Genomic DNA, 132,368 nt, shown 5'->3' on the forward strand with positions numbered 1-132,368 from the left:
GGCGGCGATAATCCCTTCCCCTCCGAGGGGGGCTGGCTGCCCACGCCCCTCCCCGGCCCGCAGCCTGCTGCTCCGTGTTGCTATGGCGAAGGATGTGTGTTGCCAGGGAGAGCGGGCACCGCGGGGATACCCTCCTCCCGCCGTCGCCGTGGCAACCGTTTCCCTGCCTTCCCTCCTCTCCGTCGCCACGGAGACAGCCGCCCGCTCCCCATCTCCCCGTGTTGCCGTGGCGATGAGGAGGGGAAGAGCCTCCGAGGAGGCTGCGGTTGCCGTGGCAACGCGCCCCTCTCTGTTGCTATGGCAGCAGCCCCGCTCCTCATCCTCCTGCCCTGTTGCTATGGCAACAGCATCCTTCCCACCCCGACCTACAGCCCCCACCCCCCCCCAACAAAGAAAAGGTAGCCGCGGGCAGAACCCACTTGTGGACACGATTCAGGTGTGGGTGGTTCTGAAGGGAGGTGGTGCCTGGGGGGGCCCAAATGGGGCCGGAGCCGTGGGGATGGGCGGCGGCCAGGGATGGGGCCAGGGATGGAGCCCCAGTCCGGAGCCCAGGGCAAGGCGGGGGACCAGGGCTGAGGATAGGAACCCCCGCGGACAGAGGGAAACAGGGCTCAGGGCCCGGCCCCGTTCTCCCCGCGGGTGGCCCTGGCCCAGGCCCCGGCTCCGGCCCCGTCCCGCCCCCGTCCCGCCCGCCCGTCCCCATGGCAGCCGCGGGGCCGGGCCGGGCCATGGCTGCGGCCGCGCTCTCCTTCGGCCGGGCCTCGTCGGCTCCCCTGCGGCCGCTGGTCGTGATCCTCGGAGCCACCGGCACCGGCAAATCTGCGCTGGCGCTGCAGCTGGGGCAGCGGCTCGGCGGCGAGATCGTCAGCGCCGACTCCATGCAGGTACGGCCGGGCCCGGCCCCGGGGCGCCGCGGGAGGGCTTGGAACGGGCCCGGGAGTAGGCCCCGGGACCGGCGGGCGCTGGCGCCGGGCTCGGGGCCGGGGAGGGCCGGAGCCAGGCCGCTAGGAAACCGCATTCGGGCCTGGGGACCGGAGACACAAGAGCCGGGCCCGGAGGAGGCCGCGGCCGGGCTGGGGACCGGGGAGCACAAGAGCCGGGCCCGGAGGAGGCCACAGCCGGGCTGGGGACCGGGGAGCACAAGAGCCGGGCCCGGAGGAGGCCACAGCCGGGCTGGGGACCGGGGAGCACAAGAGCCGGGCCCGGAGGAGGCCACAGCCGGGCCGGGGACCGGGGAGCACAAGAGCCGGGCCCGGAGGAGGCTGCGGCCGGGCTGGGGACCGGGGAGCACAAGAGCCGGGCCCGGAGGAGGCCACAGCCGGGCCGGGGACCGGGGAGCACAAGAGCCGGGCCCGGAGGAGGCCACAGCCGGGCCGGGGACCGGGGAGCACAAGAGCCGGGCCCGGGGAACACAAGAGCCGGGCCCGGAGGAGGCCACAGCCGGGCTGGGGACCGGGGAACACAAGAGCCGGGACCGGGGAGCACAAGAGCCGGGCCCGGGGAACACAAGAGCCGGGCCCGGAGGAGGCCACAGCCGGGCCGGGGACCGGGGAACACAAGAGCCGGGCCCGGAGGAGGCCACAGCCGGGCCGGGGACCGGGGAAGGCCGCGGCCGGGCCGGGGAAGGCGGTGTCCGGGCGTGGGCAGCGAGGAGAGCCGGGGCCGGGCTGGGGATCCCTGACGGGGCTCTGGGCCTGCCTGAGGGCGCCGGGAGCTGGCCTGGTCCCCTGGGCACACAGCTCCACTGTGCGGGCTGCAGGCTGTGCGCCCCAGGGGACCCCAGACCCCGCGGCTGAGTGGCTGTGGGGAGCGGCCCCGGGACAGATCCTGCCTGCTGGGTGTGCTCCTGCTGCCCTGGTGCCGGTGTCCCTGCGTGGAGCCAGCGGTGCTCTGCTCCTGGGGAGCTGTTAGCTCTGAACAAAGCTGTGGAGATGAACTTGTTCAACCTTCCCATCCCAATCAGTTCCCCTTTGGGAAGGAAACCAAAGAATATTTCAGTTTTCACCTACAAAAAGCTGTGTGGAGGTGCAAGGACCAGCTAACAGAGAGAGCTCAGCAGCGAGAGTTAATCAGCAGCAAGTGACACCCAGGGGCACTCCTGCAGGTGTGGATCTTCTGCCATGTCCCTGGGTTGTGGAGAGCTGCGTGGGATGTGGAGTGAGTCCTGCCTAAAAAAGAGTCAGGCTGGGTGTGAGGAGGAAGCTGTTGGCAGAGAGAGTGATTGGCACTGGAATGGGCTGCCCAGGGAGGTGGTGGAGTGGCCGTGGCTGGAGGTGTTGAAGCCAAGCCTGGCTGGGGCACTTAGTGCCATGGTCTGGTTGGTTGGGCAGGGCTGGGTGCTAGGTTGGGCTGGAGGAGCTTGGAGCTCTCTGCCAACCTGCCTGATTCTGTGATTGTGTGTTTAGGGGACTGGAATGCTGCCTTATGATGAGAGGCTGAGGGCCCTGGGGCTGCTGAGTCTGGAGAAGAGAAGGCTGAGAGGGGATCTAATAAATGTTGATAACTGAGGGCTGGCAGTCGGGGGGGGGACAGGCTCTGCTCACTGCTCCCTGGGACAGGACAAGAAGCAATGGATGGAAGCTGCAGCATAGGAGGGTCCAGCTCAGCACAAGGGGGAACTTCTTGACTTTAGGGGTCCCAGAGCCCTGGCACAGGCTGCCCAGAGAGGTTGTGGAGTCTCCTTCTGTGGAGCCTTTCCAGGCCTGTCTGGATGTGTTCCTGTGTGCCCTGAGCTGAATTGTGTGGTGCTGCTCTGGCAGGGGGCTTGGACTGGATGAGCTCTTTGTGTCCCTTCCAACCCCTGACATCCTCTGATCCTGTGACTCCACAACCTCTCTGTGTAGCCTGCTCCATTACACTCACAGCAAAGAAGTTTCTCCTCAAGTCGAGGCTGAAGTTTCCATGTTCCAGTTGGTGGCAGCTGAAGGCCAGCACTCCCCTCCTCCCTCACCAGCAAAGTGACAGCAACGAGAGATGGGAGAGAATATCCCAAGTGATGTTTGCTGCTTGCTGTGGCAGTGTCTGTGATCTCATCTCCTTGCAGGCAGCAGTGTGGAGTACACTGCTTGCACAGTCAGGGTCAGTGAACACCAAGGAGCCTTCTCTGGTTTCTTCGGTCCTAACTGTGTTCACCTACAAGAGCTTTATCACAGGATGTAGATTTCAGCCCCCCCCTCCCAGGAACTTTGTTATTGTTTAGCAAAATATTTTCCTTCCCAGTCAACACTTTGTCTGTTCTTTAATGCCTGAACTCTCTGTCAAGTTTAATGTTTGACCTATTTATTAGCACCTTTAAAAGAAGCTCTTTTCTGCCAACACCACCTCTTGCCCTTTGTGCAGCCACCTCCTGGTTTCCTCTAGGAGGCTGCTGCTGCTGGTTGGTTGTATCCGAGACAGCTTAAATGTAAACACTTCCTCTCCTGAATCTGGAGCAAGCAATCAGAAAGCTTTATATTCGTGGCATGTTTTCCTCAAGCTCCTGGGGAAAAGAGTATTTGAGTTCTGAGCAGAATTGACAAAAAGCCTGCAGGGGTAAAACGTTCACAGGCAGGATGCAGAAGCTTTGCCCAGTGCTGTCTGGCTGTGGGTTGATGTCCTCCAACTGTTGGGAGCCACCAGGCAGTGCTGGTGTTGTGAGCTTTTAATGTGTTCTCTCTAAAAGGGGTCTGCAGAGTCCATCTTGCTCTCCTTCAGCCCAAGGTGGGACTCCTGGGGGCTGCTTTTCTCTGCAGACCCTCTCTGGGCTGTGGTGGCTTTTGAGGGGCTGCTGTTTAGTTTCCAAGGTAAGTTACTCTGCTCCAGTGCTTGCATTAGAAATGTCTTTTAGCAGGGTTCTACTGCTCCTGACCTTCCTGATCTAGACCAGCCCTGGAGCTTTTGCTTAGTGCCTGTTTGGGCACTGTGAATGCTCTTTGGTTGTCTGACCTCGTGGTGACCACCAGCCCAGCAGACAGCAGCCTTTACTACTGGGCTGCTGAACCACAGAATGGTTTGGAGTTGGAAGGGGCTGTAAAGGTCATCTAGTTCAGACCCCCTGCCGTGGACAGGGATGCTTCCTGCTAGACCAGGTTGCTCAAGGCCCCATCCAGGCTGGCTTTGAACACTTCCAGGCTTGGAGCCTCCACAGCTTCTCTGGGCAACCATGCACATGGTGACTGTAGTGTGTGTACAGCAAGTGAACCACAGAATGGGTTAGGTTGGGAGGGACCTCAGAGCTCATCCAGTTCCAACTCTCTGCCATAGGCAGGGACACCTCCCACTACAAGAGGTTGCTTAAGGCCTCATACAACCTGGACTTGAACACCTCCCTGGGAAACCTGTGCCAGTGTCTCACCACCCTCACTGTAAAGAACCCTTTCTTAACATCTAGTTTCAATCTCCCCTCTTCTAGTTTTAAACCCATTTCTCCTCATCCTGTCATTCCCAGACCGTGTCAATATTCCCTCCCCAGTCTTTCCTGTAGCCCCCTTCAGATCCTGTAAGGCCACTCCAAGGTCTCCTCCAAGCCTTCTCTTCTCCAGGCTGCACAGCCCCAACTCTCTCAGCCTGTCCTCAGAGCAGAGCTGCTGCAGCCCTCTCAGCATCTTGGTGGCCTCCTCTGGACTGGCTCCAACACTTCCATGTCCTGCTTGTGCTGGGGGCTCCAGAACTGCCCCCAGGGCTGCAGGTGGGGTCTGAGGAGAGCAGAGCCAAGGGGCAGAATCCCCTCCCTTGCCCTGTGCCCACACTGCTCTTGCTGCAGCCCAGCACAGGGTTGCTGTCTGGGCGGCACTCACACTGCAGGCTCCTGTCGAGCTTTGCATCAGCCCAGACCCTGTTCCTCAGGGCTGCTCTCAGCCATTCCCCACCCAGCCTGGAGCTGTGCTCGGGATTGTGCCAACCCAGGTGCAGGACCTGTGAGTCCCGCACAGAATCACTAAGGCTAGGAAAGACCTCTCGGATCAGGAGAAGAGACCTGTGAGGTCACTGAAGGGGGCAGCCCTGCGAAGAGCAGGTTTCTGCTGCATCCTGAGCTCCGCAGGCGTGGCCGCAGCCGGCTGCTCCTTCCCGTCTCCCGCTGGTGGATGTTTTGAAGCGTGGATTTTGTGCTCTGGTTGTTTCAGGTCCCACTATGGGAATGCAGGCGCTGGGAGGACTCTGGCTGCAGGCACCCAATGGCATCTGGGCTTGAGTGGCTCTTGTCCTCCTTTCCTTTTAATCTCATTCTAGCGTGACTGCGGAGCGAGAGCCCAGCAGCGCTGCTGCTTTATCCCGGCAGGCTGCGTGCTGGCGGCGAAGCCTCTCGGCGTGGCGAGGCAGCCTGGGCCGCCTGAAGGCTGGGCCTGGAGCAGCTCCTGTCTGCGCCTCCCCCACCACGCTCCACTAACCCCCGTGCCCTGCTTAGGCAGGCTGCAGCCAGCCAACTGCGGCTGCTCTGGGGCTGGCTTTGTTCCCGGGCAATATTGTCTCCCGCTGCCCTGTGCCTGTGCCGCGCAGCGCTGGCGCCGGGCTCGGTGCGGCAGAGTCGCTGCGCTGTTAAACCTCCCATTGCTCATTCTCGACTGACAGCTGCCAGCGACCCTGCCGCCCTCGGCTCCCTCTCTCCATTCATCCCCGTGTCCTGGGTGGGCTCTGCGGAGCTCTGACAAACGCTGGCAGTGTTTTGGGCAGCTGCCGGAGCTGCAGCCAGGCTCGGGAAGGGGCCGGGGAGCCCCAGCCCCACCTGTTCCTGCACACAGGCACCCCTCTATCTCCTGGAGCTGTTCGTCATGGCCCGGAGTCGCTGTGGTCAAATTACAGATTTAGCTGCTGCCTGCCTGCAGCTCAGGAGCTCTGCTTAATCTGATGGCCTCTTAATCTTTCTTTTGTCCTTTCTGTTGACGTTTGTCATCCCAGCGAGGTTCCTTTAGGAGTAAGTCATTCCACGGAGTGAATGGCAGAGCAGTGAGCCCTGGTGCCAGCTTGCTGAAGGGCCCCCAGCCCTGATCCCACTGTCCCTTCTGGATGTCACCCTCCCAGTTGGCAGTGCAGTCTTTCTCCGGAGCCTGTCGTTGCACACTGGGTGTGTTTGCTGGTTAGTGTGTCAGGTCAGGACAGTTTGGGAGCCTTGGCTGACATCCTTCTTGTGGCAGGAGAATGAATTGTGCCACCCCAGCCTGGTTTAGGTCCTCCATAGAATTATAGAGCTCCATGATCATCCAGTCCAAGCTATCACCCAACCCTATCCAGTCATCTAGACCATGGCACTAAATGCCTCATCCAGCATGAAGATTTCACAGGGGCCAAGGGATCTCTTCAGCTGAAAGATCCCTTGGCCCCTGTGAAATCTTCATGCTTCTCCCAGCTGTAGGTGGCTTGCTCGTGTTTGGGGTCCCTGTGCTGTATGTGTCACCTTTGCAGCTCTGCTCCCTGCACTCAGGACAAAGATAGAGTGACAAAAGGGTAGAGTTGGGGTTTGTGCATGAGACTGGTGGCAAAGTAAGGAGTCACGGAATGGTTTAGGTTGGAAGGGACCATAAAGGTGGTCCAGTTCCAACCCCCTGCCATAGGCAGGGACAGCTCCCACTACAACAGGTTGCTCAAGGTGGTCTTGAACACCTTCAGGGAGGTTGTGGAGCACAGAAGCACATCTTTGATCACATTGGGTGCTTCTGTGCTCCACAACCTCCCTGGGCAACCTGTGCCAGTGTCTTACCACCCTCAATCTGTGCCAGTGTCTCACCACCCATCAAGAACTCTCCCTAACATCCAGTTTCAGTCTCCCCTCTGCCACTTCAAACCCATTCCTCCTCATCCCAACCTCGACCTGAGGATCCTCACCATTTCCTTAGGATCCACACAGCCCTGCTTGTGTCTCCTGCCTCAGTTTCCCCATCCTTTGGGAGAGCAGACAGCTCAGCACCGGCATCTCTGAGACTGCCCTGCCCGGAGGCTGGGTGGGGGTTGCAGCAGCAGAGGTAGGAGGACGCCGTCAAGGCTAAGCATCTTTAGTCCCCCGGCTCGGATTCGATGTCTCGGAGGCCCTGCTGCTCCAGGCTGCTGCTAATCTGTTTTGGGGCCTTAGAAAGCAACAAAAGCTTATCTGAGCTGCCTGCTGAAAATAGACAGGAGCGGCGGGAGGACGGCTGGGAGCGAGGCGCTGCCGACAGCCAGCTGGTGGAAACCTTCGCCGGGCTTTGCTGGGTGTGTGTAAAAGGCTGCCTTTGTTTCCTCCCGGCCCACACACTGACACCGCATTCCTCTTCTTGTTGCCAGATTATTTGGGGAGGCTCTCGCTGGTTTAATCTCCGGGAGAACCTTGGAGGATTGGAGCTTGAGCTGTAAATCCCAAGCTCTGCCCGCGCAGGGCACCAGGAGCTCTTTCTCCCTCTCTCTCTCAGCCCTTCTTGTGTTGACTGCGATTTCAAGCAGACGAGTGGGAGCTGGAGGAGCTGAAGGTCTGGAGTGGCCCTTGCAGGGGAGGGGAGAGAAGGCACCGAGCCAAAAGTCGATGAATTCAAAGGCTTTCGGTGCCGACTGGAGGCCTGTGCTGAATGGTGCTGGGTAATGGAGGGGAATCAATAGGCTGCTGCCAGCCACGGGGCATGTTGGCAGAGAGCTGCCTCTTGGGCCTCTCCTCCTGTCTGCTCAGCATCCCCTGGGGCCAGCTGGGTTTCTGCAGGGCAGAAAGGAAGAGCATTTGGTTGTCCTCCTGCTCCCCCCCTCGTTTCCTACCCCCGGGGCAAGCCTTTCTCTGCCGAGAGACTGGAACAGGAGCTGGCCCTGGCCTTCACCATCCAGCAGCAAGTGCAAGAGTTAAGCAAGACAGGGAGTGTCTGCCAGGCTGCAGCCGGTTCAGCTGCCCCAGCAGCTCGCATGACTGCTCCAGGCAGGGATCAGGGATCGGGCTTCCCTGCTCCACTAACCTCCCGGCGTCCCTTCTGCCTGTGGGTCACCTCAGTGTCACCTTGTCCTTCTGTCTGGGACCAGGGGAGGCAGTGGGTGGAGGCTGTGCTGCAGCCCGAGGCTTGGCAGCTTCTCAGAGGGGATTAGAGGGAAATTTGTTTCGGGAAGTCTGGCTGGGGAGGCTTCTGGGTGATGGAGGAGGAAATGAGCACAGACATTTTTCCAGCCCTTTCTTCCTTCAGTTTATCCTGGGCTGCAGCAAGAGCAGTGTGGGCACAGGGCAAGGGAGGGGATTCTGCCCCTTGGCTCTGCTCTCCTCAGACCCCACCTGCAGCCCTGGGGGCAGTTCTGGAGCCCCCAGCACAAGCAGGACATGGAAGTGTTGGAGCCTGTCCAGAGGAGGCCACCAAGATGCTGAGAGGGCTGCAGCAGCTCTGCTCTGAGCACAGGCTGAGAGAGTTGGGGCTGTGCAGCCTGGAGAAGAGAAGGCTTGGAGGAGACCTTGGAGTGACCTTACAGGATCTGAAGGGGGCTACAGGAAAGACTGGGGAGGGACTACTGACAAGGTCTGGGAATGAGAGGATGAGGAGGAATGAGTATGAAGTGGCAGAGGGGAGATTGAAACTGGATGTTAGAAATTTCTTTGCAGTGAGGGTGGTGAGAGACTGGCACAGGTTTCCCAGGGAGGTTGTGGAGCACAGAAGCACCCAATGTGACCTTTGATTGGGCTGTGGCTGCAGCTTTCTGCAGCCTGGAGGGTGGATTTGGCATGTGGCTCAGGTGCTTGCTGCTGGCATCAGAGGGTGCCTTGGCTTTTTACCAGGAGTGCTCCCAAGGGGTTGGTTTGGGAGCTTCCTGCTCTGCTTTTAGCTGTCTGGCTGATTGAAGGTGCACCTCAAAGCAGCAAGATGCTGCTGGTTGCACTGATCACTGTCTCCTGGCACCTTGACACAGGACAGTGCCACTTTTCTCCTGTGGTCACTGATCTGCACTGATGTCTTTTGCTCTCCTCTGTGCCTGTCTGGCTCACTGAGAGCAGGTGTTGATGCGAGGCCTTTAAGGTGTGTGTGGGATGAGACGCTTGGTGTGTGCTTGGAAGCCTCCATGAAGTTGCATGTTGCATCCAGAGAGATGCTGGTGTGTTATAGGAAGCAGTGATCCTTGTTCCCAGATGAGTGGAGAGAGACACACCTGAGCTTTTAGCTGCAAGGGCAGCAGGTGAAGAGATGGCAGCTTGGAGGCAGCTGCCCTCGTTGTAGCAGAGCTCTGGGCTTGGCTGGGTGCACTGACCGGGCTCTGACACCGCGCTCTGACTGCTCACTGAACCTTTCCATCCCTAACCACAGGGTTCCATCAGAGCAGGAAGGCAGTGGTGAGCAGTTGGACTCATGGTTCATGTCTCATGGGCAGGAACAAACACCAGAGAGAGGCAGTTTGGCCCTGGCAGCAGCAGGTGTTGGCAAGGTTCCTGCTGCCTTGCCTGAGCAGGGTTTGTGGCCATGCTGAGACCAGGAGGGGCTCAGAAGGGTGATAGTGGCAGAGAGTGGCTGTGCTTGGGGGAAGGGGCAGCAATCAGTGAGGATTTTGTGGGACACAGAGGTGAGCAGTGGTCTCTTCTCTTCCCCAGGTGTACAAGGGCTTGGACATCATCACCAACAAGGTTTCTGCCCAGGAGCAGCATCTGTGCAGGCACCACATGATCAGCTTCGTGGATCCTCTCGTTGCCAACTACACCGTGGTGGATTTCAGAGACAAAGCTGTGGCTCTGATATCCTTTCACTGCTGCCTGCCTGGCCAAGCAGATAGGGACTTTCCCTCTCCAGAGCCAGGCCTGCAGGAGGGATCAGTGTTTGCATCAGCCTTGGGCTCTTCATGCTACAACTAACTCCAGTGTTCAGAGGATGCTGCTGGCAAGTGGGACTTGGAGCTTCTCTTACCCAGCTGATGCTAAGAGCTGCTGCTCCTCAGGGCTGGCTGGGGAAGCAGCAGTGCTGAGCCAGGTATTGCCCTCCCTGGCTGTCCCTGAGGTTTGGAGGTGCCTGGCATGGGTAGCAGAGGATAGTAGTGAGAGATGAGTGGCATCTGTAACTCTGTCCTGCAGCCCAAGTGGCTCTCCGGGGCTGGGAGAGTGGAGCCTGTGCCCCACCTATCTGCTCCCCTCAGCTCTCCCTCCCAGCCATGCAGCTCTGCTTACGCTCCCTGACTGTGGCACATTGAAGATATCTTTGCCCGAGACAAGATCCCCATTGTTGTGGGAGGAACCAACTACTACATTGAGTCCTTGCTCTGGAAGGTCCTTATCAACACCAAGGTACTTCTGGGGGGCAGTGTATTCCTCTGAGAAAGGGCCAGCCCCACCTTCAGGGCAGGATTCCTGCAACTGAGTGTGGCACTCCCTGAGCTAGTGGGGCAAGGACAAGCACAAGTGCCCTGCTCACCCTCTGGGGCTGGGGGGCCCTGTCTTGTGCTGGCCTTGCACATGGGCTGTAGCAAGAGCAGCAGGGCAAGGGAGGGGATTCTGCCCCTTTACTCTCCTGAGACCCCACGTGGAGTCTTGTGTGCAGTTCTGCAGCCCCCAGTACAAGCAGGACATGGAAGTGTTGGAGCCAGTCCAGAGGAGGCCACGAAGATGCTGAGAGGGCTGCAGCAGCTCTGCTCTGAGGACAGGCTGAAAGAGTTGGGGCTGTGCAGCCTGGAGAAGAGAAGGCTTGGGGGAGACCTTGGAGTGGCCTTCCAGTATCTGAAGGGGGCTACAGGAAAGGCTGGGGAGGGACTATTGACATGGTCTGGGAATGACAGGATGAGGAGGAATGGGTTTGAAGTGGCAGAGGGGAGATTGAAAGTAGATGTGAGGAAGAAGTTGTTTGCAGTGAGGGTGGTGAGACCCTGGCACAGGTTTCCCAGGGAGGTTGTGGAGCACAGAAGCACCCAATGTGATCAAAGATCACATTGGGTGCTTCTGTGCTCCACAACCTCCCTGGAGGTGTTCAGGACCAGGTTGGATGAGGCCCTGAGCGACCTGTTCTAGTGGGAGCTGTCCCTGCCTATGACGGGAGTTGGAACTGGCTGAGCATTGAGCTCCCTTCTAACCTAAACCATTCTATGAGTGGCTTGACTCAGAGCTGTCGTGTGCCCCACAGGAGAAGACCACCACAGCCCCTGGACCAGCCACGGACAGGAAAGTGGAGCTGGAGCAGCTGGATGGTGTGGAGCTCCATCGCCGCCTGAGCCAGGTGGACCCAGAGATGGCAGCCAAGCTGCACCCTCACGACAAGCGCAAACTGGCCAGGTGAGCTCGGGCTGCTGGGGGGCAGCAGGGGCCAGCTGCTCTTCCCGAGGCAATTGTGTGCCTGGGAACACAGCTAGATAGGCTCTCCCACCCCAGGTTGGGTTATCTGAGACCTTTGGCCACTCAGCTCACAGTTTGAAGTGCCTTTGGGGTGCAGGACGCTGCACTGCTGCTGTACTCTGGGGCTGCTCCTGCTGCCGTGCCCCAGCAGCAGGGTTTATCTGGAGCTATTTAAAGAGCAAGCTGCTGTGCTGGCTGAGTAACATAGCTGAGCTCTGTGGGAACAGCACGGCAGCAAGACCAGGCTTGCTGCTTCGGCAGGCCCATCCCAGCCGAGCCCTGGCCCCGGGGGGAGCAGAACACAACGCCCACCCCATTCGCACGGTGCAGGGGGATGGAGGGTTGGGCACCCAGCACAGCTTCCTCCACCTCCCTGCCTGGGCTGGACTGAACTGGTGGCAGATTCTTCGCAGCAGCGGCACCGCTGGCCCCTTCCCCGCAGCGCTGCCTTGCTGCAGAGGGCAGGGCTGGAGCCAGAACCTCATCCCCTGCAGGGCTTGTCCCGGTGCCAGGCTGGAGTGGGTGGCTCTGCTCTGGGCTCCTTGGGTGCCATCGCCGGGCTCTGCACTGCGTCGCACCCGCGGGACTTGGGTGTGCTTGGGATGCTGGGCACGGGAGGGGAGCAGAAACCTGCCCTCCCCCCACAGGGGAGGGTTGGATCACAGCGAGTGTCTGCGGTTCCTTTTGCTGGAGCCCCCAGGGCTGCTGGGGAGAGGGCAAAGCTCTCCCTCACCCAGCCTCTCAGCTCTGGCTGTCTCTGCTGACAGGAGCCTCCAAGTGTTTGAAGAGACTGGGATCCCTCATAGTGAAATCTTGCAGCAGCAGCAGGCAGAGGAGGGTGGGGGGCCCTTAGGTGGGCCCCTGAAGTACCCACACTGCTGCATCCTGTGGCTCCATGCAGACCAGGCAGGTGAGGGTGGCTGAGCGGGTGGCAGGGTTAGGGCTGGCTCCCTGCTCCCGCCCCAACCTCCTCCCTGCTGAGACATCAGCGGGGGCGACAGAGCCTCATCCCCCTCACCTGCTGGGCCCTGCCTTCACAGCTGGCTCAGGAGGCTGGCAGTGCCCGGCAGACCCTGGCACGTCGTCTGGCTGCCCGAGGGCACAGCTCTGAGCGTGTCCTGCTCTCCTGCCAGCTCTGGACCAGCGGCTGGAGCAGCGAGTGGACGAGATGGTGGCCGCGGGGCTGCTGGAGGAGCTGAGGGACTTCCACCGGCGCTACAACCAGGAGAGGCTGGCAGAGAACCGGTGGGTGAGGGGCAGCTCCTGGCCTGCTCTCAGCCCCGCCTGCTACACCCTTAAAGACCTAAGACCTCCAGTGCAGCAGCTGAAGTGTATCACTGCTCCCAGGCCTCTCCTGGCAGTGCCTGCTGCTGTGGCAGGACCAGCAGGTGGGATGGATGCCTGCCTTTCCTGCATCCCACTTCAGATCCTGGAAGGCCACTCCAAGGTCTCCTCCAAGCCTTCTCTTCTCCAGGCTGCAGAGCCCCAGCTCTTGTAGCCTGTCCTTATAGATCAGAGTTGTTCACAGAGCAAAGGGCCCCTGTGGCTCTCAGTGTTGAATGGACCTGGCCTGGGCTGTACCTGCCAAGTGCTGCCACTTTCCTTCAGTAACAGTTCCTTGGTGCTGCCTCAGCGTTCACACAGCAAAGCTGATGTGAGGCTGGCATCAGGTGCACCACTCTGTGTCCTTTGTGTGCCCAGCTTGGCTTGTCCTCTGAGGCCATGGGCTTGTGTAACCTGAGGGGGTCCCTGCAGGGTGGGACCAAGAGACTTCAGCTGTTCTGGGGAGAGTGGAGATGGAGGAGGAAGTGGCCTTGACCTTCTTGTCTTGTTCTCCAGGCAGGATTACCAGCATGGCATCTTCCAGTCCATTGGCTTCAAGGAGTTCCATGAGTACCTTGTCAGTGAGGGGAACTGCTCACCTGAGACCAGTGCCCTGCTGCTGCAAAAAGGTGGGGGCAGCTCCCTCTGTGCCCCCTGCACCTCCTGGGGACGCTGGAACCAAGTTCAAACCCTGGGGTGGGTCTTGGTGGGGCTGAGTTGCATCATTCTCTCTGCATCTTTCACTTCTTCCAGCCTAGGGAGGCAGAGACTCCTTTTGTGGTGTTTGGAGAGGTTCTCTGAGCACACCCAGAGCAGTTCCTCCTTTCCTCTAGGCCTCCTTGCAAGGTGGAGCACAGCATGGCTTGGGATCTGGGGCTGGGGTCCTGGCTGGGGTGTGAAAGCTGTGGAGAACAGGGCTGAGAAGAAGGGATGAAGCAGAGCTCAGTATCTGGTTCAGCAGCAGGATGGTGGGGAGGGATCTGGTGGATCACAGCTTGATGAGATGTGTCTCTGGGTGCTGTGCTAGGGGAGAGAGCTGCTCTGCTGCTCAGCATGGTGGACGTCCCAGGCAGAGTCAACCAATGTTGAGGAGGCTTCAGTGTGAAGGGGAGGTGGAAGCTGAGGGACCCACAGAAGTGCTAAAAGGCTTGAAAACAAGCCTGGTGCAGAAGGGCCTGGTTGTGTCTGCTCAGGAGATGATGAGGGAGGCATCTGAGGAGTCTGGTGCCAAACCTTGCAAGGCTGTGCAGCGGTGAACAGTCCTCTGCGCCCACCCTGGGCAGCACGAGGAGTCCTGGGCTGTGTCTGTGCAGAGAAACGTGCAGCTGGGGGCCAGGAGGACAGTGCAGCCCCTGAGCAGCTTTGTCCTGCCTGACAAAACAGAACTAAAGCTGCTCTTGTTCGTTCCCTCTGCTTCCAAGGGATCCAGGCCCTCAAGCAGGTGACCAAGAGGTATGCCCGGAGGCAGAACAAGTGGGTCCGGAACCGCTTCCTGAGGCGTAAGTTCTCTCTTCCCCCCTCATGCTCCCTCCTCTCACATCTCAGCCCTGCTCCACAACCTCAGGCCCTGCTCAGGCCTCACCTCAGCCCTGCTCCACAACCTCAGGCCTCACCTCAGCCCTGTTCCACAACCTCAGGCCCTGCTCAGCCCCTCCTTATTTTCTCCAGGCTGAACACCCCCAGCTCCCTCAGCTGCTCCTCCCCAGCCCTCTTCTCCAGACCCTTCCCCAGCTTCATTGTCCTTCTCTGCACCCACTCCAGCCCCTCGATGTCCTTCTTGGGGTAGAGGCCCCACAATTGGACCCAGGATTTGGGCTGCAGCATCCCTACAGCCTGTGCTGCCAAGGGGGCTGGAGGAGGGGGTGCCCAGCACGGTTCCTCTCCTCATGCACCCACTCATGCTCCCTGCACAGGGCACAGAGCCCACTTGACAGCTGCCCTCTAGATTAGGAGCAGGAGCCTGCTGGCTGCTCATAGCCTGGGCCATGCTCACCACGGTGGCAGGGAGCCAGCAGGACTTCCCCATCCCAGCCCCAGCCTTGGAGCAGGGCCAGCAGCAGCAGCTGGGAGCCGGGCACTTGTTGAAAGGTGCCTGGTAGGGGCAAACCAACAATAGTGAAAAAAACACCCAAAAAACAAAACCAAAGGGGAAAAAAAGAGGCAGGGAGAAACTGGAATCAAAAGCTGGGCTTTGACTGAGGTGCAAGAGCTCTCTTGGAGCCATGTGCTTGGTGGCTGCTTCTCACCTTTCTGGTGGCAGGTGTGCTGCAGAGCAGCCCTGTGGGGAGCTTGTTTGTGGTTACAGCAATAAAAAGCAGCACCTGCCTGGCACTGGCACACAGGGCAGCCTTGGTGGCTTTGTCCCAGCAGGGCCCTCTGTGCCCCGTGTCTGCAGGCAGGTGAGTTGGAGGCACAGAGGGTACTCTGATTGCAGCTGTGATGCCCTCATGCCAGGCTGGGGGAGGCTGAAGGGACGAATCATAGAGAGGGTTGGGTTAGAAGGGATCTTTAAAGGTCACCCAGTCCAACCTCCCCTGCAGCCAGCAGGGACATCTGTAGCTAGAGCAGGTGGCTTAGAGCCCCTAAAAACTTGACCTGGGATGGTTCCAGGGATGGGGCAGCTCCCCTGGATCTGGGAAACGTGGGCCAGGCTCTCACCACCCTCAGTGTGAGAAATTCCTCCCCTCTCCAGTCTGAGTCTCTTTCATGTCAAACCCTCCCCCCTTGTCCTGTCCAGTCAGGCCCTGCTCAAAAGTCTGTCCCCAGCTTTCTGCTCACCTTTGAAGCACTGAAAGGCCACCAGAAGGGCTCCCTGGAGCCTTCTCTTCTCCAGGCTGAACAACCCAAACTCTCTCACAGCAGGCTGCCAGCCATGAAGATGCTTGCTGGAGGTCTTAGGTGTTCTTGTTCTTTCCTTAGGTGGTGCCCCCCACAAGCTGGCATCTTTGGTGATTTGGGCTCTAGAAAGGCTGCTGCTGTTTGCTTCTGGTTGACAGCCACACAGGACAGAGCAGGTCCCCCTGCTGGCAGTGTGGCTCCAGGGGTGCTGGGGACAGACTGGTGGTGACCTGCTTTTGTATGTCTCTGTAGGACCCGGGCCCAACGTGCCCCCAGTGTATGGCCTGGAGGTGTCTGATCACTCGAGGTGGGAGGAGGAGGTGCTGAAACCTGCTCTGGAGATTGTGGAGAGCTTCATCCAGGTACTGGGCAGCTGGAGCTGATACAGGAGCCCTGGCTGAGCAGCCAGCCTCTTGGTGGTCTGCAGGCCTTGGCACTTAGTGTCTTAGAACCACAGAATCAAGCAGGTTGGAAGAGAGCTCCAAGCTCCTCCAGCCCAACCTAGCACCCAGCCCTGCCCAACCAACCACACCATGGCACTAAGTGCCCCAGCCAGGCTTGGCTTCAACACCTCCATCCACAGCCACTCCACCACCTCCCTGGGCAGCCCATTCCAATGCCAATCACTCTCTCTGCCAGGAACTTCCTAACAACATCCAGCCTAGACCTGCCCTGGCACAGCTTGAGGCTGTGTCCCCTTCTTCTGTTGCTGCCTGCCTGGCAGCAGAGCCCAACCCCACCTGGCTACAGCCTCCCTGCAGGGGGCTCTGCCCTGAGCCTTCTCTGCTGCAGGCTGCACACCCCTGGCTCCCTCAGCCTCTACTCACAGGGCTGTGCTCCAGGCCCCTCCCCAGCCTTGCTGCCCTTCTCTCAACACCTTCCAGCACCTCAACATCTCTCTGGAATGGAGGAGCCCAGAACTGGACACAGCACTGCAGGTGTGGCCTGACCAGTGCCAAGTACAGGGGCAGAAGAACCTCCCTGGTCCTGCTGCCCACACTGCTCCTGAGCCAGCCCAGGCTGCCATTGGTTCTGCTGGCCAGATATTGAGCACTGGATGTTGAAGATACAGAGCAGGGCTGTCTGGTTGTGTGCCCAGCCTTGGCTTTCCTCCCTGTGCTGGGGGCTGTGGCTGTTGTCTAAGCTGGAAACCTCTCCTGCTGCTGGCACTCCATTGCCTGGCGTGGTGGAACTGCAGCAGTCAGCCCTGCTGACCTTAGTGCCTGGCTTTGGCAGGTTCTTGTCCCAGACTTGACCAAAGTGAACACAGCCAAGCAGATTTTCAGGGTGGAAACCAACTGGAAGCATGATTGGCTCCACAGGGACGTGAGCCCCCAGCAGAGCCTGTGAAGATGGAGTGGGATGTGAAGGAGAACAAACGGAGCCAGCGCCGCTGCGAGCTCTGCGGCAGACTCATCATCGGGGACAGGGAGTGGGCAGGTAGGGGCTGGGCTTGGGCAGAGGAGAGGGCCTGGGATGGGGCCCAGCTGTTCAGCACAGTGCTGCAGAGGGATGGAGCAGGGTGTTTGTGCTCCCTAGCACATGATCTTGGGCTTTTGAAGCCTGATGACAGCTCTGGCTATGAGAGCAGCCATTTGCAAGCCCAGAGGGGCTGCAGGAGCCACAGCAGCCATCTGCCAGGCTTCCTCCCTTCCCCAGTATAAACCCTGCCATGCTCTGCTCTCCTGCTGGACCTGGGCATCTGTACATCACATCGAGCCTCAGAGCTTGGCTAGTGGGGGCTGCTGGTCCTCTTCAGCACCTGAGGCAGAAAGCAGAGGTCAGATCTGTTTCTTCCAGGTTTTTGTGGTGTGAAGTGAGAGTTCCTCCCATGGTTTGGGGAGCTCCAGTACCTCCCCTTTGTCTGGGGAGGTTTATTTAGCAGGAGAAGAAGAAAAAGTATTCCTAGCTGTAGTGTTAATAGAAAGGGATTTTCTGTTTTCAATAGACTTACTTTAAAAGAGCTCAGCTGGAAGCAGATTAACTCAGTGAAGTTATCTGCACTGTGAAGCTCCTGCTGAGAATCAGAAACAAACAACAACAAAAAGTAGTGGAGGAACTTCTAACGGCAGCAGCAGTGGAGCTGGTAAATCTCCCCTGTGCTGCTCAAGTGCAGTGTGCACAGGCACAGTGCAAAGATAAAGTCCCCAGGTTTTGGGATTTGGAGGAGTTGCTGCTTCCTGGTGAGCTGGGAAAGTGCTGGGAGCAAAGATAGAAGCTGGCTCAGAACAGGAAGCTGCTTGCAGTGAGATCAGTTGGGAAGGGTAATTGTTGTTTTAGCCAGCCTCAGCTTGGGAGATGCTTTGAGGGAGCTCAGCCTCCTCCTAGAGGACTCTGAAAGCTCTCAGGTCTGTGCCATCCTGCCAGGTCCAGCAAGTTTTGTGTCTGAGGGAGAGCTCCTCAAGACCCTCCCCCACCTAAAACACTACAGCTGCATCTCCATGTCCTGGGGTCTGGCATCCCACCTTCTGAGAGATGATGGCAGTGCCTCTCTCAACCTGTGCTCTGCATCCAGCTGAATTTGTTTCCAGTCCCCAGATGGTGGGAGAAAAATGGTCCAAGGCCTGGGTGTCAGCTTGGAACTGCAAAATGTAGAAGCTGGAAGGGAAGTGAAAGCAGCAGTGGGAGCTGAGTCGATCTGCAGCCTGGTCTGTTTTGAAGTCAACTCAGAGAAAGGTCTGGGAACTGCTTCCCTGTGCCCCACCAGCTTTGGACACCTCCAGTTTCATTTAACTTTACATCTGAATGGGTTTCTGAGTGCACAGCCCCTCAGAAAGCAGCAGCAGCTGCCTCTGCTTCCAGCCACTGTGAGCTCTGGTGTTGCTTGTGGCAGATTGTGAGAGGTGAGGCTATATTTCAGGCCGGGGTGACCCCACCACGTTGTGATGAAGCAGCAGCTTTGCCTTGTCATCTCATCCTCTGGCAGAGAAGGATGGCTGGAAAACACCTGAGGGCCTTGATTCAGGGAGCACATACCCTGGGTTAATTGAAGCCCTGCTTGAAGAGTTTGCTGCTTTAATTGCTGCTCTGATCTCTTGGAAATAGCAAAACCACTCTGCTAAGGAGGCTGTGTTGGTCTGGTTAGACACAGCACCTTCTGCTTGGGTAATGCCACTGCCACAGGAGGGTTTGCTGCCCTTAGCTGTGTGATTTCAAACTGAAATGCAGCTCCTGCTGCCCTGCTGTGCCCAGTACAAGTTGCACCCTTGGCATCGGACCTCTGTTCCCATCCTGCCTCCTGCTGCAGCGCTCTGGTAGCTGGAGGCATTGCCTTGGAGTTATGCAAAAGCTTAGTTCTGCTGCAGCCTCTGTCCCCAGGTGCTCTGGGCATGCAGAGGATATCCCCGGTGCTGTGGTGCAAGCATCTGGGCTTACAAATGATGCTGGCAGAGCTCCAGGGGTGGTGGAGAGTTGCACAACCTCACCACCCACAGCCCGAGGGGTGCTGCTGCTGCTGCTGCTTTGGTGGCACTTCTGCCTTCTCCTGTCCTCCCAGCATCCTGTCTCAGCTGGCAGCAGACTTGCTGGGAGAGTTGAGTCCTGATGCTCTGGAGCCTCCTGCCTGCACAAAGGCAGGGTTTGTCCCTGGGCTGCCCTTCCTGGGAGGGTTGCTCACCTCTGAGCCTGAGAAATGGCCAGGGCAGGGCTTGGGATTCCCTTTCCTGTGGGAAGAGAGAGTGCAGTGCACTGCACAGGGAGATTGGGTGGGACATGGTGGAGTCCCCACCCCTGGGGCTCTTCAGAGGCCATTTGGGTGAGGTGCTTGGGGACATGGTCTGAGAGCTGTGCACAGGGAGGTGCTGGGTTGTGGTTGGACTCCATCACCTCAAGGTCTTTTCCAAGCAGGTGATTTATGATTCTCTGAGTCTCTTCTCCACAAGTAAATGCTGTGCTTGCCTCCCCCTGCAGCTCACACACGATCCAAGTCCCACCTGCACCAGCTGAAGAAGAGGAGGAAGCTGGAGGCCACCAGCCTTGCTGCAGAGACTAAGGGGGAGACCTCAGGGGAAGACAGCAGCTTGCTTGTGCCCTAGGCTTGCAAACCAGCTGGCCAAGGGGAGCAGCCAGGCTGCCACCTGCACAGCCAGGAAGCCACTTAGCCCTGGGTGGCCTTGCACTGAACCAGCTGAGTCACTCTCTTATTCTTTGGGGATGAGGCAGGTGTGCTAAGTGACGACCAAAGGCTGTGAGCTGCACCAGATCCTCTTCATGTGGCCTCATCGTGCCCTGTTCCTATGGTGCTCCAGCCCTGCCTGGGAAGGGCTGGGCCCCAGGGCAAGGCTGCTGGAAGCATCCTCCCATGCCAGGCCTTCATTCCTGCCAGAGATGCAGCATTGTCCTTGGAATGGTTGAGCCAATCCTGCTGGCATGAGAACCTTCTCAGGAGACAGAACTCACCCTGTGCTCTTCCAGCTTGGCCAGCAGTGCAGCTCCAGAGCTGAGGGAGCTCTTCCTGCCCTCGTTATGGAGAGGTTATAATTTCCCCCCTTTTATATGGAAATAAAAGTAGAAGTTGACTGTGGCTTCCCCTCCCTTTTAACAAACACCATTTGCTTGTTCCCTCTTTCTACCTGGCTCAGGTTCTCTGCTCTGGACACAGGACAAGGATGCCCAAGGCTGGTTCCTTCTTCCAGTCACCTTTTCTGCAGGCTCTGAGGCAGCTGAGCAGCTGCTGTCAGCTTGGTGGAGTCAGGCTGCTCCCTGTGCACAGAGCAGGTGCAGAAGGAGCTGGCACCTGTTAAACAGGAACTTGGGATGATCTCATCAGGTCTGCAGCAGATGAAGCTGAATTCCCGGGGGTTTACAGTGTGCTTTGGCAGCAGGAACTGGCCCCACATTTGAATCCCAGCTGCTGAGCAGCACAAACTTCCCTGTGCCATGTCTGCCAGGCACTTGTCTCCTCAGCGTTGTTCCTGGAGGACTCCAGTACTGTCTGTGCCACACTGCCCTGCCTGCTGTGCTGTGTGCCCCTGGGAGGGTCTTGTCCAGGGCATTTGGGATTCTCCTGACAAGTGCAGTCAAGATCAATCCTCCTGGGAGAGTTCTGGGCTGGCAGAGCACAATTTCTTCCCTTCAGCTGCTTGTGCCATGTGGCAGGAGCCATGTCTGGGGGCTCAGGCTGGGATGGGAAGGGCTGCAGGGGTGGATGTGCTGTGGCAGGCTCTGGAGGTGCCTGCCCTGGTGGGGACTGGCAAAACCTCCAGGTTGGGTTCCTCAGCAGCCACTTATTTCTGTAGTGCTCCACGGGGCAGCTGCTTGGGCTGTGTGCTAGGGCTGTGTGCTGGCTTGGGAGCCCAGACTGAGGGCAGTATGCAAGGAAGAGCTGGGAACTTGGGTTGGTTTTTCTTTGCCAGCACTGGGGCTGGACTTTGAAATGCTGGGCACCAGGTTTGTGTTACTGGCTCTGTCTGCAGTGCCAGCTGGAGCTGTTCTCCAGCCCAGGCTTGTTTGCCATCCGCTGTGACTCAGGTGTGTGTGCCCAGCACTGGAGCACACAGAGGCATGGCATGGAGCTGTGTTCTCACCTGGGTGCAGGTGAGTCCAGGAGTAAAGCTGTTAGGTTGTGGTTGGGCTGGGGATGAGCTGGGGGTGTGCAGTCTGCTGAAGACTCCAGGGGGACCTCAGAGCTGCCTTCCAGTACCTGAAGGTATCCTACAGGAAGGCTGCAGAGAGACTTTTCATGAGGGTGCCTGGAGACAGGCCAAGGGGGAATGGTTTGGAGCTGAGGAAGAAGTTCTTCTGTACCAGGGTGGGGAGAATATGGAACAGGTTGCCCAGGGCCACCCTGTGGCTGCCTCCTGCCTGAGGGTGTTCAAGGCCAGGTTGGATGAGGCTTTGAGCAGCTGAGTCTAGCTGAGAGGTGTCCCTGGGCATGGTGAGAAGGTTGGAGCAGAAGAGCTCTGAGGTCCCTTCCAACCTGAGCCATTCCAGGATTCAATTATTTCCTGATCAGGTGATGCTGTCATTTGCTGCTGAAGTGTTGAGTGTGGTCTTGTGATAGCCAGTGTGGAGGTGTTGAGTCATGATGGCCTGGCTCAGGAGCAGTGTGGGCAGCAGGACCAGGGAGGTTCTTCTACCCCTGTGCTCAGCACTGCTCAGGCCACCCCTGCAGTGCTGTGTCCAGTTCTGGGCTCCTCCATTCCAGAGAGATGTTGAGGTGCTGGAAGGTGTTGAGAGAAGGGCAGCAAGGCTGGGGAGGGGCCTGGAGCACAGCCCTGTGAGGAGAGGCTGAGGGAGCTGGGGGGGTGCAGCCTGCAGCAGAGGAGGCTCAGGGCAGAGCTCATTGCTGCCTGCAGGGAGGCTGTAGCCAGGTGGGGTTGGGCTCTGCTGCCAGGCAGCCAGGGACAGAAGAAGGGGACACAGCCTCAAGCTGTGCCAGGGCAGGTTGAGGCTGGCACAGAGAGAGTGATTGGCACTGGAATGGGCTGCCCAGGGAGGTGGTGGAGTGGCTGTGGCTGGAGGTGTTGAAGCCAAGCCTGGCTGGGGCACTTAGTGCCATGGTGTGGTTGGTTGGGCAGGGCTGGGTGCTAGGTTGGGCTGGAGGAGCTTGGAGCTCTCTTCCAACCTGCTTGACTCTATGGTTCTGTGTGCCCTGGCCAGGCTGGGGTCATGGGGGCAGCTGTGTGAGTGAGGGGTGGGATTCTCTGCCCTGCCTCTGGGTGCAGTCACCCTGCTGGCTGCAGAGGATTTCATCTCCTTCATCGGTTTAAGAGGAACTTTGTTATCCCCACAGATAAAAGTTGTTCCTCTGCTGCCTGAGCTGCCACTCTGCCTGTTCTGCTCACCAGCCTGAGCTGGCAGAGGCTCCTTCTCTCTGCCTTCTTTTGGGGGTGGCAGGACCCGGGGGGGGTCTCTCACTCTTGCCTGTGTTCACGCTGTGGCTGGACACGGGAAGGTGGAGGCTCGGCAAGGAGCAGCTGAGTTTGCTTCCTCAGAGGGGTGAGGACTGTCAGTGAGGGAGCAGCCAGCGCCGACAGCTCCCCCAGGGTTTGCTGGTGTCTGTCCGCAGGGCTCAAGGCAGGCACTGGGATCCAGCTCCTGGCACCGGCTGCTGCTGCTGCTCTTGCTCTGGGCCCTGCCGAAGGGGCAACCGCCGGGAAATGGCTCTCGGAGGCCAGGCAGAGCTCGCCGAGAAAGTTGTTGTGGTCTCAGGTTTCAGGCTGCTGTCGGAGCAGGGAGGGCAGGGGCTGGGGCTGGGGCTGGGGCTGGGGCTGGCTCCATCTGCCCCGCGCTAATCCCCAGACAAGCGCAGCTCTCCCATCTGTGCCGCCGCAGCCCCGAGCCCATCACACAGCCACTTAATCTAACTGGCTTTGGCCACAGATAAGGTCATTAATTACACCGGGATTAGAACCTGCTGCAGCCCTGCCCTGCCTTGGCTGCCAGCAATTGAAGTCCTGCCCTGGCCAGGCTGAGGGTGGCTGCTGGAGAGCTTGAGCCCGGGGCAGACCCTCGCTGGTGGGCATCATCCCCATGCCACTGCCTGCCCTAAGGGGGGGTGTCCTCACCTGGGCAGTGGTGTTGGGCACCTGGAGTGGGCTCCTCTCCCCAGGCACTGGGCATGGCTGGGTGCCAGGGGACAGCCTTGGGAGGAGTGCAGGGGTCACAGCAGCCAATGTGGCCCCAAAGACTGTGTCTCACTGTGAGGGGTGCATGGGCTGCATCCCACCCTCTGTGCCCTCATTGCTGCTGGCCTCCAGCCTTCACCAGCCTCCTCCATGGCACCTCACCAAGCTCAGCTCTCGCTCACTGCCTGCAGGGGAAGCTGAGGCTGCCTGACCCCCACTGCTCTCACTGGTGGCCACCATCCCTGCAGCTCAAAGCAGCCAAAAGTCCCTTGGATGATATCACCAAACCCCAGCACGGTGAGGGCTGGAAGGGACCTCTGGAGATCATCCAGACCAACCTCCTGCTTAAAGTAAGGACACCTCCAGCATGTTCCTGAGGTCCAATGTCCAGGTGGGTTTGAGAATCTCCAGAGCAGGAGACTCCAGAACCTCTCTGGGCAGCCTGCTCCAGGGCCCCAGCACCCTCACACCAAAAAGTTTCTCCTCGTGTTGAGGTGGAAGCTCCTGGATCTCAGACCCTCCACTGTGATGTTTGAGGACTTGTGCTTGCCTCTGTCGGTTCCCTTTCCTGCCACGTTCTGCTCCACTGCTCACCCTGCAGGACGTTTCTCATCCCCACGCTGCTGCCCTTGGCCGGCTCGGGCTGTGCCACCTGCTCTGCCCTGCGGGGAGCTGCCTGGGGACAGCTGGGGCTGAAGCCACAGATGTGGCATGAGTTTGGCCTCAGAGGCAGCGCCATGGGGGCCCTCACGGGTGGCTGGGCTGCAGCTCTGCGCCGGGAGCTGGCCAGCACCGGGGCCCTGTGGCACAGCTGCCACCTCTCCCGGCACCGGTGACCAGCTGCTGCCTGCGCCCGGCTTCGGTGCTGGCTTTGAAGGAGCTGACTGGCCCTTGCCCCCTGGCAGAGCTCCTGGGTGATGCTTCCCAGCTCTTCCCACCCCAGTTCCCACACTGCAGGGACAATCCTGTCCTGGTGCCTCATATGGGCTGGGGACCGCCTGGGGGATGGCATCACCCGGGGATGGCAGCTCCTGCAGGCACAGGGCAGCTGCTGCCACCACACTCAGGCCTCGTCCCCAGCTCCCCAGTGCCGTGGAACACTGCAGGGACAGAGCCAAGCCCTGGGGGTTGCTTTTGGTGGGGTGGAGCCTTTGGGACCTGCTTGGGGTCAGCAGGGCTGGAGGTAGCCACTGGGAAACTGAGCTGGTGCCTGGAGCTGGTGCCTGGAGCTGCTGCCAGGGCAGGGAAGGGGTTTGGGGCTTCTTGGCACCGGTTTGGGTGGGCTGTGGGGAGGCTGTGGCACAGGAGCCCAGGAGGAGCTGTTGGCCAAGGCTGCTCAGCAGCTCCTGAGCTTGGCAGCAAAGCCTGGGTGTGCCCGGACGGAGCCTGGCACTGGGCCCAGGAAATGCCAGTGCCCAAAGGGCTGAGGGTGCCAGCTCTTCCCCCTGCTTTGTCCTCTCCTGGAGCTACTCGTGATCCCCTGGGGCTGCCCGTGGCTGGGGGTGCTGGTGGGCACCCACGCGGGTCTGGGGTCGTGGGGGCCGAGCCGGACTGCCAGCTGCAGTGGCTGGGATGAGTGGCCCCATGTGGGCACCACGAGCGAGTCAGTGAGGAAGTCTGGGGCTGTGGGGACACTTCTCCACCCCCTGTGGCTGTCACCCACTGCACTGAGGCGAGGAAAAGCCACCAGAAAGCCACCATGCATGAGGGCTCTGGGGTCCCAGTGTCACACGTGGGGTGCCCACCACCAGCACAGGTGGCACAAAGTGGCTGCCCAGTGGGAAATGCCACAGGAAGGGGACCTCTGCCTGGCTGGAGTGGGCATCAAACCTCAGGCTTGGCCCTGTGCCCCAGGAGTGTGGCTGTGGCAGGGAATGTCCTGAGGTGTCCCCATGGTGGGGGTGGTGCAGCTCCAGCCAAGGGCTGGCACAGGGCCCTGTGCTCCAGGGTGCCCGTTCAGGGGGCTGCAGGCGGGGAGCAGAGGCTGAGCTGGCGCAGGGGGGGAGCCCGAGGCCGCTTTGTGGCGGTGTCACAGGGCCCTCTGCCGGCAGAGGCACGGGCAGGTGGCACCCAGCCATGGCCTCCGGCAGCCTCCCAGTCCTGCCAGTCTGCAGCCCCTGGGGCATTGGGGTAGGAGGATGCCTTAGGTGGGCCGACTTGGGGGCAGCCCCACCATGGTGGTGGGGGTCACCCTGGGGGCCAGCCCTTGGTTGTTGTCCCTTTGGGTCGCTGGCAGTGCCAGAGTGGGGCTGGGACGTGGATTGGTACCCAGCAGGAAGCAGGAACAGGCTCCCAGTGCGTCCGGGAGAGGGTTCATAGTCCTTGGCGGGGGGTGGGGGGCGCGTTCCGTGCTGGGGGTGTCACAGATGGGACCCTGGGGGGGGTCAGTGAGGGCTGAGCACAGCGGTCCAGGTGCCTGAAGCCAGGGCAGGGCTGGGGGGGACACAGCAGAGACCCCAACCATTAAATGTCATTTTATTGCACACCCAAAGAGAGGCTGTAGAAAAGAGGAGGTGAGTGGAGCCTTGCTGAGCCCCTGCCCACACCTGCAGGCATCTCTGCTCTTCCTCCTCCTCTTCCTCTGCAGCCAGATGCTCGGGGACAAGGATGAGGACAGGGCTGACACCTGCCCCTTTCCTCCCTCCCCAAGGTGCCCTCCCATGCCATGGGCACTGACTGCCACCAGCCCTACAGGCACGTCCCTGCCCGGGTCCATCCTGCCTGGCCCCAGCACCCCCCTCCCCCAGCGTGGATGTCCCCAAGGTGCCACTCACACCTCGTGTCCGGTGAGTGAGCGTTGATTAGGAGGGGGTGGGAGGAGGGGTGGGGGTGGGGCAGGAGTGCCCTGGGGGTGGCCCGGGGCCGTTTTCGTGATTATTTTCGTATTTCTGTGTATTTCTTCTGGTCCCTTTCCCCCTGGCCCCGGGGAGCAGTGCGGTGCTGGGCGGAGCTGGGGACGGTGCCACCCCCCCGCTCACTGCAGCAGGGCCCGGATCTGTTTGGAGGTGGTGTCGTCGTTGAGGTGCCGAGTGGTGTACCTGCACGGAGAGGGCACAGTCACCCCCCCCGGCACCGCCACCTGCTCCGCTGCCAGCCCGCAGAGCCAGCCGCAGCCCTGCGCCGCCGCCCCCAGCTCACCTCAGAGCGTTCAGCAGCCCCTCGGTGCTGGTCGAGGGTTGATCCTTCAGCACTTTGATGCAGCCTTTCATCTGGTGGAGGGAGCGAGAGCGGCCGTGAGAGCCTGGAGGCGCCCCCAGGGGCTGCCCCCTTCCCTTCTGCCGAGGTGGGGCACAGGAGGTGCCACCCCAGCCCGAGGAGAAGCTGCTTTACTGCCAGGCTGCTGCAGCCCTGGGGGGTTGAAGTCTCCTCCTCTGGAGACCTTCCAGGCGCATCCGGACAGTGCAGCGCTGTGTGACCTGCTGCAGGTGACCCTCTGCTGGGGGGGGTGGGCTGGATGATCTCCCTTCCAACTCCTGTGATTCCTCCCCACCCTCCTCCTCCTCCTCACTGCTCCAGGTGGGGCTGAGCTCTGCACCAGGTCAGACAGAAGCGCCCCCACAGGGGACATGCAGGCGGAGGGACCCCCTGGGTGTCACAGCTACACTGGGATGAGCGGGACGGCTGTGGCCCCCCAGGTGCACCCCACGGCCACTCACATCGATCTTGGAGGTCTTGGCAAAGGCTCCCACGGGGTGGACGTGGTCGTAGAGGATGATGACGCCAACCATCACCCGCATGCAGAACAGGAGGGTCTCGGTGTTGGTGAAGCGGCTCCGGTACTCCCTGTGCGGGGGCAGGGGCTGGCTGAGCCCACCAGGCTGCCAGCCTGGCACCCAGACGCCCCCCCCGCCCCCCCCGCCGGGTACTCACGGGGTCTCCAGCATCACCCTGCAGACGCAGGCCATGGTGCTCAGGCAGTCGGTTGTGTCCTCGATCGGGAGGGTCTTGTTCTGAAACCCAGCAGGTCCTGGCTGCCATTTCTCTTCCTGGCCCTGCTGCGGTGCCAGGGCTGGAGGGAGGCTTCCCTCTGCCCGAGGGTGCCCCCTGGCCTCGCTCACCTCTGAAACAAACTTGGTGGTGGCATTGCTGAGTGTTTTGAGCATGGGGGTGGCCTCGGCATAGAAGAGGGACATCCTGTTGGCCATCTCATTGTTCACCTCGCTCTCCGCATCCAGCTGCGAGGGAGGACGGGGAGGGCCGTTGGGGGGGCTGACTCCTCCCCTCTGAGCCTCCCCAGCCTGGTGACCCTCCCCGGGCGGGGTGGGGGCAGCATCGTCCTCTCACCTGCAGGTTGTTAATGCGGTTTCGGCTGATGGTCCTCCTGTAGTAGCTGAAGTCGTTCTGGATGGCAGGGTTGGTCATCTGGGAGGGGCAGTTTGACTTTAGGGACCAAGGTGGGGGCCAGGACCAGTTTGGTGTGCCCGGGATGAGCCTTGGGGTCACAAGGGACTGCACTGCCTCTTAGCTTTTGCATGGCTTCAATGTGGGCACCCTCCCAGCCCAAGGGGTCACAGGGAGGTACCTTGAGCTCATCGAAGCTGAGGGTGAAGTGGAGAATCTCAGCGAACTGCTTGGCCAAGGCTTGCTCCCGCTCGAGGTGCTGGGTTGGGGCGTATGGGGGGCTGGTGAGGGCCTCCAGCAAGCTCCGCAGGGCATTCTCTGGGGACAAAGCACCACTGGTCCCCGCCCTGCTCCCCTGCACCTCCCCAGCCCCACCTGGGGAAACTGAGGCACGGGGCGGTGCGGGCATCCACGGCTGAGCACACCCGCGGGCTGGGCTGCCGCGGACCTGCCCCATGGAGGGATGTGGCATGCAGGGAGGGGGGGATGGGGTCTGAAGAGCTCACCCAGCCGCAGGGAGAACTCATAGAAACGCTTCAGCTTGGCGACCAGCGGGCACACAGCGCCCCAGGCCCTCTCCTGCAGCCGCAGATCCCCAGGGTTCTGGATGGCCTACCGTGGGGAGAACACGGGTGACTGCTCCACGTCGTGGTGGGTGTGTGGGCAGCGGGCACCGGAGCTGTACCCACCTCTCGGATCTCCTGCCCGGCGCCCGTGTACGACTGCAGCTCGGCCAGCACCGCCTGCGCCTCCTCCAGCACAGCGTTCACCTGGTTCCACACTGCCGTCTCGGCCTCCGTCGGCTGCGCATCTGCAGGGCAGCGCCCCGGGGAGAGAAACCCGCAGGGCTCTGAGCGGGGCCCCGGGCGGCGAGAGCCGGAGTGGGGTGCCAGCACCCCAGCCCGCAGCTCCCCCCGCCAGCCCGCAGCCCTTCCTGGCGGGTTTCTCCCCCTGCTCCATCTCCTTGCCCCAGTTCGAGCCGAGTCACGGAGAGGGGACAAGTAAGGGGTGAGTCCTGGCTGCCCTGCGACCGTGGTCCTTGCTCATGGGGGGTCCCCGAGCAGCCCCCAGCCCCGGGGCTGGCCCCGACGGGCTGCAAAGCGCCGCGGGGAAGAGGTGCAGAGAGATAGCCCCAACGGGCGTGGGTCTGCCCAACAGCCACGGACCCCCCTCCCCGGGGTGACCCCCGGACGGCAAAAAGGTGGGGGGAGGACATCTGGGATGGGCGCGATGCGATGGGCGACGAGGGACGAGAACTCAAAATGGTGTGGATGTGGAACTCAGAATAAGGACGAAACAGAACAGGAAAATAAAAATCCCATCTCACTTTCAAAGTCAAGGAAAAAATTAGGGCCTTGGTCAAGTTCGTTATAAGTCAACACTTTAAGAAGGTTCCCCATGTGAAACCTGCAAGAGAAGAAACAAGAGGAAAAAAGCATGACGGTGAGGGGGTGCTCGGGGAAGAGGTGCGGGGCTGCGGGCAGCGCCCGGCGGCGGTTTGGAGCCCCCGGTCCCCGCCCTGCTGCTCCCCGGGAGGGCTTGGGGGTGCCGCTGAGGTGACCCCCAACGGCTGCTCCCGGCCCCGGGCTGCAGCCTCTTCCCCCCGCAATGGTGATGAGCGCTGGCGGATGGGTGATGGAGAGGAAGGAGCGAAGGGAGGAGGGAGCCGCCGGGCTCCGGCGAGGAGGGCGAAGCGGTGAGCGAGTCCCTCGGGTCTCGGCTACAGGCGTCCCCCCACCTCTAGCTGCGGGTCCAAGCCCAAAAAGGGGAGTCCTGGGGAGCCCCCACAGCGCCCCCGTTCCAGTGCCGAGGTGCTGCTGGAAGCGGACGAAGGCGAAGCTGCCTCAAAGGACGCAGGAGGAGCCAGGAAGGAGTCTCGCTGTGGGAGAGGGGTGGCTGTGACCCCGGCCCTGGCTATTTTGGGGTGTGCGGGTGCTGGAGCTGCTGTGGTGAGCTGAGCTCGGCCTCTCCCCGTCGGGGCCCGGGGTGAGCGGTTGCTGCTGCACTATTTTTACCCCTCTGGCTCTTGCTCTGAGCTGTGCCTCGAGAGGAAGGGGGAGGAAAGGGGCCCCGCGGGGCTGCTCTGCGCCTGCTGTCCTGCCATGGCGGCCACCATCTCCCGTATGCTCCTGTGCCCTCCCCAGAGCTGTGCTGTGCTGGCACAGTCGGCCCAGGCCAGTGGGCAGCTGGGGTCGTGCACCTTGGGTCCCCGACCCCCGTTCCTCGGGCACAGGCTGCAGTCACCACTGCCTCTCCTGGCACGGCTCCTTCTGTCCTCCTTTCCCTGGCCTCCACGGGGGTGGCAGGGGACGTGCCACACGGCCACTCAGCCCAGCAGCAGCGGGCACACGCCTGGGGTCCTCCTGGCCCGGGTTCTGCTGCCGGGACGTGTCCTGCACCCCCACCGCTCGGCCAGGGACTCCTCCTTGGTGCTTTCAGGGATGGGGCAACTCTCAGGGTCCCGCTCCGCTGCCCCACTCAGCCCTCCGTGGGCTGTGCCTGGGCACACGGGGCAGCTCGGGGGCACTGTGCCTGTCCCCATCTTCTGGAGAGCAGCCTCGGCAGCGGCCCTGGCCCCCTCCCGCGCCCGCCCTGCTCACAGGACTTACTTTCAAAATCCAGGAAAAAATGGGGACAGTTTTCTAAATCTTTGCCCAGTACCTTTATCAGGTTGCCCATGGCCAGCAGACCTGAGCGAGAGAAACACAGCAGAGTGGAGCGGCACCAGCGCCCGAGCCCCCGCCCCGCCGCCGCGGCGCCTGCCTGCACCCACCCCCCTGGGCTCTGCCGGCCCCCGGCCCCTGCCCCGACCCGCCCCTGGCCAGGGCGCAGGCTTGGGAGCGTTTGCCAGAACGTGGCAGCTCTCCCCACGCTGCTGCCACTGCCCTTAGTGGGGGTGAGCAGGGAAGTGGGGTGTGGGCTCACAGGGGTCACTCTTCCTGTGTGTGACACCTCCCCCGAGGCGCCCCAGTTCCCCCACCCCAGCCCCAGGGAGGGGGCTGCCCCAGGTGACCCCCGCTAGGTCATGCCAAGCCGCCAGGGTGACAGGGCTGGGGTTTCTGGTGGTGCCCTCACCAGAGCATCTCACCCACCCCGCGGCCGCGGTGCTGGGTCCTTACCTCAGACCTGGTGCGGTGGCAGCTATGGCAGGAGCAGGGCTGTGCCACCTGCCTGAATCACTTCATGGGCCGGCAGGGACCTGAGGGCAGGAGGACACGAGGGTCAGGCCACCCACGGGGGCACCTCCTTACCCAGGGGGCCAGGAGGTGGGTGAGCAGGCAGGCAAGCAGGGTGGGACACTGCTTCTCCCAGCCCTGGCTCACAGCCAGCAGCCTTCATCTGATTTGCCTCCATCATTTTTCCACTGCCAGCAGCTGGCGTTGCCAGGAGCTCACCGGGCACTGGCTGAGCTTCACCTTCCCTGTGCCCTCCTTGGGGGCACCTGCCAGCAGCTGCCCCCATCTTTCCTTGGTGAGGCCAAGGTGTCCCCCCCCTCTCAGGGATGACCTTCCCTGTGCCCCTGGCTGGGTTTGCTCTGCTCTGTGTGAAGATCCCTGCCTGCTGCTGCTGAAGCACAACCCAAAGCCTGCATCCTTTGGGATGCTCCCTGAGTTCCCACATTTCCTGCAGGGCTGGAAGGGAGGCAGCCTTGGCCCCGTGGTGTTAGTGGGCTCCAGGAAGCAGCTGTGGGGTTTAGCAGGTTGTTAATTAAGCACTTGGGTTTAATTAATGTGGCTGGGGAAGGGGAGAGGGAGAGCTGAAAGAGGCAGTGGTGGTGGGGAGGGATGAGGTGGCTTTGTGCCAGGGATGGGATTGCTGCCCCCCAGCCCAGTGCCCCCTGTTTGGCTCCAGTGCAGACCATAGGCATCAACAGTGAGGGCTCTGCCTTCCTCCTCTTCCTCCTGGTCCTGGTAAGTGATGGATTTACACTGAGGCTGCCTAAAATGCATCAACCTCATGCCCCAGTGATGCTTTGGGGGAGCCAGGGCACCCAGGTTGGGTACTGCACACCCTGCCCCCATTTCCCCACAAGAAGTGGGTGCTCATGCCCCATAGTGGGGCACAAAGACACCAGGTGAGCCCAGTGCTGGGTGCTGGGGGTGTTTTGGATGGGTGCTGGGCCCTGCAGGACAGTGCTGGGGGGCCCTGGGGTTGGGAGATTTGCACCTGCTGAGCTCCAGCATCTGCACACAGGCTGTGATCAGCACAAGGGTGCCCTCGTCCCTGTGCCACCAGTGTCCTTGACGGGCAGCCTGGGGCTGGGATTTGTCACCACCGAGCTCTGCCTGTGCCCAGGGAGGGAGCGTGGATGGGGTCCCACGGTCCCCAGTGTGGGGACAGCCTGGTATGAGGCCTGATCTGTGCTGGCTGGGAGGGGGGGACCGCTGCAGCCCCCCTGCTTTGTGGGGGCTCAGCCCCCAGTTTGCATCATTTCCTTGGTCCCAGGTGCCCATGGCCCATGGTGGCTCTTGGCCCCGGGACCCTCACGCATGTCCCCCGGGGGTGCTGCCATGGGGGGTGAGTGGTTCCCTCCAGCACAGGCTGCTGTGGGGCTGAACTGGGGCACCCACACACCACAAATCACCTGGGAAAGGCTCCCCCCGTGCAGAGCTGCTCTGTGGGGAGGATGCAGGGCAGGAGGCAGCTGATTCCCTGTCCCCAGCCATACCTGAGCTGGCCTCGAGTTTTGTCCCTCCCTGTGGTGGCCTCCCTGTGCCCCAGCCCGGCCCTGGCACCCCTTCCTCTCTCTGTACCCTCTCCCTACTCTCCACGAGCATCCTGCCCTGTGGAGACCCCACAGCGAGTGTCACCTCTGTGGGGACATCCCAGCTAATGGGGTGAAAACCCCCCCCCTCCTGCACAGGCAGGGCCAAATCCTGCACCCCAAAGCATCTCCCCCCAGCAGCCCGCGGTACCCAGGCTGGCCACGCCAAAGGGGCAGCGTTGCCATCACTGTGTCACCCCGGGGGGCCTTTCGGGGGCTGTGCCCCTTTGCTCTTGGCACAGCACCGCTGTGGGCACCGCAGCCTGGTGCAGCACCCCACCCCCGGCCTGGAGCTGGGTGCCCCTTCCGTTTGACTCGGCTCCACGACTCGTGGACACCCCTTGCCCCCTTGGGCTCCCGATGGGTGCTGGAGCCGGTGCCCACCGCCACCACCGAGCCCCCGCCGTGCAGCCGCCCCCCGCCCGTGGCCGCACTGGCAGCGCCGCAGTGGCAGGGTCAGACACGAGGTGCCTGAAGGATTTTGCCAGGGCGGGGAGGGAGATTTCTCACCCTGGGAATAGGATGCTGGGGCCAAATCCTGCCCCAGGATGAACCAGAGCACCTCCATCCCTGCCCAGGGTGGAGTTGGAGCTTCCTGGGGCTGTCACTCCCCACCTCGGCTTGAGAACCTCCCGGGCTTGGAGGGTGGTGCGAGTCCCTCCGTGGGGCTGAGCCCCACATGGCGCTGAGCCCCCATAACCTAAGGGATCGGAGGGGTGCTGGGGGCCTCCCCCCCGCCTGGCTGCGGCGGTGGATGAGCGGCAGGATTTACCGCAGGGCTGCCGGGGCGCCGAGCCGCAGCACCCCCCCCAGCACAGCAGCGAGCACCCAGCCGTGTGCCCGCACCCACCCGGGGCCACCTTGGGGCTGCAGCGCCCGGGAGAGGGGAGGGGGGGTAGGGTACTGGGGCTAGGCTGCACCCACCCCCTCACCCCCCCACTCCTGGGGGCACCCAGCAAGCGTTGGGGGCGCAAAGGGAAAGAGTAGCCCCGCTAAGCAGTTCGGATCCCCGGGGGGAGACAATCAGCGGCTGCCGGAGCCCCCTCACCCCGCTCCCTCCCCTGCTCTCAGGCCTGGTGACATCCCTGTCCCCTGCCCCCCGTGGCCGCTGGTGCTCACCGTGGCCGTGGGGTGCTGGAGGCGTGGGCAGGCGGCGGCGGCTGCGGGGGCGTCTGCGGCTGCTGGCGGAACGCGGGAGTCGGGGCAGAGCCGTGTGCGTGAGCCGCCCTGCGCCAGCTGCCAATGCACCACAAAGACCACCATAGCCCCCAGCCCCCCCCGCCGCCCCCCACGCCACTGGTGACGGTGACGTCTCAAGTGTGAGGGAGATGAGGACGCTTAACCCCATGCGTGCCAGGCAGCGAACCTGCCTGGGTGAGGGCTTTGGGTCCTGCCGGGGTGCTGCTGGGTGTGGGGGGGACGTGATGAGCGTGAGTGGGTACCTCTGTGTGCCCCCCCCCCCCCCCCCGCCTTTGCAGCCAGCCCCGGCTTAGCACCTACAGTCTGCTCCGAGCAGGGAGAGCGATGCCCTACATTTCCCTTTGCTCCTGGATGGCAGCGCTATCCACCCACCCCCCGCCGCCCTCCGGCCCTCTCTGCGGGGGTGGGGACAGCCTTTGAGCCCACCCAGTGCCACCGCCATGGGGCCAAGCCAGATGCATGCCCCCGGAGCCCAGGTGTGGCCAGGCAGCACCATGTGTCCTCTGCCGCCTCATCCCAGCCCACAGCCAGGAGGGGGCTGGCTGGCACATGCCAGCACAGAGCTGTTCCCAGAGGGGTGGGGAGGGGGAGGTAGGACCCGGATGGGGAGCCTCAAATCTGGAGTATTTCTGCTTTTCCATCCCCTTTCCCAGGCTGGTGCCAGGCATGGCTGTGGGGGCACCAGGAGGGTCTCCCAGCAGCGTGGCCACCTCTGGATGCAGCTTGCCCAGTGGCAGCTCTTTGCTCTTTCACAGGGGCATTCCTATGCAGGAAAACATCGTGTGGGTGCCCATCCTACAGCACCTTGATGCCAGGGCTTGGAGGGCAGGGGAGGGACCTGGTGAGTGGCTGGGTAAAAGGCTGGTGAGGAAAGATGGTTTGAAGGGATGGAGAAATGGACAAGAGAGTGAAAACAATCCCTGTTTTGCTCCAGAACTCTGCCAACCACAGCTCAGTTAGTGGGGCTGGCACTGCCTTTCCCATGGTCACATGTGTGCCAGGGGAGAAGCCACCTGGAGTCCATCCTGGCATCCCAGCATGTGCCCACAGCCCACAGCCCCCTGCCCCAGCTGTGGCACTGTGAATAAAAGGAGGGTTGCAGTGGTTGTGGTCTGAAGGGATGTGACATAGGGAAGAGACCTCCAAGCTCCTCCAACCTAGCACCCAGCCCTGCCCAATCAACCAGACCATGGCACTAAGTGCCCCAGCCAGGCTTGGCTTCAACACCTCCCTGGGCAGCCCATTCCAAAGCCAATCACTCTCTCTGCCAACAACTTCCTCCTAACATCCAGCCTGAACCCCCCCTGGCACAGCTTGAGGCTGTGTGTCTATCCCAGGACTTCCCCTCCCTGCCCAGCCGATGACTCCCGGGGTGATGGACCCGCCCAGAGCCATGCCGTGGGGGTGCTCAAGGCAGAGGAAGGTTGGGCGTGGGGGTCACAGAGGGGCTGGCTGAGCTCCTGCCATCTGGCCACGCAGTGGGACGTGGGCTGTGGGCAGACTGGGATGAGCGGTGGTGACTCCTGCTCCCCACAGCTGCCAGCAGTTTTGGGGAGGGGGAGGCTGATCCAGCTCCAGCAGCCCCCTGGCAGTGGGGGGGTGTGGCTGTGGGGTCCTTGCCGTGGGGCACAACCCCCCAAAGCTGTGCTACTGCGGGCCGTAGCCACTGGGGGAAGCTGCAGTCCTTTGGAACCGGCGGCGTGGCTGGGAAGGAGGGGTTATAGCACTCGGCGAGGTCCTGGCAGCTCTCAACCCCAGGGACCCCGGCACAGGGAGCTGCAGCGACGCTGCTGCAGCAGTGGGGAGCAAAGGGCTGCCATGGAGCCAGGGGTGCCAGCAGAGCTGGTGTGCCCCCACAGCCCGGGCCAGCCTGGTGTCCCCTCTGCAACGTCAGAGCCCACAGCTCTGGGTGCTGGGCTCATGTCTTGGCTTGGGGTGCCCCCACTTGGGTGCTGGGCTCAGCTGGGTGCTCGTGGCCAGCTACACACAGGGCTCCCCAGCGTCAGGATTTGGGGTGCCACAGCCCCCCGAACATTGGACACCCCAGTACCCCACAGCTGCCCTTGTCCTAGCCTAGCCCCCCCCCTCTCTCTTGCAGCGGCCCCACGTCCCCTTTGGCACGCAGTGTCCCGGGAGCTGAGCTGTGCCAGCCTCAGCCCTGGCAGCCAGACCATTCCAATTAAGCCCTCATTAATTTTTCATCCCCCCCTCCCCCTGTGCACACCCTGAGCGCAGGCAGTTTGCAGTGGTGCTAATTGATGTCTTCTTTGCTTAAGCATGCAAGCGGCGGCAGTGAGCTGCCCGGCTGGCACGGGGGGGGGGGCTCACGGAGAGCCTTCGGCCAGGCGAAGCTGAGTGCCCAGCACCTGGCTGGTGGAGGCTACTGGAGTGACCTAAAAGCCGCGGGGATGAATTGTCCCCTCCTGGGTGAGGATCCTGCCCTGGGCAGGGGTCACGTCCAGCCCTGGGGGGAGTCTCAGACCCTCTGCCCGTGGGACAGGTGGGTGCTGGCTGCCTGCAGCCCGAGCACAGCTGCAGACATTGATGTGCCTTCCTCCTCCTCTCCTCCAGCTGGGGCAGCTTCTGCAGCTCCACGCAGCCAGCTCCATAGCGGGGGTTGGGTGCTCCCAAAGGCAGGGCAGAGCTGGGCAGGGCAATGATCTGAGCCACGGCAGCCCCCAGCCCCACTGGGGACTGGGATGGGGACTTAGCCGTGCCTGGATGGAGACTTCATCCGTGCTCAGTAGCCCCCAGCTGCAGACGGACACCGGTGGCACCGGAGTGGCAGAGGGATGGCCAAGGTCACTGCGAAGAGCTGCCAGTGATCACCATGGAAACACTCCACGTTTGGTTCTGGAGATCAGGGCTGTTTCCTGCATCCTTCCTCCTTCACCTTCAGCTGCAGCTCTGCCAAGGGAGGAGCACTGGGGTGTGTCCTGGTGTCCCCTCTGCAGGCAGCACGGCCCTGCCACCGCTGAAGCACGCCAAAGAATGGGGATTTTGGGGTGCTTTGGTATCAGCCACCACCAGGGATAGAAGCCAGAGGTGTTTGAGTGGGGTATAGTGAGGAGGAGGAAGTAGGGAAGCAGCAGCAGAGAGGGCCAGCAGGAGGAGGGATCAGGGAGCACAGTGAGGGTCTGCTCAGGACTGGGGACCAGGCAGTGCCAGCAGCGTCCCTGAATCCTGGTCCCAGCATCCCACTGCCAGCATCCCCCCTGCAGCCCACTGCCAGCATCCTGGCCCCAGCATCCCTTCTACCTCCTCCCTCCAGCATCCCACTACCATTTCCTTTCCCAGCATCCCAGTACCCCCCCCAGTATCCCACCTCGACCCCCGCCGCAGCCCCTCCCGGCTGATTGACAGCGCTCCCAGCCAACGGGCGAGCGTCGCCGTCGGCACTGGGGGGGAGTTTGCAGGCGGCCCCCGGCTACAAGAGGGGCGGGAGCGGCGCGGGCAGAGCCGGAGGGCTGGACCGCGGCCCCTCCGGTACCGGCACCGGCTCCGTGCCCCGCCCGGCCCCACCGAGCCGCTTCCTGCCCGCGCCGTGCCACAGGTAAGGGCCATCGGGGCTGGGAGCCGCTCCCCGGTGCGGAGCTGCCGTCGGGGCAGGTACGGGCAGCCGTGCTCATCCCGGCAGCCAGTTCCAGCGGGTGCCGGTGCTCCGGAGCTGCCCCACCCCTTCCCCGGTGGGTAGAGCAGCCCTCGCACGCCCGAGTGCTGCTGCCCCCAGCCCAGCCTCCCCTTCCAGACCCCGGGGCAGGGCCCTGCGGCCCCTCCCTGCCGATCCCCAGGTGCCGATCCGTCGGGTGATGTTGGAGGCTGGTACCAGCCCCGGGTGGGGGACACCCGTAACGATCCCCCCCTGCCCTGCGCCGGCACCAGCAGCCAGTAACCGAGGACAATACCGCTGCTTTGAGACGAGAGCTTCACGCCAAGCATGTGATGGCCTTTGTGGTCCCTGCTGTCCCCTCCCCTGCCGTGGTCCCGTCCAGATTGGGGGATGGATGTGGTCCAAAGGATGCTGAGTCCTGGCTTCTCCCAGGGCTTTGCTTGCAGGGCAAGGTGTGGCGTTCCCTGATGTCCCATGCTGTTCCCTGGTGGAAAAGCTGCTCCCAGGCTGCACCCACCTGTCAGCATGGCTGGTGGGAGATGTGGGAGGACATGGGCATGGAGCGTGGCGGGCATCAATTGGTCCTTGCAGGTTAGAGCCAGACCAGGAGGACTCACATAGCTCCACAGCTGAGCGTGTTCTCCGTGGGCATCCAGACATGTCCTCAGCTCTGGCAGCTGGGGGGTGGTGGGCTAAGTGCTGCCACAGCAGGCGGTGACAGATGCTGGTGGGATGAAGGGGCAGGAAGCAGCTTCTGCCTGTGGGATGGGCTGGGAGTGGGAGAAGCCTCACAGTGCTACCAGGGGAGGCTTGTGCCCACCCCAGGGTACTCCCATGTCCCTCAAGCCCACATGGCCAGGAAACCAGGTGCTTGGGAGGGACACAGAGCTTGGTTGAGCTCCAGGTGAACTTCTACTCAACTCTCTCCACGGAGAACAGAGCTCCAGGAGCTCTCAGCAAACCATCTGCTGCTCAGGCTGAGCGGTGCCAGCAGCCAAGGCTGCGTGGGAGCGGGCACGGAGTGTATCAGAGCTGCTCCTCATCCTGCCCACGCAGCTGTGGGCTTGCCAGAGCTCTCCAGGGCACTGTGCTGTGGGCAAGGGGGAGCCTGCCCATGGACCTCGTTCTCACCAAGGGCTGACTAGGAGGCAAGTTGGGAATCACTGTGCCTGGCTGGACGTTGATGGTGCCAGTGAGGTGTCTCCCTGCTTTGATGGCAGATTGGTGCTGTCTCTTCTTTGTGCCATCCTTGCAGAGGGCAGCTGGGCATTGTGGCCTGGTAAAGGCCACGTGAGGAGGAGTTGTGAGTCTTCAGTTGATTTTTGGGTGCTTCTTCGTCTGCTGCCTGAAGGGAGCCAGGCTTGGAGATGGGATGGACTGGAGGTGATGCTGGGGAGGGACTATTGACAAGATCTTGTCATGCCAGGAGGAGGAGGAATGGGTTTAAACTGGCAGAGGGGAGATTGGAAGTGGATGTTAGGAGGAAGTTCTTTGCAATGAGGGTGGTGAGAGACTGGCATAGGTTAAGGGTGAGGAGACACTGGCACAGGTTTCCCAGGAAGGTTGTGGAGCTTCTGTGCTCCACAACCTCCCTGGAGGTGTTCAGGACCACCTCAATCAACCTGTTCCAGTGGGAGGTGTCCCTGCCCATACCAGGGAGTTGAAATTGGATGATCTTTGAGGTCCCTTCCAACCTAAACCATTCTATGATTCATTCTCTGCTGCTGGCTGTACTGCCAGGCTGCCCCAGGACCAGCTCCTGCACTACTCCAGCAGCAAAAGTCACAGCTGAGCATGGGCACTGAGCCTGTGCCCAGTGCCAGGGTCACTGTCCTGGCATTTGACAGTGCAAGGACACCTGCCAGCTGGGTGGAGCAGCTCCAGCACTGGGAAGAGGCATGCAGAGCTGGTCAGCAAGGACAGGGGGGCTCCAGCCCTCGCCGTGCCCGGTGTGCAGGAGCCTTTTGTTTTCCCTGCCAGGGGCAGCCATGGGCAAGCACAGCAGCAAGCTGGCCCCGGAGATGCTGGATGACCTGGTGAGGAGCACAGAGTTCAGCGAGCAGGAGCTCAAGCAGTGGTACAAAGGCTTCCTCAAGGACTGTCCCTCTGGCATCCTTAACCTGGAGGAGTTCCAGGAGCTCTACATCAAGGTGGGCTCTGTGGGAGGGCTCAGGTGCTGCCCGTGGGGCTGGGGCAGCCTGCTCCTGCTGGGACAGAGGGGGAGACTCCACGCTGAGCTCCTCCTCCTTGTTTCTCTCTCTCTCTTTCTCTCCTCCCCTCGCTGCAGTTCTTCCCCTACGGAGACGCCTCCAAGTTCGCCCAGCACGCCTTCCGCACCTTCGACAAGAACGGCGACGGCACCATCGACTTCAGGGAGTTCATCTGTGCCCTGTCTGTCACCTCCAGGGGCACCTTTGACCAGAAACTCAACTGGGCCTTTGAGATGTACGACCTGGATGGGGACGGGAAGATCACACGCCTGGAGATGCTGGAGATCATTGAGGTACTGGCTGAAATCAGCAGGGCCAGGCTGGTTCCCTCCCCCCACCCTCCCTTTTGTTTTTGGAGGCTTTTCACATCTCTTGGGTTCTCTTTTATCTTTTTTTTTTGGCATCAAAGGATGATTTTTCTTCCCTAGAGCCTTGCTTGAAGGGCACCTGATGTGACCCTGATTGTGCACAGCTCCTGCCAGCACCTCCCTGGGCCCCAGCAGTGCAGCAATCCTGTCCCCTTGCCATGCCCTGGGGTCTTTAGCATCACAGAATGGTTTAGGTTGGAAGGGACCTCAAAGCTCACCCAGTTCCAAGCCCCAATCCTTCAGCAGGCTTCTGCCCATCCAGCATTCCCACTCTGCTCCTTTGCTTCCCCTCTTGCTGCAGGCCATTTACAAGATGGTGGGGACTGTGATCATGATGAGGATGAACCAGGACGGGCTGACCCCCCAGCAGCGTGTGGACAAGATCTTCACCAAGATGGACAAGGACAAGGATGATCAAATCTCCCTGGAGGAGTTCAAGGAGGCAGCCAGGAGTGACCCCTCCATCGTCCTGCTGCTGCAGGGTGACATGCAGAAATAGAGCCCTGGGGGCTCACTGCTGGACTGGCTGCAGCCAACCTCTGCCCCCCGTGGTGGTTTCCATCCCCAACTTCTGCTAAGCCTCCCCTGTGCCCTCTCTGTCCTTCCTGCCACCCTTCTGCCTCCACTCCCAGCTGCCCTGGGCAGCTCCTGTGCCCTGAGCACACACAGGCCAGGGGCTGCAGCTCTCCCTTGGTGGGTAGTAGAGCTTGCTCTGGGTATTGCTGGCTTGAGGTTACCTTCAGCTCAACCCTCTCCCATCCTGGATCTGGACTCCTTGTAGCCAGTGGTGAGCATCCTGCTGACCAGGGCCAACTGTTCCCACATTCCCTGCTTTCCCTCACTGCTCTGCCTGGCTCATTCCCTGATCCTAACTGAAACCAAATCCAGTCCTTTCCCCTTTCTGCTGATCCCCTGTCAGTGCTTGTGATGCCTCCAGGGAGGCTGGGAGGTCCCAAGTCATGACCCTGTTCTCTCTTCTGGTATTTCCCTGCGAGGCTGCCAGAGGGCTGGCTCCAGGGTGCTGGGGAGCTGGAGCAGGATGCTGCACCCTCCCTTAGCACTCCCTGTTTTAGCTTCCTCTGCCCAGCTTTAGCTTTTCCAGCCCTCCTCTTGTTGCTGGGAACAGTCAGGGCTGGTCAGAGCAGAGCATGAATGTCCATACTGGCTCCTGTATGTGCTCAGTGGCTGACCTCAAAAGCCACCTTCCACTCCATCACCTGTGTGAACTGGCAGGGCAAGTGGTGACCTCCACCTCCTGGCTGCCCTGGCAGCATCTTGTATGTTCTGTGGCATTTCTGACCTCCCTGGGTGCTCAGTTGATGCTTGGGGTCCTGAGTGGAAAGCAGAAGAGGTCTGACTCTCTGGGCTGCCCTGGGACAAGGTTGGGTGTGGGGGTGTTGAAGGCACATCCTGCTGCTTGGTGCAGAGGGGACTGCTGGGTCCTGCATTGAGGCTGTGGAGAGGTCTTCTTGGATTCTGCACCTGCTGAGCCTCCTGGCAAGGTTCTTGAGGCTGCAAGAAACACATCTGTCTCCATCCTCTCCCCCATCCCAGCCTGCTGCCTCCATCCCTCCTGCCCCAGGCCAGGGCTGTGGTCACAGATGTCTGCTCTGCAGGCTGTGGTGTCGCTGCCTGTGATGTCTGCCAGGAGGTGGTGGAGTTGGTGTCTCCTTTTCTAATGGAGAAAATAAACTGTCCCCCGTGTGTGATGTCCCTCCCCAGATGGCTCCTTGGGGAGCAGCTGCCTGCAGCTGGTTGGCAGGGTGAGATGGCAGCACTGCACTCCTGGGCATCGTTTGTGGCTGTCACCTGAGCCTGCGGCACTCCGAGGGATGGAGAAGCCTTTGGGGACAGCACAGTGGAGCTCTCTCAGCCTGAGGAGTCTTGAGGATGGGTGAAAGTGTAACCCTAAGGGGGCTGTCACCTCTGCGGGTAGGGAGGATCAGACAGCCCTGTCTGGTGCTGGAAATAGGGTTCAGGTGGCAGCCAGGAGCTGGCTTCTGGCCGTGCCCTTCCTTCAACCATGGACACCGCCAGGAGACCTCTGGCTTTGTGCTGGGCTCCATCCCACCGCTGTCACCCGCTGGGACCCGGCGCTGCTTTGGCGCTCCTGAGCTGCGGCAGAGCTGCTCCTGTCCTTCCTCCCAGCCCTGCCGCTCCCACCCCCACCGTCCCCACGCCTGGTTTCCTCTGTCCCTTCTCCTCCGGCGGCAGCCTGCACTGACAGTGCCTGTTGCTAAGGAGCTACCACCAGCTTCAAACACCTCTCTGTAGTTAATCAGGCAGCAGTGTGGGCTCCTGGGCAGCAGTGTGGGCTCCTGGGCAGCAGTGTGGGCTCCTGGGCGTGGGCTCCTGGGCAGCAATGTGGGCTCCTGGGCAGCAGTGTGGGCTCCTGGGCAGCGGTGTGGGCTCCTGGGCAGCAGTGTGGGCTCCTGGGCAGCAATGTGGGCTCCTGGGCAGCGGTGTGGGCTCCTGGGCAGCAGTGTGGGCTCCTGGGCAGCAATGTGGGCTCCTGGGCAGCGGTGTGGGCTCCTGGGCAGCAGTGTGGGCTCCTGGGCGTGGGCTCCTGGGCAGCAATGTGGGCTCCTGGGCAGCAGTGTGGGCTCCTGGGCAGCGGTGTGGGCTCCTGGGCAGCGGTGTGGGCTCCTGGGCAGCGGTGTGGGCTCCTGGGCAGCGGTGTGGGCTCCTGGGCAGCAGTGTGGGCTCTGGCTTGTGGTTCTGACCATGCTCACCCCGTCCTGCTTGGCCCCAACATGTAGGGAGGTGTGTGGCTTGGCTCCCAGCTTGCAGATCTCCAGCATCTCATCTGCCCTGCAGCAGGCAGCACCTGAGCACAGAGGTGGGCTCATGCCAAGGCCGTGGCAGTGTGTGCATTTTCAGGAGGGTCACTGATGGAGAGCTTTTCACCTTGGCTCTGGCTGCCATGCTGGCCTGGGCTGCCCAGGAGGCTGTCCCCAAGGCTCTGGTCCAGAGGGAGGGTTGGTCTTTAGCTGCCGGTGGAGAGGTTTGCACAAAACCCTTCTGCTGGCCTTGGTGCTGCTCTGCAGCTTCCTCCCAGGTGCTGCCCTGTGCTTGGTGAGACAAAATGAGCTCCTCCATCATTTGGCCCTTCCTGGCTGACCAGTTTGTGGCTCTGGGCTTCAGCTCCTTCTCCCCGGGGGCACCTGGGGCTCTGCTGCTCAGGGTGCAGTTTTCAGCCTGAGATGTGAAGCACAGAATGGAATCACAGAATGGTTCTGGTCCAACAAAAGACCTTTTAGATCAGCTCACTGAGTCCAAGCCTGGTGCTAAATCCTGCCCCTCAGCACCAGCTCCCTGTGCCTGGGCCGATCCCACCAAGCACAGATGGGAGGAAGGGTTTGGTGCAGAGCTTCAGCTGGTGCCCATGCTCACTCCACTCACTGGCTCAAGGTGCAGGTGACCCTGGCAGGGAGCTGGGTGCCAGCATCGTCGTGACCCACCAGGCAGCCTCTTCCCCTCCAGCTCCTCCTGCTAACCACCCCTGTGCCCTTCCAGCTCGCCCAGTGCCCTGGCATCGGTGCCACCCTGTGTCTTGCAAGGACAGACAAACCCCACCGACCTCCGGTGCTTTTGGGCCGAGAGTGACCGGGTGACACCCACGGGTGTCCTGTCCCCTCCTGCTCCCGTGTCCCCTCTGCTGAGGGCACCTTCCTGCCTCCAGCCCCTTCCCTTCTCTCCCAGGGGCTTGGAGGCGTCCCCCCGGGGCTGGCTTTGCCCCGGAGCGGCTGCGGAGCTCTCTCGCCGCCATCTCCTCCCCCCACACTGGGGGTTTAAGGGGGGGTCGGGGCGGGGGGGATGCTGTAACGGAGGAGAGACGGCGGCGGGGCGGGCTCGGTCCCGAAGAGGTTAAACCGTATCCCGGTGGGCTGAAACCCCGGAGCTTCATGGGATGCCTTATAAAGCACGCTCCGCCGGCCCGGCAGCGGCTCCGGGAGCTCCCGGTACGTGCGGACCCGCTGCTGCCGCCGCCGTGCCCGGAGCTCCTCGGTGTCGCCGGTGCCCCGAAGCCGCCGCAGTCGCCGCAGTCGCCGCAGCCGCCGCAGCGTCCGGAGCCGTCGGTTTCGCTGTGCCCCGGAGCAGCCGCAGTGCCCAGAGCCGCCGGTGCCCCGGAGCCGCCGGGCAATGGAGCCGCCGGGCACGGCCGGTGCCCCGGGAGCGGCGGGGCAGCCGTGGGACGAGGCCAAGGCTTTCTACGACAACCTCGCCCCCAAGAAGAAACCCAAATCGGTGAGACCCCTCGATGCACCGCACCGGGCAGCGCTGCCCAGCCCGGAGGGGACCCAGGAACCCATCCCCTCTGGGTGCCACATCTCCTTGGGTGCCTCCCCGCGCCTGCCGCATCTCCTCTGGGTCCTCAAGGGTCTCCCCAGGTGCTCTGGGGCCCTCCTGGCTACTTCATCTCCTCCGGGCTCCCCCGTGGAGCTCTCTGGGTGCTCCATCTCCTCTGGGTGCTCTGAAGCCCCCCCTCGGGTGGCTCTGTTTTTTCTGTGGCATCCCCTGTAGCCACCCAGGTCCCTGGGGAAGCTCTGGGGCTCGCCAGGTGCCTCCCCTCCTCCATGGCATCCTCGGGTTGCCTCTGATTGCCTGAGGTCTTTCTGGACCTCCCCCAGCCTCTCGGGGTTCCTGCAGGTCCTTGGGGTGCTCTTAGGCTCCTCCTGGCTGGAACTGTCCTTGCAGAGAAGCTTCCTGCTGCTTGTGCCCTGTGCCACGGTGGGTGGCCCTGCCAGGGACCAGAGGGGTGGCTGTGGCAGAGCAGGGGGACAGCTGGGGGGGCTGAATCCCAAGCAGTGAGGTGTCACAGCCTGTAGCCACCCGTGCCCGGCTCGTCTGCTGCGGGAGATTAGAGGCAGAGGCTGTTATCTAACGGGGCCGAGCCCGGGCTTCGAGCGCTGCCCTATCTCGGAGCAGCTGCGGCAGCGCAGGGCTGGCAGCATGGCAGGGCTGGGGCCGCGTCCTGGGGTGGGCTGCTCCTGCTCCCACAGCCTCTTGAGCCCCTCCAGCCACAGCCACGCTCAGGGCTGCAGGTCTCCTCCTCCCGGACGCGTGGGGCTCCAGCAGAGGCGCAGGTGAGGTGCAGCCACAGCTGGCACCTTCGGTGGCAGAGCTCCCACTCCAGTCAGAGGTGATGGCCAAGTGCTTGCTCTGTGGGCCCCAACTCGCAGCAGCTCCTGTGTTTTTTTAGCTGGAGGTGCTGAAGCTTCAGTTTTGTGCCTGCTGCCAACTATTTGCCCTTCCCAGGGGAAGGGTCAGCCTGGCCTGGTGGTGAGATGTGCCTGGTTGGCTTTCATGCCATGCTTTCGGCCTCCTGTCAGCCCAGGTTCCTCCTCTTCCTTTGCCTGCAGCCTGCTCAGTGCCCATCTCTGCTGTCCAGATGGGGAAACTGAGGCACAAGGGCAGGGCTGTGGTTTGCTTGTGGAGCAAACCAGTGGGCAGAGCTGAAATCCAGGTGCTTGGATCCACCTGGAGCTGGGGGATGTCCAGAAGGAGAGGAAATGGCCTGAGACTGTGCCAGGGGAGGGCGAGGTTGGACATTAGGAGCAATTCCTTCGCTGCAAGAGCAGTCAGGGACTGGAACAGGCTGCCCAGGGAGGTGGTGGAGTCACCATCCCTGGGGGTGTTCAGGAAGTGAGTGGCCATGGCACTTGGGCACAGGGTGGGGTTAGGTCCATGGCTGAATTCAATGACCTCAGGAGGCTTTTCCAGCTGCAAGAGTTCTGTGATGCCCACGCTGCCTGCCCAGCCCTGTGCCCCTCTGCTGGTGCAGGCTGGGCTGCCCTCACAGACAGGCTGGGTGCCCTGGCCTGCCAGGCAGCTGTCCCCCCCCGTGTTGGATGCCTGCCCAGCACTTTTCTGCAGTATAAATAATGTGGCTGGAGAACTCAAACCCATCTCAGCCATCACCCTGAACTTTAACCTGATCCCTAGCAGGGGGCTTGTGGCTGCCCAGGGCTCCCAGTGCACAGGCAAATGGAGCTTGCTGCCATCTGTCTGTGCCCCTGTGAGTGCCAGCTCTGTCCACCCTCCTAAGCATATTCCTTCATCTCTGCCAGCAGGAGCAGGTACTGGTGGGGAATCAGATGTGAGCTGTGGGAGCTGCTCCCTCCTGGAGCTGGGCTGTAGGGTGGCAGGAGGCAGGCTTAGGTCTGGGGGTGCCCATTCTTGGCTGGGCAATGGGTTGCCAGGGTGTTCCTGTGACCCATGGGGCTTCCTGTTTTGCAGGCTTCCCTGCTCCTGCCAGCCCTGGGACTTGTCACCCTTCAGCAATGCCAGAAATGTCCCCCAGTCTCTCCAGTGTCGCCTCCGTGCCGGGAGGAGGGCCTGGGTTGGTGGGAGTTGCCCTTCTGCTGCCTCCAATCCCTTAGGACCCAGCTTGTCCCCTGCTCTGCCAGTCCCCTGCACCCCTGGGGCCCATCCAGCTCACCAGGGGTGCCCCACTGCTGGAATGCTTTAGGTGGGCTCAGAGCCCTGCTTGCCCCTGGAGCCAGCTCCTTCTGCTTCCCTTCCTGTGACCCAAACTCACACCAAAGTTCACCTTTAGCCCCCAGGATTTGGCTTCTGCAGTGCCCAGGGAAGTGCACTGAGCTCCCTCAGCTTTGTAGGCTTCAGCTGGGCCCAGCAGGTTCAGCCCCAGGCAATGCAGAAGGATCAAGGGGTGCAGAATGGAGTCCAGGGATGGCTTCTGGGGGTGGCAGTGAAGCTGCTGGGGTTGGGTGCTGCTGTGGGCACTGGGTGATGGCCTCTGGGGGTGGCAGTGAAGCTGCTGGGGTTGGGTGCTGCTGTGGGCACTGGGTGATGGCCTCTGGGGGTGGCAGTGAAGCTGCTGGGGTTGGGTGCTGCTGTGGGCACTGGTAGCCCTCCCGGGTGGGGGGGCACAGCCCCACTGCACATCCTGGGAGCCTGAGGGACTGCCAAATGTCTGCCTCTAATCCCCGGGGGCTGCTCAGGATTTGCAGCGATTAGGAGGGTGGTTTAAAGTGCTGCCAGCTGCTGGGGCTGCAGAGCAGAATGTGCCCTTCCCAGTCCCTGATGGAACAGATTTCACCTCAAAGCTTTAGGGGCTGAGTCTGGGGTGGGTTTTGCATTTGACAGAGCCAGACCCTGCTGGAGAGGTCACTTCTGCTCCTGAGATGAGGTTTGGACCTCCTGGACCAGTTGATCATCACATAATTGGTTTGGTTGGGACAGACCTCCTGCAGCCCAGCTGGAGACCTGACACCACCATGGGCCCTGAAGCCTGTCCTGAAATGCCACAATGGTCCTCTTCAGAGGGCTGCCCCTCCTTGTCCATCCTGTCCTGCTGAGCCTGGAGATGGACCCAGGGTCAGGGTGGGACCTTCCCTCATGCTGCCCTGCTCACTCTTCTGTTAAACTCATCACCAAGCTCTTGCTTGATATTCAGGATGGGATTGGAGCTGACCACGACCCCCCCAGGCAGCAGATCTGGTTGGATGCAGCTGAGCAGAGCCCCACAGCTGCTTCCTAGGCCTGTGCTGGATGAGCTTTATCTGCCCTTGGGTGCTGCTCTGGGGGTAAAGCAGAGTTTGTCATCCAGAGTGCCCAAACCCATCATAGAAGCAATGAGGTTGGAAGAGAGCTCCAAGCTCCTCCTGCCCAACCAACCAGACCATGGCACTAAGTGCCCCAGCCAGGCTTGGCTGCAACACCTCCAGCCACAGCCACTCCACCACCTCCCTGGGCAGCCCATTCCAATGCCAATCACTCTCTCTGCCAACAACTTCCTCCTCACATCCAGCCTGACCCTGCCCTGGCACAGCTTGAGGCTGTGTCCCGCATCACAGGGGCAGCTGGAGCAGGAGGCTGGGCTGGGGGTGCTGTGCAGGCTCCATGCAGCCTGTGGGATCAAATGCATCCTGATGAGGACATTCCCCTCCCCTGGACCCCTTTCCTGTCTGAAATGAAGGATGTCTCCCCCCAGACTGGGATGGTTGAAGGCAAAGTGAGCTTTATTGGGTTGTCCACAGTCCTACCAGTATCTGAAGGGGGTCAGCTGGGGAGGGACTTTTTAGGCTGTCAGGGAGTGACAGGACTGGGGGGAATGGAACAAAGCTGGAAATGGGGAGAGTCAGCCTGGATGTTAGGGAGAAGTTGTTCAGCATGAGAGTGGTGAGAGCCTGGCAGGGGTTGCCCAGGGAGGTGGTGGAAGCCTCATCCCTGGAGGTGTTTAAGGCCAGGCTGGATGAGGCTCTGGGCAGCCTGATCTAGTGTGAGGTGTCCCTGCCAGTGGCAGGGGGTTAGAACAGGATGCTCCTTGTGGTCCCTTCCAGCCCTGACTGATTCTATGATCCCACTGGACCGTCTGAGGTGCTGAGCTTCCTGCAGCCCTCTGACTTACCTTCCAGCCCATTTTGAGTGCGGTGCTGCTCACCTGCAGCGCTAGAGGGACTGGAGGAGCATCCAAACACCCCTGAGGAGGGAGAGCTTCCAGACCAAACCTCCACTTCAAAGCACTGCCGAGCTGCAGCTCCTTCCTGGTGGAGCAGAGGAGCTGCTTGGGTTTCTGAGCTGTCAGCATTTCCCAGAGAGCAGCACAGCTCTTCCAGCCCAGCCGGGAGCTGCACAAGCAACCCAGGAGAGGCTTTTCCTGCACAAAGCTCTCCAGAGGTGCAAATCTTCCTTGGCAGGAGCAAACAGGATCGGGCAGGTCCCATTCCCAAGGCTGTGTTTCCCAGCCTGCAGGCAGCTGGGGCAGGCAGCAGTGCCCCAAGCCCAGGGTTATTTTTATTGCTGGCTTTATTACCTCTTAAATTAACCTCCTGGAGGCTGCTGCCTTTAAATGGCAGGGAAGGGACCTTGAGCAGCCTGTTGCCCTTGGGTAAGGTGCCTCTGCCTGGGTGCAAGGTGTATGCTGGGTGGGGATAGAGATGCAGAGTCAGACTGGGTGCCCAGTTTGGCTCAACTTCTGACCCCCCCCTGCCTCTACTTGCATCTCTCCCCCTCTTGGCCATGTCTCTGTGCTCTGAGTGCTGCTGACCTACTTTCTGTGCTGGGGATCCTCTGGCAGGGCTAGCACTGGAGAATGTTAGGGGTTGGAAGGAACCTTTGGAGGTCATCCAGTCTGACCCTCCTTGTCAGAGGATCATCTGGAGCAGGCGCAAGAGGAACACCTCCAGATGGGCTTGGAGAGTCTCCAGAGCAGGAGACTCCACAACCTCTCTGTGCAACCTGCCCCAGGGCTCCAGCACTCTCACACCAAAGAAGGTTCTGCTCACATTGCGGTGGAGCCTCCTGGGTTCCACCTTGTGCCTGTGGGTGCTCCATGTCCTGTCAGTGGGCAGCACTGAAAAGAGCCTGGCACCTTCATCCTGACACCCACCCCTCAGGTGTTTATAGCCACTGAGAAGATTCCCTTCTCTGGTATCCTTCTCAGGATGCTCTGGAGGGGCTGTAGAGGATGCTCTGCCCTGGGGTCCATCAGCAACCAGGAGCAGGGAGCAAGCAGCCAGCAGCTGTCCTCCGTGCTGCATCCACAACCCTGTGCTGCAAGGACTGGGGAGCAGCTGAAGGCTCCCTGCTGAAGGCACAGGGCTGGATGTCCCCAGACCCTTCACAGTTATTAGTGTTTCCAGCTAATCAATGGCCCATGACACCAGAGTTAGTCATTTAGGGGGGGGTGCCCAGGTGTGGCCCATGGCGAGTTAATAGCTAACACCCACTGGGTGGCTGAAGGAAAGATGGAGAGCTGGCTGTGGGTCACTCGTGGCAGGGATGCTGCTGTCACTGAGCAGCTTCTCCCTCACCCTGGCTGTTCCTGCATGTCCTGAGGGTTGTTCACCTCCTTCCTCAAGAGAGCTGCCTCCAAACAGGACCTTGCTTCTCCGCAGGTGTTGTGGGAGTGGATCCCTCTGGGGCCACAGAGATGTTCTCAGCTGCAGCTAATCTGTGTCTAGTTCTGAGCACTCACTGCTTGACCTCCTTGCTGGGGCTCTTGGGTGCTGCTGCAGCCTTGGAGAGGCGTCTGGGACCCACCGTGCTGCAAGGATGGCTCCTGGCACGGCTGAGGGGGTGGGTGCGGTGCTGGGAATGGGCTGGGGGCTGCCCCTGCCTCATCACTGGGCTGGGGGCAGAGTGAGCCTCAGGGCGAGCCCAGCCCTGTGGGGAGCAGGTATGGATGGGGCACCTCTGCCTTGCCAGGCTGCTCGTTAGGTAGAGCTCAGCCCCAGGCAGGGTGGGAGCTTGCACTCTGGAGCACCTGGGCGTGCAGAGCAGCTGGCAAAGGTGCCCTCAGCCCCTGGGCAAACAGCATTGCTGCAGCACTACTCACAGGGCAAGGTGCTACAGGAGGATCCTGGAGACCGGGGGGAGCTGAGGTGCTGCTGGCCTGGATTTCACAGGAGGTACCCCCAGAGAGGACATGGACTGGGACTGCTCCTGGGGAGCATCCCCTGAGTGAATCCCCCCCCCACCCCGAGCCCTGTCCTGCTGCCAGGACTCGCTGCTGGGCACAGAGCTGCCTGTCCCACTGACCTTGCTTGGGCTTTGCTGTTCTTGGGAGCAAGGATTTCTGCTTGGCCCTCAGGAATGAAGTTGTTCTCATGCTTGCAAGTGAGTGCTGGGGATTAGCACCCCTCTGCCCCCGGATGGGAGGAGAGGGCAAGAGGAGGTTGACTTTCCTGGCGTCCCCTCTCTTGCTGCCAAGTCCCCCTGGTTGACTGGAGTGGATTTTGGATCAAACCCTCCAACATTAATAATAATGACTCATAAATCACTGCCTGCACCACCTGTTTGTCATGTTTCCACCCACAAGAACTCTATCAAGTGTTTTGCTGAGCTGAGCTGGCAGGAGTTGTTTTGGCACATCTGGACAGCATCGTGGGAGCATGGACCTGGCCCAGCTGCAGTCTGTGTTTAGGGGGTTTGTTTATCTGGCTGGGTGTGGGGAGGGATCAGCCACACAAACTCCTCCTGCGTGGGGCTGAGGGCTTCTCCTGGGATAGCACCGCCTGGGGCTGGGTGGATCCTGGGAGCTTGTTGGGAGTAGGAAGGCTTGGGCATGGTGTAAGCAGCAGAGAAAAGCTCTTGGGTATCTCAGATGCTTGGGGATGCTGCCTCAAGAAAAGCCTGGCTGGGGCACTTAGTGCCATGGTCTGGCTGATTGGGTAGGGCTGGGTGAGAGGTTGGAATGGATGAGCTTGGAGGTCTCTTCCAACCTGCTTGATTCTGGATGAGACTGAACAAGGCCAAGGGCAGGTTCCACACTTTGGCCACAACAACCCCAAGCAGCTGCAGGCTGGGGACAGAGTGGCTGAGAGCAGCCAGGCAGAGAGGGCCCTGGGGGTGCTGGGAGAGAGGAGCTGAAGAGGAGGCAGCAGTGCCCAGGTGGGCAGCAGAGCCAATGGCATCCTGGGCTGGCTCAGGAGCAGTGTGGGCAGCAGGACCAGGGAGGTTCTTCTGCCCCTGTGCTCAGCACTGCTCAGGCCACACCTGCAGTGCTGTGTCCAGTTCTGGGCCCCTCAATTCAAGAGAGATGTTGAGGTGCTGGAAGGTGTTTGGAGAAGGGCAGCAAGGCTGGGGAGGGGCCTGGAGCACAGCCCTGTGAGGAGAGGCTGAGGGAGCTGGGGGTGTGCAGCCTGCAGCAGAAAAGGCTCAGGGCAGAGCTCATTGCTGTCTGCAGCTGCCTGCAGGGAGGCTGTAGCCAGGTGGGGTCGGGCTCTGCTGCCAGGCAGGCAGCCACAGAAGAAGGGGACACAGTGTCAAGCTGTGCCAGGGCAGGTTCAGGCTGGATGTGAGGAGGAAGTTGTTGGCAGAGAGAGTGATTGGCATTGGAATGGGCTGCCCAGGGAGGTGGTGGAGTGGCTGTGGCTGGAGGTGTTGCAGCCAAGCCTGGCTGGGGCACTTAGTGCCATGGTCTGGTTGGGCAGGGCTGGGTGCTAGGTTGGGCTGGGTGAGCTTGGAGCTCTCTTCCAGCCTGGCTAATTCTATGATCCCCCACAGAAGGGTTGGCAGATCAGGGCTGCATCCCCCACCTGCCTTCTCCCTCAAGTAACTTCCCTCTGCCTTCTCCCCTCTCTCCCCGCGGTGCCGCAGCCCAAGCCCGAGAACGCCATCACCATCGCCGTGTCCTCTCGGGCGCTGTTCCGCATGGAGGAGGAGCAGAAGATCTACACCGAGCAGGGGGTGGAAGCCTACGTCAAGTACCAGCTGGACCACGAGAACGAGCCCTTCCTCCCGGGGGCTGCCTTCCCCTTCGTCAAGGTCAGCACCTCTGCTGAGGAGACCTCTCTCCTTTCCCTCCCTCTCTCCTTTCCCTCCCTCTCTCCTTTCCCTCCCTCTCTCCTTTCCCTCCCTCTCTCCTTTCCCTCCCTCTCTCCTTTCCCTCCCTCTCTCCTTTCCCTCCCTCTCTCCTTTCCCTCCCTCTCTCCTTTCCCTCCCTCTCTCTCTCCAGTGAGGAGACCTCTCTCCCTCCCTCTCTCTCTCTCTCCCTGTCCCCCTCTCCCTGGCAAGGAGACCTTGCTGGTGAGGAGAGCCAGAGGGAGTTGAGGCTCTTTAGCTTGGAGAAAGGAGGCTGAGAGGTGACCTCATCAGTGTTGGTAAATACGTGCAGGGTGAGTGGCAGGAGGCTGGAGCTCTGCTGGGTGATGCCCAGTGCCAGGCCAAGGGGCAGTGGTGGAAGCTGAGGCAGAGGAAGTTACACTTAAACATGAGGAGGATTTTTTTCTCCCTGAGAAGGTGCCAGAGCCCTGGCACAGGCTGCATCCCTCTCTGGAGTCTCCCTCTCTGGAGATAGTCAAACCCTGCCTGGATGTGTTCCTGTGGGATCTGGTACAGGAGATCCTGCTCTGGCAGGGGGGGTGGACTGGCTGAGCTTTGGAGGTCCCTTCCAGCCCCTGACACTCTGTGATCTGGAGCTGCTCTGTGCTCCTGGAGAGTGCTGTGGAGGGGATGGGAAATGAGCAGCCTTGGCAGAAGGGATGAGGCCACAGAGCAAAGAGAGGTCAGGCAAGCCTCCTGGCAAGTGATTTGCTTCTTCCAGGACTGAGGAAACACTGAGTTGGCAACCAAACCCCAGAGCTGGGGAGACTCAGCTCTGTGGGTCAGATTTCAGGTCTCCCTGTGGGGATTTCTCCTCTTTTCCATTGTGATTTATTGGCTCTCCCAAAGCAGCTGAGCCCTGGGCTGCTGCAGTGTCAGCCACTTGCTGATCTCGAGGTGCTGAAATGAAGCACTTCAACCTCTGAGAAAGATTTTTGCTTGCTTGTTTTTGGTTTCTGAGAGCAGTTTTGTCTGCTGGCTGCCACTGAAGCAATCTCCTGCCTGTTCCCAGTGAACAAATGAACCCAGCCGGTGGGGAGAGCCTTGCTCTGCCTCTGACTGCTTGGCAAAACCACTCCTCTGGAACTTGGAGCTAATTTATTCTCATCTGCAGATGAAAACTTGGAACCTTTTGTGTCTGAAAATAGAAGAGTAGCTGGTTTGGTGTTGTTTTTTCCCCCCTCCTCCCCAGATCAATCCTCTTTTCCCAGCTGATGCTGCTTGCTGATGTCAGCTTGGCTCAGGGTGTAGCTGGGGTTGGGCCAGATCCTTGGGGTTGGTGCACAGAAGCATTTTGCTGGGTGAGAAGGAGGTCAGAGCCACTCCAGGGCTTGCTGACACCCTCCCCCCTTTGCCCCCTGCCCGGGGTGCTGCAGGCACTGGAAGCAGTGAACATGCAGCTGCGTGAGCTCTACCCTGACAGCGAGGAGCTCTTCGACATCGTCCTCATGACCAACAACCATGCCCAGGTTGGGGTTCGTTTGATCAACAGCATCAACCACTATGGTAAGCTGAGAGCAAAGCTGCCCTTTGCCCCCCTGGCAGAGTGCTGCTGGTTGGCAGCGAGATCATAGAGTGGTGGCCTGGGGTTGGAAGGACCTTTAAAGGTCATCCAGTCCAGCTCCCCTGCAGTCAGCAGGGGACACCTGCAAGGACAGCCCCACATAGCCTGGCCTGGAAGGGCTTCAGGGATGGGGCAGTTCCCACTTCTGTGGGCAGCCTGAGACAGGGTCTCACCATCCTCATACCAAAACAAGATTCTCCCTCCTCTCCAGCCTGAATCTCTCTCTTTTAGTGCCAAACCATCACCCTCTGTCCTGTCCTAACAGACCCTGCTCAGAAGGCTGTCCCCAGCTTTCTTACCGGCCCCTTTAAGCACTGAAAGGCCACCAGGAGGTCTCCCTGGAGCCTTCTCTTCACCAAGCCTCCCAGCAGAGGGCTTCCAGCCCTCCCACCACTGCTGTGGACTCCCCTGGCCCCTGTCCAACAGGTTCCTGCCCGTGCTGAGGGTGCATTCCTCTGTGACCTGAGCTAGGTTGTGTGGTCCTGCTCTGGCAGGGAGCTTGGGCTCAATGATCTCCTTGGGTCCCTTCCAACCTCACAGGCTGACATCCTGTGAGGACTCCAGAGCTGGCCCCAGCACTGTAGGGTGGGGGTCTCAGCAGAGCAGAGGGGCAGAATCCCCTCCCTTGGCCTGCTGGCTGAGGTAAGGAGACTTTTCTCCTGCCTCTTCCTCCAAACCACAGCCCAAGGCCATGTCTCCTGAATGCCCTGGGCTGGCCGTGGCTGCTGGCTGGTGCTGAGGATGCTCTCCAGCTGTGGCCATGCTGCTGAGCAGCAGGACCAAAGTGCTACTCTGGGGAAAGCACAGGGGAGCAGCACCCAAAGCTTGCTGGGGGGGGCTGGCAGGCTCACCTGGGGGTCCACTCTGCCCCCAGGGCTGTTCATCGAGAGGTTCTGCATGACGGGAGGGAACAGCCCCATCTGTTACCTCAAGGCTTACCACACCAACCTCTACCTCTCCTCCGACGCCGAGAAAGTGAGTGGGGCCATTGAAGAGGGTGAGTCTGGGGTCCAGCCTGTGGGGGGAGAGGGCAGTGAGGGGGACCTGGAGCCCTCGTGGCGGGGGGCAGGTCGTTGCCAGGAGCCAGAGCTCCCATGTCCCTGTCCCTACATGCTGATGCAGCTGGGATCTGCCTCGTTCCACATCCTGCCCCTGGTGCTCCAGGGAACCCCAGAAACATTCCAGTTGGAAAAGACCCCCAGGGTCACCCAGCCCAAGCACTATCCCCACTCTGCAAAGCTCACCCTTAGACCACAGCCTCGAGTACCACATCCCAACGGCTCTTAAGCACATCCAGGGTTGGGGATTCAACCACCTGCCTGGGCAGCCCACTCCAGTTCCAAGGGGCCTCTTGTTTGCCTCGAGCTTCCAGGGGCAAAGGCACAGGTCTGCCCCACGAATTCTTGTGTGCCAGGGCAGGTTTGGCAGCTGGGGATTTGGTGCTGGCCCTGGAGCCAGCTCTGCTGGGTGCCTGAGTGTCCTTGCAGTGTTTCCTTCCAGCCTGCCCTACGCTGATAGAGTATCTCGTGGTCCTCCAGCAAGAGGGTTTGCATGGCAGAGTGTAGTGTCTGGGCTGAGCAGTGCAGTGTGAGATGGGTATCATAAAATCATAGAATCACAGAATCAACCAGGTTGGAAGAGACCTCCAAGATCATCCAGTCCAACCTATTCCCCAGCACTATCCAGTCAACCAGACCATGGCACCAAGTGCCTCATCCAGTCTTTTCTTGAAGACCTCCAGGGACGGTGCCTCCACCACCTCCCTGGGCAGCCCATTCCAATGCCAATCACTCTCTCTGTGAAGAACTTCCTCCTAATCAAGAAGGTTGGAAAAGACCTGGAAGGTCATCCAGTCCAACCATCACCCAGCTACAAGGAACACTAAACTATGTCCTGAAGCGCAATATCCACATCCTTCTTCCACTCCCCCAGGCATGGTGACTCCACCACTGCCTTGGACTATCTATATCAACACTTCACCACTCTCTTGCCCTTCTTTTACCCAAGCACACCCTTCTGTGCTCTCATCTTCTGCTTCAAACCCATCCTCTTCCTCTGTGTCATTCCCATGCCCACCCACATGGGACCATGTGCTTGCTCCTCTGCAGCTCCTGCCAGCCCCAGGCCTGCCACAGCTCCTTTCTGGCACCCCAAAAGCGCAGCCGTGGGGGGCTGCAGCTGCGGGGACGCTGCGGGCGGCGCTGTCTGGTGCCGCTCATGCACGGCTGCCAGGCAGAGAAGCCACAGGGCCAGGTCCTTGGGCAGCTGCCACCTCTTGCCTCCTGCTGTGCCTGCGCAGGGATCGCTGCAGCCACCATCTTCAGCCCCAGCAGAGAGCCGGAGGTGTCGGAGCGGCAGCTGCGGGTGGCGTTCGACGGCGACGCTGTGCTCTTCTCGGACGAGTCGGAGCAGATCGTGAAGGCTCACGGCCTGGACATGTTCTTCGAGCACGAAAAGGCTCACGAGAACAAGCCTCTGGCACAGGTAGTGCTGGAGGGAGGCCAGAGAGGTGCCCTGGGAGAGAGGCAGCTCACGCAGGGATGCTCTCGGCTCTGAGAAGCAGCCAGGGGGTGGCACGGGGTGGGGTGGCACAGCAGCCTGGTCCTGCTGACACACCCGATGGAGGTGCCTGGCTCCTTGCTGGCGCTGCCAGGGGCTCCCAGTGGGGTTGTCCAACGTGCCTGGCTCTGCTGGCACCTGGAGGAAGGAGCAGTGTGGAGGTCTGCTTAGTGCTGGTTTCTTCTTGCCTTTGGCAGGGCCCCCTGAAGGGCTTCCTGGAGGCCCTGGGCAAGCTGCAGAAGAAGTTCTACTCCAAGGGGCTGAGGATGGAGTGTCCCATCCGGACCTACCTGGTCACTGCCCGCAGCGCTGCCAGCTCGGGTGCCAGGGCCCTAAAGACTCTGCGCAGCTGGGGCCTGGAGACCGACGAAGCTTTGTTCCTGGCGGGGGCTCCCAAGGGCCCCCTGCTGAGGAAGATCCGTCCCCACATCTTCTTCGACGACCAGATGTTCCACGTGGAGGGAGCCAAGGAGCTGGGCACCGTGGCTGCCCACGTCCCGTACGGGGTCGCCCAGAAGCACAAGCGGCTGGCGCAGGAGGAGCAGACCCCCAACAGCAAGTAGTGGAGCTGCTGGTGCCTGGCAGCTGCCCTGTGCTCCGTGTCCTGCCCCACGAGAGCGAGAGCCTTTGTCCTGGGGGGCAGTGGGAACCTTGCTGGGGGCACGGAGGGAGGATGGGCTTGGCAGGAGGTTTCCTTTCGCTGCTGCAGTCGTTGCTGTGTCTGTGGTGTTGTGCCCAGCCCTGGGGGGGGGGGAGGTTGGAGTGTGCCCTGTGCCAGGCAGCCTCAAGAGGTTTCCCCATCCCTCTGCGCTCTGCATATGGCTCAGGCTTAATCCCTCCGGGATGCCTCCTGCCTTTTTGTGGCCTGGGCAGGTTTGAGCTCTTGGTGTTTCTTTCAACCCCCCTCAAATCATTCCCAAGAGCCTTTGATGGCCAAAGCAAACGTTCAGGCTGAGCTGCTCAGGCTGGGAAGCTGGGGAGGACACAAACCTCCTCCTTGCAGCTTTTGAACCAGGTTGGCCCTTTTGATCCAAATTAATTAAGCCCCAGCATTACCCCTCCAAATTAAGCCCCAGCATTGCCCCTTCACACACCCAACCCCCTGCCCCCCAGCTGGAAATCTTCCCTATCTTTGTCCACCCTTCAGGATTTTCTCAGCTGAGCAGCTTCCCAAAGCTGGAAAACCAGAAGCAAACAGCTCCATTGCAAGAATGAAAGAAAATAACACTAACAATCATTAATGATGATTTACAAATCCCCTTTCTTGCTTGGAGCTTTGGGCCCAGGTTTTGAATGTTTGGGTTTCAGAGTCAGCCCTTGAATAATCATTTCCATGAGGCAGCCAAAGCCCAGCTCTGGTGTGAGCCATCCAGGGTCTGCAGACACATGCCTGGGGCTCTAGAGCCTGCTTTTAGCTTAATTCATGTATTAGGGACATCATTTGAAGTCCATTTAGGTAAATCTGCTCAGAGTTTCAGCCTGAGGGCTTTAATTAGAGGGTTTTATTATTTCCCTCCCCCCTTTCTGAGCTGAGCCCATATGACTTGATAAGCTTTTGGGGTTATTTTGGCTCTTGAGCTTCTCAAAACTGCCTAAAAGAGGCACCTCTGGAAGTGAGGCTGTGAGGGAGAATCCAATCTCCAAATCCAGGAGAAAATGGGGAAGAGAAATGGATTGGAAACCTGTTCCAGGAGCAGTGTGGAACTGACACTGCTGTGTCTGCACAAAGCCCTGTCCCAAGGGCCACTCCCGGGGGGAAATGTCTTTAGTTTGGTCTCTTCTTGATTTTTCCTTCCCTTTTTCAAATGTATTTCATTGACTCCTGGAATGGCTCAGGTGGGAAGGGACCTCAGAGCTCCTCTGCTCCAATCTCCTCTCCATGGGCAGGGACACCTCTCAGCTAGGCTCAGCTGCTCAAGATCTCATCCAGCCTGGCCTTGAGCATCCCCAGGCAGGAGGCAGCCACAGCCTCCCTGGGCAGTCTGTGCCAGAGTCTCTCCACCCTGGTACTGAAGAACTTCTTCCTCAGCTCCAGTCTAGCCCTGCTCTGCCTCAGCTCCAAACCATCCCCCCTTGGTCTGTCTCAGACATCCTCATGCAAAGTCTCTCTGCAGCCTTCCTGCAGGATCCCTTCAGGCACTGGCAGCAGCTCTGGGGTCCCCATGGAGCCTTCTCCTCTCCATGCTGCACACCCCCAGCTCCCTCAGCCTGTCCACACAGCAGAGCTGCTGCAGCCTTGGCTCATCTTTGTGGCCTCCTCTGGACTCATTCCACCTGCTCTGTGCCCTCCTGATGCTGGGGGTATGAGCCCTGGGTGCAGCACACCCAGGGTTGGGCACAGAGGATGCCCAGTGCCATCTGACAGCTGTTTGCTACAAGCACCAATCCATGGGGCTGAAGTTCTCCGAGGTTAGGTTCTGCCTCCAGCTCAGCTCTTCCCGAGAGCGAGGCTGCAGCTGGAGGTGTTGCACTTTTGATAGCTCTCTAAAGAAGCTGCTGCTGCCTTCAGTGGCTCTGGAGCCTTTTCTCCTTGTTCTAGCATTGAAAAGCTAATTGCACTTTCCCCACCCCCTGCCATCTGGCACGGGCAGACTGTTAGCTGTCACACCTGGGTGACAAGCACCTCAGAGCAAGGTCAAAGACCCAAGAAGGAAAAAGAAGTCTTGAAAGGAGTAAGCACCTCACTAACATTTATTGCTGCACAGCTCTGTGAGGAGCTCCCATCCCTTGGCTTTCCTTTTAAAGTGAATCTCAGCTGCTGGGGTCTGAGGTCTTGCAGACCGTTTTGGCAGCTGGGGGGGACAGGCAGCCTTGGCTTCCCAGGAAGCATTTCCAGGGTGTTTCCTGAAGGTTGCCCCAGTTTGCAAACAGGCTGCACTGGGGCCTCCTGCCAGCCCCAGGGAGGATGTGGCAAGAGGAACAGGGTTGTCAGGAAGCCTTTTGGAGCCCCCAGCCAGGGCTGGGTGCTGCTGGAGCCGGACAGTGGCACTGGATGCTTGCAGCGAGTGCATGCCTTGGACGCAGGGTGGTGGCTGGGCTGGGCAGGAGATGCCCTGTCTGAGGCTGGTGTTAGCTCCAGGGTAGCAAAGTGTTGTGGTTTTGGAGCAATGCCCTGGCTCTTGGTAGCTTGTCCTGCTTCCTTCCCAGGCCCTGAGATGCAGAGGGAGCTGGGTGCAAGCTGGGGAGCAGGAGCATGCTGCGGGCAGGGAGTTTAGTGACCTTAAGTAGGATCTTCCTATGACTCTACTTGGGGTCTTCCTGCTGCTAGGGCAGCTTAGAGGCTTGCTGGGAGATGCAGGGCTGGGGAAGGGGGCCCCAGGTGAGGTGGAGACCTCCCTTTGCACCTCCTGGGACTTGATGTTCCCTCTTTGCTTTTACCCACATGGCTTCCTAAGGGGTGGTTTTACTTCCCCCTCTCCTCCGCCACTACAACTGGCAGAGATGGATTTGCTGCTTGTGTACTTCCCTTGTGTGCCCACCTGTGACATCCCCCGGGGCTGGGGGACGGATGTGGTGCCCAGGACCCAGCTGCATGGGCTGGGCACTTGTGCCACCCTGCCGTGGGCCAGTGTGGCTGTGCCTCCCGTGCTCCGCCGGGCGATGCTGCGTGGTGCTGCTGGGGGTTTCAGGCCGTTGTCCTCTGGTGGTTCTCCTCGTGGCTGACCTGCCATGGCCATGGAACCTCTCTGCTCTTCTCTAATAAACTGTCTTGGTCCCAGCCTGGCTCCCGGTGGCATTCTCAGGATGGAGACTTCTGGCTCCTTGACTGCAGCCAGCAAGAGAATTTGGGGTCCCTGCGTGGGACCTCCCAGGCTTTAGTGTGCAGGGGTAGGGCTGAGGAGAAGGAAGAGAAGCTTTGAGGGCTAAAGGGAACTCAGAAAGTGCAGTGAAAGCAGCTACCTGGGAGCTGAGAGCTCTGGGAGAGGTGGGATCCAGAGCTGGGAGAGGTGCCATGAGACAGCTTCCTCCCTCTGCTTCCTGAGCAGCCTTCTGCTGTGAGCTGGACTCGTGCTGGAGTCCTGGATGAGAACACAGCTTGGCAGAAGACTTTTGTCAACTCCATCTCCTCCCAGCCAACAGGTGGGAGGCAGCAAAAGCTTTTGGGAGGAGATTTATTGCTGCTGAAGCTCTGGGTTTATCCAACTAGCGACGCTGCAGGTCTGGTGCTGGCTCCTCCCTGCCAGTAAGGAGAGCAGATGGGGTAGGGAGAAGCAGCAGAGTCTGCATCCCTCTCCAAATATAGCCAAGGAATGTCTGTAGGCCCCAGGGCAGCATCTCTGCTAGGGGTGGATGGCCCTCAGCAGAGAGCATTGGTGTTCAGCCTTGCTCACTGCACTGCCTTCCCCACTTCCATCCCTGCATCTTCTTCCACCAGCCCCACCCCAGAGGAAAGCTCAAATCCCAGCACTGATAAGACTCCTGTGGCACCAGTGGAAGCCCAGGTGTGCCCACCCAGCCCTGAGAGGCCAAAGCCAAGAGCTGCCTCTCGTGTTCATGGACAAACCTCCCCAGGCCTTTGACTTGCTCTTCACAGAATCACAGAAACAGTTCAGGTTTGGGCTCCTCAGTTGCAGAGGGACAGGGATCTGCTGCAGAGGGTCCAAGGGAGGGTGAGGAGGATGATGAGAGGACTGGAGCACTGCCTGGTGAGGAGAGGCTGAGAGACCTGAGGCTAGTTTAGGTCTGGTCCCTGGGACAGGACAAGCAGCAATGGATGGAAGCTGCAGTACAGGAGGATGCAGGTCAGTACAAGGGGGAACTTCTTGACTGGAAGGGTCCCAGAGCCTGCCACAGGGTGCCCAGAGAGATTGTGGAGTCTCCTCTGGAGCCTTGCCAGGCCTGTCTGGATGTGCTCCTGTGTGCCCTGAGCTGGATGGTGTGGTGCTGCTCTGGCAGGGGGCTTGGACTCACAGGATGTTAGGGGTTGGAAGGGACCCAAGGAGATCATCAGGTCCAAGCCCCCTACCAGAGCAGGACAATACCATCTCCATGAGCTCTCTGTGTCCCTTCCAACCCCTGATGTCCTGTGATCCAGGCTGGCAGAGTCCCTCAGGGTCTCCAAGTCCAACCTAGAGCCCTACTCTACAAATTCACCTTAAACCATAGCCCCAAGCACCACATCCAAACCACCCTTAGACACCTCCAGGCTGGGTGACTCCAGCACCTCCCTGGGCAGCTCATTCCAGTCCCTGACCACTGTCTCTATGAAAACCTTTTCCCTAATGTCCAATCTAAACCTCCCCAGGCTCAGCTTGAGGCCATCCCCCCTGTTCTGGCTCCAGTTCCCTGTGAGCAGAGCCCAGCAGCAGCCTCTCCACAATGTCCCTTCAGGTAGCTGCCGACAGCAATGAGGTCTGCCCTCAGCCTCCTCTTCCTCACACTAACCATCCCCAGCTCCCTCAGTTGCTCCTCATCAGATTTATTCTCTAGGCCCTTCACAGCTTCTTTGCCCTCTTGTGGGACCAGCATCAGTGCTGGGGCCAAGGAGCCGACAGGTCAGAGAGAGATTTGGGCCAAGGCCATGCAGAGAGGGAAGGGGAAGGTTTGTGCAGTCGAATCTGTGCTGTCATCTTGTCCTCAGCAAGCCTCAGCAGCAGCTTTGCTTCTGCTGCCTGTGTTCTGAGCTTGTTCCTTCACCAGGCCTCCTCGGGCTCTGCAGTGGCTGCTTTAAAATGAAGAGCATGGAGGAGGAGAGTGGAGGCAGAGCTGGTGCAGGATTAAGCTGCCACTCAGCTATTGTCAGCGCAGATGTTCACAAGGTAATCATGGCCTCTGAATAGCAAGAGCTGCTTTTTGTGCTGAACCCCAGCCAGGGATGGATCCATGAATCATCACAGAGTGCTGGGGGAGTGGAAGGGACCTCTGGAGATCATCCAGTGCAACCCCCACCCCTGCCAGGGCAGGGGCACCCAGGAACACACCCAGGTGGGTTTGGAAAGTCTGCAGAGGAGACTCCACAACCTCTCTGTGCAGCCTGCTCCAGGGCTCTGCACCCTCACAGGGACAAAGTTTTCCCTCCTGTTCCCATGGCCCCTCCTCTGCTCCAGCTTGCCCCCAGTGCCCCTTGTGCTGCCCTTGGACACCCCTGAGCAGAGCCTGGCTCCTGCCCTGCACATCTTTATCACAGCACTGAGGGCAGACCTCAGGCTCCTCTGCTCCCAGCCCCAGCTCCCTCAGCCTGGCCCCACAGGAGATGCTCCACTGCCTGCAGCAGCTGTGGGGCTCTGGCATGGACTCTTTCAAGCAGTCCCCTGAGGTCATTCTTGAACAGAAGGGCTCAGAACTGGGCACAATATTCCAAGTGTGGCCTCACCAGGGTGGAGTAGAGGAGGAGGAGAACCTCTCAGAATCCAGAAGCTTTAGCCCCAAGAGCTCGTGGGGTTTCTAGGTGGGGATGTGACCCTCCTGCTGACCAGCTGCATGGCAGGGAGGCTGCACGGAGTGTGGACTCTGCTCTCCTGGTCCTCATACACATAAGGTAAGTCGTGGCACCTCCGTGCCTCAGTTTCCCCTTCACCACAGCAGAGACCAGCATGCTCTAGAGGTAACGGCAGGTCTGGGGAGGGGACGGCAGCCCCTGGCAGAAGAGGAACAGGAGTCGAGAGTGCTCTTAAGCACGGTGAGACGCTGTTCCCTGCAGCGACACCTGCATGCCCGGCAGCAGGTCCTGGCGTGTGGGGCCCATGCAGCTGCAGAGCTGTCCCCACAAGCCCATGGTGCTGGGCATGAGGGGTCTCAGGCTGCGCTGGTGAGGACCCTACCTCATCCCTGCAGTGCAGAACAGCAGCCAACAGGGGCGAGCAGAGACCCGCAGCCATCCCAGGAGGCTCAAATGTCAGGGCAGGGGACCCCGGTGACAGGGTGACAGAAACACCCAGAGCTGGGAGCACAGATAAGGGGACCTGGCGGCGAGAGAGCAAGCGGAGGGCGCTCGGCTATCGGCGCGGCAGTGGCCGTGCCAGGGCTTGAGCAGCCTGACCGTGGTGTTCCTTGCACACCGCTATTTATAGCAGCCTCCGCTGATGCTTCTGTCACCAGAGCCTAAAATGGTCCCCCCCCGTGCTCACCCGGGGTGACAGGGCTCGGCCAGCCCCTGCGGAGCTGCTCACCGCCCGCTGCTGGAGCAAGCTGCTGCATCCCTCTGCCAAGAGGCAGCTCCGTGCTGGGCCAGCTCCTGGGAAGATGCACCAGAAGGTTTCTGTTTGAGGTTTGGTCCCCAGGCAGCGAGAGGCAGTGGGGTAAATCCGCCCAGCCTCCACCCCACTCCTTCCTTTCTGCTCTAGGTGACCCTGCTCTGGCAGGGGGGCTTGGCCCAGATGATCTTTCGAGGTCCCCTCCAGCCCCTGACACTCTGATTCTGATTCCTTCCCACCACACGTGGGGCTTGGCCAGCTCTGCCTGGCAGCCGCTGGCTTTCCACACCTTGTTGGTGGTCCTGAAGGCAGCTGTGGGGACGTCTCTGTGCCTTACCCCTGCTGGCAGGAGGAACCCGTGGGCTACTGGGCTGGAGTGAAACGCCAGAGGGCGAAGATCTCCTAACTGCTCAGCAAATGTGGCCCAAACCCATGCCTGGGGACTCAGCTTTTGGAAAACGGCTTCGTTTTCCCAGTGCTGCCCAGCGCAGGGAGCGAGGGAGGCAGGGATCTGTGCCCGGCAGCTCTGCCATTCCTGCAGCCAGAGCTCCGTTACCAGGGCTGCGCTGCAAAGCTCTGCTGGCAGCACCGGACAGCACCGTGGATAATCCCACCGAGGAGGAGAGGGGAAGGTCTCCACGGCCCCTGCGGCTACAGATGCCAGGCAAGGCGCTGCGCCCGCTGGGGAGCGATGGCTGGCACCATGCTGTGGTGAACGTGGCACAACCGGTGCCAGGTTTGCTGATGGAATGACTTGAGAACCAACCCAGGCTCTCTGGGCTGGCATCCAGCTGTGCTCAGGCACCCAGCTGTGCTCAGGAGGGGGACTTCTGCTGCTTTTCTCTCGGGGCAGGGGGCATGGTCGCCCTGCTCTCTGTGGCACAAAAGCACTGGCTCTGGATTTTGCAGCTTTCCTGGGTGGCAGCTCAGGTCCCATCGGTGCCAGTGGTACCCACGAGCTGCCCTGCAGCTGTGGCTGCCCCTTGCTCGAGCTGTGGCTGTGTCCTTGTCACCATGGCCATCAGCAGGGAGCAGTGAGTTCTCCCTTCAGACTCAGCAAACCCATCCAGGGACCATTTCCAGTCACACCAACTGCACCACTGAGCCCTGGGCAAGGGCTGGGAGAGTCTTTATCTGGGGAATTCTGTGAGACACAGGATCAAGAAGTTGCTCTGATTGCCCTGGGAGGGAGCCTGGGCTCTGCTGGCCCCACCTGGTGCTTGCTTCTGGGCTGCAGGTGGAGGGGTTTTGAGGCCTGGGTGGAAGTGGTGGCACTTCACGGAGTGCCAACTCGGTGGGCATGTGTTTAGCCCAGGCAATGGTGGGCTCTGTTTCTTCTGCCACAGCTTTGGGGACAGAGGTGGCTGAGGTGTGGAGTGGGTGCTATGAGAAGGGCTGTGTGGTATGGCAGCAAGGGTGCCATGGTGGCAGGTGTCCCCCTCAGAGGGTGGATCTCCCTTGCAGGTGGTGATGCCAGTGTGCTCTGAGTGGCATCTCTACCTGTGTGGTGTTGCCTGTTGCTTCTTCCCCTTCAGATGTGTCTTTGTTGAGTGTGTGAGCAGGCATCTGTGCCTCTCTGCAGCTCTGGTGGCCATCCTACTCCAAGGTGAGGGCAGCCCCCAGCCCAGCAGCTCCCTGGGCTATGTCCTCCATAGGGAAGTGCAGCTGCTTGAAGCCCACCAAGCTGGGAGTGAAGAGGTTTTCCTCAGTGCCAGCTTTGGTACGGGGCACCACATCCACGAGTGCCAGTGCAGCACTGAGGCACAGCTGCCATCCTGGGCACTGTGGTGTTGAGGCAGGGCTGTCACCTTGGGTGCCAAGGCAGAGATGCCATCTTGGGCACCATGGCAAGGCTACCATTGTGGGCAACTTGCCACTTAGGGCAGCTGGGCTGGGGGGCTATGGGGCCACCCCACATGGCGTGGCTGGGCCAGTGGGGATGCTTCCCTCTGGCTGTCTAAACAGGCCCCCACTTCCTCGGCAGCCTCCTCCAGGTGCGGCTGGGAATCATTAGGAGCTCTCCGCGCCGGGCTGAGTGTGGGAACTGGAAGAGAAAGCTGGAGAGAAGCCTTCTTTCATCTCCCCACTCCCTCCTCCCCCCGTGTCTGCCAAGCCTGGCTTCCTTTTGAATCCTTTAGCTTGTGCCAAGCGAGGGAGAAGGGGGCGGGGGGGGGGGCGGGGGGGGATATGTGTGTGTGGTGTGTGTGGAATAAAGAGAAAAAAGGAAAGAAAGAAAGAAAGAAAGAAAAAAAACCCAACCCAAACCCACAGGAATGTGTCCAGGGATCTGGCTTCATTCAGGCTGCCGAGCCCTGAATACCCTGCGCGGGGAGCTGGAGGGAGGCTGCGGCTGCCCTCCCGATGGAGGCTGGGGGGGGACAAACAGGGAAGAGGCTTTTGCACCGCGGCTGTTGCCACAGCGACCGACAAAAGGCTGCCTGGGGAGGGGGCCACGGCCACGTTCCTCCCCAGTGCCGTGGGGCTGGTGAGGCAGGAATGCCAGCTCGGAGCATCCCAAGTGCTGCAGGGGGTGGGTGGGTGAGTGGCTCTTGGTGCCCGGGCAGCAGCGGGGAGGTGGTGCCCAGACAGACGCCCTTGTGTCGGGCCTGTCTCGTGGCACAAAGGCGACAGGGCTGCTCCCGGGGATGGCACCAGGGGAGGGCTGGGAGGCTCTGCTGCGGCGCCTGGGGGGTTTTGACTCGCTGCCCACTTTTATTCCCAGCAAATTAATAATTTCCTCTGGCGGCAGCAGTGCCAGGCTGGGTGCCTGCCCGCGCACGCGTGCCGCCGGCTCCCGCTGCCCTCCCAGCCCTGGCCGCCCCCCTCTCCCGCCACGCACGGAGGGTCCGTGCTGCTCCTCATCCTCGGCTGGGCTCCTTCCAGCTGTGTGCTACCATCAGCTTCAGCCCAGCTGTGACAGCCGCGGCCTCGGGAGCACCCCGGCGGGAGTGCCAGGCCCGGCTGTGAACTGATGATGTGAGTGCTAGAGACGGTGGAGGAACACGCTGGGTGGTGAGGAGGGCAAGCTCAGCCCTGGGAAGGAGCTCCGGGCTTCACAGCCAGCCTGGCACAGCGCTGGGTGAGGCAGGAAAGTGAGCAGGCAAACGGGCACAGGGAGCAGCCACCGGGGCACGCTTGCCTGCGTGCTGGCGCTGGAGGTGCAGGGCAGCAGGACAAACCCAGCGTGCTGCAGGGCACCAGCGGGCACCACAGTGCCTGGGATCTAATCTCGTGGTAGCACAAGTCAGCCACGAGTGCTGCCACAGCTGGACGTGCTCGCAGCAGCCTGGGCACACGCTGCAGTAGCCTGCGAGTGGCAACACCTCCCTGCGTGCCACTGCTGTGCTGTGTGCCACACAGGGTGCAGGCACGGGTGCCTCTCCCTTATGTGGGCACACTGTGGCACCAGGAGATCTCAGGGCATCGAGTTTTAAACTAGAGCAGGGTAGATGTAGGTTGGACATTAGGAAGAAGCTCTTTGCAATGTGGGTTGTGGGACACTGGCACAGGTTGCCCAAAGAGGTGGTGGAGACCTCATCGCTGGAGACATTCAAGGCCAGGCTTGATGGGGTTCTGAGCAACCTGCTCCAGCTGGGAACGTCCCCGCTTGCTGCAGAGGGTTGGACTAGGTGACCTTTAAAGGTCCCTTCCAAACCATTCCCTGGTGATCCTCTTGATTTCTGGGAACCCAAGCCCGTTCCTCTGGCCGCATTGTGCTTTGTTCCTTATTTATATCCCCGGGGTGGTGCCACAGGTGGGCAATTGTTCCAGCTGACAGGCTGAAAAGCAAAGAAACAAGATTTAACTTCCTGCTATTCAATTAGAGAAAGTGAGCATTCATCACCAGCTGCTGGCTGCTGGCAGGCACAGACCCACCCGCCGCGGCGGGCGCAGCAAAAGCTCTCCTCGGCAGGAAAGCTGCCTGCTGCCGTGGGCACCGTGGATCCGGCTGCCAGTGCTGCTCCGAAGTAGCTTCGAGGTAAGGTTGGAGGCTTCTCCTCCTGTCCTGCACCGCAGATGGTGTTCCCTCCCATGTTTGGTTTCGGAAAGGAGATCACCTGTTCAAAGCACCGCCAAGGGCTGGGGGGATGCCAAGCAGGGAGGAAGAGCCAGGAACAGCGCCGGAGGGACCGGCAGCACAGTGGCTTCCCCCCAGGCCAGTCTCACCGCTGCAGGTTCAGCCTCTGCCCTGAACTCTGCGCAGTCCCCGAACCTGAGGCCTCTGAGGCTGAGGTCTGGAAGCTTTGGAAGCCCTTTGGACGTGTGCTTCTCCTCCTCTGTGCTTGATGCTTGTCTGTCCGAGCCAGCAGACAGCGGCCAGCGTGTGGGAGGGCAGAGGATGCTCCCATCCCTACGGGAACAGGGAGCCTCCTTGTGCCTCTTCCCCCACACATGCATGCTCCCTCATGGCATACCCTAGGAGGGAGTGCATGCTCCTGTGAGCTCCATGCCTGGTTACGAGCCTGCCTCCATCTCCTCCTGCACCAGCTCTGAGCCACTCGAGGCAGCTGCTCACCGAGGCCTCACGGAGACCCCTTCAGTGCCCAGACTGCAGCAAGGAGCCGCAGGGCTTCCAGGGGCTTCCTGGCAGCTCCCAAGGCTGTTCCTGCTCCATTTCCTCCCCTCCTGAGGCCTATCCAATTGCAGAAGAGTCTCCCGCTGCCTCCTCTGCCCATCCCTTCCCCGTGCCATCTGTGCCCAGCGCAGCGGCGACTCCCCAGCTCAGCGCTGGTGGCGTTTCTGCTGCGGGTCCTTTTGCGCACCGCTTAGGCGGCTCAATCCTCCTGTCTTTTCAGTCCTCCTGTCTGCAGAGGGGCTCGGGTTATCTTCCAAGCTGGTTGTGATCAACGGGGACGCAGTTGGAAGCCGTTTCGTGTCACTGCACCAAGCCACACGCACACGTATCTGCCCAGATGCCTCCACGCACGCCGGCTGCCGTGCCAGACCTCGCAGCAGCCTCCCTGTGCCCTGTTAGAGAAGAAGGGCACCCCGCTGGGCCAGGGCTGAGCCGAGAGCTGCACCTCGCACGAACATGGGTTATTCACTCCAGACAAGGAAGGTGACACTCCGCAGCCAAGGCAATCAACAGCAATTAGCCCTTTTGGGGAGCTCGACATGAAACGCTGCAGAGGCTTTGCTTGTGCGTGCCGGGGGCGCTTCCTCCGCTCCTTCGGGAGCGATGGGAGCTGGACAGCCCAAACCGAACTGGTCCTGTCCGAGCACAACTTGGTGTCATTTCCAGGAGGCTGGGAGGGCTTAGGGGTGGGGGCAGGGGGGGATGTCTGTGGATGTTAAAGGCACTTGTGTGCCCGGGCAGCCAAGGCGCATGCTGTCATTACCTCTGCAATGCCATCTGGCCGGCAGCGACGCAGCTAGGACCAGGGGCTGTGAGCGGGAGAACATTTTACAACAGAAAGCAATTAACTGAAGAAAGCCCTTTTTAAAATGCAGTAATTAAAAGCAGTCCCTCCCCCTTGTTTTCCTTTTAAGCCGAAAGTTGCTGTTTACTCATTTGCTTTACAAAGTGTGCCTTGTTGTGGCTTCAGAAGAAATGAAAGTTTGAAGTGGTTAGAGAAGAAAGGCTCTGGGGCTGCTGCGTTCCAGGCAGGGCGGAGGGGCAGGGGCTCTCCAGCCTGGCTTGTTTGTATTTGTTCTTGTCTACTCACAAGATCGCTAAACACACATTTAACAAGTGGTGAAACTGTCTACCGGCCTGATCTCTCCCAGGGTTCATGAGAAGAGACCTGGCACATTAGCATTGCTGGGCGATGGTGGGGGGAGGAGAGGGCAGAAGTCTTTTGAAGGGTTTGTTGTTTTGGGGCTGAGGGAGGGAAGGGCTCCTTCCGCAGGCAAAGTCCCAAACAAAGGCATTGTGCTCCTCGGAGCCCTGGGGATTGGCCTCAGGGGAAGGCCAGGGCCTTGCTTCACCAGCCTTGGGGTTTCCCATCTCAGCTTCTCCTGTTGCTTTAGCAGGGATGGAACCTTGAGGCCATTGGTGTCCTTCCAGCACCCAGAGTGGAGCAGGGCTGGCACCTCTGGGGTGGGATCAGCCTGCCCCGACAGCCAAGGAGTCCCCCACCGTGGCATCTTCCTGCAAACCATCCTGTACTGCAGCAGCTCACCTTGTCCACATTGTCCTTTCCAGGTCCACGACACACGAGAGGAGCAGACCTGTGTCCCCCAGCGGTGAGTTTCGGGGCTCTCTCTGTGCAGCCACAGTGGAGCCTTGCCCTTGGTTTGAGCTCCTGGACAAGCCAGCAACCCTGGCTGGCAGCAGGGCTGGTGCAACACTAATTATCCCTCACTGCTGTTCCTCTCCAAAGTGAGTGCCCAGTCCATTAGTGTCATGATGGGTGGGGAAACTGAGGCACATCGAGGCTAGTCAGGACTAAACACTGGCGTCGTCTGACACTAATCCCTCAGGATGCAGAACTGACCCTGGAGCAGGAAGGTGACCCTGTCCCTGGCTCTCCTCCAGCCCTGCTGGCCTGGGGATGCAGTGACACAGCTACCTTGCACCTGGCATCATAGAATCATAGAATCAAGCAGGTTGGAAGAGACCTCCAAGCTCATCCAGTCCAACCCAGCAGCCAGCCATATCCAATCAACCAGACCATGGCACCAAGGTAGTTGTAGACAGCAATGAGGTCACACCTGAGCCTCCTCTTCTCCAGGCTAAACAACCACAGCTCTCTCAGCCTCTCTTCATAGGACACCTTCATGATTGAAGGTCCCATCCTTGCCCTGGGCACAGGCTAAGGGTGCCCCATTTCATGGGGCAGAAGCTCTTGCAGAGAACAGCAGCACCTTTGAGGTGCCCTGGCCACAGACCCAGCAGGTGCAGCCTCACGGTGCCCCATCCCATGGGGTTTGTAGGGTTGCCCAAGCTGAGCTTACCACATCCCAGGCCACGGTGGCAGGGCCAGCACAGACCTGCTGAGAGGCAAGAGGTGTGAGGACACAGGTGGCAGTGCCAGGGTGGCCGGGGTAGCGCTGAGCAGACACAAGCTCTGTCCGGGGAAGGGTGAGGCCAGGGCTTTGTGGGAAAATGCTGGAGCTGCCTCCCCTGGACTGCCCCTAGCCGTCGGCTGTGCCGGCTGTGGATTGCGTGGGCCGGGGAAGTGGGGGGAGAGTCAACAACTGCAGCGCCTCTGGCTTGGAGCGGAGCCATGGCAAACAACCCTCTGCTGGCCACGCTCCAGATCTGACAAGACACAGAGGTGATATCGTATCGTTAGCTCCACGCTTTCATCTCCAATCACCTCTCCTCTCTGTGCTTAATCTCTCTGCCTAGCCACAGAACAAGGCAGCCTGGCCACAGCAGGCTGGCCACAGATCCCATCCAGCGTCCCTGCCAGGCCTCTGCTTTGGGAATTCCAGCTGTGGCTCTGGCAGCCAGTGGTGGGACCTGAGGTTAGGAGGTGATGTTGACTGAAGAAGTGTGGACAGGGCATTCCAGGCATGCACGGGGTTAAATCAGAGGTGTCAGTTCACGGGGAGGTAACAGATACCTCCTGCTCCTGGCTGCCTCTGGCTTTCCAGAAGCCTTGCCCTGCCTCCCACATTCCAGCTGCTGCAGCTTTTCACAGCTGGCCGCTCTCTGGGGACATTTCCCAGAGCTGAGCAGCAGGGAGGGGAGGGAGTGGCTGTGGTCCCAGCATGGGAAGGAGGGGGTTGGTGGCTGGGCTGACTGTCACCCCCTCAGGGAACCTTGAGCTGGAGCCTTTCTCCCCTAGGAGTGAGCTGACACAGGCAAATCTGGGTGATCCCAGGTCCCTGGCAGGGATCCACCCTCAGCCCTGGCCGGGAGAGTTTTTCCTGTTGCAGAGAAGGGACATCAATCTTTGCAGCTCACTTATTCCTTGGCCTCCAAAGCAGGGCAGCCAATTAGTGCTGGGTGTGATGGATGGCTCAGCCCCATCCTCGTGACACCCATCCTCTGCAAGCAGCTCCCACCACGGAGAGGCACTGCCAGCCATGGTGGAGCGTGGCTCTTGCCAACCTTCTGAGTCCCACGGGGTCTCATGGGGGTCCTGGGGACAAGGAGAGGCACTGCAGCCATGCTTGCTGAGTTCCTAGAGACCATGCAGGAGGGGAAGCAGCCCTGAACACTTGGCCAGGGGTAGCAATTCAGGGCTTGGGGGAAGGTTTCCACTAATAAATCCTTGGCTTGGCTGTGTTAAGTCCTGCAGGTCGCTGGGGAAGAGCAGATGGGCTCTGGGCAGATGTTGGCCACCAACCATTTGTGGCTCTGTGCTCGAGGACAAGCTCTGCAGCACAAGGAAGTGTATGATGGGAATGGCTTCTGTGGGGAGAGGCAAGCAGGAGGCAGAGAGCCCATTTCTGCGTTTAGATCCAGCAGAGAGACCTTCTGGCTCTCTACAACTACCTGAAAGCAGGCTGGATCAAGGTAAGGTCTCTCCTCTCTGGGGACAAGTGAGAGAAAGAGAGGAAATGACCTCAAATTGCACCAAGGGAGGTTTGGGTTGGAGGTTCAGTGGGTTTCAGTGAAAGGGTTCTCAAACACTGGCACAGGCTGCCCAGGGAGGTGGCTGAATCCCCACCCCTGGAGGTGTTTCAAAGAGGCAGAGCTGAAGGCCATGGTTTAGCACCAGGCTTGGAGAGTGGAGACATTGGTTGGACTCAATGATCTTCTTTGCCACCCAAACAGTTCTATGATTCTACCCCAGCTGCCCTTCCCCAGCATCAGCTCCTGGTCACAGCAGAGTGTATCTGACTGCTCTCTTCCACAAGCTATGGGCAATGTTTCCTGAAAGCTGGGCTCCTCAAACCTGGGCTCCCCAAACCTGGGCTCCCCAAACCTGGGCTCCCAAAACCTGGGCTCCTCAAGCCTGGACTCCCCAAACCTGGTTTCCTTCCCATGCAGCTGAACCCATTTAATCCTTCCCTGTCACCTCCACTGAGCTGACCTGCCAGGGCTCTCCACTTCGGCTGCTCCACGGGCCAGAGCTAATCCCGGGCTGGTTCAGATGGCCCTTCCAATGCCCTTCCAATCCCCAGGGCTTGCTGCAGACCATTCTAAACCACTCTCCAGGAGCAGAGGCTGAAAAAGGGATCCGATTACAGCAGAAGTGGGTTTCAGGGCCCCCACTCTGCTCATAATGAAGTGTAATCCTAGGAAAACATGTTGCCAATTACACTTCAATTGAACCCAGATAATGATGCTTAGACAAGGCCCAGAAAAGATGAAGCCTGGACAGCAAATTCCTTTCTAATGGAGAAGAGAAGTGTTCCTCCGTGGCAGCTCTGGGCTCCCCTTGGTTCAGGCTCCCCGTGAGAGGAGCAAGAGCCTGAAATCACCACTGCCATGGTTTTATCAGTGGCAAGAGCATTAATCTCTGCAAAACACATGTTTATGGGAAGTTTAGCTTGGAGATGTCTGTGCTTTTAACTGAAATCACTTCGGAGGGGGAGAAGAAGCAGGTCTCAAAACTGCTAACCCAACACATTTCTAACTCATTCTGGTTCAAAGCAACTTTTGATTTGGAGATGTGAGCTAGGAACAGCTCAGTTTCTTGGCCACTTTTTCCCTCCCCCCCCCCCCCCCCCCCCCGGTAAAAACGAAAATAGAACGTTAAAATGATAGATAAGAAGTGGATGTTTTGTTCTCCTCTTTTTTCCTTCTGGTTTACAAACGTTTCTGAGATGGCACTGAGCTGGCACTGAGATTTTCCATGGGCTGGCTGGAGTCCCTTCAGTTTTTTGTCTGAGGTGAGGGGACAGCAAGGTTCAGCCTCAAAAATCAGTCGTGAGAAGCTGAATCTCGCTCAGCCCCCACGTGCTAGGCTGGGGGCAGGCATGGGTGAAGGGCAGGAGGGTAGGAGCTTGGAATTTGGCTCTCACAGCAGCTGCTTGCGAGGTGCTGGGGGATTGCAGCCATCTCGGGGTTGCCGGGTGCGGCGTGGGCGAGCTGGCAGAGATGGCTGAGGCAGATAGGCAGCAGCCAGCAGGGCGGTTGGGTGCCTCCGTGCGCGGGGGAACGGGCGGCTGGGCTGGCCCCGAGCTGCCGGGGGCTGCTGTTATCACTGCCACAGGCTTTGGGAAACCCACGTGTTGCCAGATCTCAGCGCTGATTATCCCCTGCGAAATAAAAGGCATTATTTTCGTACCGTCAACCTCCACTTCAGCTCCCTCACTCCTCCTCTCTCTTCTTTCTCTCTCCTTCTCTTGCCCCCCACGCACAGGTTTGGGGTTTTTTGCTGCCTTGGAGTGTTTCAGCTCTCAAAAACAGGCTCCCACCTCCGTGCGGCAAGCTCCGGGAAGCAGAGATGCTCCCTAGATGCCAGGGCCGGGGGTCAAAGTTTCCAGCATGAAGGAATGAGACAAGAAAACATCATTTCAGCCTAGCGTCCAACCCCTAAAGTCGGGCTTTGGGTGGTTTGTTTTACTGGGTGGGTCTCAAATGCCCTGGCAGTGCCATCAGCTGGCACTTGACGACAGTCCGAGGCTGTGGGAGCATAGCAGGGGCCCGAGCTCCCATCGGGACCACCAGGGCACGGTGCTGGGATGCCAAAGCACGGTGCCACCACTGCCACGCTGGCCATCGGCCGCGGCCACTGCTCGATGCCAGGCAAGGGCATCTTCTCAAAGAGCAAGAAGTTGGTTTCCGCCTGCCCCGGGAGGTGCCCCGGCGTGGCTGCGCGGCGCGGCGCGGCGCGGGGCAGACATGTGTGTGCGTGTGGGGCTGGATGTTGATTTTTCCCTGAAACAGCTCAAGGCTTTATCAGTCCCATCTCTTTCCCACGGTTTTCTGTTGCCAGTGAGGTCACTGGTCCCTTTAAACTGGGGCTGAGGCCAATGTGCAGCGGGTGGAAGGGGGGCCGTGGGCAGAAAGGGGAGGCGGGGGGGGGGGGACACGACATGAGACTGTTCACACAGACTGTTCCTTTTACAGGAAGACTTGGGATTTCGACCAGCGAGCGGGAGGAGGAGGAGGAGGAGGAGTAGGTTTGGGGAGAGGGGAGGGGGGGGCCTGGGAACCTGGGAGCGCCGGCGCGGCCGCGTAATCCGTCACTCCCGGGAGATGTCTCATTAACCCATTAACCGGGGAGGCTGGGGACGTGCTGGGAGGGGAGCGAGGGAGAAGCCAGGGGTGTCAAAGGCAGAGTGCGGGCAGGGGAGGAGCCGGGCGAGGCAGGCACCGGGAGCAGCTCCTCCGAGCAGCCCGCCTGGGAACGGGACAGGGCGACCGCGGGGACAGACGGCGGCGGCCGCGCGTGGGGCAGCCTTATCCAGCCCACCAGCTTCTTGCCACCGATAACCCCTACTCGGGAGCTCCCCGTCCGGTGCTGCACTGCGAGGATGAAGCGGCTGTGCGAGGAGAGTTCGTCGGACACGGAGTCGGACGGCACTATCGACGTGGGGCGGGAGGAGGAGTACAGGTGAGGCTGTCCCGGGTGCGAGGCTCCCTTTGGGGTCTCCTGGCTGGAGCGGGGTCCCCAGCACCAACAGCTCTCCGCAGGCTTCATGGGGCGGTTTGGTGTTTGCCGGGGCAGGGCACGACAAAGCACCGAGCTCCACCGGGGAGTCACCGTGAACCGCCTGGCACCTCGCTTAACTCCTTAGGGCTGGGCTGGTCCTGCCCTGGGCAAGGACGGGCACAAGTGTGTCACTGCGGTGGGCAAGTTGTGGGCTGATATTGGTGTCAGGACTGGCCCAACGAGAACCCAGAGCCATGACAACACTGTCACAGCTGTTTCGAGCTGATTGCATCCAAGAAACTGCCTCGTTAAAGCCACAGTAATTAGGCTCTGCTGCCCGGGGTGGGGAGAAAGGCTGCTCTCATCACCCTCAGCTGCAGCCCGGCTGCTCGCAGGTCTCTGCACCCTGAGGTGGGGCAGTCACAGAATCATGGAATCATTAAGGTCGGAAAAGACCTGTAGGGTCAAGCCCAATCATCAACCCAGCATCACCATGCCCATGTGTGTCCCCTGCAGAGCAGAGGCTCCTGGATGCTGCTGCAGCCTTCGCTGATCCAAGTGCTCCCGGGGAGTGTTTTGAGGAGGTTTTGCATGAGAAACGCTTCTGCTGTGCTGAGGAATTGGTAATGCCCAGGCTGGGGCTTGCATCTTTGTTAAGGAGGGAGCTGGTGCAGCCTGGCCAAGCCAAGGGTGTCCAGCTCTGAGTGTGCACTTGGAGATCACAGACCTCAGGCTCCATCCTCTCACTGCTGAGCTGCAGTTTCAACTCTGGGGCTTTGCTGCTGGGTGGAATAGGTGAGGTAGCAGTGAGGGTAGGACCTCTACGTTGTTCCTTGGGCTTTGCTGTGCTATCCTAAGCTGCAGTTCTGCTGGCAAAGAGCATCTCCAGTTCCCATGCTGCGTCAGCCATTCCTGGGCATGCAGAGGGCACTGGGGATGGAGGAAGGGCTCTGTTAGTTGTTCTCATCCAAAAATCAGTTTTTTTTGAACTGTTATTTCAGTAGCCAAGTGTCCTACCTCCAGGTCCAGTGAGGCATCAGACAAATTAGTTCCCCTTTGACTGCCTGATGTCCTGAGTGGGGAAGTTGCTCTGCCCAGTGCCAAGCTCAGTTTCTCATGGGGCTAAATTCATGAGCCTGTTGCTCACTGACACAGTCCCAGCAGAGCCAGGCAGGTCTGACACAATTCCCTCACCCCTTTTGCACTTTCCAACTGCAGCAATATTTAATTCACCTTCCTGCTGCATCCAAAGTGCATCCCACCTCTCTACATCAGTGCAGTCTAGTGTCTTGGTGGATGACTTACAGAATCATTTAGGTTGGAAAAGACCTCAAGTCCAACCTTTCTCTAACCCTACCAAGGCTGGTGCTAAACCATAGCCCTCAACACCACATCTCTGCCTCTTTTAAACCCCTCCTGGGATGATAATTCAATCACCTCTCCAGGCAGCCTGTTCCAGGGTTTGAGAACCTTCTCAGTGAAGAAGTTTCTTCCATGTCCAACTTATACCTCCCTTGGTGCAACTTGAGGCTGTTTCCACTCCTATCACTTGTGACTAGGGAGGAGAGGTTGACTTCCACATTACTCCCATTCTCCCCTCAGGGAGTTGTAGAGAGCAATGGTCACAACATTTTATTTCACTGAGGAGTAATGATGGAGTTTTGATCTCCCTAATGAGATCCTCACTGCTAAGGAGTCTGTCTTCTCAAGCCAGTGATAGAACTTCGCACACATGAGTCCTGCTGCTCATGCCAGGCAAACACACAGCCAGGAGAGCAGCTTCCACTCTGACGAGTTTAATGTGGTCCTGCACGGGCTGCTGGTGGATGGGGCAAACCAAAGCACCTACAGGAGGGGAGCAAGGTGGAGTCCTTAGGGCAGGGGAGGCAGCCAGGCTGTCTGGCCAGGGCTCCCAGCCCAGTACCCATCAGCTGAGTGGTTTGGGCAAACCAGTTCCCCTGTGGAGCAGGGCTGAGTCACTGCGGGTGTGAGGCTTGGTTCAGAGCCCACAGTGAGCCTACGGCCCGGGGTCACTGCAGAAGCCCAGGAGATTGCCTGCATTTTGGATCTGGGAGGGCTGAGCAGTTTTCCTTTCTCTTTTTTTTTTTTTCTTCTTGCTTTTTGTTTTGAATCGACAGCCAAAGTCAGGCTGCAAAGGAGAAAAGAGAGCAGAGAGCAGCACAGACATTTTAACCATCAGCCCAGGCAGCTCCAGAGGCTTTTATGTGGTTAGAATCTGCCCAGCGCCTTTTGCGAGCACATTTTGCAGCCAGCGAGCTCCTTAGATCCACATCTGGATCTACAAAGAGCAACACGTTCAGGCAGCTCTGCAAAGAGGCTCTCAGAATCCACTCTCCTCGACTCCCTGAGCGCCTGCTGTGCCTTCCTGCGCTGCCAGGCGAGCCCAGGGCCTGCCCCCTGCTCTCCTGAACCCCCATTTCCCCATCAGCCACGCTCACCCCCAGCTGCCTTCACGTGTAACTGGCACGGGGTGCCCCTGCTTGCAGAGCCACCTCTGCCCAGGGGTAGCCCACCCAGAGACAGTCAGACTGGGTACCTGCACGGAGATGAGCAGAGCAGGCAGCAGAATGTGTTGTTTCATCTGGTGGTGTGAAACCACTTCTGAAAGCACCTCACTTGGGCCTACCAAAATGTATTTTTAATGGGCTGGAGCTTGGGCTAGGCTTTGGCAGGCTGTGCAGGCAGCTCTGTCTCTGCAGGGGCACCTTTAATGCTGCTAAAGTGCTTGGTCGAACTGCAAACCATTCTGCTGTGGTGGGGTGACCTCAAGCACCCCTTTGCAGACCTGTGTGTCCTGGGCAGTCTCTGTGTCCTTCTGGAGCTCGGTGCTGGCTGGTCTGGGTATTAACATCCCTGCACACGTTAGGCACAGACACAGCCCCGAGCCAGTCCTGCTTCCAGAGAGAGAAACCCTGTTTGGGGGAGGTGCAGGTGGCCCAGCTGCCTCCCCGCCCCGGGCAGAGGGGGTTTGCTCCAAGGAGTTTCCCACGCCTGGTTCCCCATCGTTACAGAGACTTCACCTCCTTGGTCACCTAAGGCTTGAACTTGCCTCTTCGTGCACATCTAGTGCTGACCTTTGGTGTCTTTAGCCTCACCCATGCCCACCAGGCACAGGATGATTTGTAAGGCACTCCTCCTCGGTCTGTGTCCCTCATCTTTGCAAGCAGAACTGGCCCCCAGGATTGCTGACCAGCAAGCAGGGTCCCTGCTCCCTCACCTCCTGTTGCCTGTTCCCTCTGTCCAGTTCCTGGCCCTTCTCTGCCGGGCTCAGGGGTGTCCATGCGTTTGGAATGTCAGGGATCAGCCCACAATTTCGTGGAGTTGCTCTGCAGGAAGCCCTCAGAAACCACATCAACACTGCCCTTAGCCTCACCCTGAGCAGCCACCAGCCCTTTGCTGCCGCCCTGGGTGGGAGCTCAGATTGCTGCTGCTGCTATCACAGCTCCCAGGCGCAGAGCCCTGCAGACAGGGCAGGCTCAGACACGAGAGCCAAGAGGTTCACCCGTGGAGAAGAAAAGAGGCCACAACTGCAGAGCTTGGAGCGCTGCTTTTCCAGCCCTGTGGAGATGCCAGCACGGGGAGGCTGAAGCAGAAATGTGCTTGGTGGCAGATAGGCAGTGTGGTGCAAATATCTGTCCCGGGCTGGTGGGAGACTCTCAGAGAGGAGAGAGTGGGATTCCAGTCTCTGCTTGGCTCCCCATCCCCAATTCCTGAGCTCTGTGTTGTGGGTAAAACCGAGATGGGAAGCACAGAAGACATTATTCAGTGTGTGTGTGGGGACTGCAGATGGCAGGCGTGTGTAAAGCAGATGTGCAACAGAGGTTTCTCTGCAGCGAGGGCAAGGACTGATTCCTCCTTCTTCCTTTCCAGACACGTTTCCAGGTCTGTGTCTCCCACTACGACATCTCAGATACAAGCCAGGAAGAAGCGGCGAGGGGTGAGTGTCGTTTGCAAGGAGCCTTTGGCCCTGCTCAAAAGGCTGTCCCCAGCCTTCTGCTCAGCTCCTTTAAGCACTGAAAGGTCACAAGAAGATCCCTCTGGAGCTCTCTCTTCTCTAGACTGAATAAACCCAACTCTCTCAGCCTGGCTCCACAGCAGAGGGCTTCCAGCCCCTGGATCATATTTGCAGCTCACTCTGAACCTCTATCAACAGCTTCCATGTTTTTCCTGTGCTGAGAATTCCAGAGCTGGATCCTGTTCTCCTGTGCCCAGCTTTTGAAACCAAACCATTTGCTTTTGTCCCTGTTCAAATCACCTCTCTCATTCTGCTGTTGATGTTACTGAGGGCTTTAGACCTCTGAGCTGTGGCTGTATCACAGAATCACAGAATGGTAGGGTTGGAAAGGACCTCCAGAGATCAATTCCAACTCCCTTGCCAAGACAGGGTCACACAGGAATACATTCAGGCAGGTTTGGAATGTCTTCAGAGATGGCAGCTCCACCATTTCTCTGGGCAGCCTGCTCCAGTTCTCCTTCACCCTTTAATAGAAGAACTTCATCCTCAGCTTCAGCTGGAACTCCTGATGTTTGTGCCCATTCATTGAATGATAGAATGCTTTAGGTTGGAAGGGACCTCAAGGATCATCCAGTTCCAACCCTCTGCTGTAGGCAGGGACATCTCCCACTAGAACAGGTCACTCAGAGCCTCGTCCAACCTGGTCCTGAACACCTCCAGGGAGGCTGTGGAGCACAGAAGCACCCAATGTGATCAAAGATCACATTGGGTGCTTCTGTGCTCCACAACCTCCCTGGGCAACCTGTGCCAGTGTCTCCCCACCCTCAACCTGTGCCAGTGTCTCACTGCCCTCAACCTGTGCCAATCTCTCACCACCCTCACTGCAAAGAACTTCTTCCTAACATCCACTTTCAATCTCCCTTCTGCCACTTCAAACCCATTCCTCCTCCTTCTGTCATTACCAGACCTTGTCAATAGTCTCCCCTAGCCCTCCTGTAGCCCCCTGCAGATCCTGCAAGGCCACTCCAAGGTCTCCCCCAAGCCTCCTCTCCTCCAGGCTGCAGAGCCCCAACTCTCTCAGCCTGGCCTCATAGCCGAGTTGCTGCAGCCCTCTCAGCATCTTGGTGGCTTCCTCTGGACTGGCTCCAACAGTTCCATGTCCTGCTTGTGTTGGGGGCTGCAGAACTGCAGACAGGACTCCAGGTGGGGTCTCAAGAGACCCCTTGTCCCCCTTGTCCTGTATGTGACCATGGTTTCTCCTCTCCACTTGCAAATCTCCTGCAGATCATCGAGAAGCGGCGCCGGGACCGCATCAACAGCAGCCTCTCGGAACTGCGGCGCCTGGTGCCCACTGCCTTCGAGAAGCAGGTGAGTGTGCCCCTGCTGCCACCCACCCTCAGGCTGCCTTAGGGTACAGCCCTCAGAATGAGCAGCTCTAGAGCCATGCTACGTCTTTTCTTATCATCATCACTTCAGGGAGTAAGTAGGTGCTGAAACAGGGTGGTAAAATGATAGTAACAAATAGCCAGGAGGCCCCGGGGAGGGTAAATTCAATCCAGAAAGACTTTTACAGCCCAGGAGATGCACAGAAATGAGTTTGCAGTTGGCATGCAGCTCCTTTCGGGACTCCCAGTGTGGAAAACAGAGCATGCTCTGCTCCAATCTGAGTGCTCCTGGGCTTCAGGATGCCTCGGGGAGGAGGTCATTGGGCAAACCCTAGCTTCTCAGAGTCATAAGCACCGAGACCATGAAATGATGAGCTGCCCTTTTCTTTTCCTGCAGGGCTCTTCTAAGCTGGAGAAGGCAGAGATCCTACAGATGACAGTAGATCACTTAAAAATGCTTCATGCCACTGGAGGGACAGGTAAGAACCACTCTCGTAAGAGTATGGGTGAGGTGAAGGGGAAAACCTGGGAGGAGAATCCTCCATCAGCCTCAGTAGCACTCAGCACCTTGTTGCTCACACCAATTCCACCGAAGCAGCTGCTGCCTGGGAGGGTTTTTTGACAGGAGGCAGATGGAGGTTTGCTGTCTGTTGCTTTTTATCCAGGTCAGCATCCCCTGCATCCATTTGGCAGATGGGGGGGATGTGGGACAGGCAGTTCCCCAGACCCACAGGGTCTGTGTCACTGTCACACCCGCTGCTAGAAGCTGCTCAGGCAGAGCCATGCTTAGTGCTCTGGAGCCTGCTTCCAGAGCAAGGATATTAAACTCTTTGCCTCCTCCCTGAGATATATTTCCTGCAGAGGCTGAGTTCTGCATGGGGACTCTGCAAATAAACAAGGCTTTCCCCCCCACTCTGTTCCTTTATTCCCCTCTGTGTGTGTGTGCCTCTTGGTTGTTATAAGAAGAGAGAGGGAGCCCTGTGCAAAATTCAACAAAGGTCTTATTTGTGCTGAGACCTCAGTACAGACCCTCTGTCCCGTTCCAGTTAACAGGATGGGGATCACAGCTCCAGTAAAGAAGTCTCTGGCTTGCTCACCACACATTTTTTGGCTTACTGGGGACATTGCTGGCATCCAGGCTTTGGTTCAGAGCTGTAACTTGGTCTGGAACATTTGTTTAGATATTCAGTTTGACTGCACTGCAACAAAGGGCTGCATTGTCATGAGAGACCCTGTCAGGCTAAGTGGTCCAGCTCTTCACTCTGCTGTGACATTCTCTGCTTTAGTGTTTATCGTCTCATGAAGCTGCAAGCAGGGAGCAGAAGCCTGAAAACCAGCCTTTGGATACATTTTATCTTGCTGATTTCTGTGGCTTCCAGCTTTCTTGGCTGAGTGGTTGTGGTTCTGACACTGTCTTGTGTCCTCCTTCTGTTGGAATGAGGTATAAAGACTGGGAGCCAGGCAGAGGAAGATGCTGCTCATCGAGCTTCCTTGGCCAGATGGTTTTGGTTCTGGCACTGCCTTGCTGTGTCCTTCATCTGTTTGAATGAGGTTCAAAGATTGGGAGCCAGGCAGAGGAAGATGCTGCTGAGCTGTGTAGAGGAGATTCAGTGTCCTGCCCCTCTGCAGGACGGGCACTTGGCAAGTCCCCATTTCACAGAAACATAGAATGGTTTAGGCTGGAAGGGACCTCAAAGACCATCCAGTTCCAATTAGACTTGGAAAGAGAGAGCCAGCACCCATCTAGCCCCAGGTCACATCTCCAGCACCAAGAGCTGATAGAACCCAACAGCAAAAAATGCCTTTCTTCTTGAGCACAGTTCATGAAGCCTCTTACTCACCTCACATGCTGGACAAAGAGGCTTCATGACCCTGCCAGCTGTGTCCTGCTGAGACAACTGCGGGTGCCGCTCCCGGGCACGCAGCCGTCCGGTCCTCTCCGACACCCACTTGGCTCCCTGCTGCGGTAATCTCCCGCGGCAGCAAAGTGCCTCAAGTGAGATGGGAGTGCAGCAGGGAGGGCAGCGAAATCCAAGCGCATTCCTCGGCTCTGCAGGGCCTCACTCTCACCCCTGGCCTCTCCTTACAGGCTTCTTAGACGCCCGAGCCCTGGCTGTGGATTACAGGAGCATCGGCTTCCGCGAGTGCCTCACTGAGGTCGTCAGGTACTTGGGTGCCCTCGAGGGCCAAAACGCCGCTGACCCCATCCGGCTGCGACTCCTCTCCCACCTTAATAACTACGTGGCAGAAATGGAGCCTTCGCCTGTGGCCACTTCCCTGCTGCCCATCCAGACGTGGCCGTGGTCCTTCCTGCACAGCGCTGCTTGTCCGGTGCAGATGCCCAGGAGGGAGGCTGCTCCCACGCCCCTTGTTTTGACTGCGTCTTCCCTGGCTTACCCAAGCCCTGCCGTGAGGCCAGCCCCGCTTCGCCGTGTCCCCAGTGACATGCTGCCGTCGCGGCGGAGCTTCCTGGCCGGCAGGATGGCCTCTTCCAGCCGCAGGGCCCGAGGGCTGAGCTCATCCGCGGCCGGGGCGGCCGTGCCCAGGATGCCGTCGCCAGCGAGAGAGGGCTCGTCCAAGAGCAGCCAAATCGCCACCTTCCTCTTCTCGCCAGCCTCTGCCAGCATCCCTGTTCCAGCAGCTTACACAGCCCCTCCTGCCCTGGGCACTGCCACGCAGGGACCCGGCATCAGGGTTGGGACCTCCAGGATCTGCCGCTCCTGGGCGACTGAAATTGGGGCTTTCTGACCCACCCTCGCCCTGCTTCCGAGACAGGAATCCTTCAGCCTAAGAACAAACTCAGCTGAGAAGGCATCTTTCCTGCTTTGCAGAAGCCAAGGATCCATCAAGAAAACTCTCTGTGCTCTCCCCTCCCTCCTAGCACCTCCTGACCACCCCACGGTCTGCCCCTCCTGCTGCCTGCGAACGTAAATCACCTCCGATTCGATGCACTTGTCTGCGGGCGGCTGTGCTCCAGACCCTGCCGGCGACAAGGGAGGGGGCACAGGCAGATCCCAACCCTCTTCCTCCCCCCGCCCCAGCAAACCCCCTCCACAGTGCCCAGTGTGGCTCTCCTTTGGAAAACAGCCAGCTGAAATACTGTTTTATTCCTCGGGGACTCACTCCAGAGCTGCCAGACAGATTTGCTCACGCTGCTTCCCCAGCTGCAGCACCTGATTTTGCTGTGGTGGGACAGCCCCTCCCCAGCACTGTTGGCACCCCCCACACTGCAGGCTAGAGCTTCCCCCCTCCTCCCTAAAGCCCCCTTAGTGACCTGCTTGCCTGCTAATCCCTCTGCTTTCCTTGCTGCCCCACCAGTTTTTCCCACCCCTGTGCCCTTGAGGTGGAGGAGGCAGCAGCATAGCAGAGTCCAGCCCAGCCAAAACCTTGTCGTGCCCACAGGGCCTGTGCTGGGTCCCTGCACAGACCGGGCAGGAGCAGCTGCCCGGGCACAGGGAGGCTTCTGCAGCTCTGGCTCTGCACCGAGGTGTGAAGCAGAGAGATGAGGTGAGACAGAGGATTTCAAAGGGATGTCTGTCACAGAGGGGCAGGCTCTGATGGCCAAAGTGAGAAGAAAAGGCCTTTCCCTCTGCCAGTCTCGCTGCTGGAGCTGTCTCTCCTCCATCCCCTGCTGAACATCCGTGACTGCAAAGGGGGAGAATGGATCAAACCAGCCTGCGTTTGAAGTGCCTCCCTCATTCTTTTAGCACCACAGCCCTCACCCTCTCCTCCCACAGTGCCTCTGTTTTCTTTCTTCAGCACCATGTTTTTGGTCTCACATCACTCATCCCTCTCCCTGGGCCCGGAACAAAACCCACTGAGGTTGCAGACCTTGGCAAGTTCTGGGTCTCCACTTGTCCTAATTCCCAAAAGCTTTTTCTGCCTTAGCCTGCGTGCCCCTAGACAATGCAGCAGATGCACCTCTGCTCCTCCAGCTGTCCCTTCCCTCTTCTTTGGGTGGAAAGGAACAGAAACTTGAACCTCTCAAGCCACCCTGGTTCTGTGCCAGGTCCCTAACTCCCATGGTGGCCAGAGCAGGGTGTCTCAGTGCTCTCCCTCATCTGGACACCTCCCATTCCCTGCATCTGTGCCTTGACTTGCTGGGATACACAAACAGAACAGCCTGGACCTACTTGTTGCATTCCCACCCCAAGAAGTCTCACCCACCTCTGCAGCACTGTGACATGAGAGAGGAGTGTGGAAAGGTCAGAGCAAAGACAGGTGAAAAAGGGGAAGAAGGAATGGGAGAGATTCTCCTCAAGCCCCAGGTCAAACATGCAGCTGGTCAGACTGTGTGGATGAGCTTTTGTCTTCCTGCAGATCCTTGTCGGGATGGGTTGGGAGGGAATGAATTGAAGTTTGAGGAGGGCAGATTGAGACTGGAGATGAGGAAGAAATTCTTCTCAGTGAGGGTGGGGAGACACTGGAACAGGTTACCCAGAAAGGTTGTGGGTGCCTCCTTCTTGGAGGTGTTCAAGGCCAGGTTGGATGAGGCCGTGGCCTAGTGGGAAGTGTCCCTGCCCATGGCAGGGGGGTTGGAACTGGATGATCCTTGAGGTCCCTTCCAACCCAAACCAGTCTATGAATCTATGCATCCCAACTGCCCTGTGCACATCCACGGCTCTGCTGTTGTTTCGGAAGTGAGTCCCTCCCGGCTGCTCTTAACACAGAAATGCCTCCACTACTTCTCCTCACCCTTGGCCTTGGAGTGCCAGAGTCAGCCAGGAACAAAATCCTCCCTTTTAATACAGCCAGAGAGGAGGTCCTCGTGGCCTCACAGGGTTCCTGCACCGCTGGCACGCTAGAGCTCACAGCTAGTAGCCCTGCCCCACCTCGCGCTGTGCGGAGCTGTTAGAGTCACGAGCTGGGACGCCCAGCCAAGGTGGCAAATAAAGTCTTTCAAACCCCTGTCCTGCCTCTGAGATGTGCTGGTGGTGGGAATCTGTTTGGCTGGCCCTGAAAAGCTTGAAAAGAAGGTAAGGTGCAGCTTGTAAGGTTAAGATCCCTGCGGGTGGTTTTCATTGGCACTGCTCTTGGTGGTAGCTTTGGTCCCATGACTTTCGCAAGCGACTTGGGAAGTTAAAATCAGCAGTGCCTGCCCTGACTGGCACTAATCCGTGGCTAGAGAACAAATCATTTCCTTTAGCCACCCAGTGTCCTCAAAAATGTCAGGGAACGAATCAGGACCAGCAGCCAGATGCCAAGGGCTTGCCTCAAGCCTCCCGAGTCTGTGCAAGCAGCACCAGAACAGCCTCTGCTGCATCTCACTGCCGGGAAACGCTTGGCACTAAACAAAGAGCCACAGCTGAGGGCTCGCCTCTGTTTTCAGGATAGGACCAGTAAATGATCCTCCTCGTGAGTGATGCCGGGAGAATTTTCTGGGGAATGGTGGGAATTCGACTTCCTTTCCCATAACTCCTCCTCACTCCAAAATGCCTTTCAAAACCGCCCATAAATCCCTCGCCTTAAGTGCTGCGCTGGGAATCGCTGGAAGGGAGCAGCTGCAGCTGCGATGGGGGTAAGGCAGCATCCATCTGGAATCAGAGAGAGAAACTTCAAGAGCAATAATGGGGCTATTGATGATGGATTCTTCATCCCACTGGTGCCTGGGCTGCCCCGACCCGGCTGGAGGCAGCGATGGGAGCTCAGTGATCTGCTGTGGCCTTGGCCAAAGCGCCAGGAGAAGCAACTGGCCCTCTGTGGGAGGCAGAAAACAAACCAAGCCTGCAGGCTGCACTGCTGAAACAAAACACAGACAATGGGGAAGAAAGAAGGGGGGGGGGGGGAAAGCTGAGCCCTGCTTCCTGATCTCTGCTGATCAAACAGGAGCTGGGGAGGGTGGGAGAGCACCGGGGTCAGGCGTGGGCAGCAAAGCAGCAGCTCCGGATTGCACCTTCGGTTTGTGGTGTTTTGGTTGGTTTTTTATTCCCAAGGTTTTCTTTCTCCTAAACTTCTCCTGGCAACTTTTGATCTGCCCTGTAGGGGAAATCCCCTGGCCCTCCGCACACTTTCTTTATCCTTGCTCTTCGGGCAGAAACAAAACCACAAGGAGGAGGCTTGGGGGAAGGTGTGGGCTGCGTTGGGCACAGGCTGGCTTGGGGCTGCTAGGTGCCAGGCAGCGGTGCTAAGGCTCTGGCAGACCAAGCGGGGTCCTGCTGAACAAGCCTTCACCTGCTCCTCGCAGGGAAGCAGTTGCCCTCGCCAGGCGGTGGGAAGTTTGCTAGCAGCAGGTGCTCAGTGGGTCCTGTTCTCCCAAATTCCTCTGCCTGAGGAGCGTTGCTTGGTTCTGCTGCGGCTGCTTGCCCTGGGTGCCTGCGCTGCTGCCGGGTTCGCTGCTCCTGGTGCAATCCCGACCTGCCCTCTGCTGGTAAGAGCCCAGCGCTGAGGAGGAGGAACCCAAAGCCAGGGGCAGCGCTTGGCCGAGCACTTGTCACCCGTGCTGAGAAATGAATCGTCTTTAATGCCGGCCACCAGTGGCTGAGGGACCGCTCAGAAGCACAGCAGCAGAGCAGCTGGGGAGGTCTCTGGGTGAGGGTCTCACATCTCCATCACCGATGGGGAACACAGGAGCAGAGGATGTCAGGGGTTGTAAGGGACCCAAAGAGCTCATCGAGTGCACCGCCCCTGCCAGAGCAGCACCATAGCATCCAGCTCAGGGCACACAGGAACACATCCAGGCAGGCCTGGGAAGGCTCCAGGGAAGGAGACTCCACAACCTCTCTGGGCAGCCTGTGCCAGGCTCTGTGATCCCTAAAGTCAAGAAGTTCTCCCTTGTGCTGAGCTGGAACCTCCTGTGCTGCAGCTTCCATCCACTGCTCCTTGTCCTGTCCCAGGGAGCAGTGAGCAGAGCCTGTCCCCCCCCTCCTGACCCCCAGCCCTCAGATAGTTACAGACATTGATTCAATCCCCTCTCAGTCTTCTCTTCTCCAGACTAAGCAGCCCCAGGGCCCTCAGCCTCTCCTCACCAGGCAGTGCTCCACTCCCCTCATCATCCTCATAGCCCTCCACTGGACCTTTGCCAGCAGATCCCTGTCCATCTGCAGCTGGGGTGCCCAAAACTGAAGGCAGTGCTCAAGATGAGGTCTCAGCAGGGAAGAATAGAGGGGGAGGAGAACCTCCCTTGATCTGCTGGATACACTCTTCCTAATACTCCCCAGGATCCTGTTTGCCGTCTTGGGCACAAGGCACATTGCTGTGCCATGGATGTTCTCCAGCAGCACTCCCAGGTCCCTCTCCACTGGGCTGCTCTGCAGCAGATCACTTCCCATGGTGATGGACTGTCAAGAGTACAGAATCATGGAATTGTTTGGGTTGGAAAAGACCTCCAAAATCATTGGGTCCAACCACAGAATCACAGAAAGTTGTGCTAGGGGAGGTTGAGGCTGGATGTTAGGAGGAAGTTGTTGTCAGAGAGAGTGACTGGCATTGGAATGGGCTGCCCAGGGAGGTGGTGGAGTTGCTGTGCCTGGAGGTGTTGAAGCCAAGCCTGGCTGGGGCACTTAGTGCCATGGTCTGGTTGGTTGGGCAGGGCTGGGTGCTAGGTTGGGCTGGCTGAGCTTGGAGCTCTCTTCCAGCCTGCTTGATTCCATGATTTTAAGATTCTATGAAGTTGGAAGGGACCTCAGAGCTCATCCACTCCAACCTCCTTGCCATGGGCAGGGACACCTCTTAACTAGACTCAGCTGCCCAAGGCCTCATCCAACCTGGCCTTGAACACTCCCAGGGAGGAGGCAGCCACAGCCCCCCTGGGCAGCCTGTTCCACCCTCACACTGCAGAGCTGCTCTCCGTTACTCTGCTGGCACAAAGTGGGGAGGCATCGCAGCCCACCTCTAACAGCCAATCCAAAGCAACAGAACACAGAAGCCGAAAGCCCCAGCAGAGCAGCCAGCAGCCTCTGCAGGCTCAGCGAGTCCCTCTCTTGCTTTCCAGCAGCATTCAGAGCTGTTCAGCCTTCGCCCTGCTAGGAGGGACTGGCAGCCTGCTCCCCCGGGGGAGGATGCCCAGGAACCTTGGTCCTGCTCCAGGGCAGTCCATGGTGTGACCTGGCACAGCGCCGGGGCCGCTGCAGGGGCTCACACTTACTGGAGTCATAGAATCAAGCAGGTTGGAAGAGACCCCCCAAGCTCAGCCAGTCCAACCTAGCGCCCAGCCAGGCTGTAGCCAGGTGGGGTTGGGCTCTGCTGCCAGGCAGCCAGGGGCAGAAGAAGGGACACAGCCTGAAGCTGTGCCAGGGCAGGGTCAGGCTGGATGTGAGGAGGAAGTTGTTGTCAGAGAGAGTGATTGGCATTGGAATGGGCTGCCCAGGGAGGTGGTGGAGTGGCTGTGGCTGGAGGTGTTGCAGCCAAGCCTGGCTGGGGCACTGAGTGCCATGGTTGGGCAGGGCTGGGTTTGTATGGGATAGGGTCGGACTGCCTGAGCTTGGAGGACTCTTCCAACCTGCTTGATTCTGTGATCCCACGTTGGGCAGCCTGAGGAAAAGCAGGTCTCACTGCGGGGACAGTCCCTGCCCCGCTCCTGCTGCACACAACAGGTGCTCAGGACGACGCCAAGGCCACCCTGAGGGGCCGACGCCGCCATCTTCCCCACGAGGGTCGTCAACCCGCGACCCCAAAATGGCGGCCGGGGGCGGGCGCCCCTCTGCCCGGGCTGGCTCCGCCCCGCCCCGCCCCGCCTCTCCTCAGCCGGGAGCGCAGGCGTTGGTCCTCCCCGCCGCTGGGGTCGCTGTGGCGGGCGGCGGCGGCGGCGCGGCGGTCGGCGGGGGTCGCTCCCCGGCGGGCCTGGCCGCCTCCTCTCCGCGGCACGGCGGCCCGCTCACGCCGCCGCGGCGGCTATAAAGGGGCGCCCGCCGCCCGCCGCCTTCTCTCCGCTCGCCGGGCCGCTACGCGTGAGTCGGTGTCGGGCCCAGCGCTGCCCTGGGCCGGGACTGTGGGGCAGGGAGGGCAGGAGATAGGCGTGGGGGGAGCCGGGTGAGAGCGGCTCCGGCCCGTTCCCTCCGGGCAGCCCCCGCCGCCCCTCTCGGCGCTTGGCCGCCGCCGCCTGTTATTTATTGCCCCGCCGGAGCCGATCTGGTTTATCTATAAGCGATCAGCTTAGCACGGAAGAGTTAATTTTCAAAGGCAGGCTGGTAGAAATCTCTGCTCCTGAGAGGATTTCCCCCCCTAGTTGGATTTATTGTTGTCTTTTACCTCAGAGAACCGCTCGGCCTCCGCTCAGGAGAGCTGGGGCTGAATTCGGCTCTTCAAGCCAAATCCGGGACGTGGCTTTAGGGCGGTCGGGGAGGGGTTTTTATTCCCTCCGACACGCTGAGAAACTGAGAGCCGGCGTCTGAATTGTGGCTTCCAGTCGCAGGCCCCCCTCTCTCGGAGCCTTAACTTTGGGATTTTGGGTTTGTTTTGGGGTTTTTTCCCCCCTCTGGTTTCAGGCCTTAACCTCCTCCTTCAGCCTCCCTCTGTCCCGGGGCCTGGTGCGGCTCGCAGCCCTCCCGCGGTGCCCCCCGACCAGCCTCCTGCCAGTCCCTTTCCAGCCGTTTCTGCAGCCCCCTCCTTAGTGAGGCTTTTAAACAAGGTTTTGAGGTTGTTGTTTTTTTTCCCCCTTGCGCTCTCAGTTTAAATATATTTTTTTTAAAGCCCGACCTAACCCCCAAGAACAAACCCCCTCCTAGTTTCGGGTGCCAGCACGTGTTCGGGTAGAAGATGAACGCGGCTGCCAGCAGCTACCCGATGGCATCGCTGTACGTGGGTGACCTGCACCCCGATGTCACCGAGGCCATGCTCTATGAGAAGTTCAGCCCTGCTGGGCCGGTGCTTTCCATTCGGGTCTGCAGGGATATGATCACTCGCCGGTCCCTCGGCTATGCCTACGTCAACTTCCAGCAGCCAGCAGATGGTAAGTGACATATTCAAGCACATGTCCAGCTTTTTTCTTCCTACTAAAGCCTCTCTGCTCTTGCTGTGTGCTGCCATATGTTAGGTGCAGGCTAAGTGCACCCCTTCTAGGGCTTGTGAAACAGGAATATGTATTTTTTTTACAGCTTTCTGTCCAAAATACTCTGCACAGCTTCTCGGTGATGCCCAGTGACAGGCCAAGGGGCAGTGGGTGGAAGCTGAGGCATAGGAAGTTTCATTTAAACGTGAGGAGTTTTTTTTTTCACTGTGAGGGTGACCGAACCCTGGAACAGGCTGCCCGAGGGGAGTTATGGAGTCTCCCTCTCTGGAGGTATTCAGAAGCAGCTTGGGTGTGTTCCTGTGTGATCTGGCATAGGAAATCCTGCTGTGGCAGGGGGCTTGGACTGTCTGAGCTTTGGAGGTCCCTTCCAGCCCCTGACATTGTGTAATTATTCTATGATTATCTTGGTAACATCTCTGATAAATGGACCCATTTGTCCTGCTCCTGGTATTAAACTTTGAAGACTTTTGTTCCTTGCATAACAGAATAATCTGCATGGTGTTCTCCTTTGTTCTCATAGGTTTGGGCTATCTGTGTGGCTCTGTGTGCAGTCAGTCCTGGCAGAAGTTCAGAGTAGGCAGCCCAGGTTGAATGTTCAGTTTGGGTGAGCCTCTGGCTGCACACCTCCTCCAGATTAAGCTGGTGGGCTGCAGGCTGCTGTGGTTGTGCAGGCAGCTGGATGGGTTTCCCAGTCTGGGAAGTGCTATTTTTGTGTTAATAGGAAAGAAAATGAGTGTTCAAGGCATGGGAAACCAGACTGATGTGCTCCTAACCAGACTATTTTCTTTCCTTCATGTTTTAATGTGGTTCCTGCTCAATTCCAGAGCTGAAGCAGCAGTAACATGTGAAAGATGAGACAGAAGAGGTCATTTTGGATCACGCCTTTTCTGGAAGAAAAATGGGTCAGCATTTTCTGCCCTAGTTTCCAGAGCCTTTGCTTGTTTCCTGGTGTGAGTTCATTGTGCTGTGCTGTGATCTAGCAGTTATCTACATGTGACAGAGTCATTCAAAGGATAGATGAGAGCAGACACTTGAATTCAGAATCCATTCTCCATAGCAGCAAATGAACTTCCCTTTAGATTTTCCTTCTTGACACTGTTGCAGACAGCAGAGTGATGCCTTTGCACAAGGTAATTATACTGACTCTGGATCAAAGTGTGTAGAAAACAAATGTGGTGACAAAATAGGATTCCTGCAAGCCAGCAGAGTCTCTGGGATTAATCTGTTGGCTGGAAATGTTTAGGGTTTGTGTGGTCTGTTATGAGGAGGTGCAGTACTAGCTTGCACCCTCTTCCAGGTCAGACTGCCTTCTGCATGCACTCCTTAGGACGTGGACTGAGCAGATCAGGCAGTTCTCCTCCTTCCTCTTGGTAAAAATCTGCCTTGCCCCCCTGTGCATCGTTTATCATTCATAATACTCTCAGAAGTCTGTTTTCTTCAACCTCAGAGCCTGCACAGACACATGCTCCTCTCCTGCTCTGATGAACCTTTCTGCTCCAGGTTCCTCTTGCAGAACCACCCTGTGCAGGCTAACCAGGGCTCGCCTGCTTTTTGTCTAAGCTATGATCTCAATTTTGCAGGATCAGAGAAATAAAAACAAGCAGCAGCAAGAAAGCCAGGAAGGAACTTGTAGCTCAGGTTAGATAAATGCTGAGGAGGGAAGTGTGCAAAGGATAAAGCACTCTTAAAGTAGGGGAGATCTGTTTAGTTGTGATGTTAAAAGGGAAGTGTGGCTTGTCCCATCTGCTTGCTTTAGCGGGAAACAGGTTCTGCTTCTGACACAGATGGGAAGTGGCCTTCCAATACACTTCCTGACAATCTCTTACGGTGATAAACAGGCAGGAGTTTGAAGGGAGGTTGCATCATTCTGGCCTCCTGGTGAGGCAGCAGACATTTTAGGAAGTCCCAGCACTTGAAGTGATACTCTGACAAAGCGGTGTCTTATTACCAGTAGGTCTTAGAAGGTCAAGTGGTTTAAACCTCATCATTGAGTTAATATTGAGAAGGAGAAATAGGCAAACTCTTCCTGCCCTCATAAAGAGATCTCATCTGAGATGCTTCTGCTTCCCTCTGCAGCATGTCTTGGCATAAAATCCTCAGCTGCTGTACTACATGTGATGCAGCACAACAGGATTCTGGAGAGGTGAGCCTGGTGGTGCTGTGTTGTGGTCTCTCCAAAACAGGCTTCAACATGGAGTACAGAATTTTCAGTGCCCGGTGCAGAAATGGGGATTGTTTTGGAGGTGCCTTGCATGAGGGCTTTCCAATAGGAGAAGGAATCTGTGGGCTTTTTTCCAGGAATTGGTAGTCAGGAATGCATTTGGACTTCATAGAATGGATTAGGTTGGAAGAAGCCTTGAAGATCATCCAGTTGCAACCCGCATGCTATGGATAGCAACACCTTTTGCTAGACCAAGTTGCTCAAAACCTCATCCAGCCTGGTCTTGAACACCTCTAGGGAGGGAGCATCTGTGACCAAGGGGGCAACCTGTTCCAGTGCCTCACCACCCTCACTGTCACACCATGAATGTGCTTTGTACTTCCAAATCTGTGTCCAAACTGCCTCAAAACTTGCAGTTTTCTTTACACTTTTGTGAGCTGATGGAGTGTGCTTGCCCCTGGCAGGAGCTGCTTTCTGGGTGTGTGTTGTCTCGCTGCTAGTCTAAGCAGAGAGGTGATTTTTAGTGAAAACAAGCTCTGCTGTCTCCAGTTTGGGATAATAACCAATGAGTCTGTCACACTCTGATAGGCAAATTAAGGAAATGCTTCATGTTCTGGCTAGCTCAGGCTCAGCTGTGGTTGTGAATATTTATCCTTTGCGACAGTGAAGAAAGTAAACAAACTAAACTCAATTAAATGGGAAGAAAAGCTGAATTTCCTTTTTTTCCTGTGTTCCTCATGCAGTTTAATTGCATTCCAAGATTTCATAATGTTGACAGTCGTGACAGGACAGCTCAGACAATGAAGCAGAGAAACTTGAATGTGGCTATGGAGAAAATGTTCCGCAAGTACAGAGCAAACAGAAGATTTCCCAAGCCAAGAAGGAGCTCAGAGCTGGGATTACAGCAGTGTCTGAAGAAAGGTTTAGGAAAGCATTGATAAACTTTGGGCTTTTTTATTTTCCTTAAAGAGACTGTAAGAGTAGAGCTGTGTAGCTAAGTGCAGGTGTCAGGTTAAAAGTTAGACATGCCTCACTGCCAACAGGATTTTGTTCTGACTTCAGCAATCAAGGGGTTTAAGTCTCTCTTTCAGAAGTGCTTCCATTTGTGCTGGGTGCTGTGGTTATTTGGTCTCTTTTGCTTAGTGACTTAAAGGAGAGCTCAGAGGCTTGCAGAGCAGCCACCTTTGCAGGATAGGACTCATTGTGCAAAGTTCCTCATGGGTAAATCTTGCTGTCTGCCTGTGGTTATCTAAGCCTTTGTGCTGCTCATACCTCTCTTCATGTTGCAGAGCTAATACAATGCTGGGATTAGCATCAGGGAGCCTGTAAGGGAGATTAATTACTTCGAGGCCTGAGGCAAGGAGTGTTCATCAGCTTTCCCCATCTAGATGGCTATGGAAGAGAAATGAAAAGGAAGCCTGGAAGGGGTTAAGAGTGTATAATGTTATGTGAGTTGAGTCTACTGGAAGGGTGACAGGAACCAGTGGGAGAGAAACAGATACAGGAACTGAAATGGCTGAAGCTTTGTGGCTTCAACAGAAGAAAACGAGAAGGTGTTTGCTCAGATTAAGGAAATGAATCAGATGTGCTTACTCTGAGTCATTCACATCACTCATGCTGATCCTTTACAAGTTCTCTTAGGTCCTGGTGTAATGTTGATTGCATTTCCACCCCTGGGTATGGCAGCCATTCCTCAAACCAGGCAATCCACCTGGGGCAGCTTGCTTTTACCCAGTGCTTGCAAGAAGTGTCTGAATTGCAAGCAGAGTGTAATAACAGAGTGGAATACCAGCAAGCTACTGAACAGTGCAATAGTATCTGCTTTAAAGTATCTGCTTGGGAAGCTTGAAAGAACTGGGAGCAAGTTCACAGCTAGTTTGTGTCTTGGTAGCTGCTGCAGAGTGTGTTTCACAGCTCCCTCTGGGTGCCTGCTCCTGCTGCATCTGCTTGTCACCTTTCAGCAGGAGCTCTGCTTCTGCTGCAAATGGTTATATACGGCAGGTTTGTGTCCTTGCCAACACATACTTCTGGAGGACCTCTCCCTGCTATTAATAAACACTGCCAAATTTGACAAGCTGCACCAAGTTGCCTGCTGAAGTGCCTACTAGGAATGGACTGCAGGGAGAACCTGGGTTGCAGAGGAGGAGCTGAGGAATCATTTTAGCAGGGCAGTTGATTGCTTTTAACACCTTTGAACAGAATTAAGTCTCCTGGCAAGTATAACTTTGAGGTTTTTGGAAGCTTGTCTACTTCAGGAATGAAATCCAGCAGAGCTTCTTTCTTTCCCAGCTGGGTGTGTGTGAAGGACTGGGGAAAATAGCCATGGCAGCAGTTCAAGTCAAAAAGCAACAACATCAAAACTCCACATTTCAAAGCACATGGAAAGTTCTGAGACACTTTCACACAGTGCTTGAACCTAACTTTGGGAGTGCAGGAGCCTCTTGCAGGCAAGCTTGTAGTTCCTAGAGGTAGTTCTGTGAAATGCTGAGCAGCTCCTCTGGCTGCACCAGCAGAGTCACATGGTTAAAAAAAAAAAGTTGGAACTGGCCCTTTCCTTGAATTTACTGCTCCTGAAATCTACTCAGCAACTAGCACTGGGTGAAAGTGGCCTGGAGGAACTAAGCCAAACCAATTGGGAAAACTCAGGTTCTGCCCTATTAATATTCCTTGATTTTAATACATGCCTATCCCTCTCTTTCCTTGCTTCATGCTGGGAATTAACAGTCTTTCTGTTTTCTCTGCTCATACCATGCTGGGAGTGTTTTCTGGCACAGAAGAGTCCCAAGCATCTTGGTTTTATGAACAGGATCCCAATGTGTGTATGTAATGATCCTTTTAATATAGCAGGAGGCAGCAGAAATAGAACTGTGGAGGGAGGGGTTCAGTGTGGGTTAGAATGACAGGGATGGGGGCTTGGAGTGGAGATAAAAACTTCCCACCTAATCAGATGGACTTTAGGGACTTTCTTTTTCCAGAGTTTTGGCCACATTTGCTGTTGTCTTTACATTGAGCAATTAGGGAATCATCTTTTTTGGCTAAGTCAGAGAGGCTGACTCATGTCTCCTCCCCAGCCAGCCACGTGTTTGTGCACATTTGGCCTGACCTGCCAGGGAGATGATCCTTTTCTCTTAATAGAAATGAGTGTGGCTGCAGCTGAGCTTCACCAAAACCAAACCAACCCAACAGTTGCTTTGGGTACTTCCCTTTTTTAACCCTAGGTTTGCTGTATTTCTTTCCCTTCTTCAGATGGAGCAATTTGCCTTTGTGATAATTAAGAATGTCAGTAACAAACTCCAGGCATTTTGATCTTCATTTTGCATTCGTGAACAGATTAATGTCCATGTCAATAGCCTGTGAAGGCTGTAATACATTAAACATGTCTGCAAAGACTGCTCTTGGAACAGGGATACCAAGGCATTGACTGATGCCACCAAGGCAAGGCACTGACTGAATCGCAATATCGTTATGGTTGGATTATTAAGTCCTCATACCCAACGCCTCTGTGACCACTAAACCACAGCCAGAAGTACTTTCTTACTACTTTCTTCAAAGAAAAATGGTGTTGTGGTGCTCTCTTTTAAAAAAGAAAGTCTTTGTGAGGCCAAGGAAAAGCTCTGCCACTGCTGAATTTAAAAGCAAAGCTTCTTTTTGTTAACCTCTTAAGTCTCAGGGAGTTATTTGTGTGCTGGGTGGCTCCAGAGTCACCTAATAGCAGCCTTCCTGAAGGGGGCTACTGGAAGGCTGCAGAGGGACTGTTTCCAGAGGCCTGCAGTGACAAGACCAGGGGCAGCAGTTTAAAAAGAGAGCAGGGCAGATTTAGACTGGATGTGAGGAACAAGTTCTGCACGAGGAGGATGCTGGAACACTGCAGCAGGTTGCCCAGAGAGGTAGCTGAGGGCCCATCCCTGCAGACTTTCAAAGTGAGGCTTGACAGGGTTCTGACCAACTTGCTCTAGTGGAGGCTGTCCCTGCTGAGTGCAGGGGGTTGGACTGGATGACCTTTGGAGGTCTCTTCCAACCCATTCTTGCAAGTTACAGAGTCACTGGGTTTAGCTGCCCACGATGCCTCCCACACCTCCGAGTGCTTCCCTGAGCTGAGTGTAACCCAGAGGACACCAGCAGGCACCCGATGGAAACCTTCACTCTTTCACAGCGCACTGCTGTGCCCTTCTCTTGCAGCCGAGCGTGCTCTGGACACCATGAACTTTGACGTGATCAAAGGGAAGCCCATTCGCATCATGTGGTCTCAGAGGGACCCCTCTCTGAGGAAGTCAGGGGTCGGCAACGTCTTCATCAAGAACCTGGACAAGTCCATTGACAACAAAGCACTTTATGACACCTTCTCAGCGTTCGGGAATATTCTGTCCTGCAAGGTAAGAGGTGGCTCCCTTGGCCAGTTCTGCTGCAGCTGTGGTGGGAGGAGTGGAGCCTTCAAGAGGCAGAGTTCACCCAGAGGTCAGGGTTTGCTGGAGTGACATCAGGTTTGGTGTCACTGAGCAGTTGCTGAGGTGACATCAGGTTTGATGTCGCTCTGTACATCTGCCAGGGTGACAACAGGTTTGGTGTCACTCTGAGCATTTGCTGAGGTGACATCAGGTTTGATGTCAGTCTGAGCACTTGCTGAGGTGACAGCAGGCTAGGTGTCACTGAGCATTTGTTGAGGTGACATCAGGTTTGATGTCACTCTGAACACTTGCTGAGGTAACATCAGGTTTGATGTCTGCATATCTGTTAAGGTGACACCAAGCTTGATGTCACTCAACACTTGCTGAGGAGACAGTAGGTTTGATGTCCTTGCATATGCTAAGCTGACATCAGGCTTGATGTCACTCTGAACACTTGCTGGGGCAACAGCAGTTTTGATGTCACCCTGCATGTCTGCCGAGGCACCGGCAGGTTTGATGCACAGCTGGCACCTCCCCGAGTGCTGCCCCTCGGCACCGTTTCTCGTGTCTGAGCGCGACAGAGAGAGTGCCCTGGGCAGAGCTGACAGCTTTGTTTCCCCCCGTGCCCAGGTGGTGTGTGATGAGAATGGCTCGAAGGGCTACGCCTTCGTGCACTTTGAGACGCAGGAGGCGGCAGACAGGGCCATCGAGAAGATGAACGGCATGCTGCTCAACGACCGCAAAGTGTGAGTGTCACAGCAGCGGCGGCAGCGAGCGCATGACCGTGATGCAGCTGGGTATTAACAGGGACACACAAGGCACTGGTTCTCCTGGCCCCAAGCCTTGGCCTGCTACCTCTCCACTACAGGGCTGGTGAGTGACCCTGCCCAAGCCACGGCCTGCTCCCCCTCCATCTCAGGGCTGGTGGGTTTCCCTGACCAAGCCTTGAGTTGCTGCCTCTCTGCTAGGGGGCTGGGGTGGGTGGGCAGCCTGGGCCCCACTGTAGGGCAGGTCTCTGACCTGTTTGTCCTTCTCTTCTGCTGTCACCCTTTCTTGTCCCCATTCTCAGCTCCTACTACACACTCATGTTTTTGTCACACACTGGGTTTTTGCTGGTGCAGACAAGCTGTTTATTGGGATTTTTCCCTCTTCCTTACAGATTTGTTGGGAGATTCAAGTCTCGTAAAGAGAGAGAGGCTGAGCTGGGAGCCAAGGCCAAAGAATTCACCAACGTTTATATCAAAAACTTTGGGGATGATATGGATGATGAAAGACTAAAAGAGCTCTTCAGTAAATATGGTAAATACAGAGACATTTGTAGTGAGGCTGTGAGCTGCATGGCCAGCTTGCCTGGGTCACTTTGTGGTTGAGGAACAAAGTTGACAGAATGGCTCAGGTTGGAAGGGATCTTAGAGATCATCTGCTCCAACCTCCCCACCATGGGCAGAGACACCTCTCAACTAGACTCAGCTGCTCAAGGCCTCATCCAGCCTGGCTTTGAACACCCCCAGGGAGGAGGCATCCACAGCCTCCCTGAGCAGCCTATTTCAGAGTCTTATCCTGGTACTGAAGAACTTTAGTTCCAGTCTAACCCTGCCTTGCCTCAGCTTCCAACCATTCCCCCTTGTCCTATCTCTAGACACCCTCACAAAAAAGTCCCTCTGCAGCTTTCACTGTAGGAACCCTTCAGGTACTGGAAGGCAGCACTAAGATCCCCATGAAGTCATCTCCAGGCTGCACACCCCCAACTCCCTCAGCCTATCCTCATAGCAGAGGTGCACCAGCCCTTGGATTATGTTTCTGGCCCTCCTCTGGAACTCTTTTAACAGCTTTCTGTCCTCATGCTGGGGACATCAGAACTGGACGCAGTATTTGAGGGGGTCTCAGCAGAGCATAGGTGCAGAATCTCCCCTCTTGCTCTGCTGCCCACATTCCTTCTGGGCTGCATGAGGGCACTGCTGGCTCCTGGGGAGCTGTTCAGCAATCAACACCCCCAAGTCTGTCTTCAGAGATACTCTCAAGTTGAGCTGTGGGTAGTAGTTGTGCCAAATGTTGGACAGAAGGCAGAAGTTAACCAGCAGGAAGAGAGGGGCCTGGAGCTATTCTGTGGATTTAAATGGTCTTGAAATAGTTCTGTGATATTTTACTAACCCTGTCCTTTGGTAACAGGTAAAACTCTGAGTGTTAAAGTGATGACAGACCCTACTGGAAAATCCAAGGGCTTTGGCTTTGTAAGCTTTGAGAAACATGAAGATGCTAACAAGGTATGGGCAACTTTGATGCTGCTTGGGTGTCTTCAGAGAAGAAAAATACCCTTGGTTGGTTATAGCGTAAAGCAAACTGAAGTGTTGCTGAATACTAGGGCACAACCACCGGGCAGTGCTGTTGTTGATGACATCAGATAGTGCTTCAGCAGCTGACAATCTCCTCTTGAACCTTCTCTCCAGGCAGTAGAAGAGATGAATGGGAAGGACATCAACGGGAAGTTGGTGTTTGTGGGCCGGGCGCAGAAGAAGATGGAGCGGCAGGCGGAGCTGAAGCGCAGGTTTGAGCAGCTGAAACAAGAGAGGCTCAGCCGCTACCAGGTGAATGGGCTGAGCCTCTCCTGAAGTTAAGCACCAGTCAGTCCCACAGCCTGGCAGTTCAGATCTGAAGGTGACTCTGTGGTGTCTAGGGACAAAGGAGGTACCAGGGCATAGTCTTGGCAGTGGAAGTGTCTAGGAGGACTTGAAAAGGTTCCTTTACCTTCAAAGCTTGAGAAGAGCAGATTTAGATTGGATATTAGGAACAAGCTCTTTACTATGAGGGTGTTGGAGCACTGGAACAGGCTGCCCAAGGAGGTAGTTGAGACTTCTTCCCTGGAGACGTTCAGGGTGAAGCTTGATGGGGCCCTGAGTGACCTGGTCTGGTGGGGATATCCCTGCTGACTGCAGCAGGGCTGGACGGGATGACCTCTAGGGGTCCTTTCCAGCCCAGACTGTTCTATGAAATGGGGTGGAAAAACCAGCAGAGCCCTGCCCTGGTGCCTCTGATTTATGGGCAAACTGGGTCATCCCAGACATGGCATCTGAAACTTTGCCACTCCTTGCAGTACAGTGCTGGGTTGGAGATACAGGATGCAACAGGAAAGCAGAGGAAATCCAGACAAGCTCCACAGTGGACCTTGTCTCTACGCCTTTGCAACATTTATTGCCTTCAGCTGTGGGTGCTTGGGAGGCAACACGATGCTAAATGAAGAGTTCTCAGATGAGTTCCAGCTCTGGCAGTTGATGTGCCTGAGGTTTTCTTTAATGTCCTCAGTGTCTGGTTGTTCTCTCCCTTCCAGGGTGTTAACCTGTACATTAAAAACCTAGATGACACTATAGATGATGAAAAGCTGAGGAAAGAGTTCTCACCTTTTGGCTCCATAACGAGTGCCAAGGTATGGTGGGGCTTGGGGGGCATCTGTGTTTTGAAGGCTGAGGAAGGAACTGTTACCTGGCATTGGACTGAAGGGCAGTTCTTACATCCTGTGGTCCTGAAAACATCCAGACTAGTCAATACAGAGGTTTCTTTGGGTCTTAGTGAGATCCAACTGCTAAACTGCTTCATTCCCTCATCAAAAGAGGAGGCAGGAAGCTGGGGAAACGTGCCAGAGGTGATTCCCAGTCAGCAGAAAATGACCTTTTCCCCCACTGCATGTAGAGGCTGCACCAAACTTCCCCATTCCTTGCTGTGCAGTGTGGGCCTTGGGGATACACGGTGCTGACAGCAAAGCAGAGCAAATCCAGACAGGTGACTTTCCCTCCACTGAACACCTGCCCCTACACCTCTGCCACAGCCAGGTCGGGTTCCAGGCAGGTAGGACACCTGCAGGTGGATTCTTGGGCCGGGCCCTTGGAACGCTGCTCCACTGGCGACTGCTCTCTACCGCAGGTGATGCTGGAAGATGGCCGGAGCAAAGGGTTTGGCTTTGTCTGCTTTTCATCTCCAGAGGAAGCTACCAAGGCCGTGACGGAGATGAACGGACGCATCGTGGGCTCCAAGCCGCTCTACGTGGCGCTGGCGCAGAGGAAGGAGGAGCGCAAGGCTCACCTGACCAACCAGTACATGCAGCGCATCGCTGGCATGAGAGCCCTGCCTGCCAACACCATCATCAACCAGTTCCAGCCTGCTGCTGGCGGCTACTTCATGCCTGCTGTGCCCCAGGTGAGCCCAGCTGGTGTTTATGGGGGTTTAACTTGGCAAAGCTTTGATGGCTCACTCGTCTCGTTAAGCCTTTCCTAGGCTTTCAGGCACTGGGATTAGGTTGTCCAGGGAGGTGGTGGAGTGGCCATGCCTGGAGGTGTTCAAGAAATGTGTGGTTGTGGCATTCAGGATGTAGTTGGCCATGGTGGTGTTAGATTGAGGGTGGGACTTGATAGTAGGAGTCTTTTCCAAGCGAAACAATTCTGTGGTGAGCAAAGAACTCCTGAGGAGGTGGAGTCAACTCTGACCTCCCAGCTGCCTCTCCGTGTGAATTGAGTGTTGAGTTGCAATTACAGAACGCTGGGGGTTGGAAAGGGACCTCCAGAGATCATTGGAGTCCAACCCCCTGCCAAAACAGGGTCCTGGTAACAAGTGCCAAACTGTGATGTAGAGAGTGTTCACTTAGATGTTGCCTCTGAGCTCATCTGATCTTTCTGCAGGCTCAGAGCAGACCTACATACTATGCACCCAATCAAATGGCACAGATGAGACCCAACCCACGCTGGCAACAAGGGGGAAGACCTCAAGGTGAGGATGCTGGAGACAGCATTTGGGTTGTATCAGTGAAATGTTGGGTTTGAGCAGCCCTTTTGGCTGTACTTCCCAAGAGGAACAGTGCCTGCCTCCCTTTCCTTGCCACCACTCCAACCCTGCCTCCCTTTCCTTGCCACCACCCCAACCCCCTGCCTGCAGCTGGCAGTCTTGCCTTGCCAGCTGGTTCTGATTTGAGGATTTCCTCTCTTTTCTTCCTTCAGGCTTCCAGGGAATGCCAAATGCCTTGCGCCAGTCAGGCCCGAGGCCAGCACTGCGCCACCTGGCCCCTGCCAGCAATGCTCCAGCCTCTCGTGGCCTCCCTGCTGCTGCCCAGAGAGTTGGTAAGGTGTCTGCTTCCCAGGCTCTTCTCTTTCACAACCAAGGAGAACACTCTGGTTATCAGACGTGGATAACCAAAGCCCACCTGGAGCAAGGGGCAGAGAGAGCACCTGAATACTCCCTGTTCCTTGCTGTGCAGTGAAGGTCTGGGGACACTTGGTGCTACAGCATAGCAGTGGAAATCCAGATGGGTTGTTTGCTACTGGTTTGGAACTCATCTCTACACCTCTGCAACATTTGCCACCCAAAACACCAAAATCTCAAAGGGTCTGTAGGTTATGGATGTGGAAGGAGCACCAGAGCTGAGGAAGGGCCTACAGAACAAGTCTTATGAGGAATGGCTGAGGGAACTGGGGTGGTTTAGTCTGGAGAACAGAAGGCTGAGGGGAGACCTTGTTGCTGTCTACAGCTCCCTGAAAGGAGGTTGGAGAGAGGTGGAATCAGTCTCTTCTCCCTGGTCTCAGGTGATAGAATGAGAGGAAATAGCCTAAAACTGTGCTGGGGAGAGTTAGGTTGGAGACTGGGAAAAGTGTCTTTGCTGCAAGAGTGAACAGGAACAGGCTGCCCAGGGAGGTGGTGGAGTCCCCATCTGTGGAGAAGTTCAAGACATGGCACTCTGGGACACTGTTTAATGGCTACAGTGGTCTTAGGTTGATGGTTGGACTCAGTGATCTTAGAAGGCTTTTCCAACCCAAACAACTCTGATATTGTCATCAAAGCAGAACGTCCAAACTCATTCCACTGAATAGCCAAAAGGTGCCTGAGGTGCAGGATGTGGAGTCTGGTTTAGTTTTATGAAGAAAGACTTCCTAAGGTAGCCTGCTGCATTTTGGAGACCAGGTTCTTCAGAAGTACTGCTGTGCAGGACATGGTCTGGATTCAGCAGTGCAGGTCAGGTGGCACCTCTGAAGTTCTCTTGTCACAGAGCCGCGGAGGGTTGGAAGGGACCCCCAGAGATCATCCAGTCCAACCCTGCTGCCAGAGCAGGATCAGCTGGGGCAGGTCACACAGGAACGCATCCAGATGGGTCTTGGGAGCCTCTAGCGGAAGTTTAGTTGCCTGCATGTTCCTAGGGGCGTTTGACTCTTCTCTTGCAGGCGTTGGCACCGCCGCCCAGACCTTGGCTCCGCGGCCGCCTGTGGCCGCCCCAGCTCCCCGCGCGGTTCCTCCCTACAAATACGCCTCCAGCGTCCGCAGCCCGCACCCGGCCGTGCAGCCTCTGCAGGTAACCACCCAGCTGGCCTCTGAAGGGCCTGCAGCTGCTGCTGCCCAGCAGGTTCTGCCTGCAGCTGGAGTGTTCTTACAGTCCGGCTGCTCTCACAACGCAGGCAAGCTTTGGAATCTGGAGTTTAAAGATCTGGTGGCTGTGCCTTTGCCAGGGTGACCTTACTGGTTTATCTGTCTGGTACTTGCAAGCCCTTTTGTAACCCAGATTTGCTGCAAGGATGCTTTGCCCCTTTTGCCCCCCTTTCATTCTCTGACTTCTTTGCCAAACCCTTACTTCAGCTATCACTGAAAGCAGCTTGCTTCTTCCACAACCCTCTGTTGTAAAAAGCCCCAAACTGCTCCTCCTCACCTGTGCTGTCAGTCCAGTTTTTGTAAGCTCTTTACAGTGCCTGTGTGTGGGATTTTCACTCCAGGACTTGGAAGAACCACTTTTGTAAACCCAAGGCACCTTATCTGGCCTTCTGTGAAACTGGAGTCTGATGCAGACTTAAAGATCATTTGAGGAAGGGATCTCTTATTGTTTTCTCTGAATAAGAAGCAGTCAGTTCAGCATCTATTTCAGCACCCTCATCTCTGCCCTTCTACAGGCACCTCAGCCTGCAGTCCATGTGCAGGGACAGGAACCTCTAACAGCCTCCATGCTGGCTGCTGCCCCACCTCAGGAGCAGAAACAGATGCTGGGTGAGTGAAATTCCAGTTCTCACAGGTTGTATTTTACTTTGGAAACAGCCTCAGGCTTCAGAGGTGACTTCTATTGCAGCTCACCTCTCTGCCCTCTTTTTTTACCCTCAGGAGAACGTTTGTTCCCTCTGATTCAAGCTATGCACCCCAGCCTTGCAGGGAAGATCACAGGAATGCTGCTGGAGATTGACAACTCAGAGCTGCTGCACATGCTCGAGTCTCCAGAGTCCCTCTGCTCCAAGGTAAGCTGCCCTGCTGCTGTGCCTGGGGTGGCTTGGTGGGAGCCTTTGGGGTGAGTTGGGGCAATTTCTGGTCAAGAGAGCAAGTCTCACTGGATAACTTGTGTCCTCCCCCAGGTGGAGGAGGCAGTTGCAGTGTTGCAGGCTCACCAAGCCAAGAAAGAAGCTGCCCAGAAGGTGGGCGTGGTTGCTGCTACCTCTTAAACCCAGGAAAACTGGTGAGTGACTCAGGCCTCAGCTGCAGTTAAAGCCTTCCACAATTACACTGAATGGTGACTATCAGTGAATGCAGCCAGTCTGGAGGCCCCCTCTAGGTCCAAGTGCAGCACTTGTCCAGAGTCTAACCACCCTCGTATGTGGATGATCCCTCCCTGGAGGTGTTCAAGGCCAGGTTGGATGAAGCCTTGAGCTACCTGTTCTAGTGGGAGATGTCCCTGCCTGTGGCAGGGGGTTGCAACTGGATGATCCTTCAGGTCCCTTCCAACCTAAACCATTCTATATGAAGAACTTCCTAAGCCCCAGTCTAATCCTGCTCCCCCTCAGCTTCAAACCATTCCCCCATGTCCTGTTGCCACACACCCTCATGGAAAGTCCCTCTCCAGCCTTCCTTTAGGATCCCTTCAGGTACTGGAAGGCTGCTCTAAGGTCTCCCTGGAGCCTTCCTTTCTCCAGGCTGAACAACTCTCTCAGCCCTGTCCTTACAGGAGAGGTGCTGCAGCCCTCTGATCATCTAAACTTCACCAGCTTGGGAGCAGTGTGTGCTGTGCCCTGGCAACTTGCCTTCCTTTCTTCCTCTAGGATGCAACAGAAGCCAAATAGCCCTTTCATAGACATCAGCTGAAGATGCTTGCAGATTGTTCACTCTCCTGCAGATCTCAATCCCCTGCATCATATCACATAGTTACTGCATTTTGTAAAGTAACCTCGAAGATCTTTGAAAGCCAACTCTGAAGCTCTTAAGGTTCCCAAAAGTCAGATTTGGCCTTGCAAGCTTTTCCCCCACCCTGTGGTCAGAAGAGAAAGCTACCATTTGTGTCTTCTGAGGGAGGACATTGGAAGCCTTCGGGTTGAAAGTGTTTTGTGGGTTTGAATGTAACTGTGAACGGTTTGGAAACTCTGGAAAGCATTTATCAATAAAGGAATTAAAAACTTTCACTCTTTGTCATCATCTCTCCGTTTCTTGAGTACATGTGATGGGGCTTAGTAAAATGGAGCTGTCAGGCAGTAGTTGTGTGATTGCCATGTGACAATTGCTGATTTAATTGAGTTCTTCTGCTTGTTGATTTTGGACAATCACTCTTTTGAAAGCAGCTGTCTTAAAGCCATGCCACAGGCTGATTGTGTGGGCTTTGGTTAGTGTCTGAATGGGAGATGAGTAGAGCTAAGCAATGATCTAAGGGAAGAGTGAAGGGGTTTGGCTCCCTTGTCAGCCTCTGCTGGAGAGGTTTGTGTGCTTCGTAGAATCGTTTCGCTGGGAAGAGATGAAGTCCAACCTTTGACTCAGCACTGCCTGGTCACCACTAAGCCATGGCCCCCAGCACTACTCCATGGCTTTGAACCCTCTGCAGGGATGGAGACTCCACCACCCTGCAGAGAGTTTGACACCCCCTTTGTAGAAGAAACTGTTCAGCCTCAACCTCCCCTGGTGACTTAAACCTGGTTTGTCTCGTCCTATTGCTTGTTCCTTGGAAGGATGAAGTGTCCCCTACCTGTCTGTAACCTCCTCTAGGGATCCAGAGGGTCACTCCTCGGCTGCCTTTCCTCAGCTACTCCTCACCAGACCATTACCAGGTTTGCTGCCCTTCTGTGGACCTGGTCCAGCCCCTCCATGTCTTCGGAGTGGACCCAGTAGTTGAGCCGTGCCCTCACCAATGCCCAGTCTAGGGGGACAATCCCTGCCCTGCTCCTGCCGGCCCCAGCATTGCCGCTCCAAGCCAGGCTGCTGCTGGGCACCGCCGGCTGGCACTCAGCCGCCTCTGGCCCGGCCCTTTTCCGCCGCGGGGCCGCAGGGGGGCTGTGAGCCGGGGCAGCAGAGCCGCTGCTCGGGGCGGCGCTCCCGCGGGCAGGCGGCGGGGCCGGGCGGCGCTGTCCCACTCCCCCCGGCGGCGCTGTCCCACTCCCCCCAGCGGCGCTGTCCCACTCCCCCCAGCGGCGCTGTCCCACTCCCCCCAGCGGCGCTGTCCCACTCCCCCCGGCGGCGCTGTCCCACTCCCCCCAGCGGCGCTGTCCCACTCCCCCCAGCGGCGCTGTCCCACTCCCCCCAGCGGCGCTGTCCCACTCCCCCCAGCGGCGCTGTCCCACACCCCCCAGCGGCGGGGCCCGGCGGCGCCGTTCCCGTTCCGGCGGAAGCTGCGGCGGCGGTTCCGGGGCGGGCGGGAAGATGGCGACCACCAAGCGGGTGCTGTACGTGGGTGAGTGGCGGGGCCGGGCGCTGCCCGGGCGGCGGGGCCGGGGCCCGCAGGCGGTGACAGCTGTGTCCGCCCCGCAGGAGGGCTGGCGGAGGAGGTGGACGAGAAGGTCCTGCACGCAGCCTTCATCCCCTTCGGCGACATCACCGACATCCAGATCCCGCTGGACTACGAGACCGGTGCGTGCGTGGCGCCGGGGCTGCGCCGCTGCGGAGCGGCAGTGCCGGCGGGCGGAGAGCCGCCGCGGGGCGGCCGTGGGAGCGCCGTGGCCGCTGCCCGTGACCGCCTGCTTGTGTCTCCGCAGAGAAGCACCGGGGGTTCGCCTTCATCGAGTTCGAGCTGGCGGAGGTGAGCAGGGGAAAGGTGGTGCAGCTGCTTGGGTCCTGCTCTGCCTGCCCTGCTGCTCCCGGAGCCGGGAAAGCTGGGAAAGACCTTTAGGATCGTCGAGTCCCAGCCCTGACCCAGCGCTGCAGGTCACCCCTGAGCCGCGTCCCCGGCACCACATCTCCGTGGCCTTGGAACCCCTGCGGGGGACTCCAGCTGCACTCGGCAGGGACATCTGCAGCTAGGGCAGGTTGCTCAGAGCCCCACACGTCCTCTCCCGGAGTGCTTCCAGGGATGGGGCAGCTCCCACCCCTCTGGGCAGCCTGGGCCAGGGTCTCACACCCTCAGTCTCAAACGTTTCTTCCTTCTCCCCAGCCTGAACCTCCCTCTTTTAGCTTCAGACCATCACCTCTTGTCCTGTCACGACAGGCCCTACCCAAAAATCTGTCCCCAGCCTTCTAAGTGACCCCTTTTGAGTCCTGAAGGGCCACCAGGAGGTCTCCTTGGAGCCTTCTGTTCTCAGCCCTGCAGCAGTTCTTGCTGCCCCGGGGTAGCTGAGGGTCAGGAGCACAGCCCTTGGGCAGGCTCGGTCGCAGTGAGAGGCTGGGGTGGGATGTGCTGAGCCTTCTGCTTCGAGGAGGAGCAATGGTGGCAAAGGTTCCCTTCCCTTTCTCTTGGCAGGACGCAGCAGCAGCTATTGACAACATGGTATGGACCTGCTCCTGCTCAGCCCTGGGCATAGGTGGCTCTGCTGTCCCCCGCAGTGAGGTCCTGTGTGGCACGGGTGGCACAGAGAAAGCCAACTCTCTTCTCCCCTGGATTCCTCTGCCTGCAGGGGTTTGGTGGGGCATGGGGGCTTTTCTTTTTGTTTTACCTTTTGTTGGGCTTTGTCCTTGGGGTTTTTCCCCCCTCCATTGCAGAACGAATCTGAGCTCTTTGGCAGGACAATTCGTGTCAACCTGGCCAAACCAATGCGCATTAAAGAAGGATCCTCCAGGCCTGGTGAGTTGCTGTCCCATGGATGCTCAGAGCTTCTTGCATCACCTGCTCAGGCACAGCCTCTGCATGCTGCTCAGGTCCTCCTTGGATCCATTAGCCCCCAGAGATGTGGTTCTGCCTACAGTTAAGGGATCTTGAAGATCTGAGCAGCATCCTGATAGGACCACAGGGTGCTAGAGGTTGGAAGGGACCCAAAGAGATCATCCAGTCCAATCACTCTGCCAGAGCAGGAGCATCCAATCTAGCTCAGGGCACACAGGAACACATCCAGACAGGCCTGGAAAGGCTACACAGAAGGAGACTCCACAGCCTCTCTGAGGAGCCTGTGCCAGGGCTCTGGGACCCTTCCAGGCAAGAAGTTCCCCCTTGTGTTGAGCTGAATCTCCTGTGCTGCAGCTTCCATCCACTGCTGCTTGTCCTGTCCCAGGGAGCAAGTGAGAAGATAACCAGACCATAACCCAGGATACTGCCCAGTTCCCTGGATGGAGCACTCTTGGCTGCACTTCTAATTGCCACATCTCAGATCCACATCCCTGACCTCTGCAGCCCTGTGCATGCTCCTGTGTGGTCCCTCAGTTCCTCTGCTCTGACCTTTCCTTCTCCTACTTCAGTCTGGTCAGATGATGAGTGGCTGAAGAAGTTTTCAGGGAAGACTTTGGAGGAGAACGCAGAGGAAGCAGGAGCAGAGGCCCCCAAAACAGAGGCACAGGAGGTAGGGTAAAGAACCGGAGCTGCCTGCAGCTCTGCTGTCTCAGAGCCTGGGAGCACGAGGCAGGCTGTCGCTGGAGGCAGAGCAGAGGAATGTCATCTCCAGTTGCTTTTTGTCCCTTTTCCTGCCCAGGGTGAGCCTCCTGCCAAGAAAACCAGGGTCAACCCTCAGGTTTTCATGGACATCAAGATTGGGAACAAGCCCGCGGGGCGGCTGCAGATCCTCCTGCGCTCAGATGTGGTGCCCATGACCGTGGGTGAGTAGGAGCTCAGCCTGGTGGTGTGGTGGCTTCCAGCTGTGGCACAGCTCTCACTTCTCTCCCCTTTGCCCCCAAACAGAGAATTTCCGTTGCCTCTGCACCCACGAGAAGGGCTTTGGCTTCAAGGGCAGCAGCTTCCACCGCATCATCCCCCAGTTCATGTGCCAGGCTGGCGACTTCACCAACCACAACGGCACTGGAGGCAAATCCATCTATGGGAAGAAGTTTGATGATGAAAACTTCATTCTCAAACACACAGGGCCAGGTAGAGCCATCTAGGATGGGGACTGACCTGTTGGAAGGCAGCGAAGGGGAAAGGGACCTGAGGGTCCTAGTTGACTGTGAGCCAGCAATGTGCTCTGGTGGCCAGGAGGGCAGTGCCATGCTGGGGTGGATTAGAAGGGCTGTGGTTAGTAGGTCAAGAGAGGTTCTCCTGCCCCTTTGCTCTGCCCTAATGAGGCTGCATCTGGAGTACTGTGTCCAGTTCTGGGCCTCCCAGTTCAAGAGGGACATAGAACTGCTGGAGAGAGTCCAGCACAGACATACTGAAGAGAATGGAACAGCTCTGTTAGGAGGAGAGCCTGAGGGAGCTGGGGCTGTGCTGCTGGGAGGAGACTGAGAGGTGACCTCAGCAATGGTTATAAATGTGAGGGGACACAGCCTCAAGCTGTGCCAGGGCAGGTTGAGACTGGATGTTAGGAGGAAGTTGTTGGCAGAGGGAGTGATTGGCACTGGAATGGGCATCCCAGGGAGGTGGTGGAGTTGCTGTGCCTGGAGGTGTTGAAGCCAAGCCTGGCTGGGGCACTGAGTGCCATGGTCTGGTTGGTTGGGCAGAGCTGGGTGCTAGGTTGGGCTGGCTGAGCTTGGAGGTCCAGAAATACTCAAGACCTGCCTGGATGTGTTCCTGAGTGATCTGGTGTAGGTGATCCTGGTCTCACAGGGAGGTTGTACTGGATAAGCTTTGGAGGTCCCTTCCAGCCCCTGATATTCTGTGATCTTCCCAGGCAGGATGTCTCAGCATCACCTAAGGGGTCACACTTGGGCTGGTTAGAGCTAGGCTGTGTTGACAGCAGCAGCCCTGAGTTGTGATCTGCGTTGGCCAAACGCTTCTGCCACGGTGTAGAATCTGCCATGGTCAAACCATTCTGTGTTACCAGCAGAAATGCATCATTCCCTCTCCACCTGTGGAGGTGCTCTGGCTCCCAGTATCACAGACTGGAGAGAGCACTCCAGAGCTGCTTTCCTGTTTGATTTTGAAGGAGGGATGTCAGAGTGTGGCTGTGAGAAGCAGCAAAAAGCCAGCAGGTTTGTCTCTGCTGAAACAGCCTTCTTGTTCCTGCAGCTAAAGAGAGGGGAGCAGTCCCTGCCCCTTCCCATCTTTCTTGGTTGTAAAGTGTTTCTCTCTCTCTCCACAGCTGCTTTCCAGTAGTTTCTGTCCAGTTTGCTATTTAGAGACTCTCCTGAAACCTAACAGCATTTTGCAAGGCTTGGGAATGGGTTTGGCTGGCAGCAGTGGCTCACCTGCTGGAGCCTCCCCAGCCACAGCACAACCCTTTTGCACCACAGGGCTGTTATCCATGGCCAACTCTGGCCCAAACACCAATGGCTCCCAGTTCTTCATCACTTGTGATAAGACAGACTGGCTGGATGGCAAGCACGTGGTGTTTGGGGAGGTGACCGAGGGCATGGACGTGGTGCGGCAGATTGAGGTAGGTCAGGTCAGAGTCCCCTTCCTTCCCTCCTTCCTTCCCCTCTTCCTTTCTCCCTTCCTTCCCCCCTTCCTTCCCTCCTTCCTTCCCCTCTTCCTTTCTCCCTTCCTTCCCCCCTTCCTTCCCTCCTTCCTTCCCCTCTTCCTTTCTCCCTTCCTTCCCCCCCCTCTTCCTTTCTCCCTTCCTTCCCCCATTCCTTCCCTTCTTCCTTCCCCCCTTCTTTCCCCCCTTCCTTCCCTTTTTCCTTCCCCTCTTCCTTCCCCCCTTCCCTCCCCCCTTCCTTCCCCTGTTCCTTCCCTCCCTTCTTTTCCCCTTTCTTTCCCTCCTTCTTTCTCCCCTTCCTTCTCCCCTCCTTCCATTTTGTGCTTTTAATTCCTGATGCTCTTTCCTCAAAGGCTCAAGGCACCAAAGATGGGAAACCCAAGCAGAAGGTGATCATCTCTGACTGTGGGGAGTGCCCCTGAGCTCAGCCCTAAGAGTGGGCTGGATGGGATGAGGCTGGCCAGGAAGGGGCCAGAGAGAGCTGGCTGGGGTGGCACAGCCCCATGAGCCCCTGGCAGTGCCCAGCACCTGCAGCTTCTGTCAAAATCCCCCTGCAAAGCTTGGAGTGAAGATGCCTGTGGACAGTGCTGTGGGGGTCTGACCCCCCACGAGGACTAAATTATATCTCAGCCTGTGCTGCCCAGGGCAGGGCTGCTTCTGCTGCTGTGTCCTGGAGAGTCTTTTGTGTTTGGTAAATATAAAACTTAGTTTTGAAAGTAGTGAGGACCTGCTCCTTCTCTTGAGTTCCTAACACCATGCACCGTGGGAGGATGCTTTGCTTTGCTTTTGAGCCAAGATGCCCCTTTCTTGTTGGGTGTTTTTGGCTTTTGGCACCTTCTCAAGTCCAGTGCCCAACTCCTGGCTCCGGGGGAAGCTGTCCCTGCCAGGGGAAGGGGAGCAGAGCTGCATCCCTCACTCTCCTCCAGCAGCAGGATCTGGTGGAGGCAGGTTTGGTGGCCCTGGCTCTGCAGTGTTCTTTCCCAGCAGCAGAGGGAGGCAGGACTCCATCCGGCAGCCCCGAGCCAAAGCCATCTCCGTCCTACAGCTCCACTTCCATTTGCTGGGATGTGTCAGTGGGAGGGCAGAGCCTTGGCTGAACAGGGCAGGTGATGGAAGCCTTCCTGCAGGAGGCAGCACGGCACAGAGCCACCAGCACATCCTGGGCTGGATTTCACCTGCAGTGAGCAGTGCCCTGGACTGCAGCAAGAGCAGTGTGGGCTGCAGGGCAAGGGAGGAGATTCTGCTCTCCTCAGGCCCCTCCTGGAGTCTTGGGTGCAGTTCTGCAGCCCCCAACACAAGCAGGACATGGAAGTGTCGGAGCCAGTCCAGAGGAGGCCACCAAGATGCTGAGAGGGCTGCAGCAGCTCTGCTCTGAGGCCAGGCACTGGCACAGGCTGCCCAGGCAGGTGTTCAAGGCCAGGCTGGATGAGACCTGTTCTAGTGGGAGGTGTCCCTGCCTATGGCAGGGGGATGGAACTGGCTGATCCTTGAGGTCCCCTCCAGCCTAACCCATTCTCTGATAAAAACCTTTCCAAAGAAGCAGGACTCTTTCTGGGGCAGGCATGCACAGGGAGTAGTCCTGGATTTCGGTGGTTTCTTGGGATGCTTCCTTTTAAATTTGGTTAAGGCCTGCCCTGCAGTGCTGTGTTCAGCTGTGGAGCTCTCTGGAGATAGCCAAGACCTGCCTGGATGTGTTCCTGTGTCATCTGGTCTAGGTGATCCTGCTCTGGTAGGAGGGTTGGACTGGATGGGCTTTTGAGGTCCCTTCCAGCCCTGATTCAGCTCTGATTCTGTGACATGGACCTGACTGAGTGGGTGCAGAGGAGGCCATGAAGGTGACCAGGGGGCTGGAGCAGCTCTGCTATGAGGTCAGGATGAGGGAGCTGGGAGTGTGCAGCCTGGAAGGGAGAAAGCTGCAGGGGGACCTTAGAGCTGCTGCCAGTGCCTGAAGGGGGCTACAAGAAGGGACTTCCAAAGGCCTGCAGGGACAGGACAGGACAGGAGGCAATGGTTTGAAATGAGAGCAGAGCAGAAGGAGATTGGCTGTGAGGAACAAGTTCTGCAGCAGGAGCCTGCTGGAACACTGCAGCAGCTTGCCCAGGGAGGTAGCTGAGGCCTCATGCCTGGCAAAGTGAGCCTCAGCAGGACTCAGCAGCCTGCTCTAGCAGAAGATGTCCCTGCTGAGTGCAGGGGAGTTGGACTGGATGAATTTTGGAGGTCCCTTTTAACCCACCCCATTCTAGGATGATTTTAATGACCCAAGGTTCCCTCAGCTCCCTGAGCTGAGGACCAGGCCAGGCCTTTTCCTTTTCAAAATCACAGCAAATAAGTAACTTAATTGTGCAAACAGCACAAATTGTGTGGTTGCAGCTCCAGCAGGAGCCCAGGGCAGGCATCCACCTCTGAACACAGCTGAGCAACCACAGCCTGCCCTGAAATTCACACCACAGCCCTTTGGCCAGGCTCATTTGTGAGCAAACAGGTACATTTTTAGCTGACCCTGGGTACTTTTCCCCCCTCCCTCCACCCCTCCCCATCCTCCAAACAGAGCTCTGCTGTGCTGTGACATTTATTTTATGACAAAGAGTGAGAGAAATTCGGTGTTGACTTTCCAGCCCAGGTGTTTATTTTATGTCAGTGCCACAGCTCAACAGGGACTGAGGGGTTTTGATGTTGGGGTTTGGGTTCTGATTGATTTCCAGCTGAGTTTGGTGAACTGGAAGCAAACAGGAGCAGGTTAGGCAGCCAAGCTGCTTAGCTGGCCAAGGAGGGAGTGTGATGAAGGGAATTAAAAGCACTTGGTTAGAGGTAGGTTAGAAACAACTCAGTCCCAGAGCAATCTGGATGCTTCCTCCCTTATCCTGGTTCCCCTTCAGCTCCAAATGCCTCCCCCCCAGGACCCTGCAGCAGCCTGGCAGGTATCAACACAGCAGCCAAGGAGAAAGGAGAGGCAGAAGCAGGCACAAAGCTTCTCTTTCCTGTATTTGTAGGTAGGGATCTGGCTGGACCTGTCCCACGTGGCAGAGGGAAAGGTTCCTGCTGTTCACAGCCACTTCCAGGCAGGGCTGGGAGGGATTCATTAATTACTGATGATTAATGATTGCTCCTGGGCTTTGCTGTGCTGCAACTCGTGGCACTCCCACACAGGCAGCAGGACCCCAGCGCCGCATTGCTCTGGGGGTGGGATGGGGAAGGGGACAGGGATGGGGACAAGGTTGAGATGTTCAGGGGTGGAGCATTCAGGGAATGAAGACAGGGACAGGGTTGGGATGTTCAGGGGTGGGACATTCATGCAGTGGGGACAGGGACAGGGTTGGGATGTTCAGGGATGGGGAAAGGAACAGAAATGGGACATTCATGGATGGTAACAGGGACAAGGATGGGATGTTCAGGGATGGGATGTTCAGGAATGGGACTTTCAGGGATGGGGACATGGGCGGGAGGAAAATTTAGGGATGGGCTATTTAGGGATGAAGATAGGATGGAACATGCAGGAATGGGGTAAAGGACAGGGATGGGACATTCAAGGATGGGGACAGGGACAGGAATGGGAGGTTCAGGGATGGGGACTGGGATGGAACATGCAGGAATGGGGTAAAGGACAGGGATGGGACATTCAAGGATGGAGACAGGGATGGAACATGCAGGACTGGGGCAAAGAGCAGGGATGGGACGTTCAGGGATGGGGACAGGGACAGGAATGGGATGTTCAGAGAGGGAAACAGGGATGGAACATGCAGGACTGGGGTAAAGGACAGGGATGGGACATTCAGGGATAGGGATGGGGACAGGGACAGGAATGGTATGTTCAGGGATGGGGAGGAGATGGGCCCCAGCTGTCAGTGGCAGCCACACGACTTCACCACCATGTTGCGGTGCTTCTTGAGGATGACATTGTTGTTGCTGTCGTAGTAGAGGACAGAGGTGGCACTGAGCTTGGTGGGGGCACAGCACGCCTTGGGCACAGCCTCAGGCTTCATCAGGTGAACCTGGGGTGGGTGAATGGAACATCTATGATCTAGAGATGGTAGGAAGCTTTTTGCAGTGAGGTGAGACCTTGGCACGGGTTGCCCAGGGAGGTTGTGGAGCACAGAAGCACCCAATGTGATCTTTGATCTTTGCTCACATTGGGTGCTTCTGTGCTCCACAGCTTCCCTGGAGATGTGGATTCTGTGCTCCACAACCTCCCTGGAGGTATTCAGGACCAGGCTGGAAGAGCCCTTGAGCAACCTGTTCTAGTGGGAGCTGTCCCTGCCTATAGCAGAGGGTTGAAACTGAACGAGCTTTGAGCTCCCTTCCATCCCTAAACCATTCTCTGCTTCCATGAGCATCATCTCCAGACAGAAGAAGAAGAAGAGGGGAGGGGGAACCAAACCAAAACACCAAACCAGTTCTTAACTGCAGTAAAAATAAAGCCCTGAGTGAATGAGGAGATTATTTGCAGCTTTTTTACACAAATATTTATCCAGTCCTTGCTGCAGTTTATATTGGAGCAGGGTTTGTGGCACTCTGCTGGCCAGGCAGCCCCTTTGCTCGTTTGGGATTTTTTTTGGGGGGGCTTTTTTTTCCTCTCTGTAAATAGGCAACTGGCTAGGAAATGAAAAAAAAGAAGTAATCAAAATGCCCCGAGGGCAGTGCAGGTCTCACTCCCTGCGTGGGTGGAAGGTGCTGGGGAGAGATTCTCCTCCAGGGCTTCAAATTCAACCTTGTGCACTGAAACTGTAAGCACCCCACACCTCTGACCATGGCTCTCCTTCATTCCCAGCTCAGGACAGAGGTTATCCCAGGAAAACTGACTGCAAGGTCAGCTGGGATGAGGCAATGTTAAGCACCAATTTAAGCTGGGCAGTGAGTGGCTTGAGACCCCAGACCTCTCTGACCATGACTGTCCTTTATTCCCAGCTCAGGACAGAGATTATCCCAGGAAAACTGAGTGCAAGGTCCTGCATCTGGGTGGAGGCAATGCCAAGCACCAATCTAGGCTGGGCAGTGCCTGGCTTGAGAGCAGCCCTGAGGAGAGGGACTTGGGGGTGCTGGTGGAGGAGAAGCTCAATGTGAGCTGTCAGTGTGCTCTGGCAGCACAGAGAGCAGCCAGAGCCTGGGCTGCAACCAGAGCAGGGTGGGCAGCAGGGCAGGGAAGTGATCCTGCCCCTTTGCTCCCCACTGCTGAGATCCCATCTGGAGTACTGCATGCAGTGCTGGAGCCCCTGGGACAAGAGGGACATGGAGGTGCTGGAAGGTGTCCAGAGGAGGACCACAAGGAACGAGCAGAGGGCTGGAGCTGCTCTGCTGTGAGGAGAGACTGAGGGAGTTGGGGCTGTGCAGTCTGGAGAAAAGGCTCCCAGGTGACCTTCTTGTGGCCTTGCAGGTTCTTAAGGGGGCTACAAGAAAATTGAGGAGGGACTTTTTAGGCTGTCAGGTAGGGATAGGACTGGGGGGAATGAAACAAAGCTGGAAATGGGGAGAGTCAGCCTGGACTGTTAGGAAGAAGTTCTTCATCATGAGAGTGGTGAGAGCCTGGAAGGGGTTGCCCAGGGAGGCAATGGAAGCCTCATCCCTGGAGGTGCTTAAGGCCAGGCTGGATGAGGCTCTGGGCAGCCTGATCTAGCATGAGGTGTCCCTGCCCATGGCAGGGAGGTTGGAACTGGCTGATCCTTTTGGTCCCTTCCAGCCCTGACTGATTCTATGGCTCCCTGTGCTGCAGAAGCTGGGATTCTGCCTGCTGCCTTCAGCCCTAGCTGGCTCTCCCCGGCCATGTGTGATTGATTTATTGCAGGGGCAGCCCAGCTCTCCCAGCTCGGAAGTTTGGTGTTTTCGCTTGTCAAACCCTGCTATTTGCAGCACAAGCTGGGGCTGGCATCGTTCCTCAGTCGCCTTTGCTCCGGCGCTTCCCAGAAGAGCCAGACCCGGGCGCCAGGTGATTCACATCCTGCCCGAGCAGCTCCGCTCTGCGAAGCGCGTTTGGGTCCAGGGGTGTAGGGCAGGGGAGATTCCCCTCCCTGCCGCTGCCAGGAGCCTCTCCGGTTCCGGGACCTCTGGCAGCTTCACTAACGGCGAAATGAAACCCCCTCCGGGTGCCACCTTCAAAGGCTCGGCAGAGGACTCGGCGCTCCCTGTAATTAACCGCGAACAGCGGAGCCGGTGCGGCTCTGCCCTGCCGGTGCGGCTCTGCCCTGCCGGTGCGGCTCTGCCCTGCCGGTGCGACTCTGCCCCGCCGGTGCGGCTCTGCCCCGCCGGTGAGACTCTGCCCTGCCGGTGCGACTCTGCCCTGCCCGTGTGGCTCTGCCCTGCCGGTGAGACTCTGCCCTGCCGGTGCGGCTCTGCCCCGCCGGTGCGGCTCTGCCCTGCCGGTGCGGCTCTGCCCTGCCGGTGCGGCTCTGCCCCGCCGGTGAGACTCTGCCCTGCCGGTGAGACTCTGCCCTGCCGGTGAGACTGCCCTGCCGGTGCGACTCTGCCCTGCCCGTGTGGCTCTGCCCTGCCGGTGCGGCTCTGCCCTGCCGGTGCGGCTCTGCCCCGCCGGTGCGGCTCTGCCCTGCCGGTGCGGCTCTGCCCTGCCGGTGCGGCTCTGCCCCGCCGGTGAGACTCTGCCCTGCCGGTGAGACTCTGCCCTGCCGGTGAGACTGCCCTGCCGGTGAGACTCTGCCCTGCCGGTGCGGCTCTGCCCTGCCGGTGCGGCTCTGCCCCGCCGGTGAGACTCTGCCCTGCCGGTGCGGCTCTGCCCTGCCGGTGCGGCTTTGCCTTGCCGGTGCGACTCTGCCGCTGTGTCTCTGCCCTGCCCGTGTGGCTCTGCCGCTGGGAGAGCAAACACTCACGGGGCAGGAAATTCCAGTAATTAAAGCATCACTGGGATGGGGGGGGGGGGGGGGGGAGGGGATTTTGGGGGGAAAAATAATTAGAGCATTAAAGTTTTCCTGCTTGGAATATGCTGAGCCCAATGCAAGTTGATGCTCTGAGAGACCTCACACCAAACCCTCACCAAGAGGCTGCATGGACAAGGTGATGCCCCCCCCTCCATACACACTCCCCCTCTCCACGGGGGCAGCCACCCAGATGTGCATGCACCTGTCCAGATGTGTGTGCATCCATCTAGATCTGCATGCCCCCACCCAGATGTGCACATCCCCCTGCCCGATCCAGCTGTGTGCACCCATCCGTCACTGGGAGCTGGAGCTAAACTGCAGCCTCTGACCTAAGCACTCTCAAACACACCCAAACCCAGCTCTTACTGGGACCCGTTTGGGTTCCCAGTGTGCCCCCTCAGCCTGCACTGACCAGGGACTGCAGGATGGCATGGTTGGTGGCATTCATGCAGGAGTCCAGGGGGAAGGCACAGTCCCCTTCGCAGTAGTAGGCTGAGTAACCCTGCGGGGCAATCACCCAGTCCTGCAGGAGGGAAAAGGAAGTTACAGCAGCAGCAGGGTGGGCTGCACCCCTTTATCCATGTCCCATACCCAACCCTCTCTGCACCCCTTCATCCATCCCCCAAACCCAACCCTCTGCACCCCTTTATCCATCCCTCTCTCCCAAAAGCAACCCTCCAGCTCCACCCAGAGTGGCTGTGCCAGCAGCAAGGACTTGTTTGTGGGTTTTTTCAGCTTGAGCCATGAGTTGTTTGGGGTCTCAGAACCATAAAAGACAGAACAGTGAGGGGCTGGAAGGGACTTCTGGAGCTCATCCAGTCCAACACCACCCCCCACCACCCCCCACTAAAGCAGGGCACCCACAGCAGCTTGCCCAAGAGGAGGGGTTGGAAGCTCTCCATAGAGGGAGACCCCACAGCCTCTCTGGGCAGCCTGCTCCAGGGCTCCAGCACCCTCACACCAAAGAGGTTTCTCTTCACCTTGAGGTGAAAGAGCCTGGATTCCAGTTTGGTGTCCATTGCCCTTTGTCCTGTCACTGGGCACCACTGGGAAGGGACTGGCCTCACCCTCCTGACACCCTTCAGGTGCTTGTGAGCACTGATCGGCTCCCCTCTGGGGCTGCTCTTCTCCAGGCTCAACACCTCCAGGGCTCAGCCTTTCCTCCTCACAGGGATGCTCCAGGCCCCTCAGCATCTTGGTGGCTCCCCTTTGAACTGGAGAGCCCAGAACTGGACACAGTCCTCCAGCTGTGGCCTCCCTGGGGCAGAGCAGAGGCTCAGGAGAACCTCCCTCATCCTGCTGGCCACACTCTTCTTAGTGCCCCCCAGGACACTTGGTGGGGCTTGGGGCTGTGACAATTCCTATTTGCCTTCCCACCTCCCAGGCTGGGGCTGTGGCAGAGAAGCCAGGCAGGGAGGGAGCTCAGAAACAGGGACAAGGATGGTTTCTTTTCCACCCCCTCTCCCAGGAGGAAGGTACCAGCCAGCCCAGGTCCTGGAAGCTGACGTAGAGCTCGTGGCGCCGGCAGACCTGGCGCCCGTCCGCGGCGTGGACATCGTCTGTGGGAGAAGGGGACAGTGTCAGCCCCTGGGGGTCATCATCCTGCATCCCACCCACACCCCCCCTGCTGCAGGCATCCCTGCTCAAGCCCTGTGATGGGGCTGAGCTCAGAAGACTGAAAGCAGAGGACCTGCCTTTGCTGTACAGAGGGAAAAGAAGCTGCAGACCAGCCTGGAATTTCATGCTCCGTGACTGGGATGAGGGAATTAGGCTGGGAAGGGTTAAATCCCAGCTCTGCTGACGGAGGAGTTGCTTTTGAGGCTTTCCCAGGCTAAATGGGTTTGGGAAAGGTGGAACTTCCCACTCTTCTCCTGCCTGAGTGGCTTCCTGGAGGTGTGACAACCTCCTGAGGCTGTGACACCCTCCCTGGGAAATGCCCTCCCAAGGTAGCCTCAAAAACAAGGGCAACCATGCCAAAAAAAAGCCCAAGCCCAGGAATTCCCCATGGAACATCACTTCCCTGGGGACACCTGCACCTCCCAGGCTGCAGACAACCCCCACAGCTCTTTGCTCTGCTTCCCTTGGGGCCAACCCGGGGAGTTCTGCCAAGGCAAGGTGCTAAGAGAAGGTCCCTCGAGCAGGAGGCCTCTTCTCAGCCCACGAAGCTCTCACCAAAAATCCCTGGCAGCTTGTTGGGGTGGGGGAGGTCATTGCCCTTCCTGGGCTGCTGCCTCCTCCTCGGGGGCTTGGCCGCCCGCGGAACACGTGCGGGGCTGGAGCTGGCCCTGAAGAAGGTCACCATGAAGGGTTGCTTGGAGCGGGGTGCTCGGCGCCCCAGCAGCCCTGCCGAGCCCGGGTCCACGCTGTGCCCTGCGGGGGTGGGAGCAGGGGAGGGTTTGCTGTCAGAATCAGCTGCTTTGGTCAAAGCAAAGAGGAAAGAAACACGGAGGGAATGCGCAGCGGAGAGCTGCGAGTTCAGCAGCCTGAGCTGGGCTGGCCCCAGGCTCCTGCTCTCCTCTTGCTGCCCTGGGCAGGTGGCTGATGGGCAGCCCACAGGCCTCATCCTGACCATGGTGTTGGCATGGTGGTGGGAGGGGGAAATGCTGGGGCTGGAGCTTGCAGAGGGCACTTCTCCATCCTCGTCCCCATTTTCAGCTCCACCTGCAACCTCATCCCCTCCATCCCCATCCCCAACATCTTGATCCCTATCTCAAACATCTTCTCTCTCATCCTCACCATCTTCTTTCCCATCCTCAGCCTCTCATTCCCATCCCCATTCCCATTATTCTCCACCCCTATCCCCACCATCTTCCTCTCTATCCCTATCTTCTTTCCCATCCAGCAATTCAGAGGCAGGCAGCCCATGGGGGTTGTGGAGTCTCCCTCTCTGGAGATGTTCAAGCCCCTCCTGGACAGATTCCTGTGTGATCTGCTCTAGCTGATCCTGTTCTGGCAGGGGGGTTGGACTGGATGAGCTTTCAAGGTCCCTTCCAGCCCCTAACATTCTGTGATTCTGTGGCAAAGCCCAAGTGGGACTCATTTTCCTCTTCACCACTGGGGAGGAAAGCTCAGTGCACTGGCAGGGAGCGAGAGAAGCATCCACAGCTGCCACTTCTACCCACGGGAGTGGAGATGCTCTTTGTGCTCCTCATTCCTCTGCCCCTGCCAAAGGTTTGGCCTCTTGGTGAGAAGGGTCTGAATGCTCCTCTGCACTCCCTGCAGGTGCCCAAGAGCCTTGTGGACGTGGCACTCTGGGACAGGGTTTAATGCCTGTGGTGGTGTTGGGTCGATGACCTCCGAGGCCTTTTCCAACTGAAATGATTCTATGAGGATCCCCCTCCCAGGTAAGGAGCTCATTAAGTGCTAATAGGGTTATTAACAGCCCACACCAGCAACCCCATTAGCATTAATGTCCTTGGGAGGCTTCCTGCTGGCACAGCCAGCTGAGTTCTGACGCCCACAGTTCTCCTTCATCGCTGGTAGTCTACAACTGCAGAGGTGAACCCTCCCCACCCCCCGCTGTGGCACCGAGAGGGGATCAGAGACTGCAGTTGCTGGGACACTGCAGGCAGCTGGGGCAGGCTCACCATCGTCTGTCTCCACGTAGAGTCGCAGCCCCAGGTTGTATTTCCCATCCACTAACCAGTGGTTGCTGGCAGCTGTGACGTCAAACACCAGCCAGCCCTCGGTGCCAGCACGCAGGTCCTGGACATCCAGCAGGAACAGGTCAGACTCCCTGTGGGAATGGGGAGAAAGCTGAGCAGGTGACTAAGAGCACCCAAGGGGCACCGACGTCAGGCAGCAGTCACAGTGCCTGCGTCCAGACAGGTCCTGGCGCAGCTGGGTCCGGATGGCGGCTCCCAGTGCCTCAGGCTGTGCTGGACACGATGGTGGCACCCTGGCAGCTGCCCTGAGAAAAGGAACCTGCCAGCCCGGGCTGGAGGGCGGAGGTGTGGCTTTGGGAGAGCGTGGGAACAGCTGGCAGCGGCCGTGGCGCTTCCCTTGGTGCCTGCACGGTGGTGGGAAGGGGAACCGCTGAGGCATCCCCATCCCCATTTTCAGCTCCAGCTCCATCCCCACCGTCTTGATCCCTATCCCCACCATCTTCTTTCCCATCCCCACCATCTTCTTTCCCATTCTCACCATCTTCTTTCCCATCCCCATCCTTCACCTGTATCCCCACTGTCTTCATCTCTATCCCTATCTTCTTTCCCATCCTAGTCCCAGTCCCCATCTTCATCCTCATCTCCACCCTCCTCCATCACTGACTTGATCTCCATCCCCACCATCTTCCTATCTCCATTATATTTTTTCCCATTCCAATCTTCATTCCTATTCCCATCATCATCTCCACCCCCACCCTCCTCCAGCCTCACCTCCACCTCTACCCTCACCATCTTCATCCCTGTCTCAGTTATCTTTTCCCCATCCCTTCTTTCCCTTCAGCCCTACCCCTTCCATCCTCACCCCTGTGGATGTCACCTGTTGGAGTGCTCAGCAGCCACCTCGTAGATGCTGATGTGCAGGCTGCTGTTGCTGTGCCCCCCAGCTCCTCGCGCCTTGTAGATGCGAAACTCAGCAGCGGTCACCGACTCCCCCGCGGGCACCTGGGTCAGGTCGAACCTGAACTCCTTCCAGTATGGCTTGGGTGAGAAGATGTCCCGGTCCTGCTCGACTGAGGAGCAGAAAGGGTCAGGGAGGACCACAGTGGAACCACAAAAGGTCAGGGAGGATCATGCTGGACCCACAAAAGTTCAGGGAGGACCACACTGGACACACAAAAGGTCAGGGAGGATCATGCTGGACTCACCAATGGTCAGGGAGGACAATGCTGCACCCTCAAAAGGGTCAGGGAGGACTATGTTGGACTCTCACCCCACCATGAGCCACCTCGCTGGGCTGAGCAGAGCCTCCCACCCCCTAACCTGCTTTGTCTCTAATCTGGGGACGACTTCCACTGTTCCTGAGCCTCACTGAGGTCTTGGCTGCTTCCAATTCCCAGCTCTACTCTCCCAAGAGCTTCAGTTTTGATGCCATCTCCCACACTTTTGCCCACCTCTGTAACCCACATCCCCACCCCCACCCCTGCCCCCAACCTCCTTTATTTATTACTAATTAAACTCCAATTAAAATGACAAATGCAGAGGCTTGGCCACGGCAGGAGCAGAGGGAAGCTGCCTCTGTGCCACGTTTGTGGGACCCCAGAGGGGGAAAACCTCACCCAAAAACTTGAGCTTTAGGGGTCAATGAGACCATTCTGAGCAAAAACTGGGGTTTCTAACACAAAATCTCCTGGGAGCAGGAGCTGAGGAGACAAACCCTTGGGGAATGCTCCTGGGATTCGGGATGGGGAGGAGTGGAGATTTCAGGACACTGAATGGGGAAGCAAAACTTCTGCAGGTTGGAGCTGGTTCTTGGAGTCCATAAAGCAAAACCTCACTGCCCTTTGGCTCTTTTTCTTCTAGGGCTTATTTTTCCTTTGTCTTCTTTTCCCCTCCTTCTTTTTATTTTTTTTCCCTTCTTTTTTCTTCTTTTCTTCCCCTTTCTTCTCCGTTCTCTTTTCTTCTTTCTTCTTCTCCTTTAATTCTTTCTTTTTCCTCTGTCTTCTTTTTCTTCTTCTCAATTCTCTTCCTTTCTTCTTTTTTATTTATCCTTCTTTCTTCTTCCTCCCTTCTTCTTCTTTCTTTTCCTTCTTTCCCTTCCTTCCTTCTTTCTTTTTCTTCTTCTTCCTCCTCCTTTCTTCTTTCTCCTTTTCCTTCTTTTGCCTTCTTTCTTCTTTCTTTCTTTTTCTTCTTCCTCCTTTATTCTTTTTTTCCCTTCTTTCTCCTTCTTTCTTCTTTCTTTCTTCCTTCTTATTTATCCTTCTTCCTCCTTTCTTCTTTCTTTTTCTTTTTCTTTTTCCTTTTCCGTCTTCCTTCTTCTTCTTTCTCCCTTCTCTCTGTTTCTTCTGTCTTTATTCTTATTTCTTCTTCTTCCTCCTTTATTCTTCTTTCTCCTTTCTCCTTTCTTTATTCTTATTTCTCCTCCTTCTTCTATTCTTCTTCTTTCTTCTTTTTCTTCTCCTCCTTCCTTCTCTTTTCTTCTTCTTTCTCCTTCTTTCTCTTTCTTCACTTTTTCTTATTTTCGTTTTCTTTTTCCCCCTCTGTTTTTCAGACCCCACATTCCCTCCAGCTCCTGGGCTCACCACAAGCTGTGGTATAAATAAAGCCCAGGGCCAGGCAGGCAGGGGCGGATGCGGAAAACGTTTCCTGCTCCCTGCCCAGCCAGCTGTGGCCAGCTGTGACCAGAAGGATGATGCTGTGGGGAGCTGGATCTGGCCTGCTCACCTCCACCCCAAGGGGAAGCATACACCACCCCACTCCCCCCCCCAGCCCTGCTGCAGCCCAAGCATTTTGGTTGGATAAGACCTTTAAGCTCACCCAGCCCAACCATTCCCTAACTCTGCACTGCTAATCCACAGCCCTCAGCACCACAGCTCTGCCTCCTTGGAGCACCTCCAGGAATGGGCATCCAAGCACCTCCCTGGGCAGCCTGTGCCAGGCTGTGAGACCCCTTTCAGACAAGAAGTTTCATAGAATCACAAACCTGTTCTGATCAGAAAAGCCATCTAAGGTCATCCAGCCCAACCATCAACCCACCACCACCACGGCCACTAAACCATGGCCCCAGGTGCCATGGGCACTCTTCTTCTAACTCCTCCAGGAATGGTGACTCCACCACCTCCCTGGGCAGCCTGTGCCAATGCCTCACCAGGCATTCTTCTAAAGGCCCACCTAAACCTCCCCTGGTGCAACTCAAGGCCATCTCCTCTCACCCCATCTCTTGCTGCTAGGGAGAAGATCCCAGCCCACACCTCCCTCCCCCCTCCTGTTGTCTGGCAAATGAATCAACGGCTGCAAAATCACAACCCTGCAGCAGGGGCTGCCCCCTGAAACCACCCAGATCCCTTCACCCAGGCAGAAAACTGGGTGCTGAACTGGGTGCTGGGGGTGTTGTGTGGCTGCTGGGCCCTCCCCAGATGCCCAGGAACCCATCGTGCCTGGGAACCTGCTATTGATTTGAGGTAGGTTGACTCAGCCTCATGGCCAACCCTCAATTATCTGTGGGTGGATTGTGGATGAGCCACACTGAATGAAAACCCAACCCAAGCTCTTCTGCTTTCCTTGCCCCTTCCCTTCAGTGTTTCATGTCTCACCCCTATGAGCTGCTGCACCTTTCCCCAAAGCTAAATGCCACCCTGTGCTCCCACCCCCCAAAATAATAAACTCAGGCTTAGACACCCATGGCCCTGGGCATGCTCAGCTCCAACCAAGCTGAGACCTGCTGCTTCCCAGGCCCAGTGTGCTCTGAATCTCTTCCCAGAGATGGAGTGATGGAGCTGCTGTCCTTCAGCATCCTACTCTCCAGGTTGTTTTTAGCTCTACTTTCTCCACGTGAACTTTCTCTGCTGCTATAAACTGAGCATCAGTCATAATTACTGGTCCTGGCTGCTCTGCATGATCATTTCAGACACTGAATTAGAAGGAAATGCCAGGGATATTCAACCACATCAAGCACTCCAAAGCCTAAAATAGGTTTAAAGGAGATGTGAGGGAGATGCCATCCTTCCCGTGCAAGCAGGAGAAAATAAGCTCCAGAGGCTTTCCAAAGCAGGCAAAGATTTTGGAGTTGTCCTGTAGCTGAGCCTCTGCCAGGCTTCTGCTCCATCTCCCAAGTGCTGCTTCCATCCTCTAGCGATGAGCAGCAGGATGACCATTCCCTGAGCTCCAAGAAGGGCACTGAGGTGCTGGAATGGGTCAAGAGAAGGGCAGCAAAGCTGGTGAAGGGTCTGGAGAACAGGGCTGGCGAGGAGCAGCTGGGGGAAAATGTGGCTTGCCAGAAAGTTCTTAGACTCAGGGACTGGTTTTGGGTGGAAGGAACCTTCAAAGGTTCCTGGGGGTCACTGAGTCTGATTCCCCTGCAGCCAGCAGGGACATGTGCAGCTAGAGCAGGTTGCTCAGAGCGCCAAACAACCTGACCTGCAATAGCTCCAGGATGGGGATCTATCACCTCTCTGGCATACCTGGGCCAGGGTCTCGCCACCCTCAGCATAAAAATTTCCTCCTCCTCTCCAGTGTGAATCTCCCTCTTTCAGTTCAAACCATCCCTTCTTGTCCTGTCCCAAAGGCCCCTAAAAAAAAAGTCTGTCCCCAGTTTTCTGCTCACTCCCTTGAAGCACTGAAAGGCCACAAGAAGGTCTCCCTGGAGCCTTCTCTTCTCCAAGCTGAACAAGCCCAACCCTCTCAGCTTGGCCTCACAGCAGAGCCCTTCCAGCTTTGCTGTGGCCCTGCAAGTGCTGCATCTCTCCTGATGCTCTGTGCTCAGCCCCATCCAACCACAGCCTGAGAGCCCAAGACCTCTGGTGGCAGACGGAGCTGCTCCACTGCTTCATCCCAATGGGTCCTGGAGGAATCCAGCCACATCCCAGGGCAGGGTGGATGTTGGGAAGGGCAAGGGAGGATGTGTGCTGGGATGAGCCATCACGGGGGGCTTGGGCATGCTGAAAGCCTCCTCCTCCTCCTCCTCGCCTTCCCGTTACAAGCCTCTCAGCTCTGTGATTATAGCCTGCTGGAACCATGACTCACAGGGCTGGTGGCTCGGCCCTGGCCGAGAAGAAATCTCAAAGCCCATCCTTACCCCAGGCTTAAAATTACACCTGAGTCCTTCAGCCAGAGCACAGAAATAGCACAGGGCAGGCTGACATCAAGGGCTTGATCTCCACACCAAGAGGGAGTGAGAAGAATGGGAGGGGTGGATCCACCGCCACCCCCAGCCAAAGGTGCCCGGTGGCCGCCCATGGCCCGGAGGCCCTGGCTGCCCAGCCTGGGACGTGTTGGTGCACTGGGGAGGTTTGTCATCCATTTCCCCTTCCCAGGAAAGAGGTGTGCCTTTGGGAGCCCTGCTCTGGCCTGGCTCACACAGGGCTACGTGGGGTGGCTGGGAGCAAAGAGGTCCAAGTGGCCAATGGAGCAGCGACTTGCCCCATTTGCATGTCCCAGCAGGGTAATTGTGCAGCAAATTATGCAGGCAAATGAAGGCCACAAACAGAGCTCATTAACACCAAGGGGCTGACGAAGCCACAGAAATCAAAGCCATTCAAATTGAAGGCTGGAAACTGCTCCCCAACTCCCCTGCTTACTCCAGGAGCACCAGGCATGGGAGCGGCACCAGCACCCCTGTGCCCACATCACTGCACCAGCATCCCTGTGCCTATCCCTATGCCAGTCCCCCTGTGTTAGCACTCCTGTGTCTACATCCCTGCACCAGCACCCATGTCTGCAACCTGCACCCCTGTGCCACTGTCCCTGTGCCCATCTCTGTCCTAGCACCCCTTGGCCCACATCCCTCCATCAGCATCCCTGCACCCACCATCACGAACCAGCACTCTTGCACCCACACCCCTGTGCCAGCACTGACACCTCCCAGGCAGCTTCCCAGACTCCCCTGAACATCCCACTCTGGTTGGCATCAAAGTTGGCCATTTTACAGCACCCTGTGCAGAGCCTGAAGGGGTTCAGGTGAGGAGAAGAGCCCTGTCTGGTCCTCGGTGCTGCCTGGTGAGGCATCATCTCGCCACATGCCCTTTGACAGCAACTAAATCCAGCCTTGCTCAGGACACCAGCCACATCTGCAGCTCACTGCCCCGTGCCTGCTGGCACCCTCTGCCTGCTCTCTGGCCCCTGGTCTTTGCACAGATGCTCCCCAAACTCTTTGAGCTTGGCCTGGACACCTGAACACCCTTTGAAGCAAAGAGCAGGGCAGGAAAAAAGCTCCGCACGTAAGCCCAGGTCTGTGCATCCCACCGGGTTCAGGGCACCCCAGTGCCTGCCCTTCTTGGGGGCAGCCCTCACCCCCCAGATTCTCGTGGCCCTGCTGATGCTGCTGGAAAAGGCTCAGCTTCGCCTGCTGCTCGCACGACAGCCTGGAGAGGGGCTGGTGGCTGGATCCTGGCATGGCTCGGGAACCAGCGGGGCGAGATTCCAGCAGTAATGAGCAGCCCTGAGGATTTGATTTGGAGGTGGGGATCGGTGCCCCACCGTGGGCAACCCCATCCACCCCACCAGGGCTGCCTGTGCTCCCCGTCCACCCCGCGGCCGGTTCCCGTGTGCCCACCGAAATGGGGAGCGCAGGGGTGGGCAGCAGCTCCTCAGCCCCAGCCCAGCTGGGTTCGCAGTTTCCCTCCACTGCATCACGGAGGCTGGGCTGGGAACGGAGCTTTCCCGCGGGGGTTGGGTCGGGGTCGCTTCGTCAGCTCGGGCAGGGCGGGTAGTGAGCTCTGGGTCGTGCCCGGTCCCGACAGTGCGGTTCCCGCAGCCCCGGGAGCTCCGACTCGCCGTGGGCTGCTCCCCGCTGCCTCTCCGGGCGCTACATTGCGCTTCTATCCCGATCCTGCCTGCGCTCTCCGGTCCCCGCGGTGCCCCGACAGGCTCCCGTCCTTTCCGTGCGTCCTGGTCTGCTCCGGTCCCCAGCTTCCCTCCCGCGTCCCGGGTCCTCCCCGGTCCTGACCAAGCCGCCTGGATCCTGCCCGTGCGCTCTCCAGTCTCCGCACGCTGCGGTCCCTCCGGTGCGCCCCGGTCTGCTCCGGTCCTGCCGGTCCCCCCGGTCCTGCCAAAGCAGCCTAAATGCTGTCCGCATACCCCCGGTTCCGTCCCCTCCCCGGGCTCCGGTCCTCCTGGTGCGTCCCAGTCCTGCCGGTACCGCGTAAGCCTAGATCCTGCCTGCATGTCCCCGGTCCCTCCGGTGCGCCTCGATGCCCGTGCAAGCCCCAGCTCTCCCGGTGACCCCCCGTAGGCTCCGGTTCCCCTTGCTGCCCCCAGTTCTCCCGGTGCCGCCGCTCACCCATATTGACGAGGCTGACAACGGTGTCTGCTCGGCTGACGACGCTGCCGGGCGGGGGGCTTTGGGTGCTGAGTCCGGTAAGTACCGGCCACGACACCGCCGCCTCCTCTTCTTCCTCCGCTTCTTCCTCCCCGGCCACGGCGTGATAGAGATCGAGCATGAAGAGCGGAGCGGCGGCGGCGGGGGTGCGGGCGGGGGCGCGGGGCCGGGGGCGCCCGGGCAGCCCCAGCACGGCCAGGATCTCCCGTTGTACATCTCGCCGCTCGCCGCCGCTCAGCCGCCGCTGGAGGAACCCGTGGAGACGGCGGCGGAGGACGCTGCCGCTGCCCAGCTGGCACAGAACCGCTGCCGCCCAGAGCAGTGCCAGGGCCCGCAACGGGTACCGAACTGCCGCTGCTCCGTGCCCCGGTCCCATGGCCACCGCCAGCGACCGGGGACCCCCCACCCCCCCACCCCCGGCGCCCCCCAGCCGCCAGCCGCGGCACGGCCCCGGGCACGGTCCCGGCACCGGACCGCCCCGGTGGGGCGAGGGAAAGGGATGGTCCTGGCGGCAGCACCGCCCCGGCCACGGCTGCGGGATGTCCCGGCCCTCCCCGCCTGGCGGGCCCCGGGGAATGGGGTGCAGTGCAGGGTACGTGCACCCGTGGGCAGGCATCCGAGTCTGTGGGCACTCAAACCCACGGACATGCATCCCTAGAGACGCTCAACACTGGACACCCAAACCCATGGGCACCCATCCCTAGGGATGTTCACCCTCATGGGCACCCACCCCTTACAGGTGCTTATCCTGTGGATAACCAAACCTGTGGGCTCCCAAACCCATGAGCACCCACTCCCATGGGCACCCAACCTGTGCACCCACCCTCTCAGGCCACCCATACCCATGTGCATACCCCCAACAATGAGTCTTCACCCCGTGCACCCACCCCTACAGACACCCAACACCCAGTGCAGGCACACACATCACCAGCTGCTCTCATGGACACCCAACTCCAAGAGCTACTCCCAGCACTTAGCATCCTCACCAGTGGGCACCCACACCACCACCAGGCACCTTCACCAGCACTCACCCATCCACCTGAGCCCTTTCATTTTGGGGGCTGGTGGTTTCCTGCTCCTTCTTGGATGGAAACCTGGGTGCAGCCAGCCCATGGCTGGCAGAGCCATCGGGATGAACAACTGCAGCTGCCAGACTTTGGTGGAGTCCAAGGCTGTGGAATAAAGCAGGAGTCCGGGGGGGAGTCAGTACTGCAAGCAAGTTTAATACAAAAGAAGTGTCTGGTTTGGAAACAATTCATTGGTAGAGCTTCAGGTTTTGCCTCAATTTAAACCAATTGAGAGAATCACACAGCAACGTGGTCTGAGCCAGGGAGGAGGAAGAGGAAGAAGTGCAGGAGCTCAGGTGAGCTCCTCTTTCCCCCCAGCCCATCTCCTGGTCACTGTTACAAAGGAAAAGGAGCATACAAAAGCCAGAGAGGAGTGTGCTGGTGAAGCTCATTCCAAGGACAAGCAACTGTGCGTGTGTTAAGTCCAGAGATTTGTCCTAGGAAGCAGAGGGTCACATCCATCTCAGCCTGGTTGGAAGTGGAATGACCCAAAATAATAATAATAATAATAATAATAATAATAATAATAATAATAATAATAAATAATAATAATAATAGGAAAGAAAATCCTAAAGAAGAAATGGAAACAAACAACGACTCTGGCAGGAGCACCTTGGGTTGTTTGCTCTCTCTAAGCCATGAATCCTCCCAGGAACCCTCTTGAGCTGCTACAGGATAGGTCTGAGCCATCCAGACCTGCAACCTCACCACCGAGTGGATTTCTCTACCCCCACCCCCCAATTCCCCCTCCCCTCCCACCAAGCATTTTTAACTCTTTAAAAACCAACTTATCAGGACAGCATTCCCCTCCCCCCCACACCCCTGTCCCCCCCAAGACAGCAACAGGGCAGGGACCTTTCAGCGTAGTGTGTGTGCAAATTTTATTGAGTCAAACTCCTGCTTTCTTCAGGTAAAACCACAGAGCTTTTAAAAAATAATAATAATTATCCATCATCATCATCATCATAACAACAATAATAATAATTAAGAATGGAAAACACAAGTTCCCCCCCCCCCCAAGTCCTCCTCACCTCACGTTTCGCCGGTTGAGGTATCTGTGATTTACAAAAGAGAGAGCTCAAGAGAGTTCCTTGACCAGTGGAGGATTCAGGTCTTTTGCTTTCTTAAATATAGTTTACCTTGCTGAGACAGCAAGTTAAGGTTTATAAAGATGCATTTAGGAAACAATCCTAAAAGATAAAGCAGGTTCACAACCCTGCACCGCGCAGAAATCCTATTTATAGCTCAGTTTGCCTTTACACTTTCACATCTTGACCTTTATTTTTCTTTCTTTTGGTTTGGTTTTTTTTTTTTATGCTTTTTTTCCCTTTCCTTTTTATTTTTTTTTTTTGCTTCCTTTTAATTTTTTTCCTTTTATTTTTTGTCTTCCTTTTTATTTTTTTCTTCTTTCTCTTTTTTTCTTCTTTCTCTCATTATTTTTTTGCCTTTTTAAAGATCTTTTTATTTTTCCTTTCCCCCCCCCTCCTTTCTCCCACCTTTTTTTTGTCCTTTTAGTTTTTCCTTTCTCTTTTTTCCTCTTTTTTCCTTTCACTTTTTTCCTTTTTTTTTCTTTCTCACTTTTCTTAATCTTTTTTCCTTTTATTTTTTCCCCTCTTAATTTTTTCCTTTCTCATCTCTTTTTTCTATTTCCTCTTTTTTTTCCTTTTCATTATTTTTCCTCTTTTTTCCTTTCTCTTTTTTATTTCCTCATTTTTTCCTTTTAATTATTTTTCCTCTTCAATTTGTTTTCTTTCACATCTTTCTTCTTTTTTATTTCCTCATTTTTTCCTTTTTTTTCCCCCTCTTTTTCTTTTCCATTTTCTCATTTTAATTTTTTTCCTCTTTTTTTTTCATTTATCTTTTTTCTTTTCTATTTCATTTTCTTCCTTGAAATTTTTTTCCTTTCTCATCTTTATTCTTTTTTCTTTTCTCATATTTTCCTTTTATATTTTTCCTTTCTCATATTTTTTCATCTCTTCTCATTTTATTTTTTATCATTTTTTTCTTTTAATTTTTTTCCTCATCTCCTTTTTCTCCTTTTATTTTTCTCCTTTTATTTTTTCCTTTCTTCTGTCTTTTTTCTTTTTCTTTTAAAATATTTTTTCTTCATTTCCCCCCTATTTTTCTCATCTCTTTTTTCTTTAATTTTTTCCTCTCTCATCTTTTTTTCCCTCATCTTTTTTCCTTATAATTTTTTCCTTTATTTTTTTTCCTTCCTCATTTCTTTTTTTTCTTTTTTTAATTATTTTTTTCCTCTTTTTTTTCTTTTTTTCCTTTTTTTCTCTTTTTATTGTTTTAATTATTTTTTTTAATCTCCTTTTTTTTTTCTTCTTTTAATCCTTTTTTTCCAAGCCCCTCTCTAAACAAAGGGCAAAGGGCACCAAGAGGTGATTGGTTTCATTTTTTTTGTCGTTGTTTTTGTTTATCTACATAAATATTCACATGAAAAACTTACAAAAAAACCCAACCCCCAAACTAAAGTCCTCCTCCCCCCCAAAAAAAAAAATGGAAGAGGAAAAAAAAAAGAACCCAACCAAAACCAAACCCAAACCTAACCTCCCCCCCCCCCAAAAAAAAATAAGGCAGCTTCATAACACAACTTTTCTTTTACACTTTTAACAATATAGTTTCTCCTGTTTAGAATAAATATACATCCAATGGAAGGAGCAGGGGTAAAAACTGGACACAGGTCGAGGCTGGGGGGGAGAGGAATGGAGAAAGGAGGTGGGGGGGTGGGTGGGAAGATGCTTTTCTTGCTTCCAGGGTGTGGGTACAGTATTATCTTTTAGGGCCCGGAGGTTTTGGGGTGGTGGCAGTGGTGGTTTTCTTGGACATGGTTGGGATTTTGGAAGGTTTGGCCGCCGCTCCCCCGCGGCGGGAGCCTCCCTGCCCGCCGGCCGCGCTGCTCTCCGAGGTGTCGGAGCAAGCCGACTGCGTCTCCAGCAGGTCGAAATCGGAGGCGTCGCTCCCCCGCCGGCTGCTGGCTCGGCTGCCGGTTCGGCTGCCGGCGCGGCTGGTGGGACGGCTGGCTGACTTCTTGGGGTCTGCGGGGGGAGCAGAGACAGCTGTGAGGTGGTGCAGGAGGAGGAAGGGATAAAAAGAGGAAGAGAAGAAGGAAGAAAGATGCAGGAGAGGAGGAGGAGGAAGGAGGAGAGGAGGAAGGAGACGCAGAGAAAGAAGAAGCGGAGAAAGAAGCAGCAAAGAAACAGCAGAGAAAGAAGAAGGAGAAAGAAGAAGAAGGAGAAAGAAGAAGAAGGAGAAGAGGAGGAGGAAGAGCAGGGACATGTAGCTGGCTGCCAACCCAGGGTAAGCTGAAGCCATGAAGTAACAACAATAGAATCATAGAATCAGTGAGGGCTGGAAGGGACCCCAAGGATCATCCAGCCCAACCCCCCTGCCACAGGCAGGGACACCTCACACTAGAGCAGGTTGTTTAGAGCCACATTCAGCCTGGCCTTAAACACCTCCTGGCTTAGGGCTTCTCCCACCTCCCTGGGCAACCTGTGCCAGGGTCTCACCACCCTCATGGTGAAGAACTTCTTCCTAACATC

General features: G+C 57.9%; 9 protein-coding genes, 1 long non-coding RNA gene and 3 other non-coding genes across 45 annotated transcripts in view; 10 read left to right on the plus strand and 3 right to left on the minus strand.

The window, feature by feature from the left end:
* Positions 1-393: 393 nt before the first annotated feature.
* TRIT1 (tRNA isopentenyltransferase 1) lies at positions 394-19,917 on the plus strand. Its single transcript, XM_064172539.1, has 11 exons — positions 394-884; positions 9,491-9,631; positions 10,076-10,174; positions 11,004-11,152; positions 11,980-12,122; positions 12,346-12,457; positions 13,052-13,164; positions 13,957-14,034; positions 15,626-15,735; positions 16,696-16,813; positions 19,283-19,917. Exons 1-11 carry the CDS (start codon positions 480-482, stop codon positions 19,405-19,407), a joined length of 1,593 nt encoding a protein of 530 aa, XP_064028609.1. The 5' UTR covers positions 394-479; the 3' UTR covers positions 19,408-19,917.
* Positions 19,918-25,400: 5,483 nt separating this feature from the next.
* Positions 25,401-37,505, minus strand: LOC135190987 (CYFIP-related Rac1 interactor A-like). 6 transcript variants are annotated; one of them, XM_064172888.1, is made up of 13 exons: positions 37,375-37,505; positions 30,402-30,481; positions 29,892-29,972; positions 28,610-28,689; positions 27,972-28,093; positions 27,789-27,894; positions 27,464-27,600; positions 27,226-27,303; positions 27,000-27,116; positions 26,812-26,891; positions 26,598-26,724; positions 26,080-26,150; positions 25,401-25,979 (listed from the first exon to the last, which is right to left on the minus strand). In XM_064172888.1, the coding sequence occupies exons 4-13, from the start codon at positions 28,680-28,682 to the stop codon at positions 25,916-25,918; spliced, it is 975 nt and encodes a 324-aa protein (XP_064028958.1). In that variant the 5' UTR covers positions 28,683-28,689; positions 29,892-29,972; positions 30,402-30,481; positions 37,375-37,505; the 3' UTR covers positions 25,401-25,915. The 6 variants fall into 6 exon arrangements, with proteins under 6 accessions (XP_064028958.1, XP_064028956.1, XP_064028955.1 ...); XM_064172886.1 differs by lacking the exon at positions 37,375-37,505 and adding an exon at positions 33,167-33,355 and having other exon boundaries at positions 29,944-29,972; XM_064172885.1 differs by lacking the exon at positions 37,375-37,505 and adding an exon at positions 33,167-33,355.
* HPCAL4 (hippocalcin like 4) lies at positions 36,651-41,144 on the plus strand. Its single transcript, XM_064172890.1, has 4 exons — positions 36,651-36,800; positions 38,838-39,007; positions 39,145-39,360; positions 39,737-41,144. Exons 2-4 carry the CDS (start codon positions 38,846-38,848, stop codon positions 39,932-39,934), a joined length of 576 nt encoding a protein of 191 aa, XP_064028960.1. The 5' UTR covers positions 36,651-36,800; positions 38,838-38,845; the 3' UTR covers positions 39,935-41,144.
* A 2,424-nt stretch (positions 41,145-43,568) lies between these two features.
* NT5C1A (5'-nucleotidase, cytosolic IA) lies at positions 43,569-59,567 on the plus strand. The gene is made up of 6 exons (XM_064172563.1): positions 43,569-43,683; positions 51,502-51,669; positions 53,103-53,232; positions 54,165-54,287; positions 55,590-55,774; positions 56,047-59,567. The coding sequence occupies exons 1-6, from the start codon at positions 43,579-43,581 to the stop codon at positions 56,410-56,412; spliced, it is 1,077 nt and encodes a 358-aa protein (XP_064028633.1). The 5' UTR covers positions 43,569-43,578; the 3' UTR covers positions 56,413-59,567.
* Positions 59,568-65,637: 6,070 nt separating this feature from the next.
* On the plus strand, positions 65,638-68,721 carry LOC135190878 (uncharacterized). The gene is made up of 2 exons (XR_010308662.1): positions 65,638-66,961; positions 67,779-68,721. It is a non-coding gene; the product is annotated as an uncharacterized LOC135190878 (long non-coding RNA).
* Positions 68,722-74,021: 5,300 nt separating this feature from the next.
* Positions 74,022-84,695, plus strand: HEYL (hes related family bHLH transcription factor with YRPW motif like). The gene is made up of 5 exons (XM_064172598.1): positions 74,022-74,384; positions 78,315-78,381; positions 79,684-79,767; positions 80,182-80,263; positions 81,874-84,695. The coding sequence occupies exons 1-5, from the start codon at positions 74,305-74,307 to the stop codon at positions 82,530-82,532; spliced, it is 972 nt and encodes a 323-aa protein (XP_064028668.1). The 5' UTR covers positions 74,022-74,304; the 3' UTR covers positions 82,533-84,695.
* Positions 84,696-88,553: 3,858 nt separating this feature from the next.
* PABPC4 (poly(A) binding protein cytoplasmic 4) lies at positions 88,554-104,678 on the plus strand. Of its 2 annotated transcripts, XM_064172712.1 has the most exons (15): positions 88,563-89,670; positions 96,071-96,264; positions 96,907-97,022; positions 97,436-97,575; positions 98,446-98,540; positions 98,724-98,861; positions 99,602-99,697; positions 100,192-100,464; positions 100,944-101,031; positions 101,259-101,378; positions 102,474-102,601; positions 103,191-103,284; positions 103,396-103,526; positions 103,641-103,741; positions 104,322-104,678. In XM_064172712.1, the coding sequence occupies exons 1-14, from the start codon at positions 89,478-89,480 to the stop codon at positions 103,725-103,727; spliced, it is 1,893 nt and encodes a 630-aa protein (XP_064028782.1). In that variant the 5' UTR covers positions 88,563-89,477; the 3' UTR covers positions 103,728-103,741; positions 104,322-104,678. The 2 variants fall into 2 exon arrangements, with proteins under 2 accessions (XP_064028783.1, XP_064028782.1); XM_064172713.1 differs by lacking the exons at positions 100,944-101,031; positions 101,259-101,378; positions 102,474-102,601; ... (2 more) ...; positions 103,641-103,741; positions 104,322-104,678 and having other exon boundaries at positions 88,554-89,670; positions 100,250-100,364.
* LOC135191017 (small nucleolar RNA SNORA55) lies at positions 99,340-99,464 on the plus strand. The gene has a single exon (XR_010308707.1). It is a non-coding gene; the product is annotated as a small nucleolar RNA SNORA55 (small nucleolar RNA).
* LOC135191018 (small nucleolar RNA SNORA55) lies at positions 99,966-100,098 on the plus strand. Its single transcript, XR_010308708.1, has one exon. It is a non-coding gene; the product is annotated as a small nucleolar RNA SNORA55 (small nucleolar RNA).
* LOC135191015 (small nucleolar RNA SNORA55) lies at positions 101,483-101,615 on the plus strand. Its single transcript, XR_010308706.1, has one exon. It is a non-coding gene; the product is annotated as a small nucleolar RNA SNORA55 (small nucleolar RNA).
* Positions 104,679-105,859: 1,181 nt separating the features above from the next.
* On the plus strand, positions 105,860-110,692 carry PPIE (peptidylprolyl isomerase E). Its single transcript, XM_064172716.1, has 10 exons — positions 105,860-105,934; positions 106,012-106,110; positions 106,236-106,279; positions 106,937-106,963; positions 107,176-107,257; positions 107,866-107,966; positions 108,096-108,219; positions 108,302-108,487; positions 109,789-109,931; positions 110,327-110,692. The coding sequence occupies exons 1-10, from the start codon at positions 105,904-105,906 to the stop codon at positions 110,393-110,395; spliced, it is 906 nt and encodes a 301-aa protein (XP_064028786.1). The 5' UTR covers positions 105,860-105,903; the 3' UTR covers positions 110,396-110,692.
* Positions 110,693-112,576: 1,884 nt separating this feature from the next.
* On the minus strand, positions 112,577-128,207 carry LOC135190914 (bone morphogenetic protein 8B-like). Of its 2 annotated transcripts, none has more exons than XM_064172714.1 (7): positions 127,712-128,207; positions 121,316-121,508; positions 120,421-120,569; positions 119,006-119,203; positions 118,313-118,392; positions 117,246-117,356; positions 112,577-113,962 (listed from the first exon to the last, which is right to left on the minus strand). In XM_064172714.1, exons 1-7 carry the CDS (start codon positions 128,124-128,126, stop codon positions 113,813-113,815), a joined length of 1,296 nt encoding a protein of 431 aa, XP_064028784.1. In that variant the 5' UTR covers positions 128,127-128,207; the 3' UTR covers positions 112,577-113,812. The 2 variants fall into 2 exon arrangements, with proteins under 2 accessions (XP_064028784.1, XP_064028785.1); XM_064172715.1 differs by having other exon boundaries at positions 121,316-121,500; positions 127,712-128,057.
* Positions 128,208-131,417: 3,210 nt separating this feature from the next.
* The window catches only part of MACF1 (microtubule actin crosslinking factor 1), a 189,311-nt gene continuing 188,360 nt past the window's right edge, over positions 131,418-132,368 (minus strand). For all 26 annotated transcript variants that reach the window (XM_064172710.1, XM_064172704.1, XM_064172706.1 and 23 more), the window contains one exon: positions 131,418-131,861. In XM_064172710.1, the coding sequence (XP_064028780.1) occupies positions 131,596-131,861 (266 nt within the window). In that variant the 3' untranslated portion in view covers positions 131,418-131,595. The remainder of the gene's footprint in view (positions 131,862-132,368) is intronic.

Source organism: Pogoniulus pusillus, chromosome 37 (assembly GCF_015220805.1).
Source record: "Pogoniulus pusillus isolate bPogPus1 chromosome 37, bPogPus1.pri, whole genome shotgun sequence".
NCBI classification, from domain to species: domain Eukaryota; kingdom Metazoa; phylum Chordata; class Aves; order Piciformes; family Lybiidae; genus Pogoniulus; species Pogoniulus pusillus.

Coding starts and splice junctions, on each gene's coding strand:
- TRIT1 (XM_064172539.1), top strand. CDS start 480: ATGGGGCCGGAGCCGTGGGGATGGGCGGCGGCCAGGGATGGGGCCAGG. Junction 11,153..11,979: donor GACAAGCGCAAACTGGCCAG/GTGAGCTCGGGC, acceptor CTCTGCTGACAG/GAGCCTCCAAGTGTTTGAAG. Junction 12,458..13,051: donor GAGAGGCTGGCAGAGAACCG/GTGGGTGAGGGG, acceptor CTTGTTCTCCAG/GCAGGATTACCAGCATGGCA.
- LOC135190987 (XM_064172883.1), bottom strand. CDS start 28,721: ATGCTTTTTTCCTCTTGTTTCTTCTCTTGCAGGTTTCACATGGGGAAC. Junction 28,094..28,609: donor TTTTTTCCTTGACTTTGAAA/GTGAGATGGGAT, acceptor GCTGCCCTGCAG/ATGCGCAGCCGACGGAGGCC. Junction 25,980..26,079: donor GGGCTGCTGAACGCTCTGAG/GTGAGCTGGGGG, acceptor CTCTCCGTGCAG/GTACACCACTCGGCACCTCA.
- HPCAL4 (XM_064172890.1), top strand. CDS start 38,846: ATGGGCAAGCACAGCAGCAAGCTGGCCCCGGAGATGCTGGATGACCTG. Junction 39,008..39,144: donor TCCAGGAGCTCTACATCAAG/GTGGGCTCTGTG, acceptor CCCTCGCTGCAG/TTCTTCCCCTACGGAGACGC. Junction 39,361..39,736: donor AGATGCTGGAGATCATTGAG/GTACTGGCTGAA, acceptor CTCTTGCTGCAG/GCCATTTACAAGATGGTGGG.
- NT5C1A (XM_064172563.1), top strand. CDS start 43,579: ATGGAGCCGCCGGGCACGGCCGGTGCCCCGGGAGCGGCGGGGCAGCCG. Junction 43,684..51,501: donor CCAAGAAGAAACCCAAATCG/GTGAGACCCCTC, acceptor GCGGTGCCGCAG/CCCAAGCCCGAGAACGCCAT. Junction 53,233..54,164: donor CAACAGCATCAACCACTATG/GTAAGCTGAGAG, acceptor CTCTGCCCCCAG/GGCTGTTCATCGAGAGGTTC.
- HEYL (XM_064172598.1), top strand. CDS start 74,305: ATGAAGCGGCTGTGCGAGGAGAGTTCGTCGGACACGGAGTCGGACGGC. Junction 78,382..79,683: donor CCAGGAAGAAGCGGCGAGGG/GTGAGTGTCGTT, acceptor AATCTCCTGCAG/ATCATCGAGAAGCGGCGCCG. Junction 80,264..81,873: donor TCATGCCACTGGAGGGACAG/GTAAGAACCACT, acceptor CTCTCCTTACAG/GCTTCTTAGACGCCCGAGCC.
- PABPC4 (XM_064172712.1), top strand. CDS start 89,478: ATGAACGCGGCTGCCAGCAGCTACCCGATGGCATCGCTGTACGTGGGT. Junction 98,541..98,723: donor AACATGAAGATGCTAACAAG/GTATGGGCAACT, acceptor CCTTCTCTCCAG/GCAGTAGAAGAGATGAATGG. Junction 98,862..99,601: donor AGAGGCTCAGCCGCTACCAG/GTGAATGGGCTG, acceptor TCTCCCTTCCAG/GGTGTTAACCTGTACATTAA.
- PPIE (XM_064172716.1), top strand. CDS start 105,904: ATGGCGACCACCAAGCGGGTGCTGTACGTGG. Junction 106,964..107,175: donor CAGCAGCTATTGACAACATG/GTATGGACCTGC, acceptor CCTCCATTGCAG/AACGAATCTGAGCTCTTTGG. Junction 107,967..108,095: donor CCAAAACAGAGGCACAGGAG/GTAGGGTAAAGA, acceptor TTTCCTGCCCAG/GGTGAGCCTCCTGCCAAGAA.
- LOC135190914 (XM_064172714.1), bottom strand. CDS start 128,126: ATGGGACCGGGGCACGGAGCAGCGGCAGTTCGGTACCCGTTGCGGGCC. Junction 120,570..121,315: donor GCTGCTGAGCACTCCAACAG/GTGACATCCACA, acceptor CCATTCCCACAG/GGAGTCTGACCTGTTCCTGC. Junction 119,204..120,420: donor CTACGTGGAGACAGACGATG/GTGAGCCTGCCC, acceptor CCACCCCCGCAG/GGCACAGCGTGGACCCGGGC.